Source organism: Gorilla gorilla, chromosome 18, assembly GCF_029281585.2.
Source record: "Gorilla gorilla gorilla isolate KB3781 chromosome 18, NHGRI_mGorGor1-v2.1_pri, whole genome shotgun sequence".
Classification (NCBI taxonomy): Eukaryota; Metazoa; Chordata; class Mammalia; order Primates; family Hominidae; genus Gorilla; species Gorilla gorilla.
In genome coordinates, this window is record NC_073242.2 from 36,187,153 (window position 1) to 36,324,491 (window position 137,339).

A 137,339-nucleotide genomic window follows, 5' to 3' on the forward strand; every position below is an offset into this window, starting at 1 on the left:
ACTGCTGCATAACATTCCATTGTAATTTTGCCACTGTTTATTAGACCAGTCCTCTGCTGAGCTTTACAGAGCCCTTAGTTGGGATGTTAGTGAGAAACCATGACAGCAGTGGAGACAGTCATCTCCCTGACATGCTGTCAGCTTTTGGATGATGTGAAAATGCAAGCAGGCACAGGAAATGTCTCTAACTTGCTTACACTTCCTCCCTGAACCCCTGCGGTTTCACAACTCCTGCAGGCACACCTCCCTCCCCGCCTGCCAGTGTCACCAGCCTGTTGCCTCTGTGAGAAAGTACCACTGTAAGAGGCCAAAGGGCATGATCATTTTCCTCTTTCACCCTGTCTAGGTTGCCAGCAAATCCCACGGGCCTCCTGACGCTGCCCCTGGGGCCACAGGTCCCTCGAGTGCTGGAAGGATGAAGGATTCCTGCATCACCGTGATGGCCATGGCGCTGCTGTCTGGGTTCTTTTTCTTCGGTAGGCAAGGGAGGAGAAGGGAGGAGGCAGGGGAAGGGACATATGTCTGTGACCAGAGAAACTGCAGGGCTTGGTGCAGCTGGAGTAAACAAGGAGCTGCCCCCTAAAAGTGGGACTGGCCTTAGGGATATGGGGCCCAGGGATCTTGGAAGGAGAAAGGGGAGAGTGGGGAAATAAAAGAAACAAATAAGCAAGGGGTGGAGGCAAAGACAGAGAAGGGAGCATAAGAAGGGGCAGTGGGTTCTTTAAAAAGGCAGATGGGGCCAGGCGCGGTGGCTCACGCCTGTAATCCCAGCACTTTAGGAGCCTAAAGTGGGCAGATTACTTGAGGTCAGGAATTTAAGACAGACTGGCCAACATGCCAAAACCTCGTCTCTACTAAAAATACAATAAAATTAGCTTGGCGTGGTGGCACAGGCCTGTAATCCCAGCTACTCGGGAGGCTGAGGCATGAGAATCATTTGATCCCATGAGGCAGAGGTTGCAGTGAGCCAAGCTCGTGCCAATGCACTCCAGCCTGGGTGACAGAGCAAGACCCTGTCTCTTAAACAACAAACAAAGAAAAGGCAGACAGTTATTGAGTAGCTAGAGCTGGGAGGAGGGTTCTGGGTTCTGGGGCCACCTCTGCGCGTTTTAGGCAAGTCCTTTCCCCTTTCCAGCCCCACACCCTTCATCTAAACAAATGAAGGCCCGGCCTCCATGACATTCTAGGATGCTCTGAACTAAACTCCATGCGGGGAGAGAAAGCAGGGCGGACAGGGCAGCTGGGTGTGCCAGGGCGCCTGGGCAGGCCGACTGAGGGGGAAGGGAGCTGGGATCTACAGATGCTCCGAAAGACTGGCCCGGTGGGGTGGGGAGGCAGCCCCCCAGGGATCAGGGGAGCTACAATCTGAGACTGTGGGAGGAGGCGCCTGGGCCCCATGACCGCAGGAGAAGTGGGTGGCAGAGGCGCACCCGGCTCGGGGGCATCCCCATCTTGGCCTCTGCCTGAGAACTTGGTCACCCTCTGCCTTGGGGCCCCTTGGGTCTGCTCCTCTCTCTGGAGCCTCTAACTTCTCATCCTTCCTTTTTTGCAGAGAGGCCAAACGGGAAGTTGTGTCCTCAGGCCCTGGGAAGAGCTTTCAGAGCTCTAGGGGGGCCGGGAGTTGCTCCTTCCATATTCCCAGAAGTCAACGCCCTGGAGGGGAAGCGCAGGGTGCGGGCGGCCTGGGGAGCGACATCCGGGTGGGCCTGGGATCGGCCACCTGCCGGGCACATGCAGGGGCGGGGGTCCCTCGGTCGCAGCTGACGACCCTTGCCTTCCTCAGCGCCGGCCTCGAGCTACAACCTGGACGTGCGGGGCGCGCGGAGCTTCTCCCCACCGCGCCCCGGGAGGCACTTTGGATACCGCGTCCTGCAGGTCGGAAACGGGTGAGCTGTGCCCCACAAGTCCTCCTCCTGATGCCCGCCCTGGGGCAGCCCCCGAGGCGGTGGCCTCCTCCCCGACCCTCGCCTGGGCTAGTCGGTGGCACGAGGCAGCTCTCCAGGGGTTCCCGTCTGGAGGAGCCTGTGGTGGGAATCCTCAGAGACAGGAGTGAGGGATCAAAAAGCGGGATACACGCGATCAGGGAGGCCATGGAAGTGCAGAACAGGGAAGGATCCCAGCCCCAGAACACTTCGCATTGCCCAGTAGGTTCCTGACACTCCCTTACTCCCCTGCGAGCGCCTGGAAGCCAGGAGTCTGTTCTCTCTTCCTAACCCTTCTTAGATACGCCACCGCCCAGCACACAGTCGGTAAGCCATGAATGGCTTTTGAATCAAGGATTGAATGAATGTACTTGTCATGAGACATTCTGGCGGATCATTCTCTGGGCCTCAGAGACTGTAAATGCAAAGGAACCTTAATTTTCTAGGATTTTAGCATTTGGAATTATTTCTCTGCGATTCTGTAGGGAAGAGATGAGGACGGAGGCATCTTCTTTTTTTTTTTTTTTTTTTTTTTTTGAGACGGAGTTTTCGCTCTTGTCGCCCAGGCTGTAGTGCAACGGTTAGATCTCAGCTCTCTGCAATCTGTGCCTCCCAGGTTCAAGCCATTCTCCTGCCTCAGCCTCCCAAATAGATGGGATTACAGGCATGCACCACCACGCCGGGCTAATTGTTGTATTTTTAGTAGAGACGGGGTTTCACCATATTGGCCAGGCTGGTCTCAAGTTCCTGACCTCAGGTGATCCACTGACATCGGCCTCCCAAAGTACTTTGGCCTCATGCGAAAGTTACAGGCATGAGCCACCCCACCTGGCCAGAGGCACCTTCTTGAAGGGGAATGGCTGCAGTGCTTGGAGAAATGAGACAGGAGATCTGACCTCCTTAGCAGGCAGGAGTAGATGGGTACAGATCTGGGCACTCCCTCTCACAGGTGAGATTTCTCACCAGGGTCATCGTGGGAGCTCCAGGGGAGGGGAACAGCACAGGAAGCCTCTATCAGTGCCAGTCGGGCACAGGACACTGCCTGCCAGTCACCCTGAGAGGTGAGTAGCTGGGGGGTGAACTGGGAGGAATGGGATCTTGGGGAAACTGAGGCTGGCCCCAGCCCACCTAGATTGCCTGAGCTCCTCCAGACCAACCTTCTGGTGCCTACAGGTTCCAACTATACCTCCAAGTACTTGGGAATGACCTTGGCAACAGACCCCACAGATGGAAGCATTTTGGTAAGAATTTTGTGCAGTGGTGTTATCAGAGCCTGTGAAGCTCAATTCAAGTAATGAGAAAAGAAAAGAAGAAGAATGTGGATAAAAGTTCCCACAGACGGTCAAAGGCATCAGAGTCAGTTAGTGTTTATTGAGAACCAATGATGAACCAGCCTTTTTTTTTTTTTTTTTTTTGAGACAAGGTCTCATTCTATTATTCTATTGCCCAGGCTGGAGTGCAGTGGCATGATCACAGCTCATTGTAGCCTCAACCTCCCTGCGCTCAAGTAATCCTCCCACCTCAGCCTCCCAATTAGCTGGGACTATAGGCGCATGCTACCATGCCCAGCTAATTTTTATACTGTTTGTAGACAGAGAGTGTCACCATGTTGCCCAGACTGGTCTTGAGCTCAAGAATCCTCCTGCCTCTAATCCCAGCACTTGGGAGGCCGAGGCAGGCAGATCACGAGGTCAGGAGATCGAGACCATCCTGGCTAACACGGTGAAACCCCCATCTCTACTAAAAACACAAAAAATCAGCCGGGCATGGTCGCGGGTGCCTGTAGTCCCAGCTACTCAGGAGGCTGAGGCAGGAGAATGGTGTGAACCCGGGAGGCGGAGCTTGCAGTTAGCCGAGATAGTGCCACTGCACTCCAGCCTGGGCGACAGAGTGAAATTCCGTTTCAAAAAAAAAAAAGAATCTTCCTGCCTCAGCTTCCAAAGTGCTGGGATTACAGGTGTGAGCCACCACACCCAGCAGAGCCAGCTATTTTCAATAACTTACCTCACTTTTCTTCCAAATATGAAATATCTGTGATCATTGATATGCAATATGATTTTTAGCGGTATACAAACTTTTAATGTTTTCATGGTTATAAATTTAATGGCTTATTAGAAAAAAATATATGACAAGCACATCAAATTTATAATTTCTTACATCATATTGCTTAGGAAGAGGCTGAAGTTAAACAAAAATTTAAAGGAAAATGTTAAGAAAATAATAGTATGCTCACATGGCAGATATTGTGAAGTATTACACAAATGCCTAAAGTTTAGGAAACACTGCTTTTTTTTTTTTTTTGAGACAGAGTTTCACTCTTGTCACCCAGGCTGGAGTGCAGTGGCATGATCTCAGTTCACTGCAACCTCCGCCTCCCGAGTTCAAACGATTCTCCTGCCTCAGCCTCCGGAGTAGCTGGGATTACAGGCGTGTGCCACCATGCCTTGGCTAATTTTTGTATTTTTAGTAGAGATGGGGTTTCGCCATGTTGGCCAGGCTGGTCTCGTACTCCTGACCTGAGGTGATCTGCCTGCCTCGGCCTCCCAAAATGCTGGGATTACAGGCATGAGCTACCACACCTGGTCACTTTATTTCTTTTAACCCCTCAAGACACTCCGGTGAGATAGGGATCAGTGTACACATTTCACACACGAGGAAACAGGACCAAAGGGTTAAGAGACTTGACCAAGGTCACATGGTTGCAAAGTGGTAGAGTCAGGATTTGAATAAAATTCTCATTTGATCCCAAGTTCATTGCTCTCTCCAACTTATCCCAGCCAGCATCCTTCTGTGTGAGAGATAGAAGACTGAGTGAAATATTCATCCAGTATTTAAGTAGAGCTTGTTTATTTAGCTACTGTTATAGCCAGGCATTGGGCGAGGTTCTGACAGGGGAAGGGGAGTGAGATACAAAGTTGATGAGGCCAGGCTGGTGGCTCACATCTGTAATCCCAGCACTTTGGGAAGCCAAAGCTGGAGGATTGCTTGAGGCCAGGAGTTCAAGACCAGCCTGGTCAATCCTGTCCCTACAAAAAAAAAAAAAATGTTTTTTTCATTAGCTGGGCATGGTGGCACACACGTGTAGTCCCAGCTACTTGGGAGGATCAGTTGAGGCCAGGAGTTCAAGGCTGTAGTGAGCTTGATCACACCACTACACTACAGCCAGGGAGACAGAGTGAGACCTGTGTCTAAAAAGAACAAAAACAAAACAAAGCAAAAAGATGACCATGATACGAGCCCAGACTTTGAAGAAATTGCAATCTGGCAGGAAAGGGTCATAAATGAAAGAAATGACTTTGGGAGGCCGAGACAGGTGGATCGCTTGAGCCTAGGAGTTTAAGACTGGCCTGGGCAACATGGCAAAATGCCATCTCTACAAAAAAAAAATAGCCAGGCATGGTGGCGTGTGCCTGTAGTCCCAGCTATTTGGGAGGCTGAGGTAGGAGAATCACCTGAGCCCAGGAAGTTGAGGCTGCAGTGAGCCATGATTGTCCCACTGCACTCCAGCCTGGGTGATGGGAGTGAGACCTGAAAAGAAAGAAAGCAAGAAAGCAAAGAAAGGAAAGAAAGAAAGGAGGGAGGGAGGGAGGGAAGGAAGGAAGGGGAGAGGAGGAGAGAGAGATAGAGAGGAAGGAAGGAAGAAGAAAAAGAAAGACGAAGGAAGGAAGGAAGGAGAAGGAAGGAAGGAAAGAAAGAAAAGGCTGGGTGCAGTGGCTCACTCCTGTAATCCCAGCACTTTGGGAGGCCGAGGTGGGCAGACACAAGGTCAGGAGTTTGAGACCATCCTGGCCAATATGGTGAAACCCCGTCTCTACTAAAAATACAAAAGTTAACTGGGCGTGGTGGTGGGCACCTGTAGTCCCAGCTACTAAGGAGGTTGAGGCAGGAGAATCACTTGAACCCGGGAAGCAGAGGTTGCAGTGAGCCAAGATCGCACCACTGCACTCCAGACTGGGTGACAAAGCGAGACTCCGTCAAAAAAAAAAAAAAAAAAAGTAAGAAAGAAAAAGAAAGAAGGGGGGGTGGAGGGGAGGGGAGGGGAGAGGAAGGGAAAAAGAAAGAAAGAGGCATGGCTGGGCGCGGTGGCTCACGCCTGTAATCCCAGCACTTTGGGAGGCCGAGGCAGGCGGATCACGAGGTTGGGAGATCAAGACCATCCTGGCTAACACGGTGAAACCCCGTCTCTGCTAAAAATACAAAAAATTAGCCGGGTGTAGTGGCGGGTGCCTGTAGTCCCAGCTACTCAGAAGGCTGAGGCAGGAGAACGGCGTGAACCCGGGAGGCGAAGCTTGCAGTGAGCCGAGATCATGCCATGCAGTCCAGCCTAGGTGATAGAGCGAGACTCCATCTCAAAAAAAAAAAGAAAGAAAGAAAGAAAGAAAGAAAGAAAGAAAGAAAGAAAGAAAGAGGCACTGTATATTCTGGGAATCTTGATAATTTGATTTGGCTGGAACACAGAAAGAGAGATTGGGACTAGGAGAAGATGGACCTGGAAATGTGGGGTCGTGCCCAGTGTAAGCCCATATAAGGAGTCCAGACTCACCACCAGTCCTACAGGCGGTGAGCATCCATTGGCGTAGAGCATTGGTAGGATGGGAGGGATGGACAGTAGAGACTGTGGAGCGGACATTCCTTGCCTTGGTAACCAGTTGGATAGAGGAAGTGAGAAAGGGGACAAGGACTCTGAACGTTCCTAGTTTTGGTTGATGTTGCCCAAAAGACACATAGCAAATAGGAGACCCAATCTTTGGCCTTTGCTTTCTTTAGGCCTGTGACCCTGGGCTGTCTCGAACGTGTGACCAGAACACCTATCTGAGTGGCCTGTGTTACCTCTTCCGCCAGAATCTGCAGGGTCCCATGCTGCAGGGGCGCCCTGGTTTTCAGGGTAAGGAACTGGGGACTCATTGGGTAAAAATACCTCCAAATGGCTGTCCCTAGAGAGAACCAGCACGGGCAGGTCAAACACCAGAGATGCTTCACTGGGTCCCTTGCGTCTGGCTTCTGCAGAATGTATCAAGGGCAACGTAGACCTGGTATTTCTGTTTGATGGTTCGATGAGCTTGCAGCCAGATGAATTTCAGAAAATTCTGGACTTCATGAAGGATGTGATGAAGAAACTCAGCAACACTTCGTACCAGGTAAAAATGTTAGTCAGGATTCTTGGTTGCATGCAATAGATGCCTACCTGAACTGGCTTAAACCATGAAAGGAAATGTTAGTATGTGGAATCCTCAGAGCCTATGGGCATGGCTATAACTGGGCCTCTGGAAGGGACAAGAACCCGGGAGTAGAAAGCTTCTAGGAGTCTCTCTAGTTCTCATTTCCTTTTTTTTTTTTTTTTTTGAGATGGAGTTTTGCTCTTGTTGCCCAGGCTGGAGTGCAATGGCACAATCTCGACTCACTGCCTCCCAGGTTCAAGCGAGTCACCTGCCTCAGCCTCCCAAGTAGCTGGTATTACAGGCAACTGCCACTACACCCAGCTGATTTTTGTATTTTTAGTAGAGATGGGGTTTCACCATGTTGCCAGGCTGGTCTCGAACTCCTGACCTTGTCATCTGCCCACCTTGACCTCCCAAAGTGCTGGGATTACAGGCGTGAGCCACCGTGCACAGCCATTTTTTCTTTTTGAGACAGGGTCTCACTGTGTCCCCAAGGCTGGAATCATAGTGGCACGATCATAGCTTACTGTAGCCTCAAACTCCTGGGCTCAAATGATCCTCCCAACTAGCTGGGACTACCCATGTGCACCACTGTGCGTGGCTAATTTTTAAATTTTCTGTAGAGATGGTTTATCATTGTGTTGCCCAGACTGGTCCCAAACTCCTGGATCTCTCAAGAGATCCTCCTGCCTTGGCCTCCTAAAGTGCTGGGATTACAGGCATGAGCCACTGTGCCCAGCTAGTTCTCATTTCTGTTTCTTTTTGCGTCTTTGCTTCCTTCTTCTCTTTTCTCAGTCTCCATAGACTGGCTCCCTTAGCGCCTTTAGACCACATAGACCTATGGAAAGCTCCTAAGTTCATGTGTTAAAGTTCCAAGAGGGTTTTTTACCTTCCCCTCAACCAACGCCTCCCTTTGCAAATTTCCACTTCTCAGAGAAGAGGTTCTGGATGGCGTAGCTTCAGTCAGGTGTTGATCCCCGGCCCAGCCAACTGTATCTAGTTAAGCAGGGTCACTCAGCAGAAATATGGCTGCTGGAACCCATCCCTATCAGTGACATAGGTGGACCTAGAAAACAGGAGCTCAACACACAGTGTTACATGAGGGAGCAAGGTTTATTTCATTTTATTTCTGTGTTTATTTGTATATTGCCTCATTTTCAAAAGAATTATCTGAGGCAAGGATGTGGAGTTGGGTTGCCCAGGTCCTGCATAAGAAGAGGTTGAGCCAGGCACAGTGGCTCACACCTGTAATCCCAGCACATTGGGAGGCTTAGCCGGGAGGATCACTTGAAGGCAGGAGTTCGAGACCAGCCTGGGCAACATAGCAAGACCCCATTTCTACAAAAAATAAAAGCTAGCCAAGTGTGGTGGCACGTGCCTGAAGTCCCAGCTACTTCGGAGGCTGACGAGGGAGGATGGCTCGAGCCTGGGAGGCTGAGGCTGCAGTGAGCTATGATTGTGACCGTGCACTCCAGCCTGGGAGACAGAACAAGACCCTGTTTTGAAAAAGAAGAAGTAGAGTTTGGGGCTGGGCACGGTGACTCATGCCTGTAATCCTAGCACTTTGGGAGGCTGAGGCAGGTGGATCACCTGAGGTCAGGAGTTCGAGACCAGCCTGGCCAATATGGTGAAACACCGTCTCTACTAAAAATACACACACACACACACACACACACACACACAAATATTCGGGTGTGGTGGCACGTGCCTGTAATCGCAGCTACTTGGGAGGCTGAGGCATGAAAATCGCTGGAACCCTGGAGGCAGAGGTTGCAGTGAGCCAAGATTGTGCCACTGCACTCCAGCCTGGGCAACAAGAGTGAAACTCCATCTAAAAAACAAAAAAAAAAAAAAAAAAAAAAAAAAGAAGTAGAGTTTGGAACAAATGGAAAGGGATATATAATTGAATGTCATTTCTTCCTTCCTTTTCTAGTTTGCTGCTGTTCAGTTTTCCACAAGCTACAAAACAGAATTTGATTTCTCAGATTATGTTAAACGGAAGGACCCTGATGCTCTGCTGAAGCATGTAAAGCACATGTTGCTGTTGACCAACACCTTTGGTGCCATCAATTATGTCGCGTGAGTTCCCTTTTGCAGGAGAGCGCGTGTCCAGTGATTTGTTCTGGGTGATCTACCCACTTCCAGCTGCAGGGCATGGGAACTCAGTAGGTAGGTACAGCAAGGGGCAGTTTATTGTCTGAATTGAAGTGGAACAATTTTACTGCAGATTCTTTTGGTTGTACGTAACAGAAATCTACTCTGTACTAATTAAATCCAAGAGAAAGTCTAAGCCAGGTGCACAATCTGTAATCCCAGTGCTTTGGGAAGCTGAGGCAGGAGGATCTCTTGAGCCCAGAAGTTTTTGTTTGTTTGTTTGGTTTTTGGTTTTTGTTTTTGTTTTTTGAGATGGAGTTTCACTCTTGTTGCCCAGGCTGTAGTGTAATGGCATGATCTCGGCTCACCGCAACCTCCACCTCCCAGGTTCAAGCCATTCTCCTGCCTCCGCCTCTCAAGTAGCTGGGATTACAGACCTGTGCCACCACGCCTGGCTAATTTTTTTGTATTTTTAGTAGAGATGGGCTTTCACCATGTTGGCCAGGCTGGTCTCAAACTCCTGACCTCAGGTGATCCACCTGCCTCACCCTCCCAAAGTGCTGGGATTACAGGTGTGAGTCACCACACCTGGCCTATGAGCCGGGAGTTTGAAGCTGCAGTGAGCTATGATCACACCATTGCACTCCAGCCTGGACAACAGAGCAAGATCTTAACTCTAAGAAATTAAAAATAAATTAAAAAAGAAGAGCCAGGACACCAATGTGGCTGGAGAGAAATAAGTGAGGGGGGAAAATAGTAGGTGATGATGTCAGAGAGATCATGAGGGTCTGGATGGGTTAGTGACTTGGAGGCCATAGTGAGGACTTTGGCTTTCCTCTGAGTAAGATGAGAAGTCATTAGAGGTTTTGAGTAGAGGAGTGATGATCTATGTTTTTTAAAAGATCCCTCTGGCTGCAGGGTTGATATTAGACTGTAGAGGGGGCAAGGGCGGGCGGAAGCGATAGGGCCAGTTAGAAGGCTACTGAAAAATCCAGATGAGAGACAATGGTTGTATAAACCAGGGTGGAAATCCATGAACAGGACCCGCAACAGGCCCATGTCTGTGTGGATGGAGATTGGAGAAGCATTTTGCATCCAAGATAGAACCAGAGGTCTTGACAGCAGGTGTTCATGGGTAAGACAGTTCACACCTTGCTGCTATTCCAGCAAGAGCTATGGCCAACCCAACTTGCTCAGAGGAAGGCTGTGGGCAAGACAGGAATTTTCTTTTTCTTTTTTTTTTAGAGTCAAGGTCTCACTCTGTTGCCCAGGCTGGAGTGCAGTGATGTGATCCTAGCTCACTGCAGCCTCAAACTCCTGGCCTCAAGCGATCCTCCTGTCTCAGCCTCCTGAGTAGTTGGGACTACAATCACACACCACCATGCCTGGCTAATTGTTTTCATCTTTGTAGAGTTGGAGTCTCGCTATGTTGCCCAGGATGGTCTGGAACTCCCAGGGCAGAAATTTTTAGCCTTGGCCCATCTGGTGTTCCGTTCTCCCTTCTTTATTTTTTTTTTTTAATTTTTTTGAGGGTGGAGGATTTTAGCAAAAAACAGAAAGCCTGCTAGACAAATTCTAAAAGAGCTGTAACACTAGTTCTCCCTCCTTCATCTCACAAGCACAACCGCCTCCTTTGTGCTGGGAGCCAGAGATACAGCAACAAATCCAACATGGTCCTTTCCTTGAGGAACTCATGGTTTAGGGGGAAAATTGACAGAGAAATGAGTCACGGTAATTCACTAGGTTCACTGCTATGGTAGAGATCCGGAGGCAGCCTGTGGACTATGGCAAGGCAGAGGAGGTGCTGGAAGAGTGACTCCCCAGTTTTCTTCAGCTGTAGGACCCTCTCTTCCACATTGAAATCTCACTTGTATCAACGTCTGTAGCTGATTAAAGAGTGGTGGCCATGTGGTTGCAATGGAGGGTAGGAAGCCCAGAGTCATTCCTCACAAAACCTCCTCCTCCTGTCCATGGGCTCTGGGACACCCTCTGGACTGCCCAGGATGCAGTGTGAGGACCACTGGTCCAGAAGGAAAGGGGTGGCAGCAAAGAGGTTTAGAGGTGACTGCTGCAGGCTTGGAATCCCGGCCTGGGAGATCCAGGAAGGGCTTTTGCGTAACCAGCATGGAGGTGACTTGATGAGCAGGTGGGGAAGGAGACCTCAGGCCCTAGTTTGGGGGAGTCTCTCATCTCCTCCTTTCCTGGACACAGGACAGAGGTGTTCCGGGAGGAGCTGGGGGCCCGGCCAGATGCCACCAAAGTGCTTATCATCATCACGGATGGGGAGGCCACCGACAGTGGCAACATCGATGCGGCCAAAGACATCATCCGCTACATCATTGGGGTAGGGCCCCTGCTGCTTCCTGCATCTCATCTTCCCTCTCCTCTTTCTGAACCCCAAGCCCCTTTCTCCCTGGGGCCAGACTCTTGTGAAAATAATAGCAAACTGGACTGAGGTTTGGGGGATTTCAGCTCCTCACTCTCCACTCCCTCACAGATTGGAAAGCATTTTCAGACCAAGGAGAGTCAGGAGACCCTCCACAAATTTGCATCAAAACCCGCGAGCGAGTTTGTGAAAATTCTGGACACATTTGAGAAGCTGAAAGATCTATTCACTGAGCTGCAGAAGAAGATCTATGTCATTGAGGGTGAGTGGTAGGCCCTGGGAGAGGGCTCGGGAGTCTGCATAAAGAAATTCCCCTGGGACATCAGGCCGGGCTCGGTGGCTCACACCTGTAATCCCAGCACTTTGGGAGGCTGAGGCAGGTGGATCGATTGAGCTCAGGAGTTTGAGACCAGCCTGGGCAACATGGCAAAACCCCATCTATACTAAAAATACAAAAAGTAGCCAGGTGTGGTGGTGGGTGCCTGTAATCCCACTACTCAGGAAGCTGAGGCGCAAGAATCGCTTGAACTCAGGAGGCAGAGGTTGCAGTGAGCCAAGATCGCTCCACTGCACTCCAGCCTGGGTGGCAGAGGAAGACTCCATTTCAAAAAATAAAAAACAAAAAACAAAAATGCCCGGACGCGGTGGCTCACACCTGTAATCCGAGCACTTTGGGAGGCCGAGGTGGGCAGATCACCTGAGGTCAGGAGTTCGAGACCAGCCTGGCCAAGATGGCGAAACCCCATCTCTACTAAAAATACAAAAATTAGCCTGGGCTTGGTGGTGCATGCCTGTAATCCCAGCTACTCAGGGGGCTGAGGCAGGAGAATCGCTTGAACCCAGGAGGCGGAGGTTGTAGTGAGCTGAGATGTGCCATTGCACTCCAGCCTGGGCAACACAGCAAGACTCAGTCTCAAAAAAAACAAAACAAAACAAAACAAAACAAAAAAACAAAAAAAAACTCCCCTGGGACATCATATTAGAAACACAAAGAATAATAAGCACTTACTGAATATCTGATCTTGTGCCAAGGGCTTGCCTAAATAAAACAGACCTTTAGAAGGAATTTAGGAGAGGGTCATTTGAGAGCAGCCTCTGTGATCTTTCTTTCTCTTCCTTCTTTCTCTCCTTCCTTCCTTCCTCCCTTCCTTCCCTTTCCCTCTCCTCCCCTCCCCTCTCCTCCCCTCTCCTCCCCCCTTCCTCTCCCCTCCTCTTCTCTTCTTTTCTCTTCTCTCTTTTCTTTTTTTTTTTTGAGACAGAGTCTCGCTCTGTTGCCCAGGCTGGAGTGCAGTGGTGCAATCTCTGCTCACTGCAAGCTCCACTTCCCAGGCTCACGCCATTCCCCTGCCTCAGCCTCCCGAGCAGCTGGGACTACAGGCGCCAGCCACCACGACTGGCTAATTTTTGTATTTTTAGTAGAGACGGGGTTTCATCGTGTTAGCCAGGATGATCTCGATCTGACCTCGTGATCTGCCCGCCTTGGCCTCCCAAAGTGCTGGGATTACAGGCGTGAGCCACCGCACCCAGCCTCTTTTCTTTTTTGCTTTTCTTTCGCAGGGTCTCACTCTGTCACCCAGGCTGGGGTACAGTGGCATGATCACAGCTCACTGCAGCCTTGACCTTCCAGGCTCAGGTGATCCTCCCACGTAGCTGGGACTACAGGTGTGTGATACCACACCTGGCTAATTTTTTTTTTTTGTATTTTTTGTAGAGGCAGGGATCTCGCTATGTTGCCCGGGCTGGTCTCGAATTCCTGGCCCCAAGCAATCTGCCCGCCTCGGCCTCCTAAAGTGCTAGGATTACAGGCGTGAGCCACTGCACCCGGCCCTCTCTGATATTTCTTTCTGAAATTCCATCTTCTCTTGGAGCTCAGGTTGATCTAGGACTGACCTATGTCTTGCTGGTGTGATCTGAGCCCCGCAGAGTGAATGTAATTCCTCCCCCTTCTTGCTCAACTGTCTTGCTGTCACTTATCCAAAGCTCCACATTACTTCAGAAGGGCAGGCTGGCAGAGGCCAGTGTGAAGAACCCACAAGTCTTCTTTCCTGGCCTAGAATAAGAGAAGATTTATATTGTGGTCACTGGATGGAGGACTGGTTATGGAGGGCATTTCCCCAGGAAGCTTACTTGACTGAAAGATATGTGATTCCTATAGGAAAGTCTCCTTTGCTAGGACACAGCCTTGGTGTTCGGTTCAGTTAAAGAAGCAATGGGCTGAGCGTGGTGGCTCACGCCTGTCATCCCAACACTCTGGGAGGCTGAGGCAGGCGGATCACTTGAGGTCACCCAGCTACTTGGGAGGCTAAAGTAGGAGAATCACTTGAACCCAGGATGCAGAGGTTGCAGTGAGCTGAGATTGTGACACTGTACTCCAGCCTGGGTGACAAGAGCAAAACTGTCTCAAAAAAAAAAAAAAAAAAAAAAGCAGCAGCAATGGTCCAGCCTGGGCAGCATAGCAAGAAGCCATGTCTAAATAATTAATAAAAATGAAAAGTGATTTTTTTAAAAAAAGTTTCTTAAAAAAACTCACTCTCAACTGGCTTTTAAGCTGAGATATGAAAGATGAGATTCAAACAGCAATGTGAGAAAGGTGGAATGAGGGCAGAGAGAAGCACAGGTGCAAGGCCAGGGGCGGGGAAAGGGCTCGGCATGCCAGGAAAATGGAAAAAGTTCAGTGTGACCGAAGCGCAGTGAGGAAGGGAGAGAGAAGGTTGGCAGGGAGGTAAGGGTCTTCCAGGCCCTCAGAAAGAGTTTGGATTTCAGTGTGAAGATCGATGAGAAATCATGAAGGAGTTTTTTGTTGTTGTTGTTTTGAGACAGGGACTCACTCTGTTGCCCAGACTGGAGTGCAGTAGTGCGATCACGGCTCACTGCAGCCTCAAACTCCTGGGCTCAAGCAGTCCTCCCACCTTGACCTCCTGAGTAGCTGGGACTACAGATACACACCACCACACCTGGCTAATTTTTAAATTTTTTGTAGAGACAAGAGTTTCTTAGCCGGGCGTGGTGGCTGGCGCCTGTAGTCCCAGCTACTCGGGAGGCTGAGGCAGGAGAATGGCGTGAATCCTGGAGGTGGAGTTCACAGTGAGCCGAGATTGTGCCACTGCCCTCCAGCCTGGGCGACACAGTGAGACTCCGTCTCAAAAAAAAAAAAAAAAAAAAAGAGTTTCTACTATATTGCCTAAGCAGGTCTTGAACTCCTGGGCTCAAGCAATCTTCCTGCTTCAGCCTCACATGGTGCTGGGATTACAGGCATGAGCCACTACGCCCGGCCGAGACAGAGTTTCTACTATATTGCCCAGGCTGATCTTTAACTCCTGAGCTCAAGCAAGTCTTCTGCCTCAGCCTCACAAAGTGTTGGGATTACAGGCGTGAGCCACTGTGCCCAGCCCATGAAGAGGTTTTTTGTTTTGTTTTGTTTTGTTTTTTGAGACAATCTTGCTCTGTCACCAGGCTGGAGTGCAGTGGTGTGATCTTGGCTCACTGCAACCTCAGCCTCCTCGGTTCAAGCGATTCTCCTGCCTCAGCCTCCCAAGTAGCTAGGAGTACAGGCGCCTGCCACCACACCCAGATAAATTTTTTGTATTTTTAGTAGAGACGGGGTTTCACCATATTGGCCAGGTTGGTCTTGAACTCCTAATCTCAGGTAATCTGCCCACCTTGGCCTCCCAAAGTGCTAGGATTACAGGTGTGAGCCACTGTGCCTGGCTTTTTTTTTTTTCAAGACAGAGTTTCGCTGTGTCAGCCAGGCTGGAGAGCAGTGGTGCGATCTTGGCTCACTGCAACCTCCAGTTGTTTTTGAGCCTCCCAGCCTCGAGCAATTCTCCTGCCTCAGCCTCCCAAGTAGCTGGGATTACAGGCATGTCCCACCATGCCTAGCTAATTTTTGTATTTTTAGTAGAGATAGGGTTTCACCATGCTGGTCAGGCTGGTCTCAAACTCCTGACCTCAGGTAATCTGCTTGCCTTGGCCTCCCAAAGTGCTGGGATTACAGGCATGAGCCACCACGCACAGCCAGTGAAGAGTTCTTAAGGAGAAGCTATATAAGCCAGGCACGGTGGTGCATACCAGTAGTCCCAGCTACTTGGGATGCTGAGGCAGGAGGATCTCTTCAGCCTAGGAGTTTGAGACTGTAGTGAGCTATGATCACACCACTGCACTCCAGCCTGGGCAACACAGCAAGACCCTGTCTCAAAAAAAAAGAAAAAGGGTGTATTTCAAAGGCAGGAGTATCATGATTTGGTGATGTGTTGGAGATGAGATGGAGGAAAGAGAAGACTCCAGGTGGATTTGGTTTCTTAGCATGGTTCATTAGGTGAGTGGGGGTGCCATTCATTGAAGTGAGAAGCCTGAGTCAGAGCAGAAACCAAGAGCTGAGTCTTGGACACACGGAGATGAGTAATTGGATATTCAAATCTGGAGGCTGGGCACAGTGGCTCACACCTGTCATTGTCCCAACACATTGGGAGGCCAAGGCGGGTGGATCACCTGAGTTCGAGACCAGGCTGGCCAACATGGTGAAACCCCATTTCTACTAAAAATACAAAAATTAGCTGGGCATGGTGGCGCACCTATAATCCCAGCTACTCGGGAGGCTGAGGCAGGAGAATCGCTTGAACCCAGGAGGCAGAGGCTGTGGTGAGCTGAGATTGCACTACCGCACTCCAGCCTCGGCGACAGAGAGAGACTCCATCTCAAAAAAAAAAAAAAAAAAATTTGCCAGGTGTGATGGTGTGTGCCTGTAGTCCCCGCTATCCAGGAGGCTAAGCCGGGAGGGTTGCTTGAGCTTGGGAGGTTGAGGCTGCAGTGAGCTGTGATTGTGCCACTGCACTCCAACCTGGGCAACAGAGCAAGACCTTGTTTCAACAACAAAAAACAAACAAATCTGGGACTCCCAGGGTAAAAGCCAACTCCGCATTAAGCCACTTCCTGGGTCTGCCTGACCCTCACATGCATGCCTTCTACCTTACCCAGAAGTAAATACCTCACTTCTTCCCCGTCCTGCCATGAATTTTTTTCACTGCATTTACTGCTGTTGGGTCTCACCTGTTCTCTGCTTTGTTCCCCAGGCACAAGCAAACAGGACCTGACTTCCTTCAACATGGAGCTGTCCTCCAGCGGCATCAGTGCTGACCTCAGTAGGGTGCGTGCTGGGCTGGAGCAATGGGCTGCAGGGAGTGCAGTTGGCTCTGGGGGGTGGGTCGGTGGGTAGCTGACCCGCTCATCTCCTTCCCTGGGCAGGGCCATGCAGTCGTGGGGGCAGTAGGAGCCAAGGACTGGGCTGGGGGCTTTCTCGACCTGAAGGCAGACCTGCAGGATGACACATTTATTGGGAATGAACCATTGACACCAGAAGTGAGAGCGGGCTATTTGGGTGAGTACTTCTCTTTTCTGCTGGGTTCTTCTGGTTGTTGAGGTCAGATGGTCGCTCAGCCTGGCTTCCAAAACAATAATGAAAGCAGTTAAGCAACCAGCATGAACAAAGTCAGAGTTTAAATATGGCTATAACATTCATAATTTATTGTCTGTATTTTCTGATGCTTTGACATCTTGGGGCCGTGCTAATCCTGAAGAGACTACCTCTCCCAGGGTAGACAAATTCCTAGAGATAGTAAACAACTTGCCTGTGAATATGCCTTGTAGCTGGTCCTGGTGGCTCATGCCTGTAATCCCAGCACTTTGGGAGGTTGAGGCAGGCGGATCACCTGAGGTCAAGAGTTCAAGACCAGCATGGCCAACATGGTGAAACCCTGTCTCTACTAAAAATACAAAAGTTAGCCAGGCATGGTGGCGCATGCCTGTAGTCCCAGCTCTTCTGGAGGCTGAGGCAGGAGAAACGTTTGAACCTGAGAGGAGGAGGTTGCAGTGAGTGGAGATCACGCTGCTGTGCACCAGTCTGGGCAAAAGAGCAAGACTCTGTCTCAACAAACAGGGCCGAGCACAGTGTCTGACAGCTGTAATCCCAGCACTTTGGGAGGCTGAGGCAGGTGAATCACCTGAGGTCAGGAGTTCAAGACCAGCCTGGCCAACATGGCAAAACCCCATCTCTACTAAAAATACAAAAATTAGTCAGGCATGATGGCGGGTGCCTTTAATTCCAGCTACTCAGGGGGCTGAGGCAGGAGAATCGCTTGAACCCAGGAGGCGGAGGTTGCAGTGACTCCAGCCAAGATGACAGAGCGAGACTCCGTCTAAAAAAAAAAAAAAAAAAAAAAAAGGCCTTTTATATGCAAACCAGCCAATTCCGAGCCCATATCCTCAGCCACCTCCTTTGTCTAATCCTTACACAATAAGCCAATAGTTCCTCTGCCCTAAATCAGCTCAGAGCCAGGCATCAGTCAACCAGAGGCCACCGCTATAGCCCAGAGCCAGCCAAAATTATTCAAACTGTGCAATTCTAAACTTGCTTGAACTTGCCAACCTAGCTTGCCACCCTTCCTTGTGGAAACCACAAGAAGAGCTCTGGGCCATGCTCTTCCCTGGCTCCTCGTGCCTCTCCACTAATGTAGTGTTTCCCTGTCTGGCCCTGCATGGCATCTAGTGCCTACTCCCTCTTGGAACTGTGGCTAGTAAACTTCTTTCAATGACAGTGATTCTCTGTATCATCAGTCACACCTATATATTAAATCCCAGGCACATTTTAAAACAACCTGCCTTATTAGTAAGAGGACTGGCCACTCCTTTTTAAGGCTTCCTCCTCTTGAATTGTCCAAGAGCACCTGAGGTCAAGAGTTCAAGACCAGCCTGGCCAACATGGTGAAACTCCGTCTCTACTAAAAACACAACAAAATTAGCTGGACGTGGTGACGCACACCTGTAGTCCCAGCTACTTGGGAGGCTGAGGCAGGAGAATCACTTGAACCTGGGAGGCAGAAGTTACAGTGAGCCGAGATTGCACTACTGCACTCCAACCCGGGTGACAGAGAGAGACTTTGTCTCAAAAAAAAAAAAAAATTAGTTGGGCATGGTTGTGCATGCCTGTGGTCCCAGCTACTTGGGAGGCTGAGATGGGAGGATCACTTGAGCCTGGGAGGTTAAGGTTGCAGTGAAAAAAAAAAAAAAAAAGAAGAAATGACTCTAAAATTTAATCTCTAGCTGGGTGTGGTGGCTCACACTGTAATCCCAGCACTTTGGGAGGCTGAGGCTGGCAGATCATTTGAGGTCAGGAGTTCGAGACCAGCTTGGCCAACATAGTGAAAGTCCGTCTCTAGTAAAAATGCAAAAAATTAGCCAGGCATGGTGGCATGCACCTGTAATCCCAGCTACTCGGGAGGCTGAGGTAGGAGAATCTCTTGAACTCTGGAGGCACAGGTTGCAGTGAGCCGAGATCGTGCCACTGCAGTCCAGCCTGGGTGACAGAGCAAAACTCTGTCTCAAAAAAAAAAAAAGAAAAAAGAAAAAAAGTTTAATCTCTAGTTAGACACCCACCCCACTATACACACGCATAAATATATACATATATGTGGATAGACAAATAAACAGAATCCTGAGTGTCTACTATGCTACTATCCTTCAGATCTCAGTTTAGCTATCACTAGTGTAGCACTAAGCATTTTATATACATGTCTTATTTAACTCTCAGAACACACCCCATGAGATTGGTACTGTTCCTTTTTTTTTCTTTAGACATAGGGTCTCGCTTTGTCACCTAGGCTGGAGTGCAGTGGCACCATCTTGGCTCACTGCTGCCTTGACCTCCTGGCTTTGAGCAATCCCCCTTCCTCAGCCTCCCAAAGTGCTGAGGTTATAGCCGTGAGCCACAATGTCCAGCCTCTTCCCTTTTTGTAGATGAGAAAACTGAGGCACAGAGGCATGAAGCAATTTACTTAACGACTACACAGCTAGGAAACAGTAGCACTAGGATTTAAACCTTGTCTCATGGAGTTCAAGAATTTGGAGTTCTTAACCCTTGTGCTTCCAGACTCCATAGGACAATAGGGAAGCGGTTCTGTCTCTTCACTCTTCCTTCCATGTGCTGTAGGGCCTTGGATAGCTCTGTTTTCTTCACTCACTTTCAACTGCTCTGCACAGAGACCATCAGATGGGCTCAGTGACTCATCTCAGAGGATTCTTGCTGGTGGCTCCTGGCTCTAGCCCAATCTTGGGTCCAATTTCCTGCAGTGTTTCCTCAGACATTCAGTAGAGGTTGTCCTGGTATCTTAGAGGAAAGAACCTCATTACAGGAAGTTGAAGATGAAGACAGCCTGACACTGACATGATATCTTTTCTTTTTCTTTTTTTTTTTTTTTTTGAGACTGAGTCTCTCTGTTGCCTAGGCTGGAGTGAAGTGGCGCGATCTCAGCTCACTGCAACCTCCACCTCCCAGGTTCAACCGATTCTCTTGCCTCAGCCTCCTGAGTAGCCGGGACTACAGGCGCATGCCACCACGCCCAGCTAATTTTTTGTATTTTTAGTAGTGATGGGGTTTCACCATGTTGACCAGGCTGGTCTCAAACTCCTGACGTCAGGTGATCCACCCGCCTCGGGCTCCCAAAGTGCTGGGATTACAGGCGTGTGCCACCGCTCCCGGCCAACATGATATCTTTTTTTTTTTTGAGACGGAGTCTTGCTCTGTCACCCAGGCTGGAGTGCAGTGGCGCTATCTCAGCTCACTGCAAGCTCCGCCTCCTGGGTTCACGCCATTCTCCTGCCTCAGCCTCTCGAGTAGCTGGGACTACAGGTGCCCGCCACCATGCCCAGCTAATTTTTTGTATTTTTGGTAGAGACGGGGTTTCACCGTGGTCTCGATCTCCTGACCTCGTGATCCGCCTGCCTCGGTCTCCTAAACTGCTGGGATTACAGGCGTGAGCCACCGCGCCCGGCAACATGATATCTTTAAGCATGAAAATTTTTCAAGTTTCCTGCTTTATTTTATTTTGTTAGAGACAGGGTCTCACTCTGTCACCCAGGCTAGAGTGTAATGGCACCATCGTAGTTCAAGGCAGCCTTGAACTCCTGGGTTCAAGCAATCCTTTTGCCTCTCAGCCTCTCTAGTACCTGGGACCACAGGTGTGCATCACCACACCTGGCTAGTTTTTGTAATTTTTTGTAGAGACGGGGTCTCACTATGTTTCCCAGGCTGGTCTCACACTTCTGGCCTCAAGTGATCCTCCTACCTCGGCTTCCCAAAATGTTAGGATTACAGGTGTGGGCCACTGCACTTGGCCCAGACATGCTTTATTTTTAATATCCATGCCAACTTTGCATTCTTCTGACTAATATATACCATTTTATTTTATTTTATTTATTTTATTTACTTATTTATTTATTTATTTATTTATTTTGAGACGGAGTCTCGCTCTGTCGCCCGGGCTGGAGTGCAGTAGTGAAATCTCGGCTTGCTTCAAGCTCCCCCTCCCAGGTTCACATTCTCCTGTCTCAGCCTCCCAAGTAGCTGGGACTACAGGTGCCTACCACCACGTCCAGCTAATTTTTTGTATTTTTAGTAGAGACGGCGTTTCACCGTGTTAGCCACGATGGTCTCGATCTCCTGACCTTGTGATCCACCCGCCTTGGCCTCCCAAAGTGCTGGGATTACAGGCGTGAGCCACCGCGCCTGGACTCCCATTTTAATTTATTATTTAAGAAAAAAGAGGCCGGGCACAGTGGCTTATGCCTGTAACCCCAGCACTTTGGGAGGCTGAGGTGGGTGGATCACCTGAGGCCAGGAGTTTGAGACCATCCTGGCCAACATGGCAAAACCCTGTTTCTACTAAAAATACAAAAAATTATCTGGGTGTGGTGGCTGGGCGCCTGTAATCCCAGCTATTTGGGAGGTTGAGGCAGGAGAATTGCTTGAACCCGGGAGGCGGAGGTTGCAGTGAGCTGAGATCATGCCATTGCATTCCAGCCTGGGCAAGACAGCGAGACTCTGTCTCTAAAAAAGAAGAAAGAATGGAGTCTTCCTTACTAATCCTCAGGTAAACTGAGGCTCAGAAGAGGCTCCACGCTCCACTTGTTGTGCATAGCTGCTTTTCCCTGGGTGTGCATGTCACCCGCAGTTGAAGACATGCCATCCCCAAGATGGCAGGATTTGTTTGGCTGGGAGCACATGGATGCTTTTCTCAGGAGAAGGTCTTCAGCTGTTTCCATGCATCTCTGCTACTAACCCAATTCCCTGGGGCCCCTGCCCCTCTCCTGCTGGGTGTTCTTCCAGCATCCTCTGTTCCTAACCCCACGCCCCACACACTTTCCTCAGGTTACACCGTGACCTGGCTGCCCTCCCGGGAAAAGACTTCGTTGCTGGCCTCGGGAGCCCCTCGATACCAGCACGTGGGCCGAGTGCTGCTGTTCCAAGAGCCACAGGGCGGAGGACACTGGAGCCAGGTCCAGACAATCCATGGGACCCAGGTGCGCCCAGTCCGAGGGCATCTGCAGACCAGGGACTGGCGGGACACACGTCATACTCCCTTCTGTCCTTTGAATGCTCATCCACTTACCATGTGGCAGCCCCTGTGCTAAACATGATCACATTTGTCCCTCATAACACACAGAGGTAAGCCCTGTCATCTCCCTCTCTAGTTTAAGAAACTGAACCTCAAAGAGCCCACCTTGTCTTAATGCACATAGACTAGGGGTGGATCCAAGATTGGAACCTGCATTTGAGGGAGTGGCACAAGATGAACACGGTACAGGTATCTCCCTGCCAACCCCTGCTGTTCCCACAGGTGCTTCCCCAAACACCTGCCTCTCCCCACAGATTGGCTCTTATTTCGGTGGGGAGCTGTGTGGCGTCGACGTGGACCAAGATGGGGAGACAGAGCTGCTGCTGATTGGTGCCCCACTGTTCTATGGGGAGCAGAGAGGAGGCCGGGTGTTTATCTACCAGAGAAGACAGGTGGGGCTAGGATCTGGAGCTGAGAGGGAGGAGGGAGAGCAGCAGAGATTCGCAGCTCCCAGTTATTCTGAAGGCTTTCTCTGTCTGGTCACGTGGCGATCAAACTTTTAGAACGACAGAGAGGCAATAGTGAATCCTCACTGGGGAAAGACTGTATGCAGGGTCCAGTGCCAACATTTCTTTTTTCTTTTGAGACAGAGTCTCACTCTTATGGCCCAGGCTAGAGTGCAGTGGCGCGATCTCAGCTCACTGCAACCTCCACCTCCCAGGTTCAAGGGATTCTCCTGCCTCAGCCTCCCGAGTAGCTGGGATTACAGGCATGTGCCACCATGCCCAGCTAATTTTTGTATTTTTAGTAGAGATGGGGTTTCGCCATGTTGGCCAGGCTGGTCTCGAACTCCTGACCTCAGGTGATCCACCCTCCTCGGCCTCCCAAAGTGTTCGGATTACAGGTGCCTGCCGCCACACCCAGCTAATTTTTGTATTCTTAGTAGAGACCGCGTTTCGACATGTGGGCCAGGCTGGTCTCTAATCCTGACCTCAGGTGATCCACCCGCCTCGGCCTCCCAAAGTGCTGGGATTACAGGCGTGAGCCGCTGCACCTGGTAGGCAGCGCCAAACTTTTTATAGATAAATGACCTCCCTTTCCTCGTGACCACCTGCTGAGATACTACAAGCTTTATTTTATAAATGGGAATCCCTGGGGTGCGGTGGCTCATGCCTGTAATCCCAGCACTTTGAGAGGCTGAGGCAAGATGATTGCTTGAAGCCAGGAGTTCAAGACCAGCCTGGGCAACATGACAAGACCCTGTTTCTACAAAAATAAAAATAAATAAATTAAAATTTTAAAGTTAGCCAGATGTGGTGGTACATACCTGTAGTCCCAGCTACTTGGGAGGCTGAGGTGGGAGGATCGCTTGAGCCCAGGAGTTCGAGGCTGTAGTGAGCTGCGATTGCACCACTGCACTCCAGCCTGTGCGACAGAGCAAGACTCCATCTCAAAAAAAAATTATCAAAAAAATGTATATATATATAAATGGAAACCCCAAGCTCAGTAGGGGAAACCACAAGGTCACAGTAAGAGGACAGTAAGAGGCTGGGCTGGTGCTTGAACCCTGGTTAGTCTAACGGCACCATTCCAATTCTGTGAGGGACCCCATCTTACGTTTCTTTAGCATTCTTCACTCAGTTGTTCTGTGACAGCATGCTGAGTGACTTGGGTGTGACCTGTCTCTTGCTACTTCCTAGTTGGGGTTTGAAGAAGTCTCAGAGCTGCAGGGGGACCCCGGCTACCCACTCGGGCGGTTTGGAGAAGCCATCACTGCTCTGACAGACATCAACGGCGATGGGCTGGTAGACGTGGCTGTGGGGGCCCCTCTGGAGGAGCAGGGGGCTGTGTACATCTTCAATGGGAGGCACGGGGGGCTTAGCCCCCAGCCAAGTCAGGTGACGTACGCTGCCTGCCAATCACACTCCATTCTCAGGTGCCCTAAGCCCCCAAGCCCAGACCCCACTCCCCAGCCCGATCCTTCCCTCCCTCCAACCTACCTCTCCTCAGCTTAGTGGTAATTTCTTTCTTGCTCTCAGCGGATAGAAGGGACCCAAGTGCTCTCAGGAATTCAGTGGTTTGGACGCTCCATCCATGGGGTGAAGGACCTTGAAGGGGACGGCTTGGCAGATGTGGCTGTGGGGGCTGAGAGCCAGATGATCGTGCTGAGGTGAGATGGGGCTCCCAGGTCACACCTGATGACCCCAGCTCTTATCCTGTTTTGTTTATATTTTATTTTATTTATTTATTCTGGGTTTTTTTAGAGACAGGGTCTCTCTTTGTTGCTCATGCTGGAGTGCAGTGGCATGATCATAACTCACTGCAGCCTCGAACTGCTGGGCTTAAGTGATCCTCCCACCTCAGCCTCTCGGGTAGCTGGGACTACAGGTGCTCGCCACCACACCTGGCTAATTTTTTTTTTTTTTTTGGTAGCAATGGGGACTTACTTTTTTGCCCCAGCTGGTCTCAAACTCCTGGTCTCAAACTATGCTTTCTCCTCAGCCTCCCAGAGTGCTGGAGTTACAGGCAGGAGCCACTATGCATGGCCTAATTTTTATTTTTTTTAATATATGGTCTTCCAGGCCAGGCACAGTGGCTCACACCTGTAATCCCAGAGACAGCTTACATATTGGAAAACATATAATTAAAAATTAGCAGGGTGTGGCAGCTGGGCACCGGGGCTCACGCCTCTAATCCCAGCACTTCGGAAGTCCGAGGCGGGTGGATCACGAGGTCAGGAGATGGAGACCACCCTGGCTAACACGGTGAAACCCCATCTCTACTAAAAACACAAAAATTAGCCAGGCGTGGTGGCGGGTGCCTGTAGTCGCAGCTACTCGGGAGGCTGAGGCAGGAGAATGGCGTGAACCCAGGAGGCGGAGCTTGCAGTGAGCTGAGATCGCGCCCCTGCACTCCAGCCTGGGTGACAGAGTGAGACTCTGCCTCAAAAAAAAAAAAAAAAAAAAGATTAACAGGGTGTGGTGGCTCATGTGGGTAATCCCAGCACTTTGAGAAGCTGTGGCAGGAGGATTACTTGAGCTCAAGAGTTTGAGACCAGCCTGGGCAACACAGTGGGACACCATCTGTACTTTTTTTTTTTTCTTTTGAGAGAGTCTTGCACTGTTGCCCAGGCCAGAGTGCAGTGGTGCGATCTTGGCTCACTGGAACCTCCACCTCCTGGGTTCAAGCGATTCTCCTGCCTCAGCCTCCCAAGTAGCTGGGATCACAGGCATGCACCACCATGCCTTGCTAATTTTTTTGTATTTTTAGTAGAGACGGGGTTTCGCCATGTTGGCCAGGCTGGTTTTGAACTCCTGACCTCAAGGGATCCGCCCGTCTCGGCCTCCCAAAGTGCTAGGATTACAGAGTGAGCCACCGTGCCCAGCCCTTTTCTTTTTTTTTTTAATTGGCCAGGTATGGTGGTGCATGACTGTAGGCCCAGCTACTTGGGAGGCTAAGGCAGGAGGATGACTTGAGCCTGGGAGGTCGAGGTTGCAGTGAGCTGTGATCATGCCACTGTACTCCAGCCTGAGCGACAGAGTGAGATCCTACCACAAAAAAATAATAAATAGGCCAGGCGCAATGACTCATGCCTGTAATCCAGCACTTTGGGAGGCCGAGGCGGGTGAATCATTTGAGGTCAGGTGGACGTGGTTGTGGGGGCCCCTCTGGAGGAGCAGGGGGCTGTGTACATCTTCAATGGGAGGCACGGGGGGCTTAGTCAGGAGTTCAAGACCAGCCTGGCCAACCTGTTGAAACCCCATCTCTACTAAAAATACAAAAATTAGCTGGGCATGGTGGCATGCGCCTGTAATCCCAGCTACTCAGGAGGCTGAGGCAGGAGAATTGCTTGAGCCCAGGAGGCGTCTCAAAAAAAAAAAAAAAAAAAAATAGGAGCCAGGCACTGGGGCTCACTCCCGTAATCCCAGCTACACAGGAGTCTGAGACAAGAGGATCGCTGGAGGCCAGGAGTGTGAGGATGCAGTGAGCTATGACTGCAACACTGCACTCCAGCCTGAGCAACAAAGCGAGGCTCTGTCTAACAACAACAAAAGCTGCAACTTTATTATGAAGCATAATAAAATTCATGCAAGCATCACTGAAGGCTTAAACATAAGCATGAAAGTAACTCAGTATGATTTCTCTTCCTAAGAGCTTTCTCTTCTTCATGGAAAATGGGTCAGAGGCTGCTAGAATGAACTGGGAGCCCTAATTAGTTGTCATCATTATTGGCCAGGCATGGTGGCTCATGCCTATAATCCCAGCACTTTGGGAGCCCAAGCCGGGAGGAGCTTGAGCTCAGGAGTTCAAGACCACCCTGGGCAACATAGGAAGATCCCTTCTCTACAAAAATGTATTTAAAGTTAGCCAGGTGTGGTGGCACATGCCTGTGGTCCCAGATCCTTGGGAGGCTGAGGTGGGAGGATCACTAGAGCCTGGGAGACCGAGGCTGTAGTGAGCTGTTATCATGCCACTGCACTCCAGCCTGGGCAACAGGGTGAGACCCTCTCTCAAAATAAATAAATAAAAAGTATCATTATTATTTTCATTAAGAGGAGACAGTGACATGTTGAGGTCTGCTTTAGGGAAGGAGAGTTCTCTGGCCTTGCTGGCGGGAGCCCCACATCTGAGGGGGGACGTGCAGTTGGGTTGGAGGGAGAGAGTTGGTTGCCTTCTGCCCTGCAGCTCCCGGCCTGTGGTGGATGTGGTCACCCTGATGTCCTTCTCTCCAGCCGAGATCCCAGTGCATGAAGTGGAATGCTCCTATTCAACCAGTAACAAGATGAAAGAAGGAGTTAATATCACAATCTGTTTCCAGATCAAGTCTCTCATCCCCCAGTTCCAAGGTCAGAGCTCTCCTCCTGCTCCCAGGGCAGCTGCCGCCCCAAATCCAGGCTTATGGCCTGGGATCCCCCACCATTCAACTCTTGCCTTTTCCGCCCTGCCCAGGCCGCCTGGTTGCCAATCTCACTTACACTCTGCAGCTGGATGGCCACCGGACCAGAAGACGGGGGTTGTTCCCAGGAGGGAGACATGAACTCAGAAGGAATATAGCTGTCACCACCAGCATGTCATGCACTGACTTCTCATTTCATTTCCCGGTAAGGGAGCCAGCGCCAATGCTCTGGGATGAGCTACCTGCAGGGGCAGGCTCAGCTCCGTCACTGTCCAGTGGGTGACACGTCACTTCCATCCCTCTGTGCTGTCACTTCCTCTCCTGTGCAATGGTAGTAATAACACCCTTAGCATATTTTCTTCTAGTGTTTTTTTTAAATTTTATATATATATATATATATATATATATTTTTTTTTTTTTTTTTTTGGACACAGAGTCTCGCTCTGTCACCCAGGCTGTAGTGCAGTGGCACGGTCTCACTTACTACAGCACGATCTTGGCTCATGGCCACCTCCGCCTCCTGGGTTCAAGCAATTCTCCTGCCTCAGTCTCCCGAGTACCTGGGATTACAGGCACCTGCCACTATGCCTAGCTAATTTTTGTATTTTTGGGAGAGATAGGGTTTCACCATGTTAGTCAGGCTGGTCTCGAACTCCTGACCTCAGGTGATCTGCCTGCATTGGCCTCCCAAAGTGCTGGGATTACAGGCATGAGCCATCGCTCCTGGCCTATTTTATATTATTTATTTATTTATTTATTTATTTATTTATTTATTTATTTGAGACAGAGTCTCGCTCTATCACCCAGGCTGGAGTGCAGTGGCATGATCTCGGCTCACTACAGCCTCTGCCTCCCGGGTTCAAGCGATTCTCCTGCCTCAGCCTCCCGAGTAGCTGGGATTACAGGTGCGTGCCACCATGCCCAACTAATTTTTATATTTTTAGTAGAGTTGGGGTTTCACCATGTTGGCCAGGCTGGTCTCGAACTCCTGACCTCAGGTGATCCTCCTACCTCGGCCTCCCAAAGTGCTGGGATTACAGGCATGAGCCACTGCACCCGGCCGTATTTTATATTTTTAGAGATGGGGGTCTTACTGTGTTGCCCAGGCTGGACTCTAACTTCTGGCCTCAAGAGGTTCTCTTGCCTCAGCTTCCTGAGTAGCAGGGACTACAAGTGCACACCACTGTGCCTGGCTGCTTCTAGTTTTTTAATTTTTTAAATTTTTTATTAAAAAAAATTTTTTTAGAGACAGGGCCTTGCTCTATCGTCCAGGCTGGAGTGGAGTGATGCAATCATGGCTCACTGTAGCCTCCAACTTCTGGGCTCAAATGATCCCCCCACCTCAGCCTCCCGAGTAGCTAGGACTACAGGCATGCACCACCACATCTGGATAATTTTTAAAAATGTTTTTGTAGGCCAAGCACGGTGGCTCAGCACTTTGGGAGGCCAAGGTGGGTGGATCACCTGAGGTCAGGAGTTCGAGACCAGCCTGGCCAACATGGTGAAACCCCATCTCTACTAAAAATACAAAATTAGCTGCATGTGTTGGCACATGCCTGTAATCCCAGCTACTTGGGAGGCTGAGGCAGGAGAATTGCTTGAACCCAGGAGGCAGTGGTTGCAGTGAGCCAAGATCGTGCCATTGCACTCCAGCCTGGGCAACAAGAGTGAAACTCCATCTCAAAAAAAAAAAAAAATAGTTTTTGTAGAGACAAGGTCTTGCTGTGTTGCCCAGGCTGGTCTAAAACCCTTGGCATCAAGTAATCCTCTTACCTTGGCCTCCAAAAGTGCTGGGATTACAGGCGTGAGCCACCGTGCCCAGCAGCTTCTACTTTTTAATATATTTATGGGCATTTTTAACATGATTACAATGGCAATGTAGTTACTATTTTTCCCTACTCTTTTCATACATTATATATTAATGCTGCTACACAGCTTTCATAATTTTTGATTATGAAATATTAAAATATTTGGCTGGGCACGGTGGTTCATACCTGTAATCCCAGCACTTTGGGATGCCGAGGTGGGCAGATCACCTGAGATTGGCAGTCCAAGACCAGCCTGGCCAACATGGAGAAACCCCATCTCTACTAAAAAAAGTACAAAATTAGCTGGGCGTGGTGGCCCATGCCTGTAATTCCAGCTACGTGGGAGGCTGCAGCAGGAAAATCACTTGAACCCAGGAGGTGGAGGTTGCAGTGAGCCGAGATCGTGCTATTGCACTCCAGCCTGAGCAACAAGAGTGAAACTCCATCTCAAAAAAAAAAAAAAGAAATATTAAAATATTTAATTTTTACAGAATATTCAATCATCATGGTATGTTGTTATTTGCCAGGTACATATCATGCATCCCAGAAAAAGGGTATTTTTTAACGTTTTTAAATTAAGTCTCATGTATGGTACATGGAAAAAAAAAAGTTTTTAAAAAAGTTTAAACAGGCCAGGCACGGTGGCTCATGCCAGCACTTTGAGAGGCTGAAGTAGGTGGATTGCTTGAGCTTAGGAGTTCAACACCAGCCTGGGCAACATAGCGAGACCCCTTCTCTACAGAAAACACCAAAAAATTAGCCAGCCTTGGTGGAGCGCACCTGTAGTCCCAGCTACCTGGGAGGCTGAAGCAGGAGGATTGCTTGAACCCAGGAGGTGGAGGTTGCAATGAGCTGTGATTGTGCCACTGCACTCCAGCCTGGGCAACAGAATGAGACTCTGTCTCCAAAACAATAAAGTTTGAACAACTGTTGAAATACCCAGATTCAGTTGCTTATAAGCAATCCTGTATAAAAATGGGATTAATATGGCCGGGCGCAGTGGCTCACGCCTCTAATCCCAGCACTTTGGGAGGCCAAGGTGGGCGGATCACGAGGTGAGGAGATTGAGACCATCCTGGCTAACACGGTGAAACCCCGTCTCTACTAAAAATACAAAAAATTAGCTAGGCGTGGTGGTGGGGGCCTGTAGTCCCAGCTACTTGGGAGGCTGAGGCAGGAGAATGGCATGAACCCGGGAGGCGGAGCTTGCAGTGAGCCGAGATCGCGCCCCTGCACTCCAGCCTGGGCGACAGAGCAAGACTCCATCTCAAAAAAAAAAAAAAAAAAAAAAAAAGGGATTGATATAAAATTGTTATGTTCTCTTAAATATTTCATAAAAGGCCAGGCATGGTGGCTCATGCCAGTAATCCCAGCACTTTGGGAGACTGAGGTGGGCGGATCACTTGAGGTCAGGAGTTCAAGACCAGCCTGGTCAACATGGTGAAAACCCATCTCTACTAAAAATGCAAAAAATTAGCCAGGTGTGGTGGCAGGCGCCTGTAATCCCAGCTACTCAGGAGGCTGAGGCAGGAGAATCATTTGAACCCAGGAGGCGGAGGTTGCAGTGAGCTGAGATTGTGCCATTGCATTCCAGCCTGGGCAACGATAGTGAAATTCCGTCTCAAAAAAAAAAAAAATTCATATAAGACAGTATAGGATTGGGACATAAGAATTTGAAGTTTGTTTTAAACTTTTTTTTTTGAGATGGAGTCTCACTGTGTTGCCCAGGCTAGAATGCATTGTTATGATCTGGGCTTACTGCAGCCTCTGCCTCCTGGGTTCAAGTAATTCTCCCACCGCATCCTACCAAGTAGCTGGGATTACAGGTGAACACCACCATGCCCGGCTAATTTTTGTATTTGTAATAGAGATGGATTTTCACCATGTTGGCCAGGCTGGTCTCAAACTCCTGACCTCAGGTGATCCACCCACCTCGGCATCCCAAAGTGCTGGGATTACAGGTGTAAGCCACTGCACCCAGCCTGTTTTAAACTTTTTATTATGGGAATATGAATCATACAAAACTAGAAAAAAATAGTTTAATGAATCCCCAGGTCCTCATCACCCAGTTTCAACAATTATCGACTCACCCTCTATTTCATTCAAACCTCTACTCAGTGCCCCTCTGCCTACTCCCATTCCACCTCTTATAAGATTTAGACATTTTAAACATAAATTTGCCAGAAAAGAAAGCAGTGTGACATGGTGGAAAGATCCTGGACTTTGGATTTGGACAGATTTGGGTTCAAATCTTGACTGTCACTCCAAGTTCTTAGGACAACTGTGCCACCTTTTTAGTTTTCATTTTCTTTTTTTTTTCTTTTCTAGAGGGGGGCAGAAGGAGAGAGGATGAAAGAGAAAGAGAAAGAAAGGAGGGAAGGAAGGAAGGACAATGGAGGAAGGAAGGAAGGGAGGGAGGGAGGGAGGGAGGCAGGCAAGGAGGGAGGGAGGGAAAAGAAGAAAGAAAAAAAGAAAAGAAAGAAGGAGGGAAGGAAGGAAAAGAGAAGAAAGAAAAGGAAGGAAGGGAGAGCTCATTTTCCTTATTTTAAATGTTGGGGTAATAATACCTACCTCTTAGGGCTAGTAGAACCTTCAGGTGAAAAACAATTTGAGTACCTACAAAATGCCAGTGTCAGGCATTGGTAATAACAAATGACTAAGACCCAGCCCTATTCTCAAGGAACAAAATTCTAGAACTAGGATATTCTAGTTATTCTGAAATTTTCTTAAGCAAACTTTGATAATGGCTGCCTAGGTCAAAATTCAGGGGCTTCAGTTAGGACACAGTGGGGGAAAAGTGCTGGGATTGATTAGTGATGTCTGCTGGGGAACTGGGGCTCAGGGATGATAACTGTGCTGAGAAGCCCCCTGGGTGTGCTGTACACACCTGCTATGTAGTCAATGGATTTTCAATACTGGTAGGGTCTTAGACAAAGAACTACCAGAATTTCATCACTTGTAAAATGCTGACAAGGTATACATCTAATCGGAAGTGCGGTAAAGGTTAGATTCATGACATAGGCTGTATTCTTATCACCCTCAGGTATGTGTTCAAGACCTCATCTCCCCCATCAATGTTTCCCTGAATTTCTCTCTTCGGGAGGAGGAAGGGACACCGAGGGACCAAAGGGCGGTAAGAAGAGATGGCTAGGGATGGTGGGGAGTTTATCAGAGAAATCCATTTGGCAAGAAGAGCCGCCCATGGCCGGGCAGCGCACTCCTGTAATCCCAGCACTTTGGGAGGCTGAAGTGGGTGGATCACTTAAGGTCAGGGGTTCGGGACCAGCCTGGCCTACATGGTGAAACCCCATCTCTACTAAAAATACAAAGATTAGTCAGGTGTGATGGTGCACTTGAGGCCAGGAGTTTGAGACCAGCCTGGGCAACATAGTGGGACTCCCTTTCTACAAAACATAAAAAATTAGTTATTGTGATGGTGCACCCCTGTAGTCCCAGCTACTTGGGAGGCTGAGCAGTGAGGATCACTTGAGCCCGGAGGGTTGAGGCTGCAGTGAGCTATTGAGCTATGATTGCACCACTGCCCTCCAGCCTAGGCAACAACGCGAAACCCTGTATCTAAAGAAGAAGAAGAAAAAAAAAGAGCCGGCTGGGTGTGGTGGCTCACACCTGTAATCCCAGCACTTTGGAAGGCTGAGGGGGGTGGATTGCTTGAGACCAGGAGTTCGAGACCAGTGTGCCAACATGGCGAAAACCCATCTCTACTAAAAATATTTTTAAAAAATTAGCCAGGCGTGGTGGTAGATGCCTGTAATCCCAGCTACTCAGGAGGCTGAGGCATAAGAATCGCTTGAACCCAGGAGGCAGAGGTTGCAGTGAGCAGAGATTGCGCCACTGCACTCCAGCCTGGGCAACAGAGTAAGACAGTCTTAAAAAAAATAAAATAAAATAAAGAGCTGCCAGCAGAGTAAGACTGCACAAATGGCAGTAGGCTGAGGCAGCAGAGTGGGGCAGCCCTGGAAAGGCAGCTGGCTCCTGGGCAGGGCCAACCACAGCCAGCCCAGTTGAGCTAAGCCCCTGCCCCTCCAGCTCTCCTTCATGAGGTCTGCTGCCTCAGTTAATCTCTCCTCTCTCCATCCTGCCCACTACCCCTCGCTCAGCAGGGCAAGGACATACCGCCCATCCTGAGACCCTCCCTGCACTCGGAAACCTGGGAGGTAAGAGGGGAGAAGGGGCAGGCAGAGAGGCCTGGGAACAAGTCCCTCCTGATCTGAGCCTCTTACTCCTTTCTTCTTGGCGTTTCAGATCCCTTTTGAGAAGAACTGTGGGGAGGACAAGAAGTGTGAGGCAAACTTGAGAGTGTCCTTCTCTCCTGCAAGGTCAGTAAGGCCTCCCACCCTCCAGCCTCCCATCCACTCTGTTTTAAGACCCCCTACTCCACTCACCAGATATGTCATTTGCAGACACCACTTCCCTCTCTTGGGCCTTAGTTTCCTTTTCTGAGAAATTTGAGGCTGAACTCAGGGGCTCATGCCTATAATCCCAGCACTTCAGGAGGCCAACCAAAGGGGGAAGATTCGTTAGGCCAAGAGTTCAAGACCAGCTATGGGAAACATAGCAAGACCCTGTCACTAAAAAAAAATTTAAAAATTAGCTGGGCATGGTGGCTCATGCCTGTATTCCCGGCTACTTGGGAGATTGAGGCAGAGGATCGCTTGAGCCTAGGAGTTTGAGGCTGCAGTAAGCACCACTGCACCCCAGCCTGGGTGACACAGCAAGACCCTATCTCTAAAAAATAAAAAGCAAATAAAATAAAAAGCAAATCCCTCATGGAACTCCTATCAGTCATCAGTAAATGAGATTGCAAGAATTGTAAAACTGAAAGTATGAGCATGGCCCGGCGCGGTGGCTCACGCCTATAATCCCAGCACTTTGGGAGGCCAAGGCGGGCAGATCACCTGAGGTCAGGAGTTTGAGACCAGCCTGGCCAACATGGTGAAACCCCGTCTCTACTGAAAATACAAAATTTAGCCGGGCATGGTGGCACGTGCCTGTAATCCCAGCTATTTGGGAGGCTGAGGCAGGAGAATTGCTTGAACTCTGGAGGTGGAGGTTGCAGTAAGCCGAGACTGTGCCATTGCACTCCAGTCTGGGCTACAGAGTGAGATTCTATCTCAAAAAAAAAAAAAAAAAAAGCCGGGGGCGGTGGCCTGTAATCCCAGCACTTTGGGAGGCCAAGGCGGGCGGATCACGAGGTCAGGAGATTGAGACCATCCTGGCTAACACAGTGAAACCCCGTCTCTAATTAAAATACAAAAAAAAAATTAGCCGGGCATGGTGGTGGGCGCCTGTAGTCCCAGCTACTCGGGAGGCTGAGGCAGGAGAATGGCGTGAACCCGGGAGGCGGAGCTTGCAGTGAGCCAAGATCGCGCCACCGCACTCCAGCCTGGGTGACAGAGTGAGACTCCATCTCAAAAAAAAAAAAAAAAAAAAAAAAAGACTGAGCATAAAAGATGATTGGTTTCGATTTATTTCTTTCTGGCCCACCAGATCCTTCAGTTCTGATATTCCCCACCCTGATCCTCCCTCCTCCATCTTTCCCTGATCATCCCCCACAGATCCAGAGCCCTGCGTCTAACTGCTTTTGCCAGCCTCTCTGTGGAGCTGAGCCTGAGTAACTTGGAAGAAGATGCTTACTGGGTCCAGCTGGACCTGCACTTCCCCCGGGGACTCTCCTTCCGCAAGGTGGAGATGCTGAAGGTGGGTGAGAGGACAGCGCCTGCCTGCGGGCATCTGTTCGGCAGACACTGCCCCCTTCTTTGAGCCCCAGGCAGCCAGGACAGCCTGAACACATGGGCAGCTGCGGGTGGACAGGGGTCTTAGGGTCATATCTGGGTTCCCAGCCTGGAGCTGTATGATCCGAGGTACCAGGTTTACCCTCTCAGGCAGGGTGCGGTGGCTCACAACTGTAATCCCAACACTTTGGGAGGCCAAGGCGGGCAGATCACCTGAGGTCGGGAGTTCGAGACCAGCCTGGCCAACATGGTGAAACCCTATCTCTACTAAAAAAATACAAAAATTGGCCGGGCGTGGTGGCTCACGCCTGTCATCCCAGCACCTTGGGAGGCCGAGGCGGGCGGATCACGAGGTCAGGAGATCGAGACCATCCTGGCTAACACGGTGAAACCCCGTCTCTACTAAAAATACAAAAAATTAGCCGGGCGAGGTGGCGGGCGCCTGCAGTCCCAGCTACTCAGGAGGCTGAGGCAGGAGAATGGCGTGAACCCCAGGGGGCGGAGCCTGCAGTGAGCCGAGATCGCGCCACTGCACTCCAACCTGGGCGACAGCGAAACTCCGTCTCAAAAAAAAAAAAAAACAAAAAAAAACAAAAAAAACCCCACAAAAATTAGCCAGGTGAGGTGGTGTGCGGCTGTAATCCCAGCTACTAGGGAGGCTGAGGCAGGAGAATTGTTTGAATCTGTAAGGCAGAGGCTACTATGAGCCAAGATTGTGCCCCTGCACTCCAGCCTGGGTGATAGAGCAAGACTCCATCTCAAAAAAAAAAAAAATTTAAATAGAGAGAGGGTCTCACTATGTTCCCCAGGCTAGTCTCAAACTTCTGAGCTCAAGCAATCTGCCTACCTCAGCCTCCCAAAGTGCTAGGATTACAAGTGTGAACCAGTGTGCCCGGCCAAATTTCCTTCCTTTTTAAGGTTGAATAATATTCCATTTTATGCATAGACCATGTTTTACCTATTTATCAGTCGATGAACACTTGAATTATTCTTTTTATTTTTTTTATTTTCTTTAAATTTATTTATTATTTTTTTTTTTTTCTGAGACGGAGTCTCGCTCTGTCACCCAGGCTGGAGTGCAGTGGCGCGATCTCGGCTCGCTGCAAACTCCACCTCCCGGGTTCACGCCATTCTCCTGCCTCAGCCTCCCGAGTAGCCGGGACTACAGGCGCCCACCACCAAGCCCGGATAATTTTTTGTATTTTTAGTAGAGACGGGGTTTCACTGTGTTAGCCAGGATGGTCTTGATCTCCTGACCTCATAATCCACCCGCCTCGGCCTCCCAAAGTGCTGGGATTACAGGCGTGGGCCACCGCGCCCGGCCTTTTTTTTTTTTTTTTTTTGAGACGAAGTCTTGCTCTTTTCCCCCAGGCTAAAGTGCAATGGTGCAATCTCGGCTCACTGCAACCTCCGCCTCCCGGGTTCAAGTGATTCTCCTGCCTCAGCCTCCCGAGTAGCTGGGATACAGGCGCCTGCCACCACACCCAGCTGATTTTTATATTTTTAGTAGAGATGGGGTTTCACCATGTTGGCCAGGCTGGTCTTGAACTCCTGTCCTCAGGTGATCTACCTGCCTTGGCCTCCCAATGTGCTGGGATTACAGGCGTGAGCCACTGCACCCAACCGAATTATTCTTATACAGCAACATTAAATGTTTATTTGCTGGATGTGGTGGTGCGCACCTGCAATTCCAGCTACCTTGGGGGCTGAGGTGGAGAAGTGCTTAAGCCCAAGAGTTCGAGGCCGCTGTGAGCTATGGTCATGCCAATGCACTCTAGCCTGGGCAACAGAACAAGACTCTGTCTCTACACAAAATTAAATAATTGGCCAGGTGTGGTGGGGTGTGCCTGTAGTCCTGCTACTCAGGAGGCTGAGGTGGGTGGATCGCTGGAGTCCAGGAGTTTGAGGCTGCAGTGAGCTATGATTACAACATTGCCCTCCAGCTTGGGCGACAGAGTGAGACCTTGTCTCAGGAAAAAAAAAAACAAAAAGCAAAAAAAAACTGGGCTGGGTGTGGTGGTTCACGCCTGTAATCCCAGTACTTTGGGAGGCTGAGGTGGGCAGATCATCTGAGGTCATGAGTTCAAAACCAGACGGGGCAACATGGTGAAACCCCATCTCTACTAAAAATACAAAAATTAGCTAGGTGTGGTAGCATGTGCCTGTAATCCCAGCTGCTTGGGAGGCTGAGGCAGGAGAATCACTTGAACCCAGGAGGTGGAGGTTCAGTGAGCCAAGATCACTCTACTGCACTCTAGCCTGGGTGACAACAGCAAGACTCCATCTCAAAAAAAAAAAAAAAAAAAAAAAGAGAGAGAGAGAGAAAATAACTGGAGTCAAACAGTTCTGTGTTCAAGTTCTTACGGATCCCTACTGTTACCCAGTTATGACACCTTGGGAAAGTCCCTTAGCCTCCCTGAACCTCTATTTCCTTATCTGTTTCCTTCCCGGTCTGAGCCTGAAATCTATTCTTTACAAAATTGGGATGAAGATGAATGGTTTAATAATGCTTAGCCCAGGATCAGGCTCATTTTTTTAAATGGTTACTGAATGTATAGAGGTAGTGGCATTTTAAAAACTTCACGATAGTCTCTTCTTTGATTGTACCACACTTTACTGAGCTGTTGTTATCTCTTTGACCTGTTTGAGCACTTCCAGTTTTTCAGTATTATAAATAGTGTTGCAATTACCCCCCTACACCCAACTTTTATTTTTGAGATAAGGTCTCACTCTGTTGCCCAGGCTAAAGTATAGTGGCATAAGCATGGCCCACTGCAGCCTCAAACTCCTGGGCTCAAGTGATTCTCCTACCTAATAGCTGGGACGACAGGCACGCCCCACTATGCTCAGCTCATTTTTAAACATTTTTTGTAGGCCAGGTACAGAAGCTTACACTTATAATCCCAGCACATTGGTAGGCTGAGGCAAGCAGATCTCTTGAGCCCGGGAGTTCAAGAGCAGCCTGAGTGACATACACAGACTCCATCTCTACTAAAAATACAAAAATTAGCTGGACATGGTGGCACATCCCTGTAGTCCCAGCTACTCGGGAGGCTGAGGCAGGAGGATCGCTTGAGCCTGCGAGTCAGAGGTTGCAGTGAGCCGAGATCGCACCACTGCACTCTGGCCTGGGCAACAGAGTAAGATCCTATATTTAAAAAAAAAAAAAAATTTTTTAATAGAGATGGGGTCTCACTCTTGCCCAGGCTGATCTCAAACTCCTGGCCTTAAGTAATCCTCCCACCTCAGCCTCCCTGAGTGCTGGGATTTCAAGTGTGAGCTACCTTACCCGGCCTTCCAGTGACTATTTTGTACTAAGCCTCTGTATGCAGCCCTGATTCTTGGGCCCTTTCCCGCTGAGAAGTTTCCATGACAGGGACAGAGCCCCTGGGGGAGGTAGGCCAGGAGGGCTGGTGGCCTCTGGGGGAAACTTGGCCTTGCTCATTAACAAACTTGTTTCCTCCTTTCACTCTCAGCCCCATAGCCAGATACCTGTGAGCTGCGAGGAGCTTCCTGAAGAGTCCAGGCTTCTGTCCAGGGCATTATCTTGCAATGTGAGCTCTCCCATCTTCAAAGCAGGCCACTTGGTGAGTGCTTCAAGTCTCCAGGGACCAAGCAGCCTAGGGGCCCTGAGCTGGTGGAGGGCAGGGAGCTCTTGGCTCAGGAGGAGGGAGCAGGTGATTGTCAAGAAGGGTGTACCTTGCCCCTACCTAAGAGAAATGTATGTGAATCTGTTCTGTGTCATGTTTGAGAGCCTGGACTTTGGAATCAGGCAAAGCTGGGATTGGGTTATTCATTTTGTGACCTTATAGACATAACTTAACCGTCTGGAGCCTTGGTTGCCTCATCTTTGCAATGGGTAGAATCCTAGCTCAGTGCTTGGGGTGCAGTGAGCACTTGATAAGGGGTCCCTGAGATGATGGTGATTGGATGTGGGGGCCGTGAGGCTGCTCCTCATGACCCTTCCATTTCCATTGCCCTCTCCTTTCCTGCCAGGTTGCTCTGCAGATGATGTTTAATACACTGGTAAACAGCTCCTGGGGGGACTCGGTTGAATTGCACGCCAATGTGACCTGGTGAGCAGGCCGCGCCCACATCCCTGCCATGGTCTCAGACCTGGCCAAGCCCTTCTCCTAACACTGGCCTCTTCCTTGCCCCAATGCAGTAACAATGAGGACTCAGGCCTCCTGGAGGACAACTCAGCCACTACCATCATCCCCATCCTGTACCCCATCAACATCCTCATCCAGGAGTAAGTTCTTCCCAGCAGACAGCCAACCCTCTCCTCTCACCGCAGCCTCCCAACCCAGGGCCCCGACTTTGCCCCTGGGGCTCTCCTTCTGAACCTCCTTCCTTTCTTAGAGCCCCTTGGGGTAATTAGAACTGATTCCAGCCACAACCCCAAAAGTTTTCAACATTCCAAAATGTGAGGGCCATGGAAGAGCTCAGGGAAGGATTAGCATTTACTGATGGAAGAAAAAGCTCATTGAACACTAATTTTATATCAGACTGAGGGCCAGCTGCACTGCGCAGTTGCTGACATTGCCTGGAGCCCTCAGCACCTCTGTGAGGCAGCTGTGCCGCTCTCCATTTTACCAATGAACAAGCTGAGGCTCAGAGAAGGCCGGCACTTACCCAAGGTCCAATAGCTGGAAGAACTAAAGCCAGGGTCTGAGCTTCAGCCTGTCTGACTCCAAAGGCCCAGCCAAGCTCCTGACTGTTTCAGTCACCCTAGATTCTCTCCCCTCCTGGGGGCCGATAATGCCAGGAGAGATAGGAGAAAAGTTATCACAATACCCCTTGCCCTCAGGGAGCTTACAGTCAGGTGGGAGAGCCCAAACTCATGCACACACAGAGTCAGTGACTCTCAGAACACAGTAGCAGGAAGGAACCATGGGGATCGCTAGTTGGGTTTGTAACTGAATTCTGGTCTGGCTGCTTGTTACTTGAAAGCCAGACTTAAGAAGCAAGAGTTGGTGGGAGGAAAGGCAGGTTTATCTGGAAAGCCAGGCAATTGAGAAGACAGTGAACTAGTGTTCTAAAGGACCATCTGTAATGTTAAGGGTAGGGGGAAGAGAAAGGGGTTAAGATCAAGAGGTAACTTAGCACAGACATCCGGGCACCAGAGAGGATACAAGGAGGTTGGGAACTTCTTGGTCCTTGGTCAGGTCACAGTGCTTCTATAAATCTTTAGCAAAACATAGTTAGTTGTTTACAGATGTCCCCTTTAATGCCAGACTTAGTTTTAAAAACTACATGATAGCTGTTTTTGCATGTTATCTCAGTGCTCTAAAATTATCCTAGCCTATGGACAGGAATGGGTAAAGGCCTCTTCAACAAAAATGGAGGGAGTTATGTCCGTTTTTTGCTATTTCAAAAAAACCTGTTACAGGTCTTCTCGCTTATAGAAAAGGAAACTTGGCCAGGCGCGGTGGCTCACACCTGTAATCCTAGTAATCTGGGAGGCCAAGGTGGGTGGATCACTTGAGGTCAGTAGTTCAAGACCAGCCTGGCCAACATGGTGAAACCTTGTCTCTACTAAAAATACAAAAATTAGCTCGGCGTTGTGGCAGGCACCTATAATCCCAGCTACTCAGGAGGCTGAGGCAGGACAATTGCTTGAACCTGGGTGGAGGAGGTTGCAGTGAGCCGAGATCATGCCACTGCACTCCAGCCTGAATGACAGAGTGAGACCCTGTCTGAAAAAAAAAAAAAAAGGAAACTCAAAATCGAGTGGCTTTTTCCAGTTGGCTCAGTTACAGAAGGACAGAGAAGGACAGGGACAGTGTCCGAGCTCAGGTCTCTAGTGCTTTTTAAATTTTTTTTATTTTTTAAGAGACAGAGTCTCGCTCTGTTGCCCAGGCTGGAGTGCAGATGCACAATCTCGGCTCACTGCAACCTCCTCCTCCCGGGTTCAAGCAATTCTCCTGCCTCAGCCTCCCAAGTAGCTAGGACTACAGGTGCCTGCCACCATGCCCAGCTAATTTTTGTATTCTTAGTAGAGATGGGGTTTTGCCATGTTGGCCAGGCGGGTCTTGAACTCCTGAACTCAGGTGATCTACCTGCCTCAGCCTCCCGAAGTGCTGGGATTACAGGCGTAAGCCACCGCGCCTGACCTCCAGTGCTTTTGAACATCAATGCCACACAGTATGACACTGACATGAAATTAGAGCCAGGAAAGATGAGTGTGGGTTGGGGGAGAAATGGAAGGGTTCGTGGAGAAAGTGCAGCTTGGACTGGGGTCTGGAGGATGAGGCCATTAGGGGAAGAGCTGAAAAGGAACCTAGGTGTCCTCATCAGAGACCATGGCCCAGACAAAGGCAAGGAGGGAGGAAGCAGTGGGGCAGACCTGGGGGACAGGGATTGGGCAGGATTAGCCAAGGGCAGGTGTGTGCAGGGGAGCAGTGAGGAGACTGCCTGGACATGGGAGGCTTTGGACCTGACCCTCCCTCACAGTAGGGGGCCATTGGCCAATGCTGAGCAGGTGAGTGGCAGAACTAGTGAGTGATGTTGGGAAGGTCACCCAGCAGTGTGTGTTGGAAGGATGGGTGCGAGGGGCATCAGCAGTGGATACGATTATCTAGGAGATGAACAGGGCCCAGAGGACAGTGGAGACACTGGTGAGGTGGCGCGCAGTGGGGAGGACATAGCCTCCACTGGACACACTTCCCTGGGCTCCAGTCCTGTCTCTCCACTGTGGGCTTTGGACAAGAGGCTGGCCCTGTCCAGGAGCCTTAGTTTCTGGGAAAGAGCAGGTTGTGGTAGGGATTGAATGAGATGGTATCTGTGCAGTTCCTAGCACAGTGGCTGGGCACTCAGAAGCTTCCTGGAGCCCGGGTTGCTGTCACTTCGTTCTTCCATCGCTGCCCTTCTCTCTCCGCAGCCAGGAAAACTCCACACTCTATGTCAGTTTCACCCCCAAAGGCCCCAAGATCCACCAAGTCAAGCACATGTACCAGGTATGAATCCCAATGTGGAAGGTCCTTATAGGTCACACATTCATTCCTTATCCCGGGGACTGAGGATGCAGGCACCAAGTAGACACAGTCCTCATCCTAGCCATCCAACTGTTCAATAATCCTTTCTCTAGAGCGTCACAGCCTCCACTTACAGGCTTCCAGCAGCAGCATATGCTAACTCCTTTCTGCCACTGGATGCATTATTTCAAGAATCACAGGACTTGAGAGCAAGGAGGATGCTGAGAGAGAACCTGCTTTTTCATAACAACATTGAATGAGCTACTATTCCTTGCTCTGTTTGTTACCCAGGCTTGAGTGCAGTGGTGCAATCTCGGCTCACTGCAAACTCTGCCTCCCAAGTTCAAGCAATTCTCCTGTCTCAGCCTCCCAAGTAGCTGAGATTACAGGCATCCACCACCATGCCCAGCTATTTTTTTTTTTTTTTTTTTGAGATGGAGTCTCACTCTGTCGCCCAGGCTGGAGTGCAGTGGCACGGTCTCGGCTCACTGCAACTTCCGCCTCCTGAGTTCAAGCCATTCTCCTACCTCAGCCTCCCAAGTAGCTGGGATTACAGGCACGTGCCACCATGCCCCCAGCTAATTTTTGTATTTTTAGTAGATATGGGGTTTCACCATGTTGGCCAGGCTGGTCTTGAACTCCTGACCTCATGATCTTCCCCCCTCGGCCTCTCAAAGTGCTGGGATTACAGGCATGAGCCACCTCACCCGGCCCTATGCCCAGCTAATTTTGTATTTTTTTGTTGAGACGGAGTTTCGCCCTGTAGGCCAGGCTGGTCTGGAACTCCTGACTGCAAGTGATCTACCCACCTCGGCCTCCCAAAATACTGGGACTACAGGCATGAGCCACCGCACCTGGCCTATTCTAAGTTAGGTATTTAGCTAGGTGCTGGCATCCTGCCCAGTCTCCAAACCCAGGTTCTGTGCCTGGTGCTTTATTTTTACCTTTTCTTTTTTCTTTTCTTTTCTTTTTTTTTTTTTTTTGAGGTAGAGTCTTGCTCTGTCACCCAGGTTGGAGTGCAGTGGCGTAATCTCAGCTCACTGCAACCTCCACCTCCTGGATTCAAGCAATTCTCCTGCTTCAGCCTTCTGAGTAGCTGGGATTACAGGCGTCCACCACCACGCCAGGCTAATGTTTGTATTTTTAGTAGAGACAGGGTTTCATCATGTTGGCCAGGCTGGTCTCAAACTCCTGACCTCAGGTGATCCACCCACCTCGGCCTCCCAAAGTGCTGAGATTACAGGCGTGAGCCACTGTGCCTGGCCTGGTCTCAACATATTCTAAACCAAATTTGCTGTCTTCCCCTAAGCCAGCATCTCCTCTGGCTTGCGTGGAATCTTTTGAAAGCACCGTCTCTTCCTCAAGGAAAACTTAATGTGTCTGGATGAATTTCTCCTTCCTCCTGCTTTGTCCTACTGCCTCCCGGAGTCTGGTTGTCTGTGTCCTTTTTCTGCTACTGCCCAGACCCAATTCCTCACCTTCTTGCAACTGGACTATTGAGAGAGGCTCCCAACATGGGCCATGACCCGCCTCTCCCAGCCTCTTTCCAGCTCATGCCTGCAGGGGATGGACCTCCCTGGAGCCACTCTCTTCTTCTGCCACCTTCTGTGACTTCCCACTGCCTCCTTGATGCTGCTCCAACTCCTCACTCTCAAGCCTTCCAGGCCCCATAGTGTGATCTTGGGCTTCCTTTCCAGCCTCAGCTCCTGTTCTCCTTCCCAGGCACCCTCCTTCCAGCCACATCCCTCTCACCTGGTGCCATCCTGGCTCCCCGCATGTCTCTTCTTGGATGCCCTCTCCCACCTTCATCTGTCAAAATCCTGTCCATCTGGTCAGGCGCGGTGGCTCACACCTGTAACCCCAGCACTTTGGGAGGCCCAGGTGGGCGGATCACCTGAGGTCAGGAGTTCAAGACCAGCCCGGCCAACATGATGAAACCCCATCTCTACTAAAAATACAAAAATTAGCTAGGTGTGGTGGTGTGTGCCTGTAGTCCCAGCTACTGGGGAGGCTGAGGCAGGAGAATCGCTTGAACCTGGAAGGTGGAGGTTGCAGCGAGCTGTGATCGTGCCACCGCACTCCAGCCTGGGTGACAGAGTGATATTCTGTCTAAAAAAAAAAAAAAAAATCCTGTCCATCTTTCACAGTCAAATTCAAATACTGCCCCTGACATTTGGCCTTTTTAATTTAACTGGTATTTCAAGTGTCCACAAATGTTCGTTGAATGAATAAATGATAGAATCCTTCTAATTTGATACATTTCCCTGCTTCCCAAGACATTGTTAGTGCCACTTCTGTGTCACTTTCTTACACATATCTGAGTCTCCCAGCCTTAACACAGGTAGCTCTTTTTTTAATAAAAGGTGCTCAGAAATTTTTTTTTTTTTTTTTGAGATGGAGTCTCACTCTGTCGCCCAGGTTGGAGTGCAGTGGCATGATCTTGGCTCACTGCAACCTTCGCCTCCTGGGTTTAAGTAATTCTCCTGCCTCAGCCTCCGGAGTACCCAGCACTGTAGGATTGTGCCACCACACCTGGCTAATTTTTGTATTTTTAGTAGAGACGGGGTTTCACCATCTTGGTCAGGCTGGTCTCAAACTCCTGACCTCAAGTGATCTGCCCACCTCGGCCTCCCAAAGTGCTGGGATTACAGGTGTGAGCCACCACACTAGGCACTGTGTCAAGCAGTAGGGGACTGGAGGTGGAGTAAGAATGGCTCCTGTCCTCAGGGAGTTCATGGTCTAGTGGAGATGCAGACATCCAAGCAGATCCTTTGCCGTCCTGCTGGGGATGCAGAGCACACTGTGGGAGCCCAGAAGGGGGAGCTGCCCTGTCCTTGGGGAGTCAGCGAAGCCTTCAGAGATAATATTAGAGCAGGCCCTTGCAGGGTGTGTGAGAGCGTGCTGGGCAGAGAAAGCTGGAAGAGCATGGAAGCCATACTGCAAGGCCCTGAGGACGGAAGCTGGCCACGCCCAGTCACTGGACACTGCCTAACCGACAAGGGCCCTGGGGACTCAGCCAATGAGGACTGGAAGAGGCGTGCAAGGGCCCACAGGGTCTTGGGGGCAGCTGGGGTGGCTGGCATTCAGGGCTCTGCATCCCTTGTCCTCTGTGCCAGGTGAGGATCCAGCCTTCCATCCACGACCACAACATACCCACCCTGGAGGCTGTGGTTGGGGTGCCACAGCCTCCCAGCGAGGGGCCCATCACACACCAGTGGAGCGTGCAGATGGTGAGTGCTGCCTGTAGAGGGAGGGGCTACCCTCCTCAGGTCTTGGGGGTGAGTGCATTTGAGGGTACAGAGGGCAGGGCTTGGCCAGGCGCAGTGGCTCTGCCTCCCAAATCCCAGCACTTTGGGAGGCTGAAGTGGGATAATCCATTGAGGCCAGGATTTTGAGACCAGCCTGGGCAACATAGCACAACTCCAGTCTCTACAAACAAATTTTAAAATTATCCAGGCATGCATGGTGGCCCGTGCCCATGGTCTCAGCTACTCAGGAGGCAGAGGCAGGAGGATCACCTGAACCTAGGAGTTTGAGGCTGCAGTGAGCTATGATCGCACCACTGCACTCCAGCCTCGGTGACAGAACAAGACCCTGTCTCTAACAAAAAAAAAAATCAAGGGGGCAAGTCTGGGTGTATGGAGAGTAAGGATGGATGAATTCAGGTCCTGCTGGACTCAGAGATGTCTGAACTCACCCAGGGCCAGGGCCAGGGCAGGGGAAAGCTGGGATGCCAGTGTCTTATCTGGGTTGGGGAGGCTCTAACTGAAGACCTGCCGCTTGTTCCTAGGAGCCTCCTGTGCCCTGCCACTATGAGGATCTGGAGAGGCTCCCGGATGCAGCTGAGGTATGGGCGTGTGAGCTGAGAGATGGTGGGGCTGGGCGGTACGCGGGTCGGAATGAAGCCGCCCTGACCCCGCTTTCCTCATCCTCGTCAGCCTTGTCTCCCCGGAGCCCTGTTCCGCTGCCCTGTTGTCTTCAGGCAGGAGATCCTCGTCCAAGTGATCGGGACTCTGGAGCTGGTGGGAGAGATCGAGGTAGTCCCCGCTCCTAAGAGATGTGGAGCTGCTGTGGGGGCCCCACTGCCTGGGGCCGTTGTGGGTGGGCTCCCACCAGATAGTCTGCCTCCATTTTTCTTTTCCATCTTGAAGAAAAATCCCATTTACACAGTCACAGGTGAAAGAGAACAATGATTTCTGTGATATTTGCAATGCTGTTTCCATTGGCCTATGGATAGTTCCTGTGTGTTCTTTATAGAAAAGCTTTCCTTACAACAATGGGGAGCGACATATTAGGGTGCCACAGTAGAGGCTGGGGCGGGGCTCACGCCTATAATCCTAGCACTTCGGGAGGCTTAGGTGGGTGGATCACTTGAGGTCGGGAGTTCTAGACCAGCCTGGCCAACATGGTGAAACCCCGTCTGTACTAAAAATACAAAACTTTAGCCGGGCGTGGTGGCACATGCCTGTAATCCCAGCTACTTGAGAGGCTGAGGCATGAGAATCCCTTAAACCCGGGAGGCAGAGGTTGCAGTGAGCCAAGATGGCACCACTGCACTCCAGCCTGGGTGACAGAGCAAGACTCCATCTCAAAAAAAAAAAAAAATAGAAAAGAATGCCACAATAGAGAGTTGTGTAGAGATGGGTGCACCCCCCTGGAACCCCTTCTCTGCCCCTCCCCACTGTGTTGTGGTGGGGGCAAAAGCCAGTGGGTTCTGTCCTCGTTCTCCCGGGTTCTGATGCCTTTCCCTGCTCCCACAGGCCTCTTCCATGTTCAGCCTCTGCAGCTCCCTCTCCATCTCCTTCAACAGCAGCAAGCATTTCCACCTCTATGGCAGCAACGCCTCCCTGGCCCAGGTATCTCCACTTCCTTGGAAGCCTCAGGAACAGGCAACAGAGGGAGCCCAGGAGCCCCAGAGCAGACCTAGATGTGGGAGAGCTCCTGGGCTCTGTGCAAGTCAGAACTTCCCACTGCCAGAACCATCAGCCTGGGAGAAGCTTCTTCTCCCCTTGGTGGGCACACAACCCCAGAGTTGCCTGAGATGTAGTAGACTTATGTGTCGAGTAAAGTTCAGTCGAGGCCGGGCGCAGTAGCTCACACCTGTAATCCTAGTACTTTGGGAGGTCAAGGTAGGAAGATCACATGAAGTGAGGAGTTCAAGACCAGCCTGGCCAACATGGTGAAACCCCATCTCTACAAAAATACAAAAATTAGCCAGGCATGATGGTGGGCGCCTGTAATCCCAGCTGTTCGGGAGGCTGAGGTGAGAGAATCACTTGAACCTGGGAGGCAGAGGTTGCAGTGAGCTGAGATCCCACCATTGCACTCCAGCCTGGGCGACAGAGTGAGACTTCATCTCAAAAGGATCTGTCAGAGGCAGGCGTGGTGGTTCACGCCTGTACTCAGTGCCTCGGGAGGCTGAGATGGGAGGATCGTTTGAGCACAGGAGTTCAAGGCTGCAGTGAGCTATGATTATGCCACTGCACTCCAGCCTGGGCAACACAGTGAGACCTTATCTCAAAAAAAAAAAAATCAATCTGATGGCAACTTATCAAAGGAGTTACCAAGCCAAGAGTCAGACAGTGAAGAAAGAGTGCTCTAAGCAGAGGCAGCAAGGCCAGGGGCCTCTGTGGTGAGCGTTGGCAGGGCAGGTTTGAAGAGCAGGAAATTCAGTGTGGCTGGCAGGCAGAGGGGAGGAGGGAAGCTGCATCTAACAGGTAAGCAAAAGCCAGATTCTGGACAGCTTTGAATGCTGAGCTGCGTGCGATTCCAGGGAAGCCATTGAAGGCCTAGGGCTGCCTAAGGTGTGTGTTGGCCAAGTCACGGCAGCGACTGCAATAGGTGACATGTTAAAGGGAGAGGGTCTGCAGCTGGAGACTCCAGGCGGGTGATGCAGTCCGGATAGGAGGAGATGGGGAATGGAACCAGATTCACAGGGACTTTCAGGGGTGGAAAAGGCATTTTCCGGCACTCCCCTCCCCCTGCTCCCAGGTCGTCATGAAGGTTGACGTGGTGTATGAGAAGCAGATGCTCTACCTCTACGTGCTGAGCGGCATCGGGGGGCTGCTGCTGCTGCTGCTCATTTTCATAGTGCTTTACAAGGTGGGTGCCTCCGGGGGTCACAGGCATTGCTGAGACAGCCAGGCTGGGGAAGGGGATCTGGTGGGAGCCAGGGAGGAGAATGCCAAGCCAGAGGGCATAAGAGCCAGGGGGCCTCAGCCTACTCCCTCCTTCAACAGAGAAGGCTACTGAGGTCCAAAGAACAAGCGAGGGCCAGATGCAGTGGCTCATACCTGTAATCCCAGCACTTTGGAGGCCGAGGCGGGTGGATCATGTGAGCCTGGGAGTTCAAGACCCGCCTGGGCAACATGGAAAGCATCCGCCTCTACAAAAAATTTTAAAAATTAGGGGGACGTGATGCTACCCAACTGTAGTCCCAGCTACTCGGGAGGTTGAGGTGGGAGGATCCCTTGAGCTCAGGAGGTCAAGGCTGCAGTGAGCCATGATGATGCCACTGCGCTCCAGCCTGGGTGACAGAGCGAGACCCTGTCTCACACACACACAAACAGCAAGAGAGACTTTTCCACGGTCATTCAGCCCATCCCTGGCAGAGCCAGGACGAGGCGTCCTGGGAGAGGAAAAGGAAGTATGCCAAATATGGAGGTCCTTCTGGCTGCTGGGCACTGTCCCAGGCACAGGGACACAGAGGCACATGCCACAAACATGCTCCCTGCCATTGTGGCGCTCACAGTCTAAGAGAGGACACAGGCAGAAGCAAGCAGAATGAGGGCTGCAAAGGGCCTGTGTGGCCTGGGGCCTAGAACCCAGGAGCCTCACTTAGGCTGTGAGGGCCTGGCAGGCCTCCCAGGAGAGGTGGCATTTGAGGTGGGATTTGAAGGCTGAGTAGACATTACAGATGAAGGCCAGGTACGGTGGCTCACACCTGTAATCCAAGCACTTTGGGAGGCAGAGGCGGGTGGATCACCTGAGGTCGCGAGTTCGAGACCAGCCTGACCAACATGGAGAAACCCTGTCTCTACTAAAAATACAAAATTAGCTGGGCATGGTGGCGCATGCCTGTAATCCCAGCTGCTCAGGAGACTGAGGCAGGAGAATTTCTTGAACCTGGGAGGCGGAGCTTGCGGTGAGCCAAGATGGTGCCATTGCACTCCAGCCTGGGCAACAAGAGCAAAACTCCATCTCAAAAATAAAATAAAATAAAATAAAATAAAAAATAAAATAAAATAAAATAAAATAAAATAAATAAAATAAAATAAAATAAATCAAATCAAATCAAATCAATCAAATCAAATCAAATCAAATATAAAATAAAATAAATAAAATAAAATAAAATAAAGTAAAATAAATAAAATAAAATAAATAAATAAAATAAAATAAATAAAATAAAATATAAATAAAATAAAATAAAATAAAATAATAAAATAAAATGAAATAAAATAGTGTTCTCACTGGGCTCGGGGACTCATGCCTGTAACCCAGCACTTTGGGAGGCCAAGGAGGGCAGATCACTTGAGGTCAGGAGTTCGAGACCAGCCTGGCCAACATGGTGAAACCCTATCTCTACTAAAAATACAAAAAGCCGGGCGTGGTGGCAGACGCCTGTAATCCCAGCTACTGAGGAGGCTGAGGCAGGAGAATTGCTTAAGTCTGGGAGGCAGAGGTTGCAGTGAGCCGAGATCGCACCACTGCACTCCAGCCTGGGCAACACAGTGAGACTCCATCTCAAAAAAAAAAAAAGTGTTCTCACATTTTCTTGGGGCCAAAGTGCTCAGTGAATTCTTTGCTCATTCAAATTTTGTCTTTGTACAGGTTGGTTTCTTCAAACGGAACCTGAAGGAGAAGATGGAGGCTGTCAGAGGTGTCCCGAATGGAATCCCTGCAGAAGACTCTGAGCAGCTGGCATCTGGGCAAGAGGCTGGGGATCCGGGCTGCCTAAAGCCCCTCCACGAGAAGGACTCTGAGAGTGGTGGTGGCAAGGACTGAGTCCAGGCCTGTGAGGTGCGGAGTGTCCAGAACTGGACTCAGGATGCCCAGGGCCACTCTGCCTCTGCCTGCATTCTGCCGTGTGCCCTCGGGCGAGTCACTGCCCCTCCCTGGCCCTCAGTTTCCCTATCTCGAACATGGAGCTCATTCCTGCCTGTCTCCTTTGCAGGCTCATAGGGAAGACCTGCTGAGGGACCAGCTAAGAGGGCTGCAAAAGTGAGGGCTTGTCATTACCGGACGGTTCACCAGCCTCTCTTGGTTTCCTTCCTGGAAGAGAATGTCTGATCTAAATGTGGAGAAACTGTAGTCTCAGGACCTAGGGATGTTCTGGCCCTCACCCCTGCCCTGGGATGTCCACAGATGCCTCCACCCCCCAGAACCTGTCCTTGCACACTCCCCTGCACTGGAGTCCAGTCTCTTCTGCTGGCAGAAAGCAAATGTGACCTGTGTCGCTACGTGACTGTGGCACACGCCTTGCTCTTGGCCAAAGACCAAATTCCTTGGCATGCCTTCCAGCACCCTGCAAAATGAGACCCTTGTGGCCTTCCCCAGCCTCTTCTAGAGCCGTGCTGCCTCCCTGTCGAAGCTCTGGTGACACCAGCCTTTCTCCCAGGCCAGGCTCCTTCCTGTCTTCCTGCATTCACCCAGACAGCTCCCACTGCCTGAACCTTCCATCTCGCCACCCCTCCCTCCTTGACCAGCAGATCCCAGCTCACATGTCACACTTGGTTGGGTCCTCACGTCTTTCACACTTCCACCAGCCTGCACTACTCCCTCAAAGCACACGTCATGTTTCTTCATCCGGCAGCCTGGATGTTTTTTCCCTGTTTAATGATTGACGTACTTAGCAGCTATCTCTCAGTGAACTGTGAGGGTAAAGGCTATACTTGTCTTGTTCACCTTGGGATGATGCCTCGTGATATGTCAGGGCGTGGGACATCTAGTAGGTGCTTGACATAATTTCATTGAATTAATGACAGAGCCAGTGGGAAGATACAGAAAAAGAGGGGCTGGGCTGGGCACGGTGGTTCACGCCTGTAATCCCAGCACTTTGGAAGGCCAAGGAGGGTGGATCACCTGAGGTTAGGAGTTAAGAAGCCAGCCTGGCGAAACCCCATCTCTACTAAAAATACAAAATCCAGGCGTGGTGGCACACACCTGTAGTCCCAGCTACTCAGGAGGTTGAGGTAGGAGAATTGCTTGAACCTGGGAGGTGGAAGTTGCAGTGAGCCAAGATTGTGCCATTGCACTCCAGCCTGGGCAACACAGCGAGACTCCGTCTCAAGGAAAAAATAAAAAGCGGGCACGGGCCCGTGACGTCCCCACCCTTGGAGGCTGTCTTCTCCGGCTCTGCCCCTGCCCTAGCTGCACACCCTCTCCCAGGACCCATCACGCCTGTGCAGTGGCCCCCACAGAAAGACTGAGCTCAAGGTGGGAACCACGTCTGCTAACTTGGAGCCCCAATGCCAAGCACAGTGCCTGCATGTATTTATCCAATAAATGTGAAATTCTGTCCAATTTTGTGGTGGTTTTGTGCTGGTGCAATATTGCAGCCCTACTCAAGTGAACATTTCTGGCTGGGCTCTGTGGCTCACAACTGTATTCTCAGCACTTTGGGAACCCAAGGCAGGAGGATCCTTTGAGGCCAGGAGTTTGAGACCAACCTGGGCAACGCAGCAAACCCTGTCTCTACAAAAAATTAAAATATAAAAACTTATTTGAGCCTGGTTGCACGTACCTGTAGTCCCAGCTACTCAGGAGGCTGAGACAGAAGGATCACGTGAGCACAGGAGGTCAAGGCTGCAGTGAGCGATGGTCGCATCACTGCAATCCAGCCTGGGCCACAGAGCAAGATACTGCCTCCAAAATTAAAAAAAAAAAAAAAAAAAAAAAAAAGGCCAGGCACAGTGGCTCACACCTGTAATCCCAGCACTCTGGGAGGCTGAGGCGGGCAGATCACGTGAGGTCAGGAGTTCGAGACCAGCCTGGCCAACATGGTGAAAACCCCGTCTCTACTAAAAATACAAAATTAGCCAGGTGTGGTGTCAGGCGCCTGTAATCCCAGCTACTTGGGAGGCTGAGGCAGGAGAATCACTTGAACCCAGGAGGCAGAGGTTGCGGTGAGTCGAGACCACACCATTGCACTCCAGCCTGGGTGACAGCGTAAGACTCCGTCTCAAAAAAAAAAAAAAAAAAAGAAACAAATAGCACTTCCAGCCAGGCGCGGTGGCCTGCTGCAACACAGCAAGACCCGCTTTCTAACAGCAGCAACAGCAAAGCACTTCCCGGATAAGGCCCTAGGATACTACTGGTGTCTCTCACTTCCCAGGGCGCTGTCCACGCACACATTTTAAGGACAAGTCTCATTTACCACATAAAGTTTTTATTGAACTCAAACTCAGGGGCTCCAAAGCCTGAGGAAGAAGAGGGAGGCTGGGGTTTGCACGCAGAGGCCCAGGCCCCACCCCGGGGCCCCAATCCCCACCCCACCTACCTTTTACCCGTTCCTGACTCAACGAGGGTTTCAGCAGCTACCAATCTAAACTAACCCACTCTAATTAGGTAATCCCCTGCCCTCCCCCCTCCCTGCTCTAGCAGTTGCCAAGCCAGGCACCCACCAAGGAGCCGCGGCTGAGGCCAGCCCTCCGCTGACCTCTCTCCATTTCTCCCAGGGCCTCCCGCTGCCGGCCTGGCCTCCCTCCAACCCACTTCCCACAAGTCTCCAGGGCATGTCACTTCCTCCACCCTGGTCCTCTTCTTCCAGCATCCTCAGCTCCTCCATTCTCCTGCGGCTTCTCCACTATCCTCCCTAAAGGTTCCTCTAGCTCCCTGGCCCCTTATCTTCTGCCCACACCTCCCACCCCTGCTGGGGCCCCAGGTCAGCGCCGGCCCGCCGCGTGGGTCCGCTGGTGGCGGATGAGGTCGGAGCTCTGGGAGAAGGCCTTTCCGCAGTCATCGCACTTGTAAGGCCGCTCGCCACTGTGGACCCGGTGATGCTGCAGAAGCGTGGAGGAGCGGCAGAAGCCCTTGCCGCACACGGCGCACCTGTAGGGCCGCTCGCCCGTGTGGGAGCGCTGGTGCTGGATGAGAGTGGAGGAGCGATTGAAGGTCTTGCCGCAGTCGGGGCAGCTGTAGGTGCGGCCTGGCAGGTGGGTGCGGGCGTGGATGGCCAGCACCGAGCTCTGGCCAAAGCGCTTGCCGCACTCAGGGCACTTGAAGGGCTTCTCCCGGGCGTGGCTGCGGGCATGGGGGATAAGGGCCGACCGCTGGGAGAAGCTCTTGCCGCAGATGCCACAGCTGAAGGGCCTCTGACCGGTGTGCACCCTCTGATGGCTGCGCAGGGACGAGTTCTGGCTATAGCACTTGCCGCACTCGGTGCAGCTGTAGGGCCGCTCGTGGCTGTGGGTGCGCTGGTGTCGCAGGAGGTAGGAGCTGTCGCCGAAGGCCTTGCCACAATGTGGGCACTTGTAGGGCTTCTGGCCAGAGTGAGTGCGCTGGTGGCGAAGCAGGTAAGAGCTGTCGGCGAAGGCCTTGCCGCAACGGGGACATTTGTAGGGCCGCTCGCCAGTGTGGGTGCGCTGGTGTTTGATGAGGTCAGAGCTCTGGGAGAAAGCCTTGCTGCAGACCTCACATTTGTAGGGCTTCTCACCGGTGTGGATGCGCTGGTGCTGGATCAGGGTGGAGCCCCGCCCGAAGCTCTTCCCGCAGATGCCGCAGATGTTAGGCCGAGGGCCCTGCCCACCCCTGGCCCGGCCACCCCGCCGACCTGGACCTCGAAGGGCTCCTGTGAGACCCAGGGGATTCTGAAGCATCTCAAACTGCGGTGTAGACAGCAGGGCCCCTGTGGGCATCTCAAAAGGTGGCCCTATGGGCAGGTCCCCTGTGGGCTGCTCCCCAAACCCCTGAGTGAAGGAGTCCAGGGGGTGAACTCCTACGGAGATATTCAAAGGACTCTTTTCCTCGGGGTTCAGAAGCATCTCCGCACCTTCCTGGAATTTGGAACTTTGAGCTTCAAATTCTGGGCTTTGGGTTTTGAGCTCAGTGTTCTGGGATTCATATCTAGAGCTCTCAGATTCATAGCCAGGGCTCCGGGGTTCATAGCCGGGGCTCCGGGGTTCATACCCAGGGCTCCGAGGTTCATAGCCAGGGCTTTGGGGTTCATACCTAGGGCTCTGGGATTCAAACTCAGGGCTCTGAGAATCTGATTCAGGGCTTCTGGGTGCAAACTCAGGGCTTGGGGGCACAAGCCCAGGGCTTCGGGACTCAACCCCCGGGCTTTCAGGCTCAAATCTGGGGCTTTGGGGTTCAAACTCTGGGCTTTGTGGCTCAAACCCAGGGCTCTGGGGTTCAAGCCCAAATGGTATCTCTTCGACTTCATAGTCCCCAGTGCCTTCTTGCTGAGAAATTTCCTCTTCCTCATTCTCACTCATGTTGCCTGCAGGATGAGAGAATCCAGATCGTGTGAGACCTGGAAGGTCATTTGGTCCATTAGCAACCACACACCTCCCACCTCACATGCAGGGTCGCTAGCCCCTAGACAAGTGCTGAAATTCCCACGCCCCCCTCAGCTGACCCAAGACACCCCAGTCCCCGCCGGCCCCTCCTCCGAGTCCCAGGTGTCCCAGCCCCGGGCCCTCGCTCCCTCCCTGGAGCCACAGCCCCTTCTCCTGCGCGCAAGTCCACTCCTCGGACGGGCGCTCCCTCCTCACCTCTGAGGGACCCTTCGGGGCTCCTCATTTCGTCAGAACTCTGCACATCCTGGGGCTCGAGGCCCCACGGCGACGCCTCCCGCTCCATCCCCGCGGGCTCCCAGTGCAGCGGCGGCGGCGATGGCGGCCGATCCCGCGACCCGGCCTGGGTTGCCCTGAGCCGCGGGCCCCCGCCTCCCGCCTCCCGCCCGCTCAGCGCCGCCCAGGGGACTCGGCGGCCCAGCCCGGGCCCCCGAGGCCGGACGTCTTGACCCCGCGCCTCTCCAGTGAGCCGGGCCCCTTCCCTGCCCGCGGCCCCGCCCCCTCCCAAGGTCTCGGCCTCCCCGTGGCCCTCACTGGCCCCCGCGCGTCGCGGCCTCGGGGATGAGGGGCTTCGCGACTACCCCGGCGGCCCCCGGCCCCCGCTCCCGCCCGAGCCCCCACCTTCTGGACCCCAGCCCCGGGCTGGGCTGCACTGTCCAACGGCCGCCCAGCCCCCCCTCCCCCGCACAGGAAGTGTCCGTCCGCGGCCAGGTCCCCCCGCCGGCTCGCGCCGCGGCCTCTCTAGGAGCCGCTGGAGGTGGAAACTCGTTGGCATTAACCCTGGGCTGGAGGGGCCCGGCCTCGGGGTGGGCGAGGACCGGACGCCCCGGAGCCCGCGGGGCTACCGGGGCAGTGTGTGTGCCTATGTTCTAGGTCTCCGTCCCTCCAGAGGCCCGTCTGTCCATCTCCCGGGCCCCGCGTCGTCGGTGCGTGTGGCCAAGGGCGAGGCGACAAGCGAGACCAAGGTCAGCGAGAAGGAGCGACGCTTCCCGGCGCCAGCGGGGGCGGTGTCTCGCTCCCTCCCCTCCCGGGCCTCCGGGTCAGCTCCGGCAGCGCCTCGGGAACCGGGACGGACTCCCCTTGGTCTCGCCGAGATCCTTGAGCCTGGGACCCCCTCCAGGAACTCCGCTCCCCGGCACCTGCGCGCGCCCGCTCCCGTTCCTCCGGCCCCCACCCAGCTCGGCTCCCCTGATCCTCCTCCTCCCTTCTCCCTCCTCGAGGGCTAGGATAGTTGCCAAGGAGACAGCCCCGCCCCGGCTCCCAGAGGCACAGCTTCTCCGCCCCAGGAAGCCCGGCGGTTGGCCGATGGGGCTAGTGCTCTAGCCGCCCCGCCTCCTCCAACCCCGCGGACGGCTGGGCGTTAATGGTCGCCAGGGAACGCCAGGCGCCTTCCTGATTGGCCGGGAGTGCTCTAGTCGGGTCCGCCTCCCCTGTCCGCCAGAAGCGCCTTCAGGAGGTAGTGGGAGGGAGGTGCCAGGCATCTTCCCCCCCAGCCCGGCCTGTGCCATCAAAACTTTTCCCGCCCCCACTTAGCCTCCATTATGTTTTATGAAAGCCAGAAGATCTGAGGACAGACACCCTTCCTCCTCGTCAGCCTCACACCCCTTGCCTCTCCCCTCCACCATCCCCAGCGCCTGAGTTTAACTCAATCCCTGGCAGCCTTAGTCCCTGGTTGTTAGATTTCCTCACAGGGAGGCAGGATTCCTTCCAGGTGAGGGTGATACAAAGGAGAATTGGACTGAGAGAACCATCTGGCCTTCGAGGCATCTAACAACTCTCCAGTCTTGTCTGACTCGAATGGAGTCTTGCAGAGGAAGGGAACCTGAGAAACACTGCCTCGGGTGCAGCTTTGAATTGAGGAAGTGAGCCTGGACAGACAACTTAATATCATCCAGTTCTTGTCTTTTTTTTCTACGCTTCGTGCTGAAACAAGTTTGGCAGCGTTCTTGACAGTTAACGAGCCCGATGCCCCTGTGTGACGCAGGAGCCATGGATCGTGTTTTCTTGTCGCCTACCCAGACAAATGAAGGGAAGAGAATGTTTGGGAGGAAGGATGGCCTCTCCTTCCTGAAAAGAGATGAGAACAAGAACTTGAAGAATGCCAAGTGGTAAAAAGTGGAAAGAAACTATCTAAATAAAGGCTTACAGGTGGGGCGCACTGGCTCATGTCTGTAATCCCAGCACTTTTGGGAGGCCAAGGCAGGTGGATCACGAGGTCAGGAGTTCAAGACCAGCCTGGCCAAGATGGTGAAACCCCGTCTCTACTAAAAAAATACAAAAATTAGCCAGGCGCGGTGGTGGGCACCTGTAATCCCAGCTACTTGGGAGGCTGAGGCAGGAGAATCACTTGAACCCGGGAGGCGGAGGTTGCAGTAAGCTGAGATCTCGCCACTGCACTCTAGTCTGGGTGACAGAGCAAGACTCCGTCTCAAATAATAATAATAATAAAGGCTTACAAATAAAATCACAAGAGCTCATGCCACGAATGAAGCGGGGAAAACTTTCTGTCCTCCAGAGGAACAGCTTCCAGCCCCATAGCTCTCTCCCATCCCAATGTCTGTCTTGAAACCTTTGCTAAGAATGGCTTACATGGTCCAGCGCTAGAGCCCACAGTCAAACAGCCTACAAGAGGACCAGTTTTGGGAAGAGCTGGACATGGGGTACCCTCTGGTCATCCCCAAAGCACTCACACAGGTAGGAAACAAGTCTCCTTCACAAGACACTTTTCTCTGACATCCAACTTGCTGATCCACCAAAATTCACACAGGAGAGCAGCCACACCCTAAAAATGGGTGGCGAGACCTCCAGCCACAGCTCTGACACCGTACACTGCCTGCACTCTTATCATGCGCCACAAGTCCCAGGTGTAGCAGAAGCTGGGCCAAGACTTCATGCTGCCCAGGCACCCGCATTTCCAAGTGCAAATTCAGCCTCACTGGCACCTGAAGTAAGAGTGGCTCACTTCCAGCCAGCCTCCTCTAGGACCAGGGTGCCATCTATGCACAGGGACTTCACAAGGAAGCCAGCCTCCACCTGACACACAGCCACAGCAGTGAGAGGCTCCAAGCCCAGGAAAGCCTCTGATAAGGGCTGCATCTTGACCCAACACCAGCTAATCCAAGGCAGGAGAAACCTGGGGAGTCCACTGGCATTGTCCTGCCTCTGCATCCATGAGGATGAGCCCTGTGCATGTCCTGAGTCAGGTGGTCACTTTGTTCACAGCATTATCTCCTGGCATGCCCAGCACTAGGGCAGAGCCATTCAGTGTGCAGCCAAGGCTTATGGTCAGCCAACCTGGCCAACGCTGCAGGCTAGAGAGCCTTCACAGACGTTCTCAGTGAGAGGAGCTTCCGTATGCACTGCTCCCTTCCCTCATGCAAAGGACAAGCCCTCTTAAAGGCCTTCCATCCGATGCTAGAGGAGATGCCCCAGTGTATTGAACATGATCCTAAGTACCCAGGAAGACAGCAGCCACGGCACAGGGCCCTTTGGAAAGAACAAAGAAATGGAGGTCTTTGTGTATGCCTGACACTGGGGACAGGCCCTGGGACCAACCACTACTCTTGCAAAACTAAGAGCAGTTTGAAAATAATGTTTTGTTCCCAGCAGTGGTTCTCTCAAACTTTCACAGGCATAAAATTCTATCCCTGGAGATTCTGATTCAATAGATGAGGAACTGGGCCCAGGGAGTAGCTACTTTTTTTTTTTTTGAGACAGAGTCTCGCTCTGTCGCCCAGGCTGGAGTGCAGTGGTGCTATCTCCGCTCAGTGCAACCTCCGCCTCCTGAGTTCAAGCGATTCTCCTGCCTCACCCTCCTGAGTAGCTGGGACTATAGGCACGTTGCCACCATGTCAGGCTAATTTTTTTTAAATGTATCTTTAGTAGAGACGGGGTTTCACCATGTTAGCCAGGATGGTCTCGGTCTCCTGACCTTGCGATCCGCCCGCCTCAGCCTCCCAAAATGCTGGGATTACAGGTGTGAGCCACCACGCCCGGCCAAGAGTAGCTACATTTTTAAAAGATACTTAGCCTGGCCCTACCTCTAGGTGGAAATATCTGTGCCACGAACTGAGGAGCTGAGAATGGGGTGGGGCTAAGGCTTAAGGGTTTCACAACACTAAAAAAAATTGACAAAATGCTGGAAGGTTGGGTCATGAGGGCAGGAAGCAGAGGAGTTGGAGCCTGGTTTCTGGGCCATAAGTAAACTTTGCAAACTTCAAAGCTCTCAGAGACCTCTAGGTAATAATCATGGCACCTTTAATTGGCAAACTCAGGGCCAAGATCTGGCTGTCAGTCTGGGCTGAGAACTGGTGTTGCAAGCTGGGCTTTCCCCAGGCTGTGTTGAGGGTTAGGGGAGGGGACTGAGATGTACACTGGAAATTAAAACCTGGTACAAAGGTATCTCCTACTGTCAAGGTTCCTCTTCTCACCCCATGTGCCCCTGTGATAAAGTGACACACGAGTCAACCCGCCCCAGAAAAGCTGAGGGAGAGAGAGACCATGGTGGGATCGGATTGGAGATGAGGTTCGAATAAAGTCAGTTCATTACTTGACACCCGAACAGTGTCTTTTCTCCAAAACTTCTACCTCCTTTCAGGCTGATAAATCTGGTTCCTTCCTCCCTGGGTAGGCCAGACACAGGGCTGAGCTGGGTGACAGGCGAGGGCGCACAGGCCAGCAGAGGTCACAGGCCCTTGCTCTCCTTGGGCAGGTGTTGTCCTGAACAGAGGCAGGGCAGGGGCTGCCCGTGGCTGGACTCTGCCCACAAAGGAATTAGTGGTAGATGGATAATGGAGTCATGAAGTGCTGGAGGGATTCCGTGTAGAACTTGGGGATACAGATGGGCACGGTTGCCACTGGCTACAAATCTAACACCAGGTGTTCCTGGCCTAGCCCCCTCGGCCCATGATGGCACATACTTAAAGACAGCAAAGATGGTGCGTACCTAAAGACAGGAAAGATGCAAGGACTGTTTTGACACAGACATGGGTTCAAGAAATACTTCCCTTTCTTCTTTGCTGTACTTTAAGATAAACACCAAAAACACTAAAAGCAAGCCATGATGAATGGCTACTCGTGCTTGGTCAGGAGCTGATGGGATGAGTGGCCGGGCCACAGTAAGTTGGGAATTCTGGCTCCGGCCCAACTCCCAACAACCGCGACTTTCTGAGAGCCTAGGTGAACTTGCGAAATCTTTGGATTTTTCAAGAGATGCCAGAAACCTGGATTTTGGTGCAAAATATCCCTTTAGATCTTCATCACTAATTCTTATCACTTAAAAACACTGCCTGGGCCCAAATCAATACAGCAACTGCAGGCGAGATCCAATACAGGGTCACTGGTTTTTTAAGTTGTGCAGCAAAAAGACAATGAAGGCCAGTGCGGTGGCTCCCCTGTAATCCCAGCACTTTGGGAGGCCAAGGTGGGCGAATTGCTTGAACCCAGGAGTTTGAGACCAGCCTGATCAACATAGTGGGAACCCCATCTCTGCAAAAAATTTAAAAATTAGCCAGGCATAGTGTTGCCCACCTGTAGTCACAGCCATCTGAGAGGCTGGGGCAGGAGGATTCCTTGAGCCCAGCAGGTCTAGGCTGCAGTGAGCCCAGTTCACACCACTGCATTCCAGCCTGGGTGAGGAGCAAGACGCTGTCTTAATAAGTAAATAAATAAACAAAAAAACAGACAATGGGTATTGTCTTGTGGGAAGGTCAAAGAATAAAAAAGAAAAGGCCGGGTGAGGTGGCTCACGCCTGTAATCCCAGCACTTTGGGAGGCAGAGGTGGGTGGATCACCTGAGGGCAGGAGTTCGAGACCAGCCTAGCCAACATGGTGAAACCCCATCTCTACTAAAAATACAAAAAGTTAGCCGGGCATAGTGGCAGGTGCCTGTAATTCCAGCTACTCGGGTGGCTGAGGCAGGAGAATCGCTTGACTCCAGGAGGTGGAAGTTGCAGTCAGTCGAGATCGCACCATTGCACTCCAGCCTGGGCAACAAGAGCAAAACTCCGTCTCAAAAAATTGAAAAAGTAAAAAGAAAAAGACAACAAAGAAAACAAGGTTCTTCTCTACCTCAATCCTCTTAGCATCTCTGGGAGGAGAAACAGCTTTTGCTTCCCTGTATGGAGGTCTGGGGGGTTCTCACCTCAGCCCTGCCTCAGCAAAGGGGGCCTTGAAGAGCCCAGGGCAGCGGGGAGCAAGGTGCTGGCAGAAGAGGCTGCTGAGAGCCCAAGATCAGACTGTCCGCACCCCAGGCCAGCTCTTGCGGTGGATTCTGGGACCTCCCTGCAGGCCGCTGCAGAGGTTCGGGCCCCTGAGCCCATCTCGGGCCGCCCACAATGTCTAGATGGTCACTTTTGAGGCCGTCACCCACATTCCTGGAATATCTCTGGATACAGCTGGAAGCCCACAGGCGGATCCAGGTCCCCGCGGACAGGAGTCAGGATCACAGACAGCCCCCCAGGGCGCCGGCCCCTACGCCCCTCGCCCCCGGGCCGATGGACCCATTGGTGCTTGGCCATGCCGGTCTTCAGGCCGAAGCAGCGGCCACACTGCGGGCAGCTGTAGGGCTTCTCGCCAGTGTGAACGCGCAGGTGAGAAGTCAGCGCCGTGCGGCGCATGAAGGCCCGACCACACTCGGGACAGCGGTGGGGCCGCTCCCCACGATGGATGGCCCGGTGTTTGCTCAGGGAGGAAGCGTGGCCGAAGCCCTTGCCGCAGTCTGCGCAGTGGAAGGGCTTCTCGCCCCTGTGGCTGTAAATGTGCTCCACCAGTGTGGAGCGCCAGGCGAAGCTCTTCCCGCACACGTAGCAGCCATGACGCTGGTCAGCTCGGGGGACAGGGGGGTGGGCAAAAAAGCGGGGGCGACTCCGGCGCCGCGCCTTGGACAGCTGCTCCAACCCGGCAAAGAGGGCTTGGGGAGCCTTCAGCCCAGGAGACCCGGCGGCCACAGGGTCGGGCTTCTCCAGGGCTCCCGTCCCTTCCCTTTGTCTTTCCTCTTCCTTGTTTCTGGAATCTGCTGAGAGATAAGGAGGGGAGAGTTCAGGCTTGGCTCATCCTGGTCATTGAATCCCACAGCCCGCGTGGACAGGGACAGGCCTGCTGGACCCCCGACTGCTCCTAGGAGATGGAGGAGTGACACCTGTTCCTCGGCTGCAGAGCCAGACAGAGCCGGGAGGGAGGGAACAGTCCATTCCGCCTCCGGGCTGGGGAAATGTCACCGCGGGGGAAGGGCAGAGATGACGTGAACATCTGGGCCTGATCTGGAATGAGGAGCGGACACCTGGGGATATTCCAGGCAGAAGGAACAGCACCAAGAAAGGCAGAACCAGGAGGGCATGGCCAAGTTCAGTGGGGCTGGATACTCTGCAAAGGCTGAGGCAAGAACTAAAGGAAGGAAATGGGAGGGCGGGATGTGGGGGCATAGGAACCATAGTGCAGGAAAACGACTGGAGCGGGTCATGATGTGGAGGTAGAGTCAACAGAACCTAGAGGACGGGTGCAGTGGCTCATGCCTGTAATCCCAGTGCTTTGGGAGGCCGAGATAGAGGATCGCTACAGTTCGAGACCAGCTTGGGCAACACACCAAGACCTCTACCTCTTTACAATTTTTTTAAAAAAAAAAAAAAAACAAAAAACCAGCCAGGCGTGGTGGCGAGTGCCTTTACAGTGTTAGGTACTCTGGAGGCCCACGCGGGAGGATTGGTTGAGCCGATTGCTTGAGCCCCGGAGTTCAAGACTGCAGTGAGCTATGATGGCGCCACTGCACCTCAGCCTGGGCAACAGAGACCTTGTCTCTAAAACAAAACAAAACAAAAAAGTCCCCAGAGTGTAGTGACCACGCAGAGGTGAGGACTCAGGGGCGGGTATGGCAGGGCCAGAGCCCCCATCACAGCCCCTTTCTAGGCTGCATCCCGGAGCCAGGCAGGGGCTCAGCCTCCTGGCCGCAGTTGAGGAGGCAGTTCAGAGAGGAAACTGCTAAGCAGGTAGCTGGAGGTGGCAGAGGGTACCGGGATGGGACAGGAACAGAGAAGTCCCCATGGGACTGAGCACCCGATACTCCACCTGGGTCCGCTTCTGTCGGACACTTCGCCACCTCCGGATCCTGGGCAGCCGGATCCCACAGTTCGGCCTTCTCCTCCACCCAGGAGATGAGCGCCGGCTTGCTGCCTCCGACTCCTGGGGGAGAAGAACGCAAACCCCACGCTGCGAGGAGGCCGCCTGCCCGGCCCCGGGGCCCCCAACTCCACACGCAGCTCCCAGAGGCGCGGCAGGGCCTGTGGAGGCGCAGGGCCCAGGCAAGCAGGTGGGGCTCTCACCGAGCGCGCCCAGGTGGCCGTAGGTCTCCCGCATCACGTCCCGGTACAGGGCCCTCTGCGCGGGCCGCAGGCAGCCCCACTCCTCCCGGGAGAAGTACACGGCCACGTCGGCGAAGCTCACGGCCCCGGGCTTTCTCCACTCGGGTCCCGCCCCGTTTGGGTCCCGGGGAGGGAGCGGGGCCAGAGGCGGCGCCATGGGGACTGTCAGCCCCAGCGACGGATCGCTCATCTCCCCTGGCCAGGCCTGGGCATGCGGAACCTCCCGTGCCCGAGAACACTTCCCCGGCCCGGTACCAAGGGAAGGACGGAGGTCAGTAGAGCCCCCGAGGGCCCACTGGAGGGGATGGAAACTAAGGGCCGATGGCTGCGAGTCCATGGTCAGAACTGGACGATGTCTTCAAATAAAACGGCGGCAGCGCGACCTCTCGACCTCTGCCCCTGCGCAATTGTACCCAAGACGCCGCCGCCACCCACCCACCCCCGCGCCCCCACTCCAGGCCCAGTTCTCTCCTTGCCCTAATCCAAAATGGCTGTTGCGGCTACAGGCGCCGGCCTTGAAAACCAGCCGCGCATGCTCCGGCCCCGCCAGGTGAGGCGGCGCAGCTCAGAGCTTCCGCCCGGATTTGCGGGAACAAAGCAGCGCCCTGCGGAAGGCAGCCCTCGTGAACTCAGAAGTTAGTTTTCGTCTCTGGACCTTTTTATAATCGGACTTCAGCCCATCACTGTCTCGTTTTGTCCTCAGAAACGGCGACAGCAGCCTCTTCCCAATGTTGAGAGCAAAAAGTGTGAACCCAGAAATTCCGAGACAGATCTCAATTACTTGCCAAGGTTGAGGACGCGCGCGTGACAGCCTCAGGAAGTCCTCACGACATGTGCCCAAGGTGGTCTGGGCATAGCTTAGTTTTATACATTTTATGGAGACATGAGACATCAATAAATGTATGTAAGAAGTACATTGGTTCTGTTTGGAAAGGCGGGGCAACTTGAAGCAAAGGCAGGAAGACGTGAAGCAGGAAGGGGGCTTCCAAGAAACAGAAGGTGAGGCACAAACGGTTTCTGATTAGCGTTTCCAAAGGAGGCAATCAGATATGCATCTGTGTCAGCCAGCAAAGGGGTGACTTTGAATAGACTGGGAGGCAGGTTGGCCCTAAGCAATTCCCAGCTTGACTTTTTCCTTTAGCGTAGTGATTTGGGGGGGGTCCCAAGATTTATTTTCCTTTCACAAAAGCCGTGGAGTGGATACAGGAGAACCTCCTCTATTGTAGGCTTTTTGGAGCTTGAAATTCTGGGAGCTTCTAGATGGCGGAAGCAGCGGGGAGAATAGGGTAAGGCTGAGAAAGTCAGAGGGCCCTCTCTTCTAGGAACTTCTCCCATGTGCTGTGCAGGACGCCTCCCGACCGCCTGTCTCCCTCTAGCTGCAGCCAGGCTCTTGGCTTCCCTGACGTCCTGCCCCTGCGCGGATGGCCCAAGGCTCCTAGGCTCAAACCCAGCTCATCCCTTTCTTACCCCAACCTGCTTCCCCTGGGGTCTTTATCTCAGTAAAAGTCGCCAGCTCTCCCCTGAGACCTCCTCACACTTCCTGATGGCCTACTCTGTGCTCCCACGTGACTTCATACATGTCCTGTGTACTGGAGTCAGAGTCACCTCCAACGCGCCTTTTAGCTCTTAGTGGGTTCTTTAGTTGAATCTAGGCCCAGATTGAGAATCGCCTCTAATCCTGGCGCCTGGGAGGTCGGGGCAAGAGGATTCCTTGAGTCCAAGAGAATGAGATCAGCCTGCTCAACTTAGGAGACCCTATCTCAAAAATAAATAAGAAAAAATGAATCGACAGCAGACAGACTAACAGGAGAAAAGAATACAAATTGTATCTGTTTTACATGTACTCAGGCATCTTCACAAGGGAGAGCAGTCAGAAAAAGTGGCTGAAGCCAGGTGCTTTTATATTTCTTTTCTTTTTTTTTTTTTTTTGCAGACAAGTGAACATTTATTTTTATGTCTTACTTCCTATGTGTATTTCAAGTCTTTTTCAAAACAAGGCCCCAGGACTCTCCAGATTCAATTATGTCCTTGGGCTTGGTCGACTGCTGCAGGAGTCTTAAGGAGCCTTGTGCAAATGCTAGAGTGACTCATATACCAACATTAAACCCTAGGATAGATGCAACAGAGAAGTACTACTTCCTCCATGGAATGTGCTGATTTCAGACGACGTGGCACCCAATGTAGAAAACGCTGGAATTTTTCCTTGGAACTGGACTGTGATGAGAGGTGCTTGTCATGAACATAAGCTACTGTCTTTTTTTTTTTTTTTTTTTGAGACGGACTTTCACTTTTGTTGCCCAGGCTGGAGTGTAATGGCGCGATCTTAGCTCACCGCAACCTCCGCCTCCCAGGTTTGAGTGATTCTCCTACCTTAGCCTCCTGAATAGCTGGGATTACAGGCATGCGCCACCATTCCCAGCTAATTTTTGTATTTTTAGTAGACACAGTGTTTCTCCATGTTGGTCAGGCTGGTCTCAAACTCCTGACCTCAGGTGATACGCCCGCCTCAGCCTCCCAAAGTGTTGGGATTACTGGCGTGAGGCATCGCGCCCAGCAAGCTACTGTCTTTTCTTTGACCCTTTCCAGTTTTTGAAGATAAAGCAGGAAATAATCTTCTCTGAAGGTACTTGATAAAAATTCCCAAAACAACAAAAACACATGCTTCCACTTCATTGATAAAAATTTACTGCGGTTTGGCACCTGGGTCTAGTTCAGCTGGCAGATGAGCTGATTGATGCGTTAACCCCCATAGCCAGGTGTGCCCATCTCCTTGAGGAAGCCCACTCTATTTTTGGTAGCATGACGGGCCACTGAAAGGTGGAAAGGGCGCAAGAACCATGAGATCTCCTGGAAATGCTTCCCTGGGAAGGCAATTTCATGAATGAGGTCTTCCAAGCAAATGACGCCAAACTTCCCCAGGTCCTCCTCAATCACTGTGTTGTCTGTCAGCGGGATGGTCTTATTCTTTTTTTTTTTTTTTTTTTTTTGAGAGAGTTTCACTCTGTCGCCCAGGCTAGAGCGCAGTGGTGCAATCTCGGCTCACTGCAAGCTCCACCTCCCAGGTTCACGCCATTCTCCTGCCTCAGCCTCCCAAGTAGCTGGGACTACAGGCGCCCACCACCGCGCCAGACTAATTTTTTGTATTTTTAGTAGAGACGGGGTTTCACCGTGTTAGCCAGGATAGTCTCGATCTCCTGACCTCATGATCCACCCATCTTCGGCCTCCCAAAGTGCTGGGATTACAGGCGTGAGCCACTGCGTCTGGCCGATGGTCTTATTCTTGACCTTGGCTTGTCCATGTTTCAAAATGAATTCCCAGACAGACTGAGATTTGGAAATCCTCAGGTCACATAAGGTTCCACTATAAGCAGCATTTTTAGGTTCTGGGGGGTGACTTTTTACAAAGACACCACTAAAAATTTTCTTCAGGCAAAGTCTTGCAATGGTTCTCTGCACCAGTAAACTCCCGCCATCAATCCTTTTGATGCGTACAACAAAGGCCAAGGAACATTTATCTGGCAATTCCAAGGCGTGAGGTTGCACTTCTAGTTGTCTTGAGATGCACCTTGTCACGTTTCTCCTGCCAGGAATCATGTAGGAATGATTCCAGTCACTTAAACCTGAGCCCTTTTCCTTTCCTCTGCTCCTTTGCCAAAAATGCCTGCTTTGCCTGGGTGGCTTTGAGGGCTTGATAAGCCTTCCTATTTTTCAGGAGATTTTCTGGAACCAAAGGGATTTTTCTTTGCTCTTGCTCTGCCATCTTTCTAGTGGTGCAGCTACTGATCATTATATTTCTTTCTTTCTTTTTTTTTTTTTTTTTGAGACGGAGTCTCACTTTGTCACCCAGGCTGGAGTGCAGTGGCGCGATCTCAGCTCACTGCAAGCTCTGTCTCCCGGGTTCACGCCATTCTCCTGCCTCAGCCTCCCGAGTAGCTGGGACTACAGGCGCCCGCCACCACGCCTGGCTAATTTTTCTGTATTTCTAGTAGAGACGGGGTTTCACTGTGTTAGCCAGGATGGTCTCAATCTCCTGACCTCGTGATCCGCTCATCTCTGCCTCCCAAAGTGCTGGGATTACAAGTGTGAGCCACCGCGCCCGGCCTGTATTTCTTAAATAACCATAATTTTTTTTTTTTTTGAGATGGAGTTTTGCTCTTATTGCCCAGGCTGGAGTGCAATGGCGCAATCTCTGCTCACTGCAACCTCTGCCTCCAGGGTTCAAGCGATTCTTCTGCCTCAGCACCCCGGGTAGTTGGGACTACAGGCATGCACCACCACACCCGGCTAATTTTGTATTTTTAGTAGAGATGGGGTTTCACCATGTTGGTCAGGCTGGTCTTGAACTCCTGACCTCAGGCGATCCACCCACCTTGGCCTCCCAAAGTGCTGGGATTACAGGCGTGAGCCACTGCACCTGGCCAAGAACAATAAATTTTAAAAGAAATGACAGGACGAAGAAAATCTGGCTAGGGCAGTAAAATTTTCAAGGGGAGATCTGTGTGGGTTGGGGGGGCATCAAACAGGTGGAAGATATGGATTACTTTGTTAAGTGTGTTTATTCTGGTGCCTTGTGGCCTCTAAGGGCTATTTTCTCACCCTGGGGAGAGGAGGCAAAAAGTTTGGGAGGGGCATAAGGATTCATTGTTGCCCAGGGGGTGTGTTCCCAGCCCTAGGTTTCCCAGGCTCTCAGACCTCGGAAGGACACAAGAGAAAACTGAAAACTTCCCTTAAAAGCAATGGCATTTTGTCTCTTGCAGTGCCCACCCCTCAGTGTGGTGCCCATTACCCACAGTCTGGAAGAGCTCTGGGAGATCCTGGAAGCTCCCTTGGGGGTCTGGACCCTCCTGGGAAAGAACCAGGGGTAGAGTTCACAATCCTGGAGGTCAGCCTCTGAGGTCCATATCACCAGGCCAGTGGATCCACTGAAGGGCCCCTGGCTCAAGCATTGCCAGCAGTGGGGACAGGTGAAGGAACACAGGCCCGCTGGGCAACAGGAAGCAGGGGTGGGCCTCGTTGTGGGAGAAGTGGGTGCTATACCAGCCGCGGGCAAAGGGTCACTCCCCGGAGTACCTGAGGCCTGGCTGAAGGTACTGGCGAAGTGTGGCTGCACTGGGGACAGGAATGAGGTGCTGAGTGAGTGCCAGATGTTGAGGCCGGGCAGAGACTGCAGGTTTGGGGAAGGTCTGGCTACAGGGAGCCTTGGCCAAAGGCTCAGAGACCAGGTCAGTGTTTCTGACACCAAGGGCTTATGACAGCTCCCAAATAGACTCCTGCTGGTCCCTTCCAAATGTGTCATTTTTCTGAGTGGCCATTGGGAAACTGCTGATTCATAACTTACCTCCGGCCCTGTCAACTCCCCAAGGCCTACTCATATTCAGGTGACAGAATCAACCTTCACAACAGCAGCATTCAGATGGGTACCCCTGGGAGCCACCCTCATCCCCCACCCCCAGACAGTGCTGGCCAACTGAGGAGCTCACCAGGCAGTGACATTCCCACACACCTCAAGGCCAACCAGAGGAGCCACCATCAACGACACAGGCAGCTGTTCCAGGGCCTAGGGGCCTGGAGACAGAAAGGTGAACTTTCTTCATCCTAAATTTGAATTCACACACTGCCACTGAATGGGCCGATTCATAACGCAGCCTGACTGTAGTCCCATGGGATGTCACCAGTCAAATTAAGTGCTGGGCGCGGTGCCTCATGCCTGTAATCCCAGCACTTTGGGAGGCCAAGGAGGGCAGATCACCTGAGATCAGGAGTTCAAGAGCAGCCTGACCAACATGGTGAAACCCCATCTCTACTAAAAATACAAAAATTAGCTGGGTGTGGTGGCACATGCCTGTAATCCCAGCTACTCCAGAGGCTGAGGAAGGAGAATGGTGCGAACCCGGGAGGCAGAGGTTGCAGTGAGCCGAGATCACACCACTGCACCTGAGCCTTGGTGACAGAGTGAGACTCTATCTTTAAAAAAAAAAAAAGGCCGGGCACAGTGGCTCACACCTGTAATCTCAGCACTTTGGGAGGCTGAGGCGGGCCGATCAACTGAGGTCGGGAGTTTGAGACCAGCCTGACCAACGTGGAGAAACCCCATCTCTACTAAAAATATAAAATTAGCCAGTCGTGGTGGCGCATGCCTGTAATCCCAGCTACTCAGGAGGCTGAGGCAGGAGAATCACTTGAACCTGGGAGGCAGAGGTTGCGGTGAGCCAAGATCGCGCCATTGCACTCTAGCCTCGGCAACAAGAGCAAAACGCCATCTCAAAAAAAAAAAAGAAAAAAAGAAAAAAAGAAAGAAAGAAAGAAAGAAAAGAAGCCCAGTCTCGGTCAGGTGTGGTGCCTCACACCTGTAACCCCAGAACTTTGTGAGCCTGAGGGGGGCAGATCACTTGAGGTCAGGAGTTCATTACCAGCCTGGCCAACATGGTGAAACCCCGTCTCTACTAAAAAACAATTAAAAATTAGCCGGGTGTGGTGGCAGGTGCCTGTAATCCCAGCTACTCAGGAGGCTGAGGCAGGAGACTCACTTAAACCTGGGAGGTGGAGGCTGCAGTGAGCAGAGATCACACCACTGCCCTCTAGCCTGGGCAACAGGGCAAGACTCCGTCTCAAAAAAAAAAAAAAAAAATTGTAGCAGGACGAGCCGCAGACAAGAACCCCTCAGACACCAAGTTGTGAAAGGAAAGGGCTTTATTCAGCTGGGAGCATCGGCGGATTCACGTCTCCAAAAACCGAGCTCCCCGAGTGAGCAATTCCTGTCCCTTTTAAGGGCTCACATCTCTGAGGGGGTGATGACTGATTGAACAAACAGTGGGTACGTGACTGGGGGCTGCATGCACAGGTAATCAGAACGGAACAGAACAGGACTGGGATTTTCACAATGCTTTTCCATACAATGTCTGGCAATCTATAGATAACACAAGCAGTTAGGTCAGGGGTTGATCTTTAACCAGGGTGCAGTGCTGGGCTATCTGCCTGTGGATTCCATTTCTGCCTTTTAGTTTTTACTTCTTCTTTCTTTGGAGGCAGAAATTGGGCATAAGACAATATGAGGGGTGGTCTCCTCCCTTAAAGTGAGAAAGAGAAGGTCAAGATGCCAGGCTCCAGGGAATGTCATAAATTCAGGTCAGCAAAAATGAGTCACACCAGGAGTAAGGAACATATAAATAGCGTTCCTTCCTCAACAAAATATCCTCTTCCAGCTGGGACGGAGACGTCATCCCCTCTTCTCCCCTTTCTGCCTTTCTCTTAGGCTTCCTCCTTCCTGGGGATCCTGGGCATTTTGACTCACAGCTGGGCCTCCTCCTACTCCCAGGAGATGAGGGTGTAAGGTCAGCTGAGAGAAAGGAAAAAGAGACCTAAAGTTAGGCAGGCAACTTTTTATTAATCTGCCAGCTGCTCCCCTAATAGAGAGGAAGCAGCCCCAAGCTTACAGAATGAGGGGTTTATATTGGGGAGGGGAGTTTGAGGGAGTTCTTTGGTATGGCCGCATCTCGGGGTTGTTTGCTGGTTAATTTTTCTACATATTACCTTGTGACGTTTATTACAGGAGGGTGTAGGTAAAGTTTGTTTATGTTTCCCACAACCTCCCCCTGTGCGGTGTGGGTGATTTGTACCTGGGGTTTGCTTATTGCAGCAAGGTCTGATAAGTGAAGTCTGCTGGCTTCACCGCGGCACCTAGATAAGGGCTTAGAAATGTAAAGAGGCTTGGGGGAAGGGTGGGCAGCACCAAGAAGCTTTCTTGGGCAGTTTGTCCCTAACATTCCAGCCTTTTAATAGGTAATAGAAGAGGGGTGCCATTGTCTGGCTGCTTCTTGCTGGGAAGGGGCGACGGTTGTGGGGGAAGGCTGGGCAGTAGGGACTACAGTTTTTGGAGCCATTGGTATTCCTGGAGCAGCATTATATCTTGTATTGTCGCATAGGTGAAGGCTCTGATACGGTCCTGTAAAAACTGGGTGAGATGGTGTAGGAGACAAGGGCTGAATGCTAGGAAAAGAAAAATGGTTATGGCCGGGCCTAGAAGGGGCATTAGCTATGGAAACTAGGTATTAAAAGACCAGGAGGGCCACGCTGGCCATCAAGGGATGTTTTCTTTAATTTTTTGTGCTCGGTCCTTTAGTCTTTTTACAGCATGTTGTACTAAGCCAGACTGGTTAAGATAAAAGCAACACTTTTCATCTAGAAAAAGGCAGAGTCCTCCTTTTTCGACTGTGAGTAGGTCTAAGTCTCTGTGGTTTTGAAGAACCATTGCTGCTAAATAATTTATTTGTGATTGGAGAGTTGTAATGGATTTGGCTATTTTTTCCAAGCTATTTGTGAGGTCTTTGGAGAGGGATTGGTAATAGGAAACGGAGGTGGTTAATCCCGCAATCCCAGTTCCAACTCCTGTAGTTATTCCGAGGTCTACTAATAGAGGTATGAGTTGTATAGCACGGCGGTGTCAGATAGGGGTATTAACGGGGATTGGTAGGGGTTGGTCTCCTGGGGCAACGTTGATTTTTGGACTGAGGAAAACCAGGGTGTGCAGGCGCCCATCCAGTTAGAGGGGAGGCAAATATAAGTTGAGGTACTGCATAGGAAAAGTATGCCTTGGTTTGGTAGAGAGAACTGGTGTGTATGCTAATAAGATATATATTTTGTTATTTTCATGCATTTATACTTCTAGGGTCCCGGCTAGGGCTGCTGCTGTAAGTGGTTGTAAAGGGGTGTTTGGTTTAGGCTGGGAGGCTTTTGGGTTATTTTTTTGCCAGTGTAAGAGGAAGCATTTTGTTTCCACTAAGATTCATGTGGGAGTGTTGTTGAATGTTGGGAGAAGGAGACAGTCCCGGGTGGTGGGTGTAGGGTAAGGATGGTGCATGGAGAGGGGAGTCAAGGGAAGAGGGATAAACAGGGGAGGTGTTGGCCATTACAGTACCCTTAATTTTTGTTAAGGAGGTGGAGGCTAGAGAAATAAAGCCTGTCTTTTTTGTTGGCGGCTTTGAGAGTAGTATGTTCGGTGGGAGGTTTGAGTTGTAGGGTAAAGTTGCAGTTTGGAATTTAGGTGGCTGAGGGGAATGCCAGAGGGTAGATGTCATTGGATGCACAGCAGTGCTGGATAGGATAAGATTTTGTGGGTTGTTATGGCTCCTAATACGGGTTTATCACAGCTGTGGTAGGGGGATAGGTTGCGTAAATAGGGATGTAAGGTTGTAACAGCTGGACCCAACTCATTAGCTAACTGAGGGGAGATTTCTGTTAATGCCTGCATGTCGAGTTCGAGGGGGCTGTTAATGAGGATTTCGGGATGGTAGGTTACTTGGGTGGAAGTCCAGTTACAGGCTGAGGCAGGGATTGCATTGTATATTGTGGAGAGGAGGGATAGAGGAGGTTCCTGGAGGTAGGGGTTTAGCTTCAATTACTCGGTCAAGGGAAACAACCGCATACCCAGCAATTTTGGGGGAGCCAGTGGGTACGGAAGAGGAGCTATCTATAAATAGCTGGTCATTGGGGTTGGTGAGAGGCTGGGAGGAAATGTTTAGAAAGTGTGGCTGCAGGTGATCTAGGATGTTAGTATAAGAATGAGTAGAAGGGGAAGAAGATACAGGGAGTAAGGATGCTGGGTTGAGGGGAGCACTTTTGAAAAGACTGAATTTGGGATTTTCGATAAAGAAGGCATGGAGTAAGCCGGGCGCGGTGGTTGACGCCTGTAATCCTAGCACTTTGGGAGGCTGAGGCGGGTGGATCACCTGAGGTCAAGAGTTCGGGACCAGCCTGGCCAACATGGTGAAACCCCCTCTCTACTAAAAATACAAAAATTAGCCAGGCATGGTGGCACACGCCTGTAATCCCAGCTACACAAGACACTGAGGCAAGAGCGAAACTCCATCTCAAAAAAAAAAAAAAGGCATGGAGTAATTGAATCCATGAAGGAGAAAGGGAGCCTAATGCTCAGGAGGAGAGGAGATCTTGTAGATTATGAGGACTGCGGACGGTGGTATTCTGGCTGAAAGTTAGTTTCCTGCTTTTTAGAGCTAAAATGGCCACCACTGCTAGTGCTTTAAGGCAGGTTGGCCACCCTTTGACTGTGTCATCTAGTTGTTTAGAGAGGTAAGTTACAGGGGCAAAAGAAGGAGGATTTTTTTCCTGTTGTCCTAAGACATCGAGGGTTATTCCTCAGTTTTTGGAAGTATAGAGAGTGAAAGGTTGGGATATAATAGGTAAGGACAGAGTTGGCGCAGTGACGAGCGGTTTTAAGTTTGTAGAAGCTGGAGAGTATGTTATGTGAGGGTTTTAGGGGTTCATCGAGAGGGTGTTTGGCCGCTTTATAGAGGGGGCAAGCTAGGAGGGTAAAGTTGAGAATCCATATTCTAAAGAAGCCTGCTAACCCTGGGAAGGAAAGGATTTCTCGTTTGGAAGAGCGTGGGGGGTAGATTATTAATGCTGCTCAGGCTGGGGTCACAGTCCAGGCCCCAGGGGAAAGTTGAATTTCTAAGTAGGTTACCATGGAGGTGGAGAATAGTGTGGAGTTGGAAAAGGGTATCTCTGCCCAGGAGCGGAGTTGGACATGAGGGCAGGACTAAGGAAGAGTGAGTGAAGGAAAAACTGTGCAGGGAGCAGAAGAGTGGAGGGGTGGCTCGGGGTTTGGTGACTTGTCCGTCAATTCCTACAACAGAGACCTGGGAGGACTGGGTGGGTCCTGAAAAATTAGGTAAAGCAGAGTAGTTTGTCCCGGTATTAATTTAAAAAATATATATACTGGCCCATTTGCCACCATTAGGGTTACTTTTGGCCTGAATGAAGAGATGGTAGTTGCTGGGGGCGTTCATTCCAGGGCACCGTCAAGTCTTCAGTGGCAAGGCCGATGAAATCCGAGTAGGAGGTTTTGGCTGGCTCAGGAGGGGATGGGGGCGGTCCTTGCTGGGGCCACTCACAGTCTGACTTCCAGTGGGGTCCTCCACAGAGGGGGCATGGCCTGGTGGGCTTTCCTGGGTTTGGGCATTGTCTGGACCAGTGGCCTTTATTGCCACACTTGGAACAGGTGCCAGGTGGAAGTGAATTGTTAGGAGGCTTCTGTGTGGAGCTGCGGTCCCGTGGGCCTGCAGGGCCTCTGATGGCAGAGGCAAGCATTTGAAACTTTGCCTGTTTTTGCCTTTTATTTTCCTCATTATGATTGTTAAAGATTTTGAAGGCTAAATTAAGAAGGTCTCATTGTGGGGTTTGAGGGCCATTGTCAAGCTTCTGAAACTTGCATCAAATATTGGGAGTGGATTGGGAGACGAACTGAAGGTTTAAAATAGTGGTTCTTTTTGGGCTGGCTGGGTCTGGGTTGGTATATTTTCTCATGGCTTCAGCTAAATCAGAGAGAAAAAGGGCTGGGTTTTCGTTAGGAACCTTGGGTGATTTCTGAAAGTTTTTTATAGTTTACCGCTTTATAGGCAAACTTTTGGAGTCCTGCAAGGAGACATACAATCATGTGGTCTCGATGGTGGCGTCCAGAGGCCCCGTCTTGATAATCCTAGGGTGGTCCTGGTTGGGGACTGCCTTTGCACCAGTAGGCTGGGCAGGAGCCTGGTGATGAATGGTATCAGCATGTGCCTGATCTAGGGTCCAGTTATGGTCTCGGTCTTCTGGGGTGAGGGTAGAAGAGAGGATGATGTAGGGGTTATGCTAGGTCAGTTCATAAGACTGGGTAAGGTACTGAAACTTCCTAATATAAGAGGTAGGGTCTTCTGGAAATGAACCAAGTCTTTTGTTAATTACAGAGAGATCAGTGAGGGAGAAGGGAACATAAACTCTAACAATACTTTCAGCTCCTGCTACTTCCTGAAGGGGAAGTAAGGGAGCTGGTTGCTGAACATGTTGGGCCCAAGAGCGGGTGAGGGGTGGAGACGGAGAGGAACCAGAGTCAGAAGCGGGGTGGTTTGAGAGACAGGGGGAGAAGGGTAGAGCTGGAACGGGGACATACAGTGGAGGATTAGGATGCTCCTGTGGAGGATCGTGATGCTGTCGGGGAGGGGGAAAATTGGCAGAGTCAAAGGAAGAGGAATCGTCCTAAGCTGGGGCTGTGGGGAGGGGGATAGGAGGCGAGTCAGATTTGGAGCAGACGAGGAGGATTTGGAAAGTAGAACAAGACTGACAGAGGGAATGGCAGTTACAGAGAGTGAAGATGTAGCAGGACAACCTGCAGACAAAACCCTTCAGACACCGAGTTAAAGAAGGAAGGGCTTTATTCGGCCAGGTGCTTCAGCAAGACTCACGTCTCCAACAACCAAGCTCCCTGAGTGAGCAATTCCTATCCCTTTTAAGGGCTCACAACTCTAAGGGGGTCCACGTGAGAGGGTTGTGATCTATTGAGCAAGCAGGGGGTACATGACTGGGGGCTGCATGCACCGGTAATTAGATCAGAACAGAACAGGACAGGGATTTTCTTTTTTTTTTGAGACAGAGTCTCGCTGTGTCGCCCAGGCTGGAGTGCAGTGGCGCGATCTCTGCTCACTGCAAGCTCCGTCTCCCAGGCTCACACCATTCTCCTGCCTCAGCCTCCGAAGTAGCTGGGACTACAGGCGCCCACCATCACGCCTGGCTAATTTTTTGTACATTTAGTAGAGACGGGGTTTCACCATGTTAGCCAGGATGGTCTCAATCTCCTGCCCTCGTGATCCACCCGCCTCGGCCTCCCAAAGTGCTGGGATTACAGGCGTGAGCCACCGCGCCCGGCCCAGGACAGGGATTTTCACAGTGCTTTTCTATACAATGTCTGTAATCTATAGATAAGATAACCGATTAGGTCAGGGGTCGATCTTTAACTACTGGGCCCAGTGTGTGGCGCCGGGCTGTCTGCTTGTGGATTTCATTTCTGCCTTTTACTTCTTCTTTCTTTGGAGGCAGAAATTGGGCATAAAACAATATGAGGGGTGGTCTCCTCCTTTAAAGAAAACCTGAACATAAGGAATCTCAGACCATTTCCCACTGTGATGGCAAAAGTTGTAAAGTGCTATTTTTGGGCCATTGGGAGCCACTGTCCAGTTGGTATTGAGGCCATGTGGTATTGCAGTAAAAGATAAGCCTCTTAGAACAGACCTCTGGGCCGGGCGTGGTGGCTCACGCCTGTAATCTCAGCACTTTGGGAGGCCGAGGCGGGCGGATCATGAGGTCAGGAGATTGAGACCATCCTGGCTAACACGGTAAAACCCCGTCTCTACTAAAAATACAAAAAATTAGCCGAGCGTGGTGGCGGGCACCTGCAGTCCCAGCTACTTGGGAGGCTGAGGCAGGAGAATGGCGTGAACCCAGGAGGCGGAGCTTGCAGTGAGCCGAGATCGCGCCACTACACTCCAGCATGGGCAACAGAGCGAGACTCCATCTCAAAAAAAAAAAAAAAAAAAGAACGGACCTCTGAATGGAGCCCGAGAGCATTGAGATTGCGGAATGGAGGAGGTGGGGGTAGAGGAAGAAGAGACTGCTGCTGACAAGGACGGTGGGAGAGGGCGTCCCTTTTCTTGTGGAACTTGTCCGGAATAGAGGGGGAAACTGCCGTGTCAGGCATCCCTGAAATGGAGGAACCAGAGGCCCACAGGCCGGAGGAAGCCCTTGGCCCAGCACTGGGTCTTTCGGAAATGGAGAGACGGATGGTCAAGGGTTCTGAGGAACGGCAACAGTCTCTTTTTACTCACCCTGGTGGAGGTGGTGGATGAAGTCGTCAGCAATGGGAGAGTCTAGGAGATTCTCTGGGTCTTTGGCAGGTTCAGGGAAGGGGAGATTGGCTGGAAGAGGGGTGATAGGGTAGGGAGTAGGGAGAGAGACAGACAGAGAGAGTGAGTGAGTGAGTCCTGGCCAGAGGCTATCCCCTTCCCGGGTTTTGGCACCAGGATGTAAGGTCAGCCAAGAGAAAGGAAAAATAGACCCAAAGTTAGGCAGGCAACTTTTTATTAACCTGCTGGCTGCTCCCTTAACAGTCAGAGAGGAAGTAGCCCCAAGCTTACAGAATGAGGGGTTTATGTTGGGGAGGGGAGTTTGATGGAGTTCTTTCGTATGGCCGCATCCTGGGGTTGTTTGCTGGTTAATTTTGCTACATATTACCTTGTGACGTTTATTACAGGAGGGTGTAGGTAAAGTTTGTTTATGTTTCCCACGACCTCCCCCTGTGCGGTGTGGGTGGTTTGTAATTGGGGTTTGCTTATTGCAGCAAGGTCTGATAAGCAAAGTCTGCTGGCTTCACCGTGGTGCCTAGGTAAGGGCTTAGAAATGTAAAGAGGCTTGGGGGATGGGTGGACAGCACCAAGAAGGTTTCTTGGGCAGTTTGTCCCTAACAGAGGAGAGGGCTGGTTTGGAGTCAGGGAATCCTGGGGAAGAACACTGACCACTCAGGAAACATATCAAAAAACAGACACATATCCTAAGCCTACATTCATTTCATAAAAATGTATTGGCCCCCTCTTGTGTGCCAAGCATTATTCTTGGGTGGCGAAGACATTGGTGAGGCAAGATAAAGTCCCTGCACTAAGTTTACACTAAGCTGGGGGAGAGAGATACCAGGTATGAATTCAGCTGACACGAGTTTGGGGAAGACCTTCTAGGCAGATTGTGTCCAGGATAAAAACACAGAGGCACAGTTCTGAGGCTTCTAGCATGGGACAGACAGGCTCCTGGAGGAATTTCTTAGAGATAGCATTGAAGGTCATTGACAGAGGAATTTGATTTGCAAGTGTAGCCTATATAGAACAGAGTAGCTAGAACAAAGGCTCATTAAGATAGAGGCATGGGCTCTATTAGCTGGGCGTGGTGGCAAGTGCGTGTGGTCCCAGGTACTTGGGAGGCTGAGGTGGGAGGATCACTTGAGTCCAGGAGGTTGAGGCTGCAGTGAGCCCAGATCACGCCACTACACTCCAGCCTGGGCGACAGAGCGAGACCCTGTCTCAAAAAAGTGTTCATAGCCAGTACCCCCATGGCCTTCCAGGCCCATGGCAAACCAACCTTCTCAAAGTCAAACCCCCATCTTTCCCTACAGGCAAACGATCCCACTTAGCTCCAGCTAAATGGATGGAATCTTTGTTCTCTGAACGTGCCTGTTTTTTTCTGGAGACAGAGTCAGTCTTCTTCTGTCACTCAGCAAAGTGCTGAGATTACAGGCATGAGTCACTGCCTGGCCTGACATGCCTTTATCTCTCTCTCTTTTTTTTTTTTTTTTTTTTGAGATGGGAGTCTCACTCTGTCGACCAGGCTGGAGTGCAGTGGCGTGATCTCGGCTCACTGCAACCTCCGCCTCCTGGGTTCAAGTGATTCTCCTGCCTCAGCCTCCTGAGTAGCTGAGACTACAGGCGCCTGCAATCACACCCAGCTAATTTTTGTGTTTTTAGTAGAAATGGGGTTTCACCATGTTGGCCAGGCTGGTCTTGATCTCTTGACCTCGTGATCCACCCACCTCGGCCTCCCAAAGTGCTGAGATTACATGTGTGAGCCACCGCGCCTAGCTAATTGTTGTAGAGATGGGTTTTCGCCATGTTGCCCAGACTGGTCTTAAACTTCTGGGGCTCAAGTGATCTGCTCCCATTGGGCTCCCAAAGTGCTGGGATTATAGGCACGAGCCACTGCGCCTGGCAACCTACATTTTTAAAAGACACTCAGCCAGGCACAGTGGTTCACACCTGTAATCCCAGCACTGTGGGAGGCTGAGATGGAAGGATCACTCAAGGTCAGGAGTTTGAGACCAGCCTGGGCTCCTGAGACAGGTTCCAAAAATAAAAACCCATAACAACAAAAGAAAGACCAGCCTGGGTGGCAGAGTGAGACCTTTTCTCTAAAAAAAATTTTTTTTTTAATTAGCCAGGTATAATGGTGCACACTTGTAGTCCCAGCTATGCAGGACTGAGGCGGGAGGATGGCTTGAGCCCAGGAATTCAAGGCTGCAGTGAGCTAAGATCACACCACTGCATTCTAACCTGGGTGACACAGACAGACCGTCTCAAAATAATAATAATGATAATAATAATAAAAGATAACCTCGTGATTCTGCATCAGGGAGGCCTTATTTGAAAATACTAGCCTAGTATTAACTTCTTTGGGTCATATACATCTTCGCATGCCTATTCCTAGAGACACATACATACACAAACATTCCAAGGAGTTTTAGGGGTCTTGGAGCTCAGATCAACACCTAGCCTTATTTTATTATTATTATTTTTTGAGACGGAGTTTCACTCTTTTTTTTTTTTTTTTTTGAGACAGAGTCTCGCTTTGTCATCCAGGCTGGTGTGTGCAGTGGTGCAATCTCAGCTCACTGCAACCTCTGCCTCCTGGGTTCACGCCATTCTCCTGCCTCAGCCTACTGAGTAGCTGGGACTACAGGTGCCCACCACCTTGCCCGGCTAATTTTTTTGTATTTTTAGTAGAGACAGGGTTTCACCATGTTAGCCAGGATGGTCTCAATCTCCTGACCTCATGATCCGCCCGCCTCAGCCTGCCAACGTGCTGGGATTACAGGTGTGAGCCACTGCGCCTGGCCCGAGACGGAGTTTCACTCTGGTCACCCAGGCTACAGTGCAATGGCGCAATCTTGGCTCACTGTAACCTCCACCTCCCTGGTTCAAGCAATTCTCATGCCTCAGCCTCCTGAGTAGCTGGGATTATAGGCACCCGCCACCACACCCGGCTAACTTTTGTATTTTCAATAGAGACGGGATTTCACCATGTTGGCTAGGCTGGTCTTGAACTACTGACCTCAGGTGATCTGCCCACCTCGGCCTCCCAAAGTGCTGGGGTTACAGGCGTGAGCCACTACACCCGGTCTCCCACCCTTAAATGGCCTGGACAGACGAGGGATGGGCATGTGGCCGTGGCCTTTACTTCTCACTCTGGCTGGCCACTTGGATGTGGCTTATTCTGTTGATGCAGACAAGCATATCCTCAATGCACAGTGAAGCCTGGGAAAGCCCCTTCCTGACTTCAATTGCTTCTGGGGCTGACCCTCAAAGACCTGTGGTAGCAGAGAGAAAAGGAGGCCCTACCTCTGGTGGAAATATCTGTGCCAAGAAACAAGGAGCTGGCTGGGCACAGTGGCTCACGCCTGTAATCCCAGCACTTTGGAAGACTGAGGCTCAGGGCGGATCACCTGAGTTCAGGAAATGGAGACCAGCCTGACCAACATGGTGAAACCCCATCTCTACTAAAAATACAAAAAATAGCCAGGCGTGGTGGCGCATGCCTGTAATCCCAGTTACTCGGGAGGCTGAGGCAGGAGAATTGCTTGAACCCGGGAGGCGGAGGATGCAGTGAGCCGAGATTGTGCCATTGCATTCCAGCCTGGGCAACAAGAGCAAAACTCCGTCTCAAAAAAAAAAAAAAAGAAAAAAGAAAAAAGAAATGAGGAGCTGAGAATGGGGTGGGGCTGAGGCTGAAGGGTTTCATGACACTAAAAAAAACTGATGAGATGCTGGAAAGTTGGGTCATGAGGGCAGGAAGCAGAGGAGTCAGGTCTGGTTTCTAGGCCCTAAATAAGCTTTACAAACTTCAAAGCACTCAGAGATCTCTAGATAATAATCATAGCACCTTTAAGTGGCAAGCTGAGGGCCAAGATCTGGCTGTCAGTCTGGGCTGAGAACTGGTGTTGCAAGCTGGGCCTCTCGGAGGCTGTGCTGTGGGTTAGGGGAGGGAACTAGGTTGTACACTGGGAATTAAAACCTGGTACAAAAGCCGGGTGCAGTAGCTTACGCCTGTAATGCCAGCACTTTGGAAGGCTGAGGCGGGCGGATCACGTGAGGTCAGGAAATGGAGACCAGCCTGACCAACATGGTGAAACCCCATCTCTACTAAAAATACAAAAAATAGCCAGGTGCAGTGGCTCATGCCTGTAATCTCAGCACTTTGGGAGGTCAAGGCAGGCAGATCACTTGGGGTCAGGAGTTCAAGACCAGCCTGGCCAACATAGTGAAACCTCATCTCTATTAAAAATACAAAAACTGGTCAGGTGTGGTGGCGCACACCTGTAATCCCAGCTACTCGGGAGGCTGAGCGAGGAGAATCACTTGAACCCAGGAGGCAGAGGTTGCAGTGAGCCAAGATCGTGCCACTGCACTCCAGCCTGGGCATCAGAGAGAGACTCCATCTCAAACACAAAAAATTAAATAAAAAAAAAACCTGGAACAAAGGTATCTTCTACTGCCAAGGTTCCTCTTCTGACCCCAATATGCCCCTGTGATAAGGTGGCGCACGAGTCAACCCGCCCCAGAAAAGCTAAAGGAGAGGGAGACCTTGGTGGGGTCGGATTGGAGATGAGGTTGGAATAAAGTCAGTTCATTACTTCACTTGACACCGGAACAGTGTCTTTTCTCCAAAACTTCTACCTCCTTCCAGGTTGATTAATCTGGTTTCTTCCTTCCTGGGTAGGCCAGACACAGGGCTGAGCTGGGTGACTCTGCATAGGCCAGCAGAGGTCACAGGCCCTTGCTCTCCTCAGGGAGATGTTGTCCTAACCAGGAGCAGGGCAGAGGCTGCCCATGGCTAGCTAGACTCTGCCCACAAAGGAATTAGTGGTAGATGGATAATGGGGGTGGGGATTCTGTGCAGAGCTTGGGGATACAGATGGGTAGTCGCCCCTGGCTACAAATCTAACACCAGGTGTTCCTGGCCTACCCCCCTCTGCCCATGATGGTACAGAGGAAAAATGCAAGGTCTGTGTGCCTTGGGACTCTCCTCGTTGCCTGGATTCTGAGTTGACCTGATCTGTCACATGGCCACTTTGTCAGAACTCATCTGGTACATGGGCTTCACTGATGCTGGGCTAGTCTGACCCCATCCAGGTCAGGGCTGGGTGTTATCACAGGGAGGGGCAGATGCCTGCAAAACCCTGGCTGAGACACCAGTGAAGGCCTCAGGAGTGATGGGTAAAGTCAGCAGTCAGCTAAGAACCCTGGGGTCTCTGTGTGACCCTGGACAGGCTGCTTAGCCCTCCTTGGCCTCAGTGTCTCCAACTGTAAAAGCCTAGGAAAGTGAAGATCTCTTCTAGTTCAAAACTGTGATAAGGCCCTCCTGGCAGGGTCTAGGAGGGCTAAGAAGTCCTGAGGCATGTGGCTATCTCAGGGAGGCCCAAGGAAGACTGGAGGGAGCTCTCAAAACCTTCCCATTCAAAAACAGGAACTGCCTGTTGGCTGATGGCGGACACACCCCTTGGTTTGGGATGAAAGGCAGTCCTGACTGCCTCTTCCTGACCAGGCTGTCCTCTTCAACCAAGGGGTTTCTCTCAGCACTTATGAAGGTGAAATGATTCAATGGAAGAGACAGTACTTTGTAAACCATAAAATGCAATACAAGCAAAGATCTAAAATAAAACCAACTTTTACTTCTCTCTTGCCACCCTTTCTCTCCAACTCCAGAAAACCTGAGTGCTACAGACCACTGTTTGCAAACTCAAATGACCATAGGAACTCAGCAAGTCATATAAATGAGCGGGAAATGCCAGATGGAAAGGCCTGTTTGGACGGAGACATGGGTCTAAGAAATACTTCCCTTTCTTCTTCGCTGTACTTTAAGATAAACACCAAAAACACTAAAAGCAAGCCATGATGAATGGCACGTGGTGCTTGGTCAGGAGCCCACGGGAGTGGTGGGGATGGGTGGCCAGGCCACGGTGAATTGTGAGTTCTGGCTCCAGCTCAGCTCCCAACAACTGTGGTTTTGTCGGAGCCTAGGTCGAGTTGCCAAATCTTTGGATTTTTCAAAAGACACCAGAAAACCTGTATTTGGTTGCAAAATATCCTTTTCAATTTTCACTACTAACTCATATCACTTAAAAACACTGCCTGGGCTCAGATCAATAAATATGACAACTGCAGGCCAGATCCAGTACACAGTCACAGGATTTTTTTTTTTTTTTTTTTTTTTTGAGGCGGAGTCTCGCTCTGTCGCCCAGGCTGGAGTGCAGTGGCGCGATCAGTCACAGGATTTTAACTTGGGCAGTAAAAAGACAATGGAGGTGGTGGGTGCCTGTAGTCCCAGCTACTTGGGAGGCTGAGGAAGGAGAATTGCTTGAACTCTGGAGGCAGAGGTTGCAGTGAGCTGAGATTGCGCTATTGCACTCCAGCCTGGGCAACAAGAGCAAAACCCCATCACACACACACACACACACACACACACACAAAGACAATGGAAGCCAGGCATGGTGGTAGCTCACGCCTGTAATCCCAGCACTTGCGGAAGCCGAGACGACAGGATCGCTTCAGCCAAGGAGTTTGAGACCAGCCTGGACAACAGTGAGAACCTCATCTCTATGTAAAATTTAAAAATTAGCTGGCCGTAGTGTTGCCCGCCTGTAGTCTCAGATATTTGGAAGGCTGATGGGAGAGGATTCCTTGAGCACTGCAGGTTGAGGCTGCAGTTAGCCCTGTTCACACCACTGCACTCCAGCCTGGGTGACAGAGCAGGAAGCTGTCTCAGAAATAAATAAATAAATAAATAAAAAGACAATGAGTATTGTGTTCTGGGAGGGTCACAAGAATAAAAATAATGATAAAAAATTTAAAAAGACAATGGGTAAAACAAGGTTCTCCTCTACCTCAGTCCTCTTAGCACCTCTGGGCTGAGAAACAGCTTTTGGTTCCCCTTATGTAGGTCTGGGGGTTCTCAACTCAGCCCTGCCTCAGTAAAGGGGGCCTTGGAGAGCCCTGGGCAGTGGAGAGCAAGGTGCTGGCAGAGGAGGCTGCTAAGGGCCCAAGATCAGACTGTCCGCACCCCAGGGCCAGCTCTTGCCGTAGATTCTGGGACCTCCCTGCAGGCCGTCGCAGAGGTTCGGGCCCCTGAGCCCATCTCGGGCCTCCCGTAATGTCTAGATAGTCACTTTTAAGGCCGTCACCCACACTCCTGGAATATCTCCGGGTACAGCTGGAAGCCCACGGGCGGGTCCAGGTCTCCGTGGCCAGGGGTCAGGGTCACAGGCAGACGCCCGGCGACCCGGCCCCTGTGGCCCCCGGCCCCGGGCCGATGAACCCACTGGTGTTTGGCCACGGCTGACTTCTGGCCGAAGCGGCGGCCGCACTGCGGGCAGGGGTAGGGCTTCTCGCCGCTGTGGGTGCGCCTGTGGGCTGCCATCTCCGAGCTCTGGCGGAAGCAGCGCCCGCAGTCCGGGCACAGGTAGGGCTTCTCGCCGGTGTGGGTGCGCACGTGGCGCCGCAGGTCCGAGGGGTAGGCGAAGGCGCGGCCGCAGTCCGGGCAGGGGAAGGGGGTCTCGCCGCTGTGCACGCGCCGGTGCTGGTAGAGGGCAGAGCTCTGGCTGAAGCGGCGGCCACAGTCGGCGCAGCCGTAGGGTTTCTCGCCGGTGTGGACGCGCAGGTGCGAAGTCAGCGCCGAGCGCTGCGTGAAGGCCCGGCCACAATCCGGACAGCGGTGGGGCCGCTCCCCACGATGGATGGCCCGGTGTTTGCTCAGGGAGGAAGCGTGGCCGAAGCCCTTGCCGCAGTCAGTGCAGTGGAAGGGCTTCTCGCCAGTGTGGCTGTAGACGTGCTCCACCAGTGTGGAGCGCCAGGCGAAGCTCTTCCCGCACACGTAGCAGCCGTGACGCTGGTCCGCTCGGGGGACAGGGGGGTGGGCACAAAGAGAGGGGCGTCCCCGGTGCGGTGCCTTGGACAGCTGCTCCCAACCATAAGGGGGCCCGGCCGAGGGGGCTTGGGGAGACTTCAGCCCAGGAGACCCGGCGGCCACAGGGTCGGGCTTCTCCAGGGCTCCCGTCCCTTCCCTTTGTCTTTCCTTTTTCTTGTTTCTGGAATCTGCTGAGAGATAAAGAGGGGAGAGTTCAGGCTCGGCTCATCCTGGTCCTTGAATCCCACAGCCCGCGTGGACAGGGACAGGCCTGCTAGATCCCCGGCTGCTCCTGGGAGATGGAGGAGTGACACCTGTTCCTCGGCTGCAGAGCCAGACAGAGCCGGGAGGGAGAGAACAGTCCATTCCGCCTCGGGGCTGGGGAAGTGTCACGGCGGGGGAAGGGCAGAGATGACATGAACATCTGGGCCTGATCCAGAAGGAGGAACGGACACCTGAGGATGTCCCAGGCAGCAGGAACAGCACCAAGAAAGGCAGAACCAGGAGGGCATGGCCAAGTTCAGTGGGGCTGGATACTCTGCAAAGGCTGAGGGCAAGAAATGAAGGAAAAAAAGGGAGGCGGACGGGGAGAAAGGAACCAGCCTGCAGGTGAACGGCAGGGGTGGGTCCTGAGGTGGAGGTAGAGTCAACAGAGTTTAAGAGACTGGGCGTGGGGGCTCAAGGCGGTAATCCCAGCGCTTTGGGAGGTAGAGAAGGAGGATCAGCCTAGGATTTCAGGACCAGCCTGGGCAACACACCAAGAGCCAAGACCCCCTCTATAAAATATATATATTACATAACAATTTAAAACAATTAGGCCAGACGCAGTGGGTCACTTTGGAAGGCCGAAGCAGGCGAATCGCTTAGCCCCAGGAGTTAAAGACCAGCCTGGGCGACATAGTGAAACCCTGTCTCTACTAAAAATACAAAAAATTGGCTGGGCGCGGTGGCTCACGCCTGTAATCCCAGCACATTGGGAGGCCGAGGCGGGCAGATCACAAAGTCAGAAGTTCGAGACCAGCCTGGTAACATGGTGAAACCCCATCTCTACTAAAAACACAAAAACAAAATTAGCCGGGCGTGGTGGCGGGCGCCTGTAGTCCCAGCTACTGGGGAGGCTGAGGCGGGAGAATGGCGTGAACCAGGGAGGCGGAGCTTGCACTGAGCCGAGATGGCGCCACTGCACTCCAGCCTGCGCGACAGAGCGAGACTCTGTCTCAAAAAAAAAAAAAAAAAAAAATTAAGCAGGCGTGGTGGCGGGCGCCTGTAATCCCAGCTACTTGGGAGGTTGAGACAGGAGAATTGCTTGAACCTGGGAGTGGGAGGTTGCAGTGAACTGAGATGGCACCACTGCACTCCAGCCTGGGCAACGGAGTAAAACTCTGTCTAAAAAAAAAAAATTACCCAGGCTTCGTGGCGAGCACCTGTACAGTCTTAGCTACTCTGGAGGCCCAGGTGGGAGGACTGCTTAAGCCCGGGAGTTCCAGGCTACAGTGAGCTATGATGCCGCCACTGCACTCAGCCTAGGCAACAAAGCGAGACCCTGTCTCTAAAACAAAAACACCAAAAAAAGCCCCCAGAGTGTAGTGACCACGCAGAGGTGAGGACTCAGAGGCGGGTATGGCAGGGCCAGAGCCCCCATCACAGCTCCTTTCTAGGCTGCATCCGGGAGCCACGCAGGGGCTCAGCCTCGTCGTCGCAGTTGAGAAGGCAGTTCAGAGAGGAAACTGCTAAGCAGGTAGCTGGAGGTGGCAGAGGGTACCGGGATGGGACAGGAACAGATAAGTCCCCATGGGACTGAGCACCCGATACTCCACCTGGGTCCGTTTGTGTCGGACACTTCGCCACCTCCGGATCCTGGGCAGCCGGACCCCACAGTTCGGCCTCCTCCTCCACCCAGGAGATGAGAGCTGGCTTCTTGCCTCCGATTCCTAGGGAAGAAGAACGCAAACCCCACGCTGCGGGGAGGCCACCTGCCCGGCCCCGGGGCCCCCAACTTCACGCGCAGCTCCCAGAGGCGCGGCAGGGCCTGTGGGGGCGCAGGGCTCAGGCGAGCAGGTGGGGCTCTCACCGAGAGCGCTCAGGTGGCCGTAGGTCTCCCGCATCACGTCCCGGTACAGGGTCCTCTGCGCTGGCCGCAAGCAGCCCCACTCCTCCCGGCAGAAGTACACGGCCACGTCCGCGAAGCTCACAGCCCCCGGCTCCCTCCACTCGGGTCCGGCCCCGTTTGGGTCCCGGGGAGGGAGCGGGGCCAGAGGCTGCGCCATGGTGACTGTCAACCCCGACGACGGATCGGCTGCCTCCCCTGGCCTGGCCTGGGCCTGCGGAACCTCCTGCGCCCGAGAAAGCCTCCCCGGCCCGGGTCCAAGGGAAGGAGGGAGGTTACTAGGGCCCCCGAGGGCGTACTAAAGGGCATGGAAACTAACGGTGCCGATGGCAGCGGGTGTATAATCAGAAATGGAATATGCCCTCATAAAAAATGGCGGCGGCGCGGGTACTCGACCTTTGCCCCTACGCAGTCGTGCCCAAGACAACGCCCCCGGTATCTCCAGTCCGCGTTCTCTCCGTACCCTCATCCAAAATGGCCGCGGTGACTAATACAGAGGCCGGCCTTGAAAACTAGCCGCGCATGTTTAGTCCGCGGCCCGGCGAGGCTGTGCAGCAGAGAGCTCCGCCCCGGCCCGGCGAGGCGGTGCAGCAGAGAGCTCCGCCCCGGTTTGCACGAACAAAAGAGCGCCCCGCGGGAGTGAGCTGGCCTCTCGGCCTTACTGAACTCAGATATTAGTTTTCGTCTGTGGACCGTTTTATAATCGGGCTCCAGCTCATCACTCTCTCGTTTTGTCCTTGTTATCTCAGAAACAGGGCAACAGCAGTCTCTTCCCAATGTTGAGTGTAAAAAACCAATGGAGTGGGCGTGGCGCAGTGGCTCACGCTTGTAATCAGCAGTTTGGGAGGCCGAGGCCAGCGGAACAACTGAGGTCAGAAGTTCGAGACCAGCCTCACCAACATGGTGAAACCCCGTCTCCACTAAAAACGCACAAAAAAACAGCCAGGTGTGGTGGCGTGCACCTGTAATCCCAGCTACTGGGGAGGCTGAGGCAGGAGTATCGCTTGAATGCGCGAGGCGGAGTTTGCAGTGAGCCGAGATCGCCTCACCGCACTCCAGCCTGGGTGACAGAGCGAAACTCCGTCTCAAAAATAAAAAAGAAAGAAAAAGGAGTGGATACAGGAGAACCTCCTCCATCGTAGGCTTGCTGGGGCCTGAAATTCTGGAAGTTTCTAGATGGCGGAGGCAGTGGGGAGAGTAGGGTAAGGTTGAGAAAGTCACAGGGTCCTCTCTTCTAGGAGCTTCTCCCATGTGCTGCTCAGGACGCCTCCCAATTGCTGCAGCCGGGCTCTCAGCTCCCCTCACATCCTGCCCCTGGACGGATGGCCCAAGGCTCCTCTGCTCAAATCCAACTCATCCCTTTCTTGCCCCAATCTGCTTCCCCTAGGGTCTTTATCTAGTAAATGTCACCAACTTTCCCCCAGACCTCTCTCTCACTTTCTGATGGTCTATTCTGTGCTCCACGTGACTTCATACATGTCCTGTTGTAGCAGGACAAGCCACAGACAAAACCTCTCAGACACCGAGTTGAAGGAAGGGTTTTATTCGGCTGGGAGCATCGGCAAGACTCACATCTCAAAAACCGACTCCCCGAGTGAGCAATCCCTGTCCCTTTTAAGGGCTCACAACTCTAAGGGGGTCCCCGTGAGAGGGTCGTGATCCATTGAGCAAGCAGGGGATATGTGACTGGGTGCTGCAGGCGCTGGTAATTAGAACAGGACAGGACAGGACAGGGATTTTCACAGTGCTTTTCTATACAATGTCTGTAATCTATAAATAACAAAACTGATTAGGTCAGGGGTCGATCTTTACCAGGCCCAGGGTGTGGCGCCAGGCTGTCTGCCTGTGGATTTCATTTCTGCCTTTGAGTTTTTACTTCTTTCTTTGGAGGCAGAAATTGGGCGTAAGACAATATGAGGGATGGTCTCCTCCCTTACTGTGTATGGGAGTCAGAGTTGCCTCCAACCGCCTTTTAGCTCTTGGTGGGCTCTTTAGTTGAATCTAGGCCCAGATTGAGAATCGCCTGTAATGCTAACTACTGGGAGGCAAAGGCAGGAGGATCCCTTGAGCCCAAGAGTATGAGGTCAGCCTGGGCAAGTTAGTGAAACCCTATCTTCAAAAAGAAAAAATAAAAAAAAACTAAAGTAAAATAAGAACAAATGAATTGACAGTGGACAAACGAGAAAATTATACCAATTGTATTAGTTTTACATGTACATGGGGATCTTCATAAGAGAGGGAAGTCAGAAAAAGTGCCCAAAGCCAGGTGCTTTTATATTTTTTAGACAAAGAACAATAAGATTTCAGTGGGCAGATGCGGTGGCTCATGCCTGTAATCCCAGCACTTTGGGAGGCCGAGGTGGGCAGATCATTTGAGGTCAGGAAACCCCGTCCTTACTAAAAATTAAAAAAAAAAGGTAGCTGGGGGTGGTGGTGGGTTCCTGTAATCCCAGCTACTCAGGAGGCTGAGGCAGGAGACTCACTTGAACCTGGGAGGCAGAGGTGGCAGTGAGCCAAGATTGCGCCACTACACTCCAGCCTGGGCGGGAGAGAGACTTCATTTAAAAAAAAAAAAAAAAAAAAAAAGAGGGCCGGCCCGGTGGCTCATGCCTGTAATCCCAGCACTTTGGGAGGCTGAGGTGGCCGGATCACGAGGTCAAGAGATCGAGACCATCCTGGCCAACATGGTGAAACCCCGTCTCTACTGAAAATACAAAAATGAGCCAGGCATGGTGGTGCGTGCCTGTAGTCCCAACTACTTGGGAGGCTGAGGCAGGAGAATAGCTTGAACCCAGGAGGCAGAGGTTGTAGTGAGCCGAGATTGCGCCACTGCACTCCAGCCTGGGCGACAGAGCAAGACTCGGTCTCAAAAATAAAAAATAAAAGAAAGAAAGAATAAAAGAAAAAAGAAATGACAGGACAAAGAAAATTTGGCTAGGGCAGTGAGTAACTAGAATATGTATGGGGGGGTTGTCAAACAGGTAGGTACAAGATACAGATTACTTTGTTACGTATGTTTATTCTGGTCCCTTGTGGCTTCTCAGGGCTGTTTTCTTGCCCTGGTACAGAAGGATACTCCCCCAGAGTAAGGTTTCTGGCATGCTCCATGCAGAAGAAACAGGTCGGATTGCTCCTTCTGAAACTACAATTTCTCTGTTTTTAACTCAGAATATATCAGTATACCAGGCTGTGAATGTTTTACAGGAGGTCCAGGGGAGCCCCTGTGGAGGAGCCTGGAGGGAACTTCAGGGAGGGTGATCTGGCGGGAATCTCAGGAAACAGCTCAACCTGCCGCATAAGTGAGGAGAGCCACTTCTTTCCCTTTTCGGGGATCCGGGTGGGGCGGGCGCCGCTGAGCGCGTCTAGGTGGCCGCAGGTAGCGGCATCGCGTCCCGGATCAGGACGCGAACATCCCTATACCGCAGACACCCCCACTGCGCCAGGAAGCGGCAGTCGGCCGTTTCCGCGGAGCTCTCGGTCCTCAGACACTTTCCCAGTCTCCGTCCCTTCCGCCTTCCCTGGTTCATTGGCTTGGAGCCATGAGCGCGGCCAGTGGCTCCGCGGCTCCCGGAGGGACGCTGGGGATTTGCCCTGGGAATAGGGTGCAGGAGGTTCCACGGACGGCTCGACGACCGGTAGTAGCTTCGGGTGGGGCCTAGAGAGGACGGCGAGCAACTCTGTGGTTCCGGAGTCCAGAAAAATGAAAGCGCTCTTAGAAAAGATGGCTGGCGGCTGGGCACGGTGGCTCACGTCTGTAATCCCACCACTTTGGGAGGCCGAGGCGGGTGGATCACTTGAGGTGAGGAATTCAAGACCAGCCTGACCAACATGGTGAAACTCCGTCTCTACTAAAAATACAAAAATTAGCCGGGCATGGTGGCACACGCCTGTAATCCCAGCTACTTGGGAGGCTGAGGCAGGAGAAGCGCTTGAACCCGGGAAGCAGAGGTTGAAGTGAGCTGAGGTCGTGCCACTGCACTCCAGCCTGGGTGACAGAGTGAGATTCTTGTCTCAAAAAAAAAAAAAAAAAAAAAGAAGAAAAGATGGCTGGCGACAGTCCAGCTTCTCTTCATTTTAGAGAAAGGCATTGAACAGCTTGAATATCGATCCGGTGTTGCTGACCTAGTTTGTTCCTGCTGGAAAAGTCTTCTCTTGCTGTTCCTCCCAGGCGGCCTTGGCAGCGCCTCTTGCCCGTAGTTAAGATGGGTGCGGCCGCTTTGACCTGGGCTCAGGCAGGTGGCAGCAAAGGCTGCAGGGGAGGGGAAACCGGTCCAAGATTCTCGACCACCGAGGGCCTGACGTCCCCTTCCCAGTCCCTTAGAGGAGGCCCTTCGAGGAGGCCCAGTCAGTGACGAGGAGTCTTTTTTTTTTTTTTTGAGACAGAGTCTCACTTTGTCGCCAGGCTAGAGTGCAGTGGCGCGATCTCCGTTCACTGCAACTTCTGCCTCTGGTTCAAGCAATTCTCCTGCTTCAGCCTCCCGAGTAGCTGGGATTACGGGCACGCGCCACCACGTCCAGCTAATGTTTGTATTTTTAGTAGAGACGGGGTTTCACCATGTTGGCCAGGATGGTCGCGATCTCCTGACCTCGTGATCCCCCCGCCTTGGCCTCCCAAAGTGCTGGGATTACAGGCATGAGCCACAGCGCCCGGGGCCAAGTCTTTATTTTATTATTTTATTTTAGTTCTTTTTAAATTTTTTTCTATTCTATTCTATTCCACTCTACACACTCTCTCTTTTTTTTGAGACGGAGTTTCGCTCTTGTTGTCCAGACTGGAGTACAATGGTGCAATCTCGGCTCACTGCAACCTCCGCCTCCCGGGTTCAAGCGATTCTCCTGCCTCAGCCTCCTGAGTAGCTGGGAATACAGGTGCCTGCCACCACGCCCAGCTAATTTTTTGTATCTTTAGTAGAGAGGGGGTTTCACCATGTTGGCGAAGCTGGTCTCGAACTCCTGACCTCAGGAAATCCACCCGCCTGGGTCTCCCAGAGTGCTGGGATTACAGGCGTGAGCCACTGCACCCGGCCTCTACTCTCTACTCTTGAGAGGGAGTTTTGCTCTTGTGCCCCAGGCGGGAGTGCAATGGCATGATCTTGGCTCACTGACCCCAGAAGCCAGGCTGGAATGCCTCAAATTATTGAAGGCAAAACCTTAGCAACTAGAGAGAGGTGGGATTTTAGGCTAGGTTACTACACTGCCATGTAAATGTAAAGAGGAAAAATATACAGTTTGAGAGGCTGAGGCAGGCAGATAACTTGAGGTCAGGAGTTCGAGACCAGTCTGGCCAACATGATGAAATCCTGTCTCTACTAAAAATACAAAAATTAGATAGGCATGGTGGCATGTGCCTGTAGTACCAGCTACTCAGAACACTGAGGCAGGAGAATCGCTTGAACCTGGAGGTGGAGGTTGCAGTGACCAGAGATCACACACTGCACTCCAGCCTGGGCCACAGAGCGAGACTCCATCTCAAAAAACAATAATAATAAATAAGGCCAGGCACGGTAGGTCATGCCTGTAATCCCAGCACTTTGGGAGGCCGAGGCTGGTGGATCACCTGAGGTCAGGAGTTTGAGACCACCTTGAGAAAGATGATGAAACCCCATCTCTATGAAAAATACAAAAATTAGCGGGGCATGGTGGCATGCACTTGTAATCCCAGCCACCCAGGAGGCTGAGACAGGAGAATCGCTTGAACCTGGGAGGCGGAGGTTGCAGTGAGCCAAGATCGTGCCATTGCACTCCAGCCTGGGCAACAAGAGCGAAACTCCATCTCAAAATAAATAAATAAATAAATGTAAAGAAGAAAAATATAAATGACAGACTATGATAAGTACTAAAAATAAGAGGGTTGTTTAGGGGTCATGTAATGGGGGGTTGTTCAGATATCTAGGAAGTGTGTGAAATTGCCCAGGATGGGTGACAAACGCTTCACAAAGGGTCCCCTGTAGCATCTCTCACCGCTGTCCCCTCTTGCTCAGGCCCTTGCTGAGTTAGGCCAGGGGCCTCCTAGCTGGCCTCTGGGCCTCCAGCCTTTTGCCTTTGCCGTCCATCTGTCACTGCAGCCTGGTGTAGTGAAAACAGGAAGAGCAGTGCCTGGGAAATAGGAGATTTGGGTTCTAGGTCTACTTCTGCCACTGACTCAGCTTCATGATCTTAATTATGTCCCCTCCTTGGGTCAGGTGCTGTGGCTCATGCCTGTAATCCCAGCACTTTGGGAGGCTAAGGTGGGTGGATCACGAGGTCAGAAGTTCAAGACCAGCATGGCCAACATGGTGAAACCTCGTCTCTACTAAAAATACAAAAATTAGCTGGGTGTGGTGGTGTGCATTTGTAATGCCAGCTACTCTGGAGGCTGAGGCAGGAGAATCGCTTCAACCCAGGAGGCGGAGGTTGCAGTGAGCCAAGATCACACCACTGCACTCCGGCATGGGCGACAGAGCAAGACTGTGTCTTGGAAAAAAAGAAAAAAATTATGTCCCCTCATCTCTCTGGCTTCAGCATTCTCAGAGTGTATTCTGCAGAACGGTATTCCCATGAGAAGCTCTATGGAAAAAAAAAAAACAAACAGCCTTCTCCATTTCCCTTGACGGTCCCCTTTGGCAAATTTAAGGTTCAGGGCAGCCTTCAATAAAGAAATGTAGTCTGCCGGGGGGCACGGTAGCACATGTCTGTACCACATGTCTGTAGTCCCAGTGCTTTGGGAGGCTGAGGCAGGAGGATTGCCTGAGCCCAGGTGTTTGAGGCTGCAGTGAGCTACAATCATGCCACTACACTCCAGCCTGGGCAACAGTGAGACCCCATGTCTAAAAAAATTTTTTCACATTAAAAAAAACTTCCCAGGCCAGATGCTGTGCCTCATGCCTGTAATCCCAGCACTTTGGGAGGCCGAGGCAGGTGGATCATGAGGTCAGGAGTTCGAGACCAGCCTGGCAAACATGGTGAAACCCTGTCTCTACTAGAAATGCAAAAATTACCTGGGCGTGGTGGCGCGCACCTGTAATCCCAGCTACTCAGGAGGCTGAGGCAGGAGAATTGCTTGAACCCAGGAGGCAGAGGCTGCAGTGACCTGAGATCCCAAGACTGCATTCCAGCCTAGATGACAGAGTGAGACTCCTCTGTCTCAAAAAAGAAAAAAAAATTTGGAGATGGAGGGCTGTGATGGTTCTACAATAGTACTATTACACATTTTGCCACTGAACTGTACTGTACACTCAAAAATAGTCTAAATGATAAATTGTATATTATGTATATTTACCACAAAACAAAAACAAAGACAACCCAGTGATGTCCCAACATACTGAGAATCATGGAGCTGGGTGCAGTGGCTCACACCTGTAATCCCAGCACTTTGCGAGGCTGAGGCAGGGGGACTTCTTGAGCCCAGGAGTTTGAAACCAGCCTGGGCAACATAGTGAGACCCTGTCTGGAAAAAAAATTAGCTGAGTGCGGTGGTGTGCACCTGTGATCCCAGCTACTTGGGAGGCTGAAGTGGGAGGATGACTTGAGCCTGGGAGATCAAGCCTGCAGTGAACCATGATTGCACCATTGCACTCCAGCCCAGGAGAGAAAGCGAGACCCTGTCACAAAGAAAGAAGACGTGGTGTCGGGGTGGGGGTTAGAAAGAGAAGGAAGAAAAGATACTTAGCATCATGGGAAGCGAAAGCCTTGTGGGAGCGCCTCCCCCTCCCTAAGCCCATCTGTCAATCTTCTCCACTTGGTGTCTCAGCACAGCTACAGATGTCCTTTCTGCACCTTGTGGGAACTCATCCCTAGCTTGGAACATCCCACTTGCTGTTCCCTTTCTTTGGAAACGTCTCTACCCCCTACTCTCCCCGACCCCAGCCCCAAGCCTTTGAACCCTGCCCTTCCCCACTCCCTGTCCCCTAACCCTGTTCCCTGTGGCTCTTTCTCAACATGGCGCAGCCTCAGTGTCCGTCTGCAGCAGGCTCTTTCTGCACATCGCTGTTCGAGCTCCTTCATAAGCCTTAGTATTTGCATTCGCAGTCCCTTGCTTCATTCGTGTTCTGGTTTATCACCTGTCTCTCCCTCGTAGAAAGTAAGCTCCAAGAGGGTTCCTGTGTCTGTTTCCCCTGCTATGTTCTGGCATGGAGAATAACAGCTAGTGCATGGTAAACGCTTAGCAGCTATTTGTTAAATGCGCCAATGAGAAAGAGAAATAGCAGACAGCACTTGCCCTGTGTCCAGCACCAGCGCTGGGGCTGCCCAGAGCAGCTCTATGCTTGACACACTTCACCTGGTTCTGCTCCTCCCTCACTGGCAGGGCCTCCTCTCTCCAGCTGCACCTTCTCCTTGGCCTCACTGCTCCCCAGAATGGATCACCCATGGCCTTCACACCCTCCTACTCCTGATCACCCCTTGGTGGGCATCAGGTCCCCTGGCTCCGGCTCTCCATACTGGAACCTCTGGGTCTTACTGGCTCATACTGGTAGTCACCAAGCTGCAGATTCTATGTCAGAAGCCTCTCGTGTCTTTCTTCCTAATTCCAAGGTCACCACCTTGGTCCCAGCTCCCAGTGACCCTCACTTAGGAAAAAATGCCCAACAGATCTCTAGTGTCTAGCTGTGTCCCCCAACCAGGTCACATCCACACTGCTTTGCAAAGATACCTTCTGATAGCACCTGGCAAACAGCACTGCACTTGCTCAAGAACTTTCTGTGGCTCCTCAGTGCCACAGAATGTATCTCAAGCTGCTCTGGTGGCCTCTGTGGCCCTCCCAGATTTGACCCCACTTCTCGGCTGCATCTGTCTCCCATTCTTCCTTATCTAGTTTTTTTGTTTTGTTTTGTTTTTGTTTTTGAGACAGAATGTCTCACTCTGTCGACCAGGCTGCAGTGCAGTGGCACGATCTCGGCTCACTGCAACCTCCACCTCCCGGGTTCAAGCGATTCTCCTGCCTCAATCTCCCGAGTAGCTGGGATTACAGGTGCCCACCACCATGCCCAACTAATTTTTGTATTTTTAGTAGAGACAGGGTTTCACCATGTTGGCTGGGCTGGTCTTGAACTCCTGACCTCAGGTGATCTGCCCGCCTCAGCCTCCCAAAGTGTCTTTTATTCTTTCTATGAAGCAAGACTCCTTTGCTGTTTCCTCTGCCTGAAAATCTCCCCCAACACCAATTCGTAGGCTATGGGAAGCACAGCCATCTCCTCCCAGGAACATTTCCTGGCATATCACCAACCAGCCTAGGTGAGGTGGTGCCTCTGGGCTTCCTCTGTCATAGTGCCAATTACTCTCTTCCCACGTCGAATGTGGGCCCTGACTCAGCTGTATCACTGGAGCCCAGCACAAAAACCCACAGAGGCTTCAGGAGGGTGTTTGCTGAATGAATGAATGAATGGGGTCAGCTTTCGTCATCGTGGAATTCCCTTATTACCTAGCACAGTCCCTTCAACAGAAGGCACTCAACACACAGTCACTAAGTGCCAATTGTACCTTCTTTTTTGTTTTTCTTTTTGAGACAGAGTCTCACTCTGTCGCCCAAGTTGGAGTGCAGTGGCGCAATCATGGGTCACTGCAGCCTCAGTCTCCCTGGCTCAAGTGATCCTCCCGCCATAGCCTCTCAAGTAGCTGAGACTACAGGCACGCGCCACCACACCTGGCTGATTTTTGTTTTTGTAGAGATGGGGGCCTCACTATGTTGCCCAGGCTGTTCTCAAATGCCTGAGCTCAAGAGATCCTTCCATCTCAGCCTCCCAAAGTGTTGGGATTACAGGCGTGAGCCACCACGCCCAGCATGACTGTGCCTTCTAAGTAAAAACTGGCCAGGCGAGGTGCCTCACACCTGTAATCCCAGCACTTTAGGAGGCAAAGGTGGGAGGATCTCTTGAGCCCAGGAGGTCAAGGCTATAGAGAGCCATGTTAACACCACTGCACTCCAGCCTGGGTGACAGAGTGATACTCTATCTCAAAAAAAGAAAAGAGAAAAGGAAAGGATAAGAAAAGGGGCACTTACTGGGACTCTTAGTTTTCTGCTCACACTCCCCAAGCAGGCTGGGCTGGGACCTGCATCCTGAGTTCCCAGCCTGTGTTTTCTGTCCAGATCTGACTTCTCAAAGGAAGTGGTAGAGACATCTGGGCTCTGTGTTCATTTCCACCCATGCTGCCATATGGGAGTGAAATCTTGAGAGCATCACGTTATCTCTCTGAGTCTCAGTTTACTTATCTGCAAACATAGTTATTGATATCCATGCCCTGGCTCCCTGGCAGGCTTCTTTACACTTTCTAAAGTGTAGACCATCCACAGTAATTCACTCTTTCAACAAATGCGTATTGCACAATTACTATGTCATACATCTTGTTAAAATGTCAGTCTCCACGGTAACCCTTTGAGGTAGATATTATTCATCTTCATTTTACAGAGGAGGCACTGAGACTCAGGAGGTTCACGTGACTTACCAGCTGTGCCTGGGGTAAGTTGCAGAGACTAGTTTTTGTTTTGTTTTGTTTGTTTGAGACGGAGTCTCACGCAGCTGCCCAGGCTGGAGTGCAGTGGCGCAATCTCGGTTCACAGCAACCACTGTCTCCTGGGTTCAAGCAATTCTCCCATCTCAGCCTCCTGAGTAGCTAAGATTACAGGCACCCACCATCATACCCAGCTAATTTTTGTGTTTTAGTAGAGACGGGGTTTCACCATGTTGGCCACTGGTCTTAAACTCCTGACCTCAGGTGATCTGCCCACCTCGGCCTCCCAAAGTGCTAGGATTACAGGCATGAGCCATGGCGCCAGCTTTTTTTTTTTTTTTTTCTTCTAAGAAATGGAGTCTTGGCCAGGTGCAGTGGCACATGCCTGTAATCCCAGCACTTTGGAAGGCCAAGGTGGGTGGATCACCTGAGGTCAGGAGTTTGAGACCAGCCTGGCTAACATGTGAAACCCCGTCTCTACTGAAAATGCAAAAATTAGTTGGGCATGGTGGCGTGCACCTGTAATCCCAGCTACTCAGGAGGCTGAGGCAGGAGAATTGCTTGAACCCGGGAGGCAGAGGTTGCAGTGAGCTGAGATGGCGCCACTGTACTCCACCCTTGGTGACAGAGTGAGACCTTGTCTCAAAAAAAAAAAAAAAAGAAAGAAATGAAGTCTTGCTCTGTTGCCCAGACTGTAGTACAGTGGCACAATCATAGCTCACTGTAGCCTTGAACTCCTGGGCTCAAGCAGTCCTCCCACCTCAGCCACCCAAGTGGCTGGGACCACAGGCACGATGTGCCACTATGCCTGGTTCTTTTTTTTTTTTTTTTTTTTTTGTAGAGATAGGATTTCACTATCTCTAGATAGTGGTATCCTAGATATCTAGATATCGCTAGATAGCCTGTTGCTCAGGCTGGTCTGAACTCCTGGACTCAAACGATCCTCCCTCCTTGGTCTCCCAACAGAGGCTGGATTTGTGCCACCTGCATCTATTCTACTCCCATCCACTCCAGTGTCTGGGTCCCCTGCTGCTGACAATTAGCCAGGGTTTGACCACGCCCTCCATGTAGGTCCCCTCCCCAGGCCCTGGTCCCCCTCAGCATCTGCATCTGAAATAGATAAGGAGTGGCTAGTTCCTGAGATGATATAAAGGTCTCTGTTGCACCTGATCTTCAGATAACACTTTGAAATGAGTCCAGGGTCTCATTCTCTTCTTTTTTTTTTTTTTTTGTTAAACAAAAGACTGGGGAGATGGGTGGCAAGTCTAATCTATTCGAATCTTTACAGGCACTTTTCTTTTTACAAGTTGGAAACTTGAGGGATCCTTGAGGAAAGCCCAGGGCATGAATTTCAGTTCCGGAGTCCCCGACTCAGTGGCCCACCTCAGGGATCCGTCAGTCCTTCGTGCCAAGGTCAGGCTCAACTCCAGCCTGCGGTGCCGCTCAGCCGCACTCCTCGAAGATGTCTGGGTAGTGCCGAAAGAGCACAGGCGGGTCCCGGTCACCTCGGACGGGGGCCCGAGGCACAGCCCGGATCCCAGGCCTCCGGCCCCGCCGCCCCCCGGAGCAGGAGCGGTGGATCCACTGGTGCGCTTCCACTGCGAACTTCCTCTTGAAGCGCATGCCACACTCGGGGCAGGGGAAGGGCCGCTCCCCCGAGTGCATGCGCCTGTGGCTGACCAGCAGTGAGGGGTAGGTGAAGCGGCGGCCGCAGTCCGTGCACACGTGGCGCCGCTGGCTGGCCTGAGCATCCATGCTGGGTATGGGTGCCGGGGGCTGTGCTCCTGTGGTCGGGTCCCAGGCAGCATTTTTGGGTGGCTGTGCCCGTGCCGGGGCCACGCTAATAGCTGGGTCAGGGTTGCGTTCCACCAGCACTTCAGGACTCTCCTTCACAGGAGCCTTTCTAGGCCCTTTGGCTCTTGGGACTTCCTCGGGTTCCTCTTCCTTCCTGTTTGGGACATCTCCTGGGAAACCGGAATTAAGTTACACTTACAAACACTTTTGCACAGACTGTCTCAGGTTATAGAATGCTTTTCACTTAAGGCAGTGAGGGAAGTTCTGTCCAGTGATTAACACACAGGCTTTAGAACAAGGTAAACAGGATTCAGATCTCCTAAAAGTGCCTTATCTGAGCCTTGGTTCCTTATGCATCAAATGGGAATAATAATGGCTTTTGACTTCACAGCGTTACTGGTTTAGCTGAGTAGATGCATGTTAAGCACTTAGGAAGTGCTCAGGAAGCAGGGGCTATTATTTATTTATTTATTTATTTATTTATTTATTTTTGAGACGGAGTCTCACTCTGTCACCCAGGCTGGAGTGCAGTGGCATAATCTCAGCTCACTGCAACCTCCGCTTCCCAGGTTCAAGTGATTCTCCTGCCTCAGCCTCCCGAGTAGCTGGGATTACAGGAGCCCACCACCACGCCCGGCTAATTTTTGTATTTTTAGTAAAGACGGGGTTTCACTATGTTGGCCAAGCTGCACTTGAACTCCTGACTTAGGTGATTCATCCCGCCTCAGCCTCCCAAAGTGCTGGGATTACAGGCATGAGCCACCGCACCCGGCCAAGCAGGGGCTATTATTAGTGTGGTTTCTCCGTTTTTTGTAAGGTAAGACTCTTTTACAGATGAGGAAACATTTGCTCAAGGTCACTCCACTGGGGCATGGGGAAGGGAGAAAAGCCAAGTTGTCAATGACTGGGCATTTTTTCTTGTGCCACTTTGCTTCACTTGAGGAATGTGAAGGGCAGACCTAAAGGCACTTGCATTCTTGGGGAGTTTTAGTTATTCCTGAAAGAGGGAGAATGGCCGGGCACAGTGGCTCACGCCTTTAATCCCAGCACTTTGGGAGGCCGAGGCGGGCAGGTCACATGAGATCAGGACCAGCCTGGCCAACATGGTGAAACCCTGTCTCTACTAAAAATACAAACATTAGCCGCGCGTGGTGGCGTGTGCCTGTAATTCCAGCTACTCGGGAGGCTGAGGTGGGAGAATCGTTTGAACCCAGGAGGCGGAGGTTGCCGTGAGCCGAGATCGCACCACTGCACTCCAGCCTGGGCTACAGATTGAGACTCCCTCTCAAAAAAAAAAAAAAGAGAGAGAGAAAATGAGAGAAACCTGGAAGCCCAAGCATGTTGGACTGGGCTCCCAGTCCTCACAGGACCGCTGTCCCATGTTCTGAAAACTTTGTACCAGGTCTGCCTTCTTTACTCCTCTAGTACCCAACACAGTTGAATTTCTTTAGGGATGCTGGAAGTGGGGGCCTGAAAAGAAACTCTGCTAGACAGGAAGCCCTGGAAAACCAAGTGGGGGGACCCGGGACTATCCCTCACCTCTCCGAGCTCCTCCCAGTCTTTCCCCCTTCTCAGGATCCTGGGCGGCGGGGCTCCAAGCCTCACTCTCCTGTTCCATCCAAGAGATGAGGGCTGGTTTGGGGCCTGGGAATCCTGGGAGAGAACAGGGATCACAGCGCGGGCCTGAGAGGCCATCGTGGGAAGATGGCATTCCCCTCCAGGCTGAGGGCACCCCCTCGGAGCTTATACTCAACCTGGAAGGGGCTGCAGTGCTGCTGCCTGAATGAAGTGGATGCGGGTGAAAACACTCCCGAGGGGGTACCTGAAGCCCTGGGAACCGGAGGTGGCTGCTGGTGTCGGTGCAAGAGTGCGGGATTAGGGCTCACAGTCCTCTCGGCCCTTCTACATCATCTCCCCTGTGAACCCGGTGAAGGAGGAGGGGGCTCGGACCCGGGGCTCTCACCGAGCGCGCCCAGGTGGCCGTAGGTCTCCTGCATCACGTCCCGGTACAGAGCCCTCTGCGCGGGCCGCAGACAGCCCCACTCCTCCGGGGAGAAGTACACGGCCACGTCCGCGAAGCTCACAGTCCCGGGCTTCCTGCAACCAGGCCGGGTCTCCCCGGGCCTCGGCGCCAGGAGCGGGGCTGGGGGCGGCGCCATGGGGCCTCGCAGCCCCGATCGGCGGCCGCCAGGTCCCTGGAGCCGCCGCCTCCCCGCTCCCGGCCTCAGCTGTCGTTGTCCACAGGAAGGGCGGCCCCGCCCAGCCGTGGCGTCCGAACGCAGCCGAGGCAACCGAAGTAGCAGGGACTGGCTGCTAGGGATTCGAGGATTCTGATAGGGACAAATATAATTCCTCAGTGTTTATTCACTTCATGGCCGCTTGGACATAGACACCCGGGTTAAGGGACCCGGAAGGTGCCTTCAGAAAATATGGCGACCACCTAGCTTCAATTGTCACAGGCTGCTCTTAAGGGCGCCATTCTTTGACCATATCAAATATGGAGCCTTTCTGACTTCTCTGGCCTCATCGTCCCACTTGCCCTTAAATAAAGCCGCTTCGGCTGCTTTTTCTAGTGGGGGAGGCGGGGGTGTCTGGAAAGTAGAGGAGAGGCTTCTTGCCTTCAAGAAAGATGTAAGGGCCCGAAGCTTCACTTACCCCTCTGTACCCGCAATACGCAACGGCCGATGATTGGCGACGATCCCGGAAGAAGCTGCGCAGTGATTGGCCTGGGACTGGCGGGGCATTTGAAGGGACCCCGCGGTCCTGAAGCCTCTGTTGACAGACTGGAGCGCAGCGGAGACCTCGGCATCTGCGGTGCTCGGGATTGTGTCCCCTACGGTCTCTTACCGTGCCTCCCGATGGCAGGAGCTGGAATTTGGTCCCCAGACCCCTTGGGAAGACGCGCACACCCTGGCAAACCATGTGTACACCCGCAGTAGAAGCAGGTGCGTGTTTTACAGTAGCTTAGCTGCGGAGTCCACCCAGCCCCTGGCATCCGCAGCTCGGCTCGCTCAGGCTCTAGACCGAAGCTGCAGGCGAAGGAACGTGCTTGGTGAGGATGGAATCGGAATGGGGAAGTTTTAAATTAAATTGTAATTGTTGCTAACATACATGAATTTATTTTTTGTTTGTTTTGAGACAGGGTCTTGCTCTGTGGCCCAGCAGTGCGATCCTAGCTCACTGCAGACTCGACCTCCCGGGCTGAAGCGATCTTCTCACCTCAGCCTCCCGAGTAGCTGGGACCACAGGCGCACACCCCATGCTTGGCTAATTTTTAAATTTTAAAACAGAGACAGGGTCTTGCTATGTTGCCCAGGCTGGTCTGGAACTCCTGGCCTCAAGCAATTCTCCTGCCTCGGCCTCCCAAAGTGCTGTGATTACAGGCATGCGCCACGGTTCCCAGCCATTTCTACTTTTTCTTTGAGAAGGAGTTTGTAGGGGTGGGTTGCCCCTACACACCTGTGGGTCTTTCTCGTAAGGTGGAACGAGAGACTTAGGAAAGAAAAAGACACAGAGACAAAGTATAGAGAAAGAAATAAGGGGACCCGGGGGACCAGCGTTCAGCATATGGAGGATCCCGCCAGCCTCTGAGTTCCCTTAGTATTTATTGATCATTCGTGGGTGCTTAAAGAAAAGGGGGTTGTGTCAGGGTCACAAGACAATAGTGGGGAGAGGGTCAGCAGACAAACACGTGAACAAAGGTCTTTGCATCATAGACAATGTAAAGGATTAAGTGCTGTGCTTTTAGATATGCATACACATAAACATCTCAATGCTTTACAAAGCAGTATTGCTGCCTGCAGGTCCCACCTCCAGCCCTAAGGCGGTTTTTCCCTATCTCAGTAGATGGAGCATACAATCGGGTTTTATACCGAGACATTCCATTGCCCAGGGACAGGCAGGAGACAGATGCCTTCCTCTTGTCTCAACTGCAAGAGGCATGCCTTCCTCTTATACTAATCCTCCTCAGCACAGACCCTTTACGGGTGTCGGGCTGGGGGACCGTCAGGTCTTTCCCTTCCCACGAGGCCATATTTCAGACTATCACATGGGGAGAAACCTTGGACAATACCTGGCTTTCCTAGGCAGAGGTCCCTGCGGCCTTCCGCAGTTTTTGTGTCCCTGGGTACTTGAGATTAGGGAGTGGTGATGACTCTTAAGGAGCATGCTGCCTTCAAGCATCTGTTTAACAAAGCACATCTTGCACCGCCCTTAATCCATTTAACTCTGAGTTGACACAGCACATGTTTCAGAGAGCAGGGGGTTGGGGGTAAGGTTATAGATTAACAGAATCTCAAGGCAGAGGAATTTTTCTTAGTACAGAACAAAATGGAGTCTCCTATGTCTACTTCTTTCTATACAGACACAGCAACAATCTGATCTCTCTTGCTTTTCCCCACAGAGTTTTACTCTTGTTGCCCAGGCTGGAGTGCAGTGGCGCTATCTCGGCTTGCCCAGGCTGGAGTGCAATGGCGCTATCTAGGCTCACCGCAACCTTCACCTACCAGGTTCAAGCGATTCTCCTGCCTCAGCCTCCCAAGTAGCTGGGATTACAGGCATGAGCCACCATGCCCGTCTAATTTTGTATTTTTAGTAGAGACGGGGTTTCTCCATATTAAGTCAGGCTGGTCTCGAACTCCCGACCTCAGGTGATCCTCCCGCCTCAGCCTCCGAAAGTGCTGGGATTACAGGCGTGAGCCACGGCGCCCGGCCCTGCCATTTCTACTTATTTACGTTGTTCCAAATTATCAAAGATAGCATCAACTTTCAAATGCTAATTTTTTTTTTCCTGGGAAACCTTCCTCCTTTAGCCTTCAGTCTCCTCTCTAAACTGGGTTGGGCCTCAGTTCTTCTCATACCGGGTCTCCCCTTCCTGCTGTCCTGGGTTGTATCTTCCGCTTCCTAGATTTAAGGTCTTTATTTTTTAGCCAAGATGGGTCATCGTCATGGCTGGTGGCATTGGACTGTAAATACTAGTTGCCTTCATCCCCACATTTGGAATATACCTGCAATCATACAGGATGCAGAATACTGTTTGCTAAGCGTGGGGCTGGTTGCTGGAGATAACAAGCAAGGCCTACCAGGTCCCTGCTGTCATTCTGGCTCTGGATCTACTTGCTTGGCTCCCCTGCCAGCCCTAGTATATCGAGCCTTCCTTTTTATTCAATAGTGTTTTTTATTGCTGACTTTTCAGTCAAGATTTCTTTGTGTTTTCTGGCCTACCCTTGCTGTTTTTCACCTGAAATACTTTTTGGCTTTTAGTGTGACTCCTGCTGATCTCATATGCATATGTTATTAATTGATTAATTATTAATTGTTAATAATTAAATATTATTAATATGCTTACATTATTACCTTGAGTTCTGGAACTGCCTCACTGCACTCCATGTGGTGAATACTGTAGAAATTATATAAGGAAAAATATATCCTTAGAAATGAGTATTTTTTAAATTTTGAAAATATTTAATTTAGGCCCAGCCCAGTTGCTCACACCTGTAATCTCAGCACTTTGGGAGGCTGAGGTGGGCAGATTGCTTTAGGCCAGAAGTTAGAAACCAGCATGGGCAACATGCTGAAACTCCATCTCTACTAAAAATACAAAAATTGGCCAGGTCTGGTGGTGTACACCTGTAGTCCCAGCTACTCAGGAGGCTGAGGCACAAGAATTTCTTGAACCCAGGAAGCAGAGGTTGCAGTGAGCAAGATCATGCCACTGCACTCCAACCTGGGCGACAGAGTGAGACCCCGTCTCAAAAAGAAAAAAAAATTGGGCTGGGCACAGTGGCTCGTGCCTGTAATCCCAACACTTTGGGAGGCCAAGGCGGGAGGATCACCTGAGGTCAGGAGTTCGAGACCAGCCTGGCCAACATGGCAAAACCCCGTCTGTACTAAAAATACAAAAATTAGCTGGGTGTGGAGTCGGACGCCTGTAGTCCCAGCTACTCAGGAGGCTGAGGCACAAGAATGGCTTGAACTCGGGAGGCAGAGGTTGCAGTGAGCCAAGATCACGCCATTGCACTCCAGCCTGGGCGACAGAGCAAGACTCCATCTAAAAAAAAAAAAAAAAAAACAAACAAAACAAAAAATATATTGATACACAAAATTTTTACATATTTATGGAGTTCATGTGATATTTTGCTTTGCTTCATACATAGAATGTACAATAATCAAGTCAGGATATTTAAGGTATCAATCACTTTGAGTATTTAACATTTCTATGTGTTGGGAAAATTTCAAGTCCTCTCTTCTAGCTATGGAAATTTACAGTACTTTGTTAACTACAGTCACCCTACTCTGCTATTGAACATTACAAGTTATCCCTTCTTCCTAAGTGTATGTTTGTACCCATTACCCAACTTCTCTTCATCCACCTCTCCCACCCACGTACACCCTTCCAATCTCTGGTATCATTCTACTCTCTACCTCCATGAGATCAACTTTTCTAGCTCCCACATGTAAGTAAGGACATGTGATATTTGCCTTTCTGTGTCTGGCTTATTCACTTAACATAATGACCTCCAGTTCCATCCATGCTGTAAACATGATTTCATTTTTTATGGCTTAAGTCCACTGTGTATATATATCATATTTTCTTTATTCATTTGTCCACTGATCAACACTTAGTTGATTCCATATCTTTGCTATTGTAAACACGGCTCTACAGTAAACACGGAGATGCAGGTTATCTTTTTTATATACTGATTTCTTTTCCTTTGGATAAATTCCAGGTAGTGGGATTGCTGGATCACATGGTAGTTCTTTTTTTTTTTTTTTTTTGAGACGGAGTTTTGCTTTTGTTGTCTAGGTTGGAGTGCAATGCCCTGGTCTCGGCTCATTGCAGCTTCTGCCTCCCAGGTTCAAGTGATTTTCCTGCCTCAGCCTCACAAGTAGCTGGGATTACAGGCACCCTCCATCACACCCAGCTAAATTTTGTATTTTTAGGAGAGAAGGGGTTTTGCCGTGTTGGCTAGGCTATTGTGAACTTCTGACCTCTGGTGATCAACCAGCCTTGGCCTCCCAAAGTGCTGGGATTACAGGTGTGAGTCACCATGCCCAGCCCACATGGTAGTTCTGTTTTTGTTTTGTTCAGACATCTCCATATTGTTTTCAATAGTGGCTGCACTAACTTACGTTCCCACCAACAGTGTGTAGGAGTTCCCTTCTCTTTTTTTTTCTTTTTTTTTGGAGAAGGAGTTTCACTCTTGTTGCCCAGGCTGGAGTGCAATGGCACAATCTTGGCTCACCGCAACCTCCGCCACCAGGGTTCAAGCGATTCTCCTGCCTCAGCCTCCCGAGTAGCTGGGATTACAGGCGCGTGCCACCACTCCTGGCTAATTTTGCATTTTTAGTAGAGAAGAGGTTTCTCCATGTTGGTCAGGCTGATCTTGAACTCCCGACCTCAGGTGATCCACCCACCTCAGCCTCCCAAAATGCTGGGATTACAGGCGTGAGCCACTGCGCCCAGTCAAGAGTTGCCTTCTCTTAGCATCCTTGCCAATACCTGTCATGTTTTGTCTTCTTAATAACAGCCATTCTAACTAAGGTACAATAATATCTCATTGTGTGCTTTTTTGTTTTTGAGTCAGAGTCTCGCTCTGCAGCCTAGGCTGGAGTGCAGTGGCGCAACCTCAGCTCACTGCCACCTCCCCCTCCTGGGTTCAAACGATTCTCCTGCCTCAGCGTCCTGAGTAGCTGGGATTACATACGTGCACCACCATGCCCAGCTAATTTGTTTGTTTGTTTGTTTGAGACGGAGTCTCGCTCTGTTGCCCAGGCTGGAGTGCAGTGGCGCGATCTTGGCTCACTGCAAGCTCCGCTTCCCGGGCTAACGCCATTCTCCCGCCTCAGCCTCCGGAGCAGCTGGCACTACAGGTGCCCGCCACCACGCCAGCTAATTTTTTGTATTTTTAGTAGAGATGGGGTTTCACCGTGTTAGCCAGGATGATCTCGATCTCCTGATCTCATGATCCACCCACCTCGGCCTCCCAAAGTGCTGGGATTACAGGCGTGAGCCACCGCGCCCAGCCACCCAGCTAATTTTTGTATTTTTAGTAGAGATGGAGTTTCGCCATGTTGGGAAGGCTGGTCTCAAACTCCTGACCTCAGGTGATCCGCCCACCTCGGCCTCCTAAACTGCTGGGATTATAGGCGTGAGCCACCAGGCCGGCTTCATTGTAGTTCTGATTTGCATTTCCCTGATGATTAGTGGTGTTGAGCATTTTTTCATGTACCTGTTGACCATTTGCATGTTTTATTTTGATTCTCCTTCTATTATGATTATTATTATTAATTATCATTATTATTGAGACAGGTTCTCACTCTGTCACACAGGCTGGAGTGCAGTGGTATGATCACAGCTCACTGCAGCCTCAACCTCCCTGGGTTCAGGTGATCCTCCCACCTCAGCCTTCAAGTCGTTGGAACTAGAAGTGTGCAACACCATGCCTGGCTAATTTTCGTTTTTGTAGAGATAGGGTCTCTCCATGATGCCCAGGCTGGTCTGGAACTCCTGGGCTCAAGTGATCCTCCCACCTCAGCCTCCCAAAGTGCTAGGATTACAGGTGTGAGCCACCATGCCCAGCCTATTATTGTCATTTTGAAACAGAGTCTCACTCTGTCACCCAGGTTGGGGTGCAGTGGCAAGATCAAAGCTCACTGCAGCCTGGAACTCTTGGGCTCAAGTGATCTATGCTCCCACTTCCACCTCCTGAGTAGCTAAGACTACAGGTGAGTGGCTATTTGGATTATCTTTTTAAACAGAGTAGCAACTTGAACCAAAAATACTTTTGTTTGTTCAGATCCTATGTTGTAAATCACTTCTCTTTGAACTAAGTATGCAGAAGACTTAAGAAGATGAAGCTGAACAATAAAAATATTAACTAAACAGACTGAAAGAAACTTTTTTTTTTTTTTTTAGATGGAGTCTCGCTCTATCGCCAGACTGGAGTGCAGTAGCGTGATCTTGGCTCACTGCAACCTCCAACTCCCTGGTTCAAGCGATTCTCTTGCCTCAGCCTCCTGAGTAGCTGGGATTACAGGCACGCACCACCACACCCAGCTAGTTTTTGTATTTTTAGCAGAGACAGGGTTTCACCATGTTGGCCAGGATGCTCTTGATCTCCTGACCTCGTGATCCGCCTGCCTTGGCCTCCCAAAGTGCTGGAATTACAGACATGAGCCACTGCACACTGTACCCGGCCTGTGTTTTTTTTTTTTTTTTTTAAGACAGAGTCTCACTCTGTGGCCAAGGCTGGAGTGCAGTGGTACGATCTCGGCTCACTGCAACCTCTGCCTCCCGAGTTCAAGCAATTCTCATGCCTCAGCCTCCCAAGTAGCTGAAAACAGCACAACCTGCTAATTTTTGTATTTTTAGTAGAGATGGGGTTTTGCCATGTTGGCCAGGCTGGTCTCAAACTCCTGGCTTCAAGTGATCCACCGTCCTCGGCCTCCCAAAGTGCTGGGATTACAGGTATGAGCCATAGCGCCAGGCCTGAAACAAACTTTCAAGTAAGACTAAAACTGTTCCGTGTAGCTGATGAGTTGTTTTTCCTGCCACTCATTATAAAAATACAAAAATTGGCCGGGCACAGTGGCTAACACCTGTAATCCTACCACTTTGGGAGGCTTAGATAGACAGATCACTTGAGCCCATGAGTTCAAGACCAGCCTGGGCAAAACCCCATCTGTACAAAAAATACAAAAATTAGCTGGGCATAGTGGCATATGCCTGTAGTCCCAGTTACTCAAGAGGCTGAGATGAGAACGAGAAACACCTGAGCCCAGGAGGTCGAGGCTGCAGTGAGCCGTGACTGTGCCACTGCATTCCAGCCTAGGCTATGGTGAGACCCTGTCTCAAGAAATAACAAGAACAAAATGCTCTTGCTTTCAAATTATTTTATTGCCCATCAAATTGTAAATGTTTCTTCAAGACTCTTGATCAGATAATTATGAGAAGTCACAAAACATACAGGAGATGACTGGGCTTCAATCGACTTTACTTGTCAATAACAGAGTACAACTGAACTTTAAGTGGGAGCTGAATTTCTTTCTTTCTTTTTTGAAACAGAGTTCCGCTCTTGTTGCCCAGGCTGGAGTGCAATGGCACGATCTTGGCTCACTGCAACCTCCGCCTCCCGGGGTCAAACGATTCTCCTGCCTCAGCCTCCCGAGTAGCTGTGATTACAGGCATGTGCCACCATGCCTGGCTAATTTTGTATTTCTTTTTTTTTTTTAGTAGAGACAGGGTTTCTCCATGTTCGTCAGGCTGGTCTCGAACTCCTGACCTCAGGTGATCTGCCCACCTTGGCCTACCAAAGTGCTGGGATTACAGGTGTGAGCCACTGCGCCTGGCTTTTTTTTTTTTTTTTAATAGTGTCTTGCTGTTACTCAGACTGAAGTGGCGCCATCATAGCTCACTATAGCCTCAAACTCCTGGGCTCAAGCTATCCTCCTTCTTCACCCTCCCCCACCATGCTCGGCTAATTTTTAAAATTTTTAGTAGAAATGAGGTCTTGCTGTTTTCCAGGCTCGTCTCAAACTCCCAAGCTCATGCAATCCTCCTGCCTTAGCCTCCCAAAGTGCTGGGATTACAGTTGTGAGCCACTGTACCCAGCTGAGAGCTGAAGTTTCTTGCATAAAACTCAGCTGTATGCTGAAGTGTTTAGAAGTGAAATGTAATGATGTCTGCAACTTACTTTGAAATACATTAATAAAATGGATAAATGAATGGATAGAGGGATGGATAGGCAGATTGACATGTGTAAAACAAATAGAGAAAAATGTTATTTGTAGAATCTAGGTGATGCTAAAGGCCACACAGCCAGTGGGGACTGAGCCAAGCTAGGAATCCAGGTCCATCAATTCAGGAGAGGCTATGTGGTGAAGTAAAGATAACACCCAGTTACCAGTTTTTGAATCTGTTTTTGTTTTGAGACAGAGTCCTGCTTTGTAGCCCAGGCTGGAGTGCAATGGAGCCATCTCGGCTTACTGCAACCTCTGTCTCCCAGGCTCAAGTGATCCTCTTGCCTCAGCCTCCTGAGTAGCTGGGACTACAGGCATGTGCCACCACGCCTGGCTAATTTTTTGGTATAGATGGGGTTTCACTATATTGCCCAGCTGGTCTCAAACTCCTGACCTCAAGTGATTAACCAGCCTCAGCCTCCCAAAGTGCTGGGATCACAGGTGTGAGCCACCGCGCCCGGCACCAGTTCCCATTAATAATTATCTTGGAACCCAAGGATTCAAAGAAGCAGTCTTTTCAAAGAGATATTTGAGTCACTGACCACCAGTCCTGGAATGCAGAAATGCTTAGTCCCACCTACCTCTTTTGTTCATTCCTTCAAAAGTTTGCTCTTCAAAAGTAGGGCTAGCAGATCTAAATGGGCCAGAAAGAACTCTCTTAACTGTTGTTTTTTGTTTTGTTTTGTTTTTTGAGACTGGAGTCTCGCTCTGTCGCCCAGGCTGGAGTGCAGTGGCGCTATGTTGGCTCACTGCAAACTCCACCTCCTGGGTTCAAGCCATTCTTCTGCCTCAGCCTCCCAAGAAGCTGGGATTACAGGTGCACGCCACCAGGCTTGGCTAATTTTTTTTTTTTTTTTTTTTTGAGACAGAGTCTCGCTCTGTCGCCCAGGCTGGAGTGCAGTGGCACGATCTCAGCTCACCACAAGCTCTGCCTCCCGGGTTCACACGGTTCTCCTGCCTCAGCCTCCCAAGTAGCTGGGACTACAGGCGCCTGCCACCACTCCTGGCTAATTTTTTTGTATTTTTAGTACAGACGGGGTTTCACCATGTTAGCCAGGATGGTCTCGATCTTCTGACCTTGTGATCTGCCCGCCTCGGCTTCCCAAAGTGCTGGGATTACAGGTGTGAGCCACCGTGCCTGGCCGTTTTTTTTGTTTTTTTTGTTTTTGTTTTTTTTTGGTATTTTTAGTAGAGATGGGGTTTCACCATATTGGCCAGGCTGGTCTTGAACTCTTGACCTTAAGTGATCCACCCTCCTCAGCCTCCCAAACTGCTAGGATTACAGGCGTGAGCCACCGCGCCCAGCCTTCATAACTGTTGACATACAAGCATTACAGTAAAAATTAGACTGGAAAGACTATGCCTTGATTTCAACTTTAATCACAATTAATTTATTCTTTCTTTAAAAAAAAAAATGTAATCCCAGAACTTTGGGAGGCCAAGTCGGGTGGATCACCTGAGGTCAGGAATTGGAGACCAGCCTGGCCAACATGGTGAAACCTGTCTCTAGTAAAAATACAATTAGCCAGGCATGGTGGTGGGTGCCTGTAATCCCAGCTACTCAAGAGGCTGGGGCAGGAGAATCGCTTGAACCTAGGAGGCGGAGGTTGCAGCGAGCCAAGATCATGCCATTGCACTCTAGCCTGGGCAACAAGAGTGAAACTCCATCTCAAAAAAAAAAAGAGGCTGGGTGCAGCGGCTCACGCCTGTAATCCCAGCACTTTGGGAGGCCGAGGCGGGAGGATCACGAAGTCAGGAGATCGAGACCATCCTGGCTAACACGGTGAAACCCTCGTCTCTACTAAAAATACAAAATATTAGTTGGGCGTGGTGGCGGGTGCTTGTAATTCCAGCTACTCGGGAGACTGAAGCAGGAGAATGGTGTGAACCCAGGAGGTGGAGTTTGCAGTGAGCGTAGCTTGGGCCACTGCACTCCAGCCCAGGCGATAGAGAGAGACTCTGTCTCAAAAAAAAAAAAAAAAAAAAAAAAGAATCCTCCGGCATTATATCTCCAGCTACTGTGGCCCAAGAATATATCTTTATCAAAAAATACAAAATCCAGGGAACATGCAAATATCTGAAGAAGAAAAAAACACTGCAATCACTAATGCATACAGTGAAGAGTTGGCCCAGTTCCAGAGTCCACTATGTTTGATAGTTTGTGCACTTGCATAATGAGAGTGGGGCGGGGGAGTTCCCCACCTGAGGCCACTGTCCTCTCTATGGCCACCTCTAGGTTTTCAAGACCAAGGAACACCTACACTCCAGGTGTCTCCTTGCCAGATGTTTCACCTGCATTGGTAAAAGGCAGAATCCTCGGCAGGGGTCGGTGGCTCACGCTTGTAATCCCAGCACTTTGAGACGCCGAGGCGGGTGGATCACGAGGTCAGGAATTCAAGACCAGCCTGGCCAACATGGTGGAACCCCGTCTCTACTAACAGCACAAAAATTAGCTGGGCCTGGTAGCGCATGCCTGTAATCCCAGCTAATGGGAAGGCTGAGGCAGAGAATGGCTTGAACCCAGGAGGCAGAGATTGCAGTGAGCCGAGATCACGCCACTGCACTCCAGCCTGGGCGACAGAGCATGACTCCATCTCAAAAAAAAAAAAAAAAAAAAGAATCCTGGGATGAGCTCCCCCCCACCAGCCGAGGGACAGGCCTGAGGTATCCCCTCTATTCTGGGGGGTCCAGAGTGGGTGCAGGCTCCTTTAATAGGCACTGGAATGTAGGGGACCCCATCTCAGAGGAGTAGGAGAGATACAGGCCAAAAAGTAGAGAGCTACAAGGTAGAGAACAATCATGAAGGAAAAGCCAGTTAGGTGAATGGTTTTCAGTGAAGGATGGGACGTGAACACGGGGCCCTGTGTGCTGGAGCTTCAGAAAATGGGGTCAACCCCCAGGCACCTTTTCAGATTCCTGCCTCCTCCCCACAGCCCTCTGTGCCCCTACCTCTGCTTTTTTCCTAAGGCAGAACTTTGTTTTCCTCAAACGCCCACTTCCTTTCCTTATCCCCCAAATACACAAACCTTGCCTCTCCCTCTCCAGGGAAACGCTGACCAGTTTGTGTGAACGCCATCACCCACACTCTTGAAATATATCTGGAAAGTGCCGGAAGTGAACTGGGGGATCCTTGCCTCCCAAAACAGGGATGGGCTCTGAACGCCCCACCACGGCCTGCTGCCACGCGCGCCTCTCGCTGCAGGAGCGGTGGATCCACCGATGGGCTTCCAGGGCGGTCTTGCGCTTGAAGCCTTTCCCACACTCCACGCAGGGGAAGGGCCGGCTGTCGGAGTGAATGCGCCGGTGACTGAGGAGGAGGGAAGAATAGGTGAAGCGGCGGCCGCAGTCAGGACAGGGGTAGGGCTTCTCGCCGGTGTGTGTGCGCCTGTGGATGGCCAGCAAGGAGGTGTAGGCGAAACGGAGGCTGCAATCGGGGCAGCTGTAGGGCTTCTCGCCCGTGTGCTTGCGCTGGTGGATGGCCAGCAGGTAGGGGTAAGTGAAGCGACTCTTGCAGTCTGAGCACACGTAAGGCTTCTCCCCGGTGTGAGCCCGCCTGTGGATAGCCAGGGAACCCCTCTGGCGGAAGCGGCGTCCGCAGTCGGGGCAGGGGTAGGGCTTCTCGCCGGTGTGGATGAACTGATGCTGGAGCAGGTACCTGCGCTGGGAGAAACGCGCCTGACACTGGCCGCAGGAGAAGGGCCGCTCCCCGGAGTGGACCCGCTGGTGGCTGGCCAGGAGGGAAGGGTAGCTGAAGTTGCGGCCACAGTCTGGGCAAGAGTGGGGCAGTCTTCGGGTCAGAGTGTCCTTGAGCCAGGGATTCATGGGGCTCTGCCTAGGGTTGCAGAACTCTGGGCAGGCGACGCTGGGCCACCACTCCTTGACAGCCACTTCATGCGCCACCTCTTTTTGTTTTGGACACTTCTTCAGCCTTTCCTTCTCCTCATTCCCATCCCTGGATCCTGAAACAGGGAAGATGATAAAATCAGAAACTCATCCCTGGATCCTGAGACAGGGAAGATGATAAAGTCAAAACCAGCATATTCCGGGACCATGTCCTGCCTTGGAAGGCAGCAGGAATGGTTCAGAATATGGCGCCCAGGGAGCACGGCTTAATGATAGGGGCCTCATGAAGCCCTGAAAGCCAGCCTGGAGTAAAAGCAAATGCCATGGTCTGCAGGTTAACACAGGAAGGCCCTGAGCACTGGAGATAATGAAAGAGGAGTCGGGCTGGGTGCCATGGCTCACACCTGTTATCCAAGCACTTCAGGAGGCTGAGGTGGGAGGATCGCTTGAGGCCAGAAATTCAAGGGACAGTGAGCTGTGATCGGGCCACTGCACTCCAGCCTGGGCAACTCTCTAATAAAAAAAAAAAAAAAAATGCTGGGTGTGGTGGCCCATGCCTGTAATCCCAGCACCACTCTGGGAGGCTGGGGTGGGCAGATCACCTGAGGTCAGGAGTTCGAGACCTGCCTGGCCAACATGGGGAAACCTTGTCTGTACTAAATTACAAAAATTAGCCAGGCGAGGTGGTGGGCGCCTGTAATCCCAGCTACTTGGGAGGCTGAGGCAGGAGAATCCCTGGAACTGCGGAGGTGGAGGTTGCAGTGAGCCAACCTCGTGCCACTGCACTCCAGCATGGGTGACACAGCAAGACTCAGTCTCAAAAAAATAAAAAAAGAAAAAGGAGTGAACAATATTGAACACTTAACTCTGTGTCAGGCTTTGAGGACACAGTGATGGTCCCAGTCCTCATGGCACTTACCATCCTGAACCTGTTTATGATCCCTTTACAAAACAGCCATTCAATGACCTTCTTTGGTACTCAAATTCTTTTGGCACCTTTCCTCTCTGCTCTTACCATCACCAAAAAGTCTACACTTGCTGGTGGGGCACGGTGACTCACGCCTGTAATCCCAGCACTTTGGGAGGCAGAGGCAGGTGGATCATGAGATCAGGAGTTCAAGACCAGCCTGGCCAAGATGGTGAAAGCCCGTCTCTACTAAAAATACAAAAATTAGCTGGGCATGATGGCGGGTACCTGTAATCCCAGCTACTCAGGAGGCTGAGGCAGGAGAATTGCTTGAGCCTGGGAGGCGGAGGTTGCAGTGAGCCTAGACCACGCCACTGTACTCCAGCCTGGACAACAGAGCGAGACTGTCTCAAAAAATAAGTCTACACTTGGACTGCCTCACTAGGTTCCACGGGAAGACCTTCTGAGAACAAGCATTTATTCTGGTATCAGGGCTGCAGGAAAAACATTTCGTCTTCATTTAAAAATCTAATTAATGGTGTTATTTACTACACGTGGTTCACATCATTAATATCCAAGAGGAACATCTGTCTTCATTTTATCCCACAACAAAAATCAAATTACAGGTTTCCCCTTTCCCTTGACCTCCTAGGAAGCTCAAGCTCTATTTTGCATTAAACTGAGGTTTTCCAGTATGGTTAATCGGTTCCATAGATCCCAATTTCGCTGTTCCATCGGGCCATTTTGCAGTGAGATGAGGACGTTTCTGGGGTAAGGTGCAGGGAGACAGGATGGGACTTTGGAGGGGGCAGCCTGCGCTGAGGATGTGAATTGGGGGCGGGGGTTGGGGCTTCTCCACGGCTACCTATCCAAATGAAGTACCTGCTTCCTGTCCTTGGCCCCTGCTGAAAGCTGCAGAGCTCTCACCGTCGGGATCCTGGGACTCCGGGCTCCACGCCTCCACTTCTCCTTCCACCCACGAGATAAAAGCGGGTTTGGGACCTGAAAATCCTGCGAAGGAGAAACAATGGGCTCGGCTGAGCGCACGGGAGGGGAGAATGAGACTGCTCCCTCGGCGCCCCGCTTCCAGCCCACTAGCCTCTGGGGACACCGATCACCGCTTCCCACCGACGGACTGGGGGTCCCGGCCGGAGGGCCCGGCCTCACCCAGCGCGCCCAGGTGGCCGAAGGTCTCCCGCATCACGTCCCGGTACAGGGCCCTCTGCGCTGGCCGCAGGCATTCCCACTCTTCGGGAGAGAAGTACACGGCCACGTCCGCGAAGCTCACGGCGCCCGGCCTGCTTTCCCTCGTCCTCCGGGGCCCGGCCTCCCCGGGTACGTGGGCCGGGCGCGGCGCCAGGGGCGGCCCCATGGGAAACCCTTTCTGCCTGGCAAAGGGAGGCTTCCGGGGAAGGTGGAGATGCTGGCGCTTTCCTGTCTTTCCTCAGACAAGTCCGTAAGGGACTCCTGCCCTTAACCAAGATGGAACCTTCCTGGCGTCAACACCCCTCGCCTTTCCTCTCTGCCTTTACACACCACGAGGGAAACCAGCGAGAAGGGTGGCCCCGCAACACCACCAACCGATAGATGGCGTACGTTGATTGGACAGTGCCGGAAGGCCAGGAGAAGAAGGAAGGCTGTGATTGGGCTTTTTTTGGAGCGGCCTGTTTGAAAGGCTGAGGGTGAAGGAGCGACAGATCTGAAAATAGCCGGAGCTGAGGGGCCTCAGGGTCTACCCTGACTCGCTTTTCCCGGACGGTCTCCTAGGAGAGAGGCTGTGGCCAGCTGACGCGACTTCCTTCTGCTACTGAGGTGAGAAGTCTTAGGGCAGATCCGGATGTCCAGGGCTTCGAGGTGAGTAAAGGTGAAGCGCAAAGCCTTAGGCGGCGTTGCACTGAGTGGGTAAGGGACTGCAGATCCCAGCTTTGAGCTCTGAGTACTCCTGGCAGTGCCAGCCCGAGGGGCAGCGGGAACAGGATTCTACCCAGCATCTAATTTGACCTTTGCCCCGAGGTCACAGATATCTTTCCTTATAGAGATGCAGAAGGCCAGGCGCAGAGCCCGGATTCAAAGTCAGCTCCTGGCCGGGCGTGATGGAGCGCGCCGGTGGTCCCAGCTCCTCGAGGGGCTGGGGCAGGAAGATCGCCTGAACTCGGGAGGTGGAGGCTGCTGTGAGTCGAGATCGCGCCCCCACACTCCAGGCTGGCTACAGAGCCAGGCGCCCATCTCTAAAAACAAACAAAAGTTATCTTCTCGCTTCCGGGTTCGGTTAAGGACTTAGGGTAGGGCCCTGCACAAAGTGCTATTATAATAGATATGAATTTATAGTGTTGTAGTATTTTTTTTTTTTTTTGAGACGGAGTCTTGCTCTGTCGCCCAGGCTGGAGTGCAGTGGCGCGATCTCGGCTCACTGCAAGCTCCGCCTCCCAGGTTCACGCCATTCTCCTGCCTCAGCCTCCTGAGTAGCTGGGCCTACAGGCGCCCGCCACCATGCCCGCCTAATTTTTTGTATTTTTAGTAGAGACAGGGCTTCACCGTGTTAGCCAGGATGGCCTCGATCTCCTGACCTCGTGATCCGCCCGCCTCGGCCTCCCAAAGTGCTGGGATTACAGGCGTGAGCCACCGCTCCCGGATGTGTTGTAGTAATGTTTAATACCATCTGAGTCTTGTCTCAATCAGAAAACATGTGTTCAAATTACAGCTGATATGTGAGTAATAAAACTGGGAAACGAATCAGATAATCTCTTAAGACCGTTTTTCAGCCCTTTCCAACCGAGTATCCATAGAAACAGAAGAGGAACGTTCTAGATGTATAACAAAAAGCTGCCCATCGCCACAGTGAAACCACTTTGAAGACATCACTTTAAAATTCATGTGAATTCAGCCGGATGTGGAGGCTCACGCCTGTAATCCCAGCACTCTGGGAGGCTGAGGTGTGTGGATCACTTAAAGTCAGCAGTTTGAGACCAGGCAACATGGTGAAACCCCATCTCTACTAAAACAGAAAAATTAGCCAGGTGTGGTAGTGCACCCCTGTAATTCCAGCTACTTGGGGGGCTGAGGCATGAGAATCACTTGAACCCAAGAGACGGAGCTTGCAGTGAGCCGCAGTCGCGCCACTGCACTCCATACTGGGTGACAGAGTGAGACTCCGTCTCAGAAAAGAAAAAAAAAAAATGTGAATTCAGTTGGGTGTAGTGGCTCAGGCCTCACGCCTGTAATCCCAGCACTTTGGGAGGCCAAGGTGGGAGGATCACGAGGCCAGGAGTTCGAGACCAGACTAAACAACATAGCAAGACCTCATCTCTAAAAAAATAAATAAATAAAAAACAAAAACTTGTGTGAATTTGCATTCTATTTTATAATATAACCAAATGATCTCGGCCTTCACACCATCTTCTTGGAAACCTCTGCACCATGAGAGCCGAGTGGAGGAAGCGAATGCGCAGGCTGAAGCGCAAAAGAAGAAAGATGAGGCAGAGGTCCAAGTAAACCACAAGCTTATGCACCCATGGAGGCTACAGGAGCAGAAACGTGGAATCCAGAGGCTGGGGATGCTGGTACAGTTATTGGGCTGCATGCTACTGTCTAGAGCTTGTTTCAATGCATCTAGAACTTCATCTCCATCTGGTCGCCAAGACCACCTCTGAGACTCACCTTGCTCATAACCAAAACTGCATGTTGGTCCTTTGCTCCGGACCTGTGATATTCTGGACTATTTCTGTGTTCACTGGTGGCTGAGTGTAACAACCATATAATAAATCACCTCTTCTGCTGTCTTAGCTGAATATATATAACCAAATTCAAAAGAATATATAGTCAAAAGCAAGTTTCTCAAGTGTTATCCTCTTTTACACTACTGGTGGAGTGTGAATTGGTGCAGCCGCTTTTGAAAACTGGCAGTACCTACTAAAGCTGAATAGATGTCATACCCTATGACCCAGTGATTCCACTCGTAGGTGTATACCCAACAGATATGCATACATATGTTTACTCAAAGGCATTTACTCAAATGTTCTCAACACTTCTTATAATAGGTAAAAACTAGGCCAGATGCGGTGGCTCATGCCTGTAATCCCGGCACTTCGGGAGGCCGAGGTCAGCGGATCACCTGAGGTCAGGAATTTGAAACCAGCCTGGCCAACATGGCAAAACCCCATCTAAAAACACAAAAATTATCTGGGCGAGGTGGCAGGCGCCTGTAGGCCCGGCTACTCGGGAGGCTGAGACAGGAGAATCACTTGAACCCAGGAGGTGGAGGTTGCAGTGAGCCGAGATCACACCACTGCACTCTAGCCTGCGTCACAGAGCAAGACTCCATCTCAAAAAAAAAAAAAAAAAAGATTCCATTTCTATAGTTTTTCTTTTTAAAAGACTCTGCATGTAGGCTAGGCTGGTGGCTGAGGCCTGTAATATCAGTACTTTGGGAGGCTGAGGCTGGATGATCACTTCAGCTTAAGAATTTGAGACCAGCCTGGGCAATATAGTGAGACACCATCTCTACAAAAGCAATTTTTTTAATAAGCCAGGCATGGTGGTGTGCACTTGTGGTCCCAGCTACTCAGGAGGCTGAGGTGGGAGAACTGCTTGAGCCCAGAGGTCAAGGGTGCAATAAGCCATTATCATCATGCCACTGCACTCCAGCCTGGGCAACAGAGCAAGACCCTATCTCTAAAATTAAAAAACATATGTATAAAAACAGACAAAATGTGGCCGGGCACGGTGGCTTATGCCTGTAATCCCAGAACTTTGGGAGGCCAAGGGGAGTGGATCATGAGGTCAGGGATTCAAGACCAGCCTGGCCAAGATGGTGAAACCCCATCCCTAGTAAAAATACAAAAAATTAGCGGGGTGTGATGGCGGGCGCCTGTAATCCCAGCTACTCAGGCAGCTGAGGCAGAGAATTGCTTGAACCCAGGAGGTAGAGGTTGCAGTGAGCCGAGATCGCGCCACTGCACTCCAGCCTGAGCAAGACTCCATCTCAAAAACAAAACAAAACAAAACAACAACAACAAAAAAACAGCAAACTTAATCCATGCTATTAAAAATCAGAGCCAGGTACAATAATAGATGCTTCTAGGATGCTGATAATATTCTCTTTTTTTCTTTTTTTTTTTTTAGATGAAATCTCCCTGTGTCACCCAGACTGCAGTGCAGCAGTGCAATCTCAGGTCACTGCAACCTCCACCTCCTGGGTTCAGGAGATTCTCATGCCTCAGCCTCTGGAGTACCTGGGATTACAGGCAGGTGCCACCATGCCTGGCTAAATTTTTTGTATTTTTGGTAGAGACGGGGTCTCACATGTTGCCCAGGCTGGTCTCGAACTCCTGGACTCCTGTGATCCACTGGCCTCGGCCTCCCAAAATTCTGGGATTACAGGCATGAGAATTGCTTGAGCCTGGGAGGCAGAGGTTGCAGTGAGCCGAGATTGTGCCGCTGCACTCCAGCCTGGGTAACAGAGTGAGACTCTGTCTCAAAAAAAAAAAGTTCACACTCCAGTGATTTGCATGTCATAGTAAAAAGTAATCTCTTGGGTCTCATTTTTCATTGTGTTTAGCGCAGTACCATAAACCTTAAATAACACCATAGGACTCATACAAAGTGCCACTAGTGATGCTGGAAGTGCTCCCAAGAAGCAAAGAAAAGTCATGACATTTCAAGAAAAAGTTGAATTGCTTGGTATGTACCATAGATTGAGGTCTGCAGCTGCAGTTGCCCACCATTTCCAGATAAATTGATCCAGTATAAGAACCACTGTAGCGGCCTGTAGTCCCAGCTACTCGGGAGGCTGAGGCAGGAGAATGGCGTGAACCCGGGAGGCGGAGCTTGCAGTGAGCCGAGATGGCGCCACTGCACTCCAGCCTGGGCGACAGGGCGAGACTCTGTCTCAAAAAAAAAAAAAAACAAAAAAAAACCCACTGTAGCTGGGCGCGGTGGCTCACGCCTGTAATCCCAGTACTTTGGGAGGCCGAGGCTGGTGGATCACCTGAGGTTTTCCAGTATGGTTCATCGGTTCCATAGATCCCCTGTAATTCCAGTTACTGGAGAGGGTGAGGCGGGAGAATCGCTTGAACTCAGGAGGCAGAGGCTGCGGTGAGCGGAGATGGCGCCATGGGACTGGGCAACAAAAGTGAAACTCCATCTAAGAAAAAAAAAAAAGGCACAAAGGACATTTAGTAGTAAGGAAGAGAAGCAAGCACCAGGACTTATAACAGGAAGGGATAAGCTAACTCCACTGTTTTGTGCAAATGCAGTCAGGTTTATGATCAGTACTTCCCTTATCTATAAAGGTGCTTATCCTTGAGCCTTGAAGGGAAAAGAGAAATACTAGCTTGCAGTCTTCTGGGTGTACAACAAAAAAAGCCTGAACAACAATAATCTTTTTCTGGATGGGGTACATCTGTGCTTTGTCCCTGAAGTCAGGAAGTACCTGGCCGGTAAAGGCCTGCCTTTCTCCATTGGCCTTTACCATCTTATTTTATTTTTATTTATTTTGTTTGTTTACTTATTTATTTATTTTTGAGATGGAGTCTCACTCTGTCACCAGGCTGGAGTGCAGTGGTGCAATCTCAGCTCACTGCAACCTCCACCTCCCGGGTTCAAGCGATTCTCCTGCCTCAGCCTCCCGAGTAGCTGGGATTAGAGACATGCACCACCACGCCCAGCTAATTTTGTGCTTTTAGTAGAGACAGGGTTTCAGCATGTTGGCCACGATAGTCTCGATCTCTTGACCTCGTGATACACCCGCCTCAGCCTCCCAAAGTGCTGAGATTACAGGCGTGAGCCACCGCACCAGGCCTTTATTTATTTATTTGAGACGGAGTCTCGCTCTGTTGCCCAGGCTGGAGTGCAGTGGCGCAATCTCAGCTCACTGCAACTTCTGCCTCCGGGGGTTCAAGCAATTCTCCTGCCTCAGTCTCCCGAGTAGCTGGGACTCAAGCACACACCACCGTGCCCAGCTAATTTTTGTGTTTTTATTCGAGACGAGGTTTCACCATATTGGCCAGGCTGGTCTCGAACTCCTGAGCTCGTGATCCGCCCGCTTTGGCCTCCCAAAGTGCTGGGATTACAGGTGTGAACCGCTGCACCCAGCCCACCATCTCATTTTATTAAAGGGAAATTAAAGCACAAGGAAATACAGACCATGACTGACAGGTTAGAGCCACTAGATTTCTGTCTGCAGCCACAGATCTTCCTTCCCAGGCATCCACTGCCTGCAGCTAGAGAGTCTAGTCTGTGTTCCTCACAACACCATTATCAGGTGGGGTCCCTCAGATGGTGAGATGCACAAGCCACTGGCATGTCACTTAGACTCTGCCCAATTTGGACAAATTTTATCAAACTCTGGTTGTGTTTCATTTGCTGGTTCATTATAAGGATATTACAAAGGATATAGATGAAGAGATGTAGTGGGTGAGATATGGAGGAAAGGGAGCAGAGATTCCATGCCCTCCCTAGGTATGCATGCTACCCCTCCAGGAACCTCCACATGTTCACCTATCTGGAAGCTTTTATTTTTTTTTTGAGACGGAGTTTCGCTCTTGTTGCGAGGCTGGAGTGCAATGGCATAATCTCGGCTCACTGTAACCTCCACCTCCTGGGTTCAAGCAATTCTTCTGCCTCAGCCTCCCGTGTAGCTAGGATTACAGGCGCACGCCACCATGCCCAGCTAATTTTTGTACTTTTAGTATAGAAAGGATTTCACCATGTTGGCCAGGCTGGTCTTGAACTCCTGACCTCAGGTGATCCACCCTCCTTGGCCTCCCAAACTGCTGGGATTACAGGCATGAGCCACCGTGCCCGGTCAGGACTGCCTTTTAAAGTTATTTTGATATTGGACAATGCCCCTGGCCACCCAGAACCCCATGAATTCAACACCTTTGGTGGTGAAGTGGCCTACTTACCCCCAAACACAACACTTCCAATTCAGCCTATAGATCAGGTTGTCATAAAGATCTTTAAGGCTCATTACACATGGTACTCTATGGAAAGGATGGTCAACCCTATGGAAGAGAACCCCATCATGAAAGTCTGGAAGGATTACACCACTGAAGACACCATCGTTGTTATAGAAAAAGCTGTGAAAGCCATCAAACCTGAAACAGATTCCTACAGGAGAAAACTGTATCCTATAGTGCGACTACCAGAGAAAACTATGCCCAGATACTAGGCGTTACTTCATAGCAAATTATGACAAGAGTCAATCAAGGAAATCACGAAAGAGACTGTGAATATGGCAAAAAAAAAAAAAAAAAAAAAAAATTTAGGGGGTGAAGGATTTCAAGACATGGATTTTGGAGAAACTGAAGAGCTAATAGACACCATACCAGAGGAATTAGAATACAACTTGGTAGAGATGAGTGCTTCTGAACCAGTGCCAGATGATAAGGAAGATGGAAAGGGGAAGTGCCAGAAAACAAATTGACATTAGACAATCTGGCAGGAGGGTTTCCGTCATTTAAGACTGCTTTTGACTTTTATGACTTAGACCCTTCTATGATATGGGCACTGAAACTAAAGCAAACAGTAGAAGAAGGATTGGTACTGTATAGAAATATGTCTAGAGAAATGAAAAAGCAAAAAAAGTCATTTTTTGATGTACTTATGATGTATTATGAAATTATGATGTATTTCCAGAAATTATGATGTATTTCCATAAAGTTGCACCAGTGTGCCTGCCTCTTCTGCTCCCCCTTCCCCCTTCTCCACCTCTTCTGCCTCTGCCACCCTTGAAACAGCAAGACCAACCCTTCCTCCTCTTCTTCCTCAGACTGCTCAACATGAAGATGATGATGATGAAGAGTTTTATGATGATCCACTTCCACTTAATGAATAGTAAATATATTTTCTCTTCCTTATGATTTTCTTAATAACATTTTCTTTTCTCTAGCTTACTTTATGATAAGAATACACTATATAAGCCAGGCGTGGTGGCATGCGCCTGTAGTCCCGGCTACTCAGGAGGCTGAGGCAGGAAGATCACTTGAGCTGAGGAGTTTCAGGCTGCAGTTGAGCTATGATCATGTCACTGCACTCCAACCTTCGTGACAGAGCAAGACCCATCTCTAAATTTAAAAAAAAAAAAAAAAAGGTGGGGGAGAGAGTACAGTATATGATATATATGACATACAAAATATGTTTTTTTTTTTTCTTTTTGAGACAGGGTCTGGCTCTGTCACCCAGGCTGGAGTGCAGTGGCTACCATCCTGGCAACCTCTGCCTCCTGAGCTCAAGCCATCCTCCTACATTAGCCTCCCAAGTAGCTGGGAATACAGGTACATGCCACCATGCTTGGCTAATTTTTTAATTTTTTGTAGAAGCGGGGTTTCACCTTGTTGTCCAGGCTGGTCTCGAACTCCTGAGCTCAAGCAGTCCTCTCGCCCCAGCCTCCCAAAGTGCTGGGATTATAGGCGTAAGCCCAAAAAAGTATATATGTATTTAAATATTTACTATCTGATTTTTTTTTTTTTAGGACAAGGTCTGGCTCTGTCACCCAGGCTGGAGTGCAGTGGTGAGATCTCGGCTCACTGCAACCTCCGCCTCCCAAGCTCAAGCAATCCTCCTGGCTCAGCCTCAGCTGGGATTACAGGCATGCGCCATGGCACCCAACCCCAAAACATGTTTTAATTGACTATTTATGTTATTGGTAAGGCTTCCAGTTAACAGTAGTTAAGTTTTGGGGAGTCAAAAGTTAGTGGAGGCCGGGTATGGTGGCTAATGCCTGTAATCCTAGCACTTTGGGAGGCCGAGGTGGATGGATCACCTGAGGTCAGGAGTTCGAGACCAGCTTGGCCGGTATGGTAAAACCGTCTCTACTAAAAATACAAAAATTAGCCAGGCGTGGTGGCACATGCCTGTAATCCCAGCTACTCGGCAGCCTGAGGCACAGGAATTGCCTGAACGCAGGTGTAAGAGATTGCAGTCAGCTGAGATTGTGCCACTTCACTCCAGCCAGGGCCAAACAGCAAAACTCCATCTCAAAAAAAAAAAAAAAAAAAAAGCAGAATAGATGTTACTAGAGGCTAGAAAGGGAAGGGTAGGGGCAAGGGTGGGATAGGGAAAAATTTGTTAATGGACATAAAATTATTAGCTATATTGGAGGAATAAGTTCTAGTGTTTTATAGCACTGTAGGATGACTATAGTTAACAATAATATACTATATATTTTCAAATAGCTAGAAGAGAAGATATTGAATGTTCCTAACACAAAGAAATAATAAATGTTTTAAATGATGGGTATGTTAATTGCCCCGATTTGATCACTACACATCATATGTATAGAAACATCACCACATACCCCATATTTATGTATAGTTATTATGTATGAATTAAGAAGAATAATGGACCCCAAAGATTTCACATCCTAATCTGCAAAACCTTTGATTGTGTTACCTTATATTAGCAAATAGGACTTCGCAGATGTGATTAAACTAAGGATTTTGAGTTAGGAACACTAACCTGTTGAGTCTAATGTAATCACAATGGTCCTTATAAAAGGGAGGCAAGAGGGTAAAAGTCTGAGAAGGAGATGTGACAACAAAAGCAGAGGTGGAGTGATGCAGTTGCTGGAGAGGGGCCACTAGCCAAGGAATGCAGGCAGCCTCTAGAAGCTGGAAAAGGCAAGAAACAGATTCTCCCTAGAGCCTCTAGAAAAGGAATGCAGCCCTGCCAACACCTTGATTGTCCCATAAGACCTATTTTCAGACTTTAGACCTGAAGAACTATAAGACGATAAATTTGTGTTGTTTTCAGCCACCAGTTTCTAGTAATTTCTTACAGTAACAAATGAACACAGGTAACATTGTTGAGGAGCATTTCTGAGTTTGTCAACTACTCTATTGATGTGGGAGCACTCTCCCAGCTTTGAACTCAAGAAAGTCTAAAAAGAAGTAGGACTCAGGGACATTATGCTGAATAAAAGAAGCTTTAGACAAAAAAAAAAAAAATACACACTGTATGATTCCAATTATATGAAGTTTTATAACAGGGAATACTAATTAGAATAGTAGTTGTCTCTGGTGGGGTGGGAATGGGAATTGACTAGGAAGGGGCATAAGGCAACTTCCTTTCTTTTCTTTTCTTTTTTTTTTTTTTTGAGACAGAGTCTCACTCTGTCGCCAGGCTGGAGTACAGCAGCACAATCGCAGCTCACTGCAATCTCTGACTCCCTGGTTCAAGCGCTTCTCCTGCCTGAGCCTCCCTAGTAGCTGGGATTATGGGCACATGCCACCATGCCCCGCTAATTTTTGTATTTTTAGTAGAGATGGGATTTCACCATATTGGCCAGGATGGTCTCGAACTCCTGACCTCGTGATCTGCCTGCCTCGGCCTCCCAAACTACTGGGATTACAGGCGTGAGCCACTGCACCCAGCCACATGAGGCAACTTTCTAAGATGATGGTAATGTTATGTATTTGGATAGGGGTTTCAGTTACAGATGTATACGTCTTTGTCAACACTCAGCAAATATACACTTAAGGTTTGTGCATTTTATGTACTTTTAACTCAAAAAATATGTAAAACAAACGTGGAGCTCTAGTTAATGATATGCATGTTGAAATGTTTACGGGTGAAGTGTACTGATTTCAGCAAATTTTTTTACATGCACCCAAAAACAAAGTGTACTGGTAGAGTAACTGATAGTTACATGATAAAGCAGATACACTAAATGTTAGTGGTAGAATCTAGGTGGTGAGTATATGGGTATTCTCTGTAAAAGTCCTTCAACTTTACTGTGTCTTTCAAAACTTTTAAAATGAATTGTGGCTGGGTGCAGTGGCTCACACCTGTACTCCTAGCACTTTGGGAGTCTGAGGCAGGTGGATCGCCTAAGGTCAGGAGTTTGAGACCAGCCTGGCCAACATTGTGAAACTCCATCTCTACTAAAAATACAAAAATTAGCTGGGCATGGTAGCTCATGCCTGTAATCCCAGCTACTCTGGGAGGCTTAGGCCCGAGAATCGCTTGAACCTGGGAAGTGAAGGTTGTAGTGAGCCAAGATCGCACCATTGCACTCCAGCCTGGGCAATGGAGTGAGACTTCATCTCAAAAGAAAAAAAAAAAGCAAAACCACTATTGAGAATGAAAAGATACCCCACAGAATGGGAGAAAATATTTGTAAATCATGTGTCTAATAAGGGATTAATATTCAGAATTTATCAATAACTCCGGTAACTCAACAACCACTAAAAAATAAAAACCCAATTTAAAAGCAGGCAAAGAGGCTGGGCACGGTGGCTCACACTGTCATCCCAGCACTTTGGGAGGCCAAGACAGGCAGATCACTTGAGGCCAGAAATTCGAGACCAGCCTAGCCAACAGAGATGATGAAACTCCATTTCTGCTAAAAATACAAAAATTAGCCGGCATTGTGGCACAGACCTGTAATCCCAGCTACTCAGGAAGCTAAGGCATGAAAATCACTTGAGCCTGGGAGGTGGAGGGTGCAGTGAGCCAAAATGGCACTACAGCATTCCAACCTGGGCAACAGAGCAAGACACCACTCAAAAAAAGAATTAAAAAAAAAAAAGATGAAAGCAGGCAAAGGATTTATATAGACATTTCTCCAAAGAAGATACACAGATGAGCTGGGCGTGGTGACTCACGCCTGTAATCCCAGCACTTTGGGAGGCTGAGGCAGGTGAATCACCTGAGATCAGGAGTTCAAGACCAGCCTGGCCAACATGGTGAAACCCCATCTCTACTAAAAATACAAAAAAAAAAAAAAAAAAAATTAGCCGGGCGTGGTGGCGCATGCCTGTAATCCTAGCTACTTGGGAGGCTGAGGCAGGAGAATTGCTTGAACCTAGGAGACAGAGGTTGCAGTGAGCCGAGATCTTGCCGTTGCACTCCAGCCTGGGCAACAGAGTAAGAGTCTATCTCAAAAATAATAAATGAATAAACACACAAACAAACAAATAATAAATAATTATCACTTTTTTGCATTTTCCCAATTTCTTTACTGATTATTTTTGGGATTTGGAAAAAACATAAGGCCGGGCGAGGTGGCCCACACCTGTAATCCCAGCACTCTAGGAAGCCAAGGCAGGAGGATTGCTTGAGCCCAGGAGTTTGAGACCAGCCTGGGCAACATGGAGAAACCTCATCCCTACAAAGAATACAAAAAAATTAGTTGGGTGTGGTGGCACATGCCTGTGGTCCCAACTACTCAGGAGGCTGAAGCAGGAGGATCACTTGAGCTCAGGGAAGTAGAGGCTGCAGTGAGCCATGATCACACAACTGCACTCCAGCCTGGGCCACAGAGCAAGACTCTTTCTTGCTGGGAAGGAATTCTCACATGTACACACTAGCAGAAGCCACAAGCGGCACCAGGAAGACTAGAAGAATGCGGGGCATGAAAGCTAAGTTACAAGAGAGCTTAAGTAGGAAAACTAAGGTATGTAAGATAAAAACTGAAGCACTGATTTGTTAACTAGGTCATCAGTTATCTTAAAGGACAGTCTTAGAATAATTGCATGGCAGCTGACTTTACAGTCACCCAGATATGTGATCCTGGGCAAGTTATTTATTTATTTATTTTTTAATTTTTTGAGACGGAGTTTCGCTCTTGTTGCCCAGGCTGGGGTGCAATGGCGCAATCTCGGCTCATTGCAACCTTTGCCTCCCAGGTTCAAGTGATTCTCCTGCCTCAGCCTCCTAAGTAGTTGAGATTACAGGCATGTGCCACCATGCCTGGCTACTTTTTTGCATTTAGCAGAGATGGAATTTCACCATGTTGGTCAGACTGGTCTCGAACTCCTGACCTCAGGTGATCCACCCGCCTCGGCCTCCCAAAGTGCTGGGATTATAGGCGTGCACCCTGTGCCCAGTCGACAAGCTATTTAATGTCACTGTGCCTCTGTTTCCTCATCTGGTCAAGGAAAACAATACCTACTGTCAGATCTGGAATTTGAGGCTGCCCTACTTATAGGTTAATAAATGGGTCTGTTATTGTTTCATGGATGCTGTCAGAAAACAGAGACAAAAGACCTTACTGTTCAGGGCACAACAAGCAGCATGAGCATGCCTGCATTGGTTCCCTTCTGCCCCCTGCAGGGGCAATGTGGGATGTGCCCAGATGGATGCTAGACACACAGTGAGTTGCATCATAGGGGAGGAACAAGAAGCTCCTGCTGTTTTTTTCCTTTTTAAAGATGGGATTTGGCTGGGAGTGGTGGCTCACGCCTGTAATCCCAGCACTTTGGGAGGCCAAGGCGGGCAGATCACCTGAGGTCAGGAGTTCGAGACCAGCCTGACCAACATGGTGAAACCCTGTCTCTACAAAAATACAAAAATTAGCTGGGCATGGTGGCAGGTGGGTGTAATCCCAGCTACTTGGGAGGCTGAGGCAGGAAAGTTGCTTGAACCCAGGAGGTGGAGGTTGCAGTGAGCCAAGATCACGCCACTGCACTCCAGCCTGGGTGACAATAGACTCCTTCTCTAAATAAATAAATAAGATGGGGTCTTGCTATGTTGGCCAGGGTAGTCTCAAACTCCTGGCCTCAAGCAATCCTCCTGCCTTGGCCACCAAAAGTTCTGGGATTACAGTTGTGAGCCACCATGCCCAGCCATCTGCTGTTTTATAGTAAGCAGTAAGGAAGCTGCTCTTTGTCCTGGATGCAGACATTACCTCTCCCTCAAGGTTTGCTTGCTGCCAACACTCCTGAGAATTTTTCTGGGTAATGAGTGGCAAGGGCTTTGCTTATTTATTTTTATTTATTGGTTATACTTACATTTATGGTTTATTAAAGCAAAAGGACACAGATTAAAATCATCAAAGGGATAAGGTACATGGGACAAAATCCAGATGCAACCAGGCACAAACTTTCAGGTGTCTACTCCCAGTGGGGTATCACAGGGACGTGCTTTTTTCTCCCTGCAATGATTTTTGACAACAGGTGCTGATTGTTCCCAAACAGAGAAGTTCACCCAAGCTTTAGGGTACAGGTTTTGTTTGTTTGTTTTGGTTTTTTGTTTGTTTGTTTGTTTAGATAGTCTTACTTTTGTTGCCCAGGCTGGAGAGCAATGGTGCGATCTCAGCTTACTGCAACCTCCACCTCCCAGGTTCAAGCGATTCTCCTGCCTCAGCCTCCCAAGTAGCTGGGATTACAGGTGTGTGCCACCACCTGGCTAATTTTGTATTTTTAGTAGAGATGGGGTTTCACCACATTGGCCAGGCTGGTCTTAACTCCTGACCACAGGTGATCCACCCACCTCGCGCTCCCAAAGTGCTGGGATTACAGACGTGAGCCACCGCGCCCGGCCACGTGTGGGGTTTTTATTGGGGATTAGTCACATAGGCTTGGAGTGTCCATACTACTGATCTCTGCTACTCAGACCCCAGAGCAAAAAACAATGTTCACTATAAATCACACTTAGGATAAACTTATTTGTTCAGACTGGTACAGCTTGATGGCATGGCCCAAGACCTCTGGCATACAAAAACACTAATCAAATAAAATATTCCATGGGTTCAGAAGTTATTTCCCAGGAGCAGACCAAATGCCAGTTCTAAAGATGAGCTTTCTTTGGAATGTGCAGGGTTTGAACAACCTACACCTCCTGAGTTAACCCATTCCTACACACACCTGATCCCATGAGTCCACTGTACCTGGTAAACTAAATTTTGTATCTCCTAGAATTAAAATTAGTTTAGGTCCAATGTCAACAAATCTCTGGAAACTCTAGTTACTTCCCCTTCTCTGATGCTCACAGTAGCAGTAGTCTACATTCACTGAACCCACTTGTTTATTCTTTGGCCCACTGCAGTATTAATAGACACTTGACTGAGCTTTCATGATGTGCCATGTACTGAGTTAAGCCCTTTATATACATTCCAATATAATGTGCTTGGTAAATGGCTGCAGGTACACTTGGAAAAGGCTAGAAGCTCTACAGCATGTTTTTGTCAGTGTAGAACTGACATCAAGTCCTTCATCAAGGGAACCCAGCCTCCCCTTCATTCAGGAGACTCTAGATCTGTGAATAGGCTCAAGTCTGAGAATTTGTTGAAGGCATGGACTTGCGATTTTTGCCAACTCAGCAAGATGTGAAGGCAGGACTTGCCGAGATGGATCGGAAGTCAATATGAGTGGGCACGCTGGTCAATTTGGAGTCACAGCAGGGAGACTCATGGAGGAGTGTCTGTTAACACCTACTTTATAGAGTTCTTGTGAACATTAGATTGGAATGTATATAAAGTGCTTAACACAGTACATGGAACATCATAAAAGCTCAGTCAAGTGGCTATTAATATTGCAGTAGGCCAAAGAATAAACAGAAGTGGATTCAGGCCAGATGCAGTGGCTCACACCTGTAATCCCAGCAGTTTGGGAAGCTGAGGCAGGCAGATCACTTGAGGTCAGGAGTTTGAGAACAGCCTGGCCAACATGGTGAAACCCCGTCTCTACTAAAAATACAAAAATTAGCTGGGTGTGGTAGCATACACCTGCAGTCTCAGCTACTCAGGAGGCTGAGGCACAGAATCACTTGAACCTGGGAGGAGGTGGAGGCTGCAGTGAGCAGAGATTGTGCCACTGCACTCCAGCCTGGGTGACAGAGTGAGGCTCCGGCTCAAAAAAAGAAAGAAAAAAAAAAAAGTGGATTCAGTGAATGTAGGCTACTGCTTCAAGGCATTTAGCTGAAAATAATAGGGATCGAGAGAAAAGTTCTTTTTTATTGTTTTAAAGGCAGATCTTAGCATGCTTATAGGCTGGAGTGTCTTTGGGACAAGAAAGGGAATCTGAAACCATAAAACTAGGAGACGAGAAAGTAGGAATAATAGAGCAAAGTCCCTGAGGGGCAGAAGGGGATAAAACCCAGGCCCAGCTGTGTTGCTGAACGTTGTATATCCAGGACTTGCTGAGATGGATCAGAAGTAAATATGAGTGGGCACACTGGTCAATTTGGAGTAATGGCAGGGAGCGGAATGTTAAAGAAGCTCCTATTTGACCCCTTGTATTTTCCTAGTGAAAGAGGAGGTATTTACTGGTTAAAAATATATGGAATGGGCAGGGAGCAGTGGCTCACGCCTGAATTCCCAGCACTTTGGGAGGCTGAGGCAGGTGGATCATGAAGTCAGGAGATCGAGACCATCCTGGCTAACATGGTGAAATCCTGTCTCAACTAAAAATACAAAAGATTAGCCGGGTGTGGTGGCAGGCACCTGTAGTCCCAGGTACCAGGGAGGCTGAGGCAGGAGAATCACTTGAACCCAGGAGGAGGAGGTTGCAGTGAGCTGAGATCACGCCACTGCATTCCAGCCTGGGCGACAAAGCAAGACTCCATCTCAAAAAAAAAAAAAAAAAAAAAGAATATATGGAATGCTACTCTGGGCACACTGCCTATAGGGTGTCCTGCTCTGGACTACCAGAGTATTTATATACTTATTTATTTATATTTATATTTATACATTTGTATATAAACTATTAGTTTATATCTAACTTTAATTCTATATATATATATATATATATATATGGAAGACATAATATTGTCTTATTACTGTTGTTGCTTTTTAAGTCTTGCTATATTGCCCGGGCTGGTCTCAAACTCCCAGGTCAAACAATCCTCCCGCCTTGGCCTCCCAAAGTGCTGAGATTACAGGCATGAGCCACTGCACCCAGCCCAGAAGACATAATATTGAAGGTTCTACTGAGGTTGAAGGTCAGGAAAGGTATCGTGGCCCCTCTCAGCAGCAATGCAGTGTTTTTCTTCACAGCTCATATCTAGGCATGGAGGCAGGTGGGAGATTAACCCAGACTGAGGCTGTGTATTAGTTCATTCTTTTGATTGCAAATAACAGAAACTCAAACCACCTTAAGCGGAAAGGGGAAGTTATTGGAAAGATGCTAGGATCTCTCACTGAATAAGGAACCAGGATCCCAGCTCGGGTGGATTGAAGTGCTTCAGGGAACATAGGAAGTTATCTCCCATTTCTGCTCTCCACAGACCACATAATGGAATTTAGCCATCAGTGGCTCCTAAGTTTTATGAATTACAATCCAGTCCCAAAGAAAGTTATACAATTCCTAGCTGAGGAAATCCTTGCATTCTGGTGGCAAAGGGTAGGGGAAAGAGCCGGCTCTACCGGGGGCTGGGCAGACCTGGTAATAGGGCTCTGCTGCGCAGGACAGGTCTCCTGGTCTGAGTCTGGCTCTCCCATCAGAATAGCAAAGATTGCTACAGAGTCAAGGAACCAGATTGATATTTTGTAAAAAGTAATTCCACAAGGAACAGAATTCATTCATCAGACATTTTAATGAGACCCAATCTGATATGACCCCTTCTTGGGGGTAGCTCACCATCCAAGGAGAAACAAACAGTTACAATGTTACAATGCAACTTGCTAAATATTGAACAGAGGTAATTACATAAAGCTGTGTTTCCTCAGCTGCTCCCCTGCTTGTGCTGAGATCAGGAGAGCTGTAGGAAGGAGCCACAGGGGTAAAGGATGACCCACTCCAGCTGTTGGAATATGAGTCACATCTGGAAATTCTAATTTGGTGCAGCTGCCCAAGGCAAAGTGGTAGGCCTTGTTCACATTTAACTCGGTAAAGCTTTATGAAGCACCTACCCAGTGGGTGCCATGGAGGAGGATCAGATTGAGCCACGCTGCTGCCACCTCTGTGGAGGGGGGCTGGCATGGATACAACTTGATGACTATAGACTCTTCCTCTCTGGATTCAATTCCCTCTTTCTAGCCTCCTTGAATGGCCTCAGCTCATTTTGTGAAAAAATGCTGACTGAGGCCTCATGGAAGTTCTGTGCCGATTCTTAGGTGCCTGTGATTCATCTGTGTATTATGTGATTCATCTGTGCCTGATGAGAATCAGGGTCAAGTACGGCCCAATTCTCCAGGCTTTTCCAGGCACTGGCTGCCTGAAGCCAATCCAGGTCTGCCAGGTAGAGCACAAGCCAGTCCCATTTGCACTTCCTGCTGCTAAACCACAGGTCCCTGCTTCTCCTTAAGAGCAACCTTCTCCCAGAGCTGACTACGCTTATGTCTCATACCCAGCTTGAACCAATTTTCCAAATACAAGATGAAGACTTAGCTTTATAGCTTTTTTTTTTTTTTAAGTTTAGGGCATTTATATATCTGCAACCCAATAAACCCCTGGTACCGTGCAGCTCCCCCAAATTCAGTGCAACCAAAGCTGCTGAAACAAGTCCAGCCCCAGAAGGTGTAGTGGCACTGTGGGTGTTACCTTATTTTTATGACCCTTCAAAAAGGACACTGAAAACCCAGTGCCTGTTTGCAGAGATCATGTGTGGAAATTGAAACCCTGTCTTTAAGGAATGACCAAATTCATGCTACTTAACCCGAAAACTTGGGGGCAAAGTGGTTGTGATTATCTGAAGGGCTGCTATGTAGATGAAGTATTAAACATGTCGTAGGCAAGGTTTAGAGGAGATGTGGTATTTAACCTTCTATAGATCCCACAATGAAATGACCTGCCTTGTGAGGTAGTGAGCTCCCTGTCAAGAGAGATTTTCAAGCAATGGGTAGAAGACCACTTGGCAGGAGTGTTGCAAAAAGTGGGCTAAACCAGATTTTTCCAACCTAGTATGGAGGAAGAGGCAGAGTAGGGGAAGGTCCTGCCCCTATGAGATTCTCCTGATTGCATGCAAGATGTCGGGTAATCCCTGTGTGGACAGACTAGAAAAGCAGACAGCCCCTAAAATAGATGGGGAGAACTTTTAGCCCTGATATCCACACAAACTATTTTAGGATAGGGTAGCTTGGAAAACTTTAACCAAATGATGTCACCTCTCCTAATGGGACTGTTCCAGACACGCACAGGGAGGCAGCCAGCGCATTGCAAGATACAAAGTTCAGCTCTGTGCAGCAGGAGACCCGGGTTTAGTTCTGACTCTGCCCTGTATGACCTGGGGCTCCTCCCTCCCTTTTCTGGGACCCTCCATAAAATGAAATGAACGTAGGCAGTCCTTCCCCTTCTAATGGGCGTTGCCCCTCTGACTGGAGCCCCCGACAGCAGATCTAGGGCTACAGTTTGGGGCCTTGGGGCTACACTTGTGGACAGCCAGAGACCACCTCTGGCGGAAGCACCGGCCACACTCGAGGCAGGGGAAAGGCTTCTCCCCCGTGTGCAGCAGCTGGTGCTGGGCCAGGTGGCTCCACTGAGCAAAACGCTTGGAGCAAAGGTCGCAGGCATAGGGCCGCTCGCCCGAGTGCACGCGCCGGTGGCTGGCCAGCAGTGAGGGGTAGGCAAAGCGGCGACCACAGTCGTCGCAGGCGTGCAGCTTCTCCTCTGTGTGCGTGCTGCGATGGATGGCCAGGGAGCCGCTCCGCCGGAAGGCACGCCCACAGTCTGGGCACGGGTAGGGCTTCTCTCCGGTGTGCAAGAGCTGGTGCTGGAGCAGCGTGCTGCGCTGGGAGAAGCGGGCCTCACAGTGCTCGCAGGCATAGGGACGCTCCCCGGAGTGCACACGCCGGTGACTGACCAGGCGAGAGGAGGAGGAGAAGCGCCGCTCGCAGTCCGGGCACGGGTAGGGCTTCTCGCCCGTGTGGATGCGCTGGTGGATGACGAGGGCCGTGCGCTGGCGGAAGCGGCGGTTGCACTCGAGGCAGGTGTAGGGCTTCTCTCCCGTGTGTGTACGCTGGTGGATGGCTAGCAGGGAGGGGTAGGCGAAGCGACGTCCACAGCTAGGGCACTGGTGGGGTTTTTCGCCTGTGTGTGTGGTCCGGTGATTGGCCAAGGACCGGCTCCTCCGGAAGCAGCGACCACAGTCAGGGCAGTGATAGGGCTTCTCCCCTGTATGGATGACCTGGTGCTGGGAGAGGTTCTTGCGCTGGGAGAAACGTTTGCCACACTGGTCACAAACATAGGGGCACTCGCCGGAGTGTGCCCGCCGGTGACTGACCAGCAGGGATGGATAGGAAAAGCGGCGCCCACAGTCTGGGCAAGGGTAAGGCTTTTTTAGATTCTGGGCGCACTTGTGGCTCTCCAGGGCCTGATGATCAGGGAAGGTACAGCCGCAGTCAGGGCAGATGGGGCCCCCGGACGTCTGCCTGGGAATCAGTCGGGGTTTGCTGGGCCTCCGGCCTCGCTTCCCCTTTCGGGGTGCCTCCTTAGGCGGGAATACTTCCTTCTCCCCATTCTTCTTTCTGGTTCTGCTTTCTATAGAAATACAAAAGCATTAATTTAACAAATACTGGGCTCCTGCTCTTGTCAATTACATTATAGGTTACAAGACCAATAGACTCACCCCCTGGCCTCAATTCCTAGTGCCACAGACAGCTAAGTGTGACATACTGTCATGCAAATACGGTGTGCATTACAGGAGCTTCTAACCCAGCTTGGAGGAGTCTAGGAAGATTTCTCGGAGATTAAACTAACTTTAAAAATTGAGGCCGGGCGCAGTGGATCACGCTTGTAATCGTAAGCACTGGGAGGCCGAGGCGGGCAGATCACAAGGTCAGGAGTTTGAGAGCAGCCTGACCAACATGGTGAAACCCTGTTTCTCCTAAAAATACAAAAATTAGCCGGGCGTGGTGGCACGCACCTGTAATCCCAGCTACCCAGAAGGCTGAGGCAGGAGAATCGCCCGGGAGGCAGAGGTTGCAGTGAGCCGAGATTGTGCCACTGCACTCCAACCTGGGCGAGAGAGCGAGATTCCATCTCAAAAAAAAAAAAAAAGGAATATTTTTGAAGAGGTAAGCTTACATCATTCAAAAGTCAAAATATCAGCCAGGCACGGTTGCTCATGCCTGTAATCCCAGCACTCTGGGAGCCCAAGGCAAGAGATCGCTTGAACCCAGGAGTTCAAGGGAGTTCAAGATCAGCCTGGGCAGCATAGTGAGACCCCATCTCTACAAAAAATACAAATATTAGCCTGGCATGGTGGCACGCGCGCCTGCCTGTAGTCCTAGCTACTTGGAAGGCTGAGGTAGAGGATTACTTGAGCCCAGGAGTTCAAGACTACTGTGAACCATGATGGCACCACTGTACTCCAGCCTGGGCAACACAGCAAGACCCTATCTCAAAAAACAAACAAGTCAAAATATTAATAAAGGAATACAGAGAAGTCTTGCTGCCACCTTTTTCCGATCTACCTTGTAGAAACCATATTAGTTTTTTCCCATTTTTTTGATGCAGTACAAATGTCACCTTCCCTATCTTTCTTTCATAAGAGACTGCATATACATGCTTTACAGCGTATGTTGTCTTCCCTACCTTTCTTTTTTTTTTTCTTTTTTGAGACAGAGTCACGCTCTGTCACCCAGGCTGGAGTGCAATGGTGTGATCTCAGTTCACTGAAATCTCCGCCTCCCGGGTTCAAGTGATTCTCCCTGCCTCAGCCTCCTAAGTAGCTGGGATTACAGGCATGCACCACTATGCCCGGCTAATTTTTTGTATTTTTAGTAGAGTCGGGGTTTCACCATGTTGGCCAGGTTGGTCTCGAACTCCTGACCTCAGGTTATCTGCTCGCCTCTATCTCCCAAAGTGACTACAGGCGTGAGCCACCATGCCCAGCTCACCTTTCTTATACAAAAGACAACATATACACACCTTATACACATTTTACATTTTTTCACTTAATATATTCTAAAGATCATTTTATGTCAGCAAATATTTTTTCTATTTTACAGCTACACAGAATTCCATTGTGGATGGTTTATTTGACTTAGCTGATTCTTTAAAAAATGTGGCTGGGCGTGGTGGCTCATGTCTGTAATCCTAGCACTTTAGGAGGCTGAGGCAGGCGGATCACCTGAGGTCAGGAGTTCAAGACCAGCCTGGCCAACATGGTGAAACCCCATCTCTACAAAAATACAAAAATTAGCTGGGCACAATAGCAGGTGCCTATAATCCCAGCTACCCAGAGGCTGAGGTGGGAGAATCACTTGATCCTGGGAGGCGGAGGTTGCAGTGAGCCAAGATTGCACCACTACACTCCAGCCTGGGTGGAAGAGCGAAACTCCATCTCAAAAAAAAAAAAAAGAAAAGAAACATAAGTCCCAAGGCTCAGTGTACAGTGTGCACAGGCCCTAAGATCTTCTTAGACACAAAGTGTAAAGCAAGACAGGCTGGGCGCGGTGGCTTACACCTGCAATCCCAGCACTTTGGAAGGCCAAGGCAGGCGGATCACCTGAGGTCAGGAGTTCAAGACCAGCTTGACCAATATGGAGAAACCCTGTCTCTACTAAAAATTAGCCGGGTGTGATCGTGGGCACCTGTAGTCCCAGCTACTCCAGAGGCTGAGACAGGAGAATTGCTTGAAACCGGGAGCAAGAGGTTACAGTGAGCTGAGATCGTGCCACTGCACTCCTGCCTGGGCAACAGAGCAAGACTCCGTCTCACACACACACAAAAAAGAGTGTAAGGCAAGATATGGAAACCTATGAGGTATGAGCTAGCAGTGACTGGGTCAAAAGGCCCTCTAAGCCAACGGTTCTCAAACTCCACTGTGATCAGAATCATTGGGAGGATTTACTGAAACAGAATGCCAGGCCCTAGTGCCCGCTTTGGATTCAGCAGGTCTGGGGTAGGGTCCAAGAATGTGCATTTCTAACAAGTTTCCAAGTAATGCTGCTTCTGGTCTGAGACCACGCTTTGAGAACCACTGCTGTTAGCATTGTTAAAGACCTTGGACTGTATTTTACCCAATGGTTTTCTTTTCTTTTTTTTTTCCCCCCAAGATGGAGTCTCACTGTGGCACCCAGGCTGGAGTACACTGGTATGATCTCGGCTCACTGTAACTTCCACCTCC

General features: G+C 50.7%; 7 protein-coding genes, 1 long non-coding RNA gene, 1 other non-coding gene and 1 pseudogene across 17 annotated transcripts in view; 2 read left to right on the forward strand and 8 right to left on the reverse strand.

Moving 5' to 3' along the window:
* The first annotated feature begins 235 nt into the window (after positions 1 to 235).
* Positions 236 to 50,903, forward strand: ITGAL (integrin subunit alpha L). Of its 2 annotated transcripts, none has more exons than XM_055365904.2 (31): positions 236 to 476; positions 1,784 to 1,886; positions 2,889 to 2,983; positions 3,096 to 3,163; positions 6,690 to 6,807; positions 6,930 to 7,060; positions 9,015 to 9,160; positions 11,387 to 11,519; positions 11,673 to 11,823; positions 16,631 to 16,704; positions 16,803 to 16,935; positions 21,760 to 21,911; positions 22,261 to 22,398; positions 23,647 to 23,844; positions 23,986 to 24,116; positions 26,633 to 26,793; positions 26,897 to 27,048; positions 31,695 to 31,784; positions 32,770 to 32,826; positions 32,915 to 32,988; positions 34,228 to 34,369; positions 37,881 to 37,991; positions 38,401 to 38,480; positions 38,570 to 38,656; positions 41,288 to 41,363; positions 44,498 to 44,611; positions 45,172 to 45,228; positions 45,320 to 45,418; positions 46,142 to 46,237; positions 47,373 to 47,483; positions 49,212 to 50,903. In XM_055365904.2, exons 1-31 carry the CDS (start codon positions 416 to 418, stop codon positions 49,383 to 49,385), a joined length of 3,513 nt encoding a protein of 1,170 aa, XP_055221879.2. In that variant the 5' UTR covers positions 236 to 415; the 3' UTR covers positions 49,386 to 50,903. The 2 variants fall into 2 exon arrangements, with proteins under 2 accessions (XP_055221879.2, XP_055221881.1); XM_055365906.2 differs by having other exon boundaries at positions 320 to 476; positions 32,773 to 32,826.
* LOC115933313 (U7 small nuclear RNA) lies at positions 10,710 to 10,770 on the reverse strand. Its single transcript, XR_004069192.1, has one exon. It is a non-coding gene; the product is annotated as a U7 small nuclear RNA (small nuclear RNA).
* Positions 50,904 to 51,751: 848 nt separating the features above from the next.
* Positions 51,752 to 60,233, reverse strand: ZNF768 (zinc finger protein 768). 3 transcript variants are annotated; one of them, XM_031007058.3, is made up of 2 exons: positions 60,039 to 60,233; positions 51,752 to 53,820 (listed from the first exon to the last, which is right to left on the reverse strand). In XM_031007058.3, exon 2 carries the CDS (start codon positions 53,813 to 53,815, stop codon positions 52,265 to 52,267), a length of 1,551 nt encoding a protein of 516 aa, XP_030862918.1. In that variant the 5' UTR covers positions 53,816 to 53,820; positions 60,039 to 60,233; the 3' UTR covers positions 51,752 to 52,264. The 3 variants fall into 3 exon arrangements, with proteins under 3 accessions (XP_030862918.1, XP_055221890.1, XP_004057558.1); XM_055365915.2 differs by lacking the exon at positions 60,039 to 60,233 and adding an exon at positions 54,518 to 57,982; XM_004057510.5 differs by lacking the exon at positions 60,039 to 60,233 and adding an exon at positions 54,095 to 54,492.
* On the reverse strand, positions 58,135 to 63,160 carry ZNF747 (zinc finger protein 747). 2 transcript variants are annotated; one of them, XM_031007060.3, is made up of 3 exons: positions 62,212 to 63,160; positions 61,958 to 62,071; positions 58,135 to 60,908 (listed from the first exon to the last, which is right to left on the reverse strand). In XM_031007060.3, the coding sequence occupies exons 1-3, from the start codon at positions 62,585 to 62,587 to the stop codon at positions 60,259 to 60,261; spliced, it is 1,140 nt and encodes a 379-aa protein (XP_030862920.1). In that variant the 5' UTR covers positions 62,588 to 63,160; the 3' UTR covers positions 58,135 to 60,258. The 2 variants fall into 2 exon arrangements, with proteins under 2 accessions (XP_030862920.1, XP_030862919.1); XM_031007059.3 differs by having other exon boundaries at positions 58,135 to 60,911.
* A 1,796-nt stretch (positions 63,161 to 64,956) lies between these two features.
* On the reverse strand, positions 64,957 to 66,037 carry LOC101144320 (ribosomal protein uL30-like; annotated as a pseudogene).
* Positions 66,038 to 81,542: 15,505 nt separating this feature from the next.
* On the reverse strand, positions 81,543 to 86,480 carry ZNF764 (zinc finger protein 764). 2 transcript variants are annotated; one of them, XM_019012632.3, is made up of 3 exons: positions 85,865 to 86,480; positions 85,611 to 85,724; positions 81,543 to 83,984 (listed from the first exon to the last, which is right to left on the reverse strand). In XM_019012632.3, the coding sequence occupies exons 1-3, from the start codon at positions 86,058 to 86,060 to the stop codon at positions 83,068 to 83,070; spliced, it is 1,227 nt and encodes a 408-aa protein (XP_018868177.1). In that variant the 5' UTR covers positions 86,061 to 86,480; the 3' UTR covers positions 81,543 to 83,067. The 2 variants fall into 2 exon arrangements, with proteins under 2 accessions (XP_018868177.1, XP_004057555.1); XM_004057507.4 differs by having other exon boundaries at positions 81,543 to 83,981; positions 85,865 to 86,475.
* Positions 86,481 to 96,058: 9,578 nt separating this feature from the next.
* Positions 96,059 to 100,928, reverse strand: ZNF688 (zinc finger protein 688). Of its 3 annotated transcripts, none has more exons than XM_004057505.5 (3): positions 100,775 to 100,928; positions 99,659 to 99,772; positions 96,059 to 98,289 (listed from the first exon to the last, which is right to left on the reverse strand). In XM_004057505.5, exons 1-3 carry the CDS (start codon positions 100,926 to 100,928, stop codon positions 97,769 to 97,771), a joined length of 789 nt encoding a protein of 262 aa, XP_004057553.1. In that variant the 3' UTR covers positions 96,059 to 97,768. The 3 variants fall into 3 exon arrangements, with proteins under 3 accessions (XP_004057553.1, XP_004057552.1, XP_018867516.1); XM_004057504.5 differs by lacking the exon at positions 100,775 to 100,928 and adding an exon at positions 100,083 to 100,378; XM_019011971.4 differs by lacking the exons at positions 99,659 to 99,772; positions 100,775 to 100,928 and adding an exon at positions 100,083 to 100,338.
* Positions 100,929 to 100,984: 56 nt separating this feature from the next.
* LOC129527653 (uncharacterized) lies at positions 100,985 to 109,572 on the forward strand. The gene is made up of 2 exons (XR_008672663.2): positions 100,985 to 101,064; positions 102,522 to 109,572. It is a non-coding gene; the product is annotated as an uncharacterized lncRNA (long non-coding RNA).
* On the reverse strand, positions 104,876 to 115,144 carry ZNF785 (zinc finger protein 785). 2 transcript variants are annotated; one of them, XM_019011969.3, is made up of 3 exons: positions 114,777 to 115,144; positions 114,537 to 114,620; positions 104,876 to 112,818 (listed from the first exon to the last, which is right to left on the reverse strand). In XM_019011969.3, exons 1-3 carry the CDS (start codon positions 114,979 to 114,981, stop codon positions 111,935 to 111,937), a joined length of 1,173 nt encoding a protein of 390 aa, XP_018867514.1. In that variant the 5' UTR covers positions 114,982 to 115,144; the 3' UTR covers positions 104,876 to 111,934. The 2 variants fall into 2 exon arrangements, with proteins under 2 accessions (XP_018867514.1, XP_004057556.1); XM_004057508.5 differs by having other exon boundaries at positions 114,492 to 114,620; positions 114,777 to 115,143.
* Positions 115,145 to 131,845: 16,701 nt separating this feature from the next.
* ZNF689 (zinc finger protein 689) overlaps positions 131,846 to 137,339 on the reverse strand; it is a 7,582-nt gene continuing 2,088 nt past the window's right edge. The window contains exon 3 of the mRNA XM_004057512.4: positions 131,846 to 134,746. Within this exon, the coding sequence (XP_004057560.2) occupies positions 133,563 to 134,746 (1,184 nt within the window). The 3' untranslated portion in view covers positions 131,846 to 133,562. The remainder of the gene's footprint in view (positions 134,747 to 137,339) is intronic.

Bases quoted from the DNA above. Each gene is read 5' to 3' on its own strand.
- ZNF768 (XM_055365915.2), bottom strand. From the start codon at position 54,671: ATGCCAACGAGTTTCCACCTCCAGCGGCTCCTAGAGAGGCCGCGGCGC. The intron at 53,821-54,517 runs GTGGGGGCTCGG...CTCATCCTGCAG, and splicing joins CCGGGGCTGGGGTCCAGAAG to GCAACATGAGTGAGAATGAG.
- ZNF747 (XM_031007059.3), bottom strand. From the start codon at position 62,587: ATGGACTCGCAGCCATCGGCCCTTAGTTTCCATCCCCTCCAGTGGGCC. The intron at 62,072-62,211 runs GTGAGAGCCCCA...CTTCTCCCCCAG, and splicing joins CGGCCACCTGGGCGCGCTCG to GAGTCGGAGGCAGCAAGCCG. The intron at 60,912-61,957 runs GTGGAGTATCGG...CTTATCTCTCAG, and splicing joins TCCGACAGAAGCGGACCCAG to CAGATTCCAGAAACAAGGAA.
- ZNF764 (XM_019012632.3), bottom strand. From the start codon at position 86,060: ATGGCGCAGCCTCTGGCCCCGCTCCCTCCCCGGGACCCAAACGGGGCC. The intron at 85,725-85,864 runs GTGAGAGCCCCA...CTTCTTCCCTAG, and splicing joins CGGCCACCTGAGCGCTCTCG to GAATCGGAGGCAAGAAGCCA. The intron at 83,985-85,610 runs GTGGAGTATCGG...TTTATCTCTCAG, and splicing joins TCCGACACAAACGGACCCAG to CAGATTCCAGAAACAAGAAA.
- ITGAL (XM_055365904.2), top strand. From the start codon at position 416: ATGAAGGATTCCTGCATCACCGTGATGGCCATGGCGCTGCTGTCTGGG. The intron at 3,164-6,689 runs GTAAGAATTTTG...TGCTTTCTTTAG, and splicing joins CCACAGATGGAAGCATTTTG to GCCTGTGACCCTGGGCTGTC. The intron at 38,657-41,287 runs GTAAGTTCTTCC...CTCTCTCCGCAG, and splicing joins ATCAACATCCTCATCCAGGA to CCAGGAAAACTCCACACTCT.
- ZNF688 (XM_004057504.5), bottom strand. From the start codon at position 100,278: ATGGCGCCGCCCCCAGCCCCGCTCCTGGCGCCGAGGCCCGGGGAGACC. The intron at 99,773-100,082 runs GTGAGAGCCCCG...GTTCTCTCCCAG, and splicing joins CGGCCACCTGGGCGCGCTCG to GATTCCCAGGCCCCAAACCA. The intron at 98,290-99,658 runs GTGAGGGATAGT...CCGGTTTCCCAG, and splicing joins ACTGGGAGGAGCTCGGAGAG to GAGATGTCCCAAACAGGAAG.
- ZNF785 (XM_004057508.5), bottom strand. From the start codon at position 114,981: ATGGGGCCGCCCCTGGCGCCGCGCCCGGCCCACGTACCCGGGGAGGCC. The intron at 114,621-114,776 runs GTGAGGCCGGGC...TCTCCTTCGCAG, and splicing joins CGGCCACCTGGGCGCGCTGG to GATTTTCAGGTCCCAAACCC. The intron at 112,819-114,491 runs GTACTTCATTTG...TCCCTGTTTCAG, and splicing joins GGGCCAAGGACAGGAAGCAG to GATCCAGGGATGGGAATGAG.